This window comes from Populus alba, chromosome 10 (assembly GCF_005239225.2).
Source record: "Populus alba chromosome 10, ASM523922v2, whole genome shotgun sequence".
Classification (NCBI taxonomy): Eukaryota; Viridiplantae; Streptophyta; class Magnoliopsida; order Malpighiales; family Salicaceae; genus Populus; species Populus alba.
The window spans coordinates 8,576,482-8,714,348 of NC_133293.1; the positions used below are offsets into that span (position 1 = coordinate 8,576,482).

Below are 137,867 nucleotides of genomic sequence, written 5' to 3' on the forward strand. Positions count from 1 at the left end.
TTTTCTTCCATATCATTGTTATAGATGTGAAAGCCCAAAGGTATTAGTTCTTTTTTTGTGGCGTTGATTCCAAAGACTAAAGGCCAAACATATTCTCTCAATTTCGGCCTATTAACTTGATTCATGGATTATATAAAATAGTGCCAAAGCTTTTATCTACTAGCCTCCAGAGTGTTCTGCCAGATGTTATTAGTATCAACTAGTCAGCTTTCATTGCTTGGTGTCAGATTTTAGATAGATTCATGATAGTTAACAAGATTGTTCGTGACATTTATCTATATGGAAAATATTATAGTCACACTCTTGTGTTGTAACCTTCACCATTACTATTATATATTTCTCTATATATATATATAGAAAAGGTTGGTTAACCAATATATCAAGCCTCCCAATTATTCTCAACTTAGTATCAGAGCCTTTTGCCATTAGAATTCTTCTCTCCCCCCTGCAGTTGGCCTCTTCTCTCCCTCTTCTAAATGGACTTTGCTATTGTTGTCATTTTCTCCCCCCACCAAACTGGCAGTGCAACCCAGCCAATAAGCCCTTCAGGAGTTGTTGCTGCTGGTTTTTTCTCCCACCACTAGCAGCCCCAACCTGCAGAGTAGAACCATGGTTCCTTCTCCCATGTTTCTGTTGTACCTTCTCACATCAAGAGGACAACAACTCCTTCTATCGTTGTGTTGTTAAACACTCATCAAGTGGTCTAATTGAAGCTTATGACAACTAACTATCTCTATTGGTGAATGCAGATGAAGCCATATCTTTTTAGTCAAGGTGTTTTCCACTTTGTCGATGGCTTAGTGTCGTGTCCTCCCTCTCATGTTTCTTACTGTTCTAATGGCTCTTCTTCGACAATCAACCCTTATTTTCTTTGTTGTAAGCAACATAATCAGCTTATTTTAAGTGTTCTACTCTCCTCTCTCTCCATGGATGTCCTGTATCTTGTGGTAGATTGTCAGACTTCTTTTTGTGTTTGGTGCACTCTTGAGAAAACACTAGCTTCTCCATTGAATTCTTACACTATGTAACTTCATAGGTCTTTTCAATATCTTCAGCAAGGAGATGCTTTGGTTACTAAATACATGCAGCACGCCAAGTTATTATTTGATGAATTGGCTACTACTGGTCAGCCTCTCTTGAAGACTTCAACCTTTATATATTTCATGGTCTTCATGGTGAGTTTAAAGAATTGGTAACTAGTCTTGTGAACAAAGTAGAATCGTTGTCATACGCGGGCCTTCACAACCATCTTCTTACTTATAAATTTCTGCATAAGACTTCTCTTCCATCCTTGGTTGCAAATCCACCTTTACTGCCCTCTACTCATCTTGCCCAGCAACAGCACAACTCCAGTTTTGGCCGTCAAAAAGGTCATTCCCATGACAACTAGTGCTCCAACAATAACAGGTACAACAACTATGACAAGTCTGATTTTCATGGTTCTTATTCCTCTGCTCCCACGGACTAGAAGCAGGGTCATTGGTAGTAGCCTAGATGGCCTGTTGGTGGGAAATGGTCTCCTTAACGGTCCTTTGAGCAAAATGTTAAGTGCCAACTATGCTTCTCCTTCGACCACACAACCCCATAATGTGCTCACTTTCATAGTAGTGGTCACCAACCCTCTACTCATCTTGTTGTTGGTTCAGTTTCTGCCCCTACTTGGTTCCCGAACACCGGTGCAAACCACCACGTTACACCTGATCTTGCAATTCTGACCGATTATGCACCTTATCTTAGTAATGATCACTTACATGTTGTGACGGTAAGGGTCTATCCATATCCCATATTAGACATAACATGTTACGTTCCCCTAAACACACCTTTACATTATCTAATGGTCTTCATGTTCCTCACACTACCAAACCATTTCTATCTGTTCAGAAATTTTATTGTGATAATACTATTTATTTTGAATTTCAAGCCTTTATGTTTTATGTAAAGGATCTCACCACAAAAGCAGTGCTCCTTTCTGGTCAGAGCAATGATGGTCTTTATGTTCTCTCTAAGTCTTCTGCCACCATTATTCCTCAAGCTTACTGGTCTCCTTGTGTCTCTGTCACTGCTGATCTGTGGCATCGTCGATTGGGTCATCGTACTTCCTGTATTTTCAATTTGTTAGTTTCCAAAAATAAAATAATATGTACTTCTAAGCGCTTTCTTGTTCAATGTCAAGCTTGTCCGCTTGGCAAGTCTTCAGGTTTGTCTTTGTGACCCATGGGTCACAAAGCTTCTGCTTCACTTGATTTAATATTCAGTGATGTTTGGGGTCCTTCTCCTATGTTTTCCTCTAATAGTTTTTGTTATTTTGTTATCTTTATCGATGTGCATACAAAATATATATGGTATTATCCTCTTGTTGCCAAATCATATGTTGTAACCTATTTTTGGGTCCCCATAAAAAATAATAAATACAAAAAAAAAAAAAAAAAAAAAAAAGCTCAAAACAGTGCCGTTTTGAACGGCACTGTTCCCCTTTCTTCCCCGCCGAACACACAGCAGCAAAGAAGGAAAAAGAATGCATATTTAATGACGCCGGTCCCTCAAGCCCACCGACCGTTGGTCCCTCTAGCCCACCGACCGAAGACATTGGCCGACCACCTACTGCACCGCCGAAACTGAGGTAGGCACGCCTGGACAGCCGCGCCCGACCAGCCGCCGTATGACCCGTTCCTTGGCTCCACAATGAAAAAAAAACATGCTCACGGGCTCTATAAATAGAGGAGGAACAGCAGAAGAAAGGAGGGGGGGAAGAGAAGAGGAAGGAGGACGGAGAGAGAGGGAACAGAAGAGGTAACAGAAGGGAGAATAGAGTGAGAAGAGAGGAGAGAAGGCAGAGAAGAAGAAGGGAAGAAGCAGAGAAGAAAACGGGAAAAAACAGAGGAGAGAGAGAGAAGGAAAACCGCCGGCCACCGCGAACCGCCAGCGCCAGCGCCGCCGCCGCCACCCCTGCTGCATCAGCTGCTGCCAGCATCAACACAGCTCCAGGTAACGTCCTACCTTTCCCGTCGTTTTTTTTGCTTCAGTTCATGCAGAACGTTTACGTTCTGCAGAATTAATTAGCTAGTTACTGTGCTATGCACAGTAACTGGCTAATTAATTCACATTACTGTGCATTTGCTAATTAATTCTTTGGTCACTGTGTGTACAGTACCCCCGGTTACTATGTGCACAGTGACCAACCCATGCATTTGGGCCAGGTTCGGCCCAGCCCATGTATTTGGGCCTGACCCGGCCCATTTCAAAGAAAAAAAAAATCAAAAATATTTGTTTCAGCATTTTATAATTTTTCCGCGTAGTTTTTATGTCATTTTGATTAATATTGGGTGGTATTTTATGTTGTTAAAAATACAAAAATCTAATATTAAAATACCCGGTTTTCGTCAAAAAACTTCCAAAAATAAAAAAAAATTGAAAAAAAAAGAAAAAAAAATGTTTTTGTGCATACGGCCAAGTGTCTCAAAGCTAAAAATTCATATTGTATTTTTTTCATACACAAAAAAAATGTTTTAGCATGCATTTTGGCTTTAATAACCAGTTTATTAAAGTCAAGAGAATATTGGCCAATATTTCAAAAACAACAAAAATTTTTGTTTGGCTCTTAGTATCCGGGGTATGACTTTACACGTAATGCATATTCCGGATATTTAATTCTTTTTTTTTTTAGACAATAGAACCTGGGGTATGACATTACATGTAATGCGTATTCCGAACAATAAAAAACCACAACACGACCTTAGATTTTATCAGACATTAAAACAATGCAGCTTACCTTAGGTAGGGCGTAGTTGGGGTGTTAATACCTTCCCTTTACGCAACCAGTCTCCGTACCCGATCTCTAAAGACCAGTTAAGGTTCCTAGTAACCAGAATACTAGGTGGCGACTCCCTGTCCATATTTTCACTTGTAGAGACAAGAATTTCCTTGTCTCTCCCTATTTGCCAAGAATAAATATTCTGATTTTTTTTTCCTTGAGGGTGGACGATCGCCGCACCGCCGCACACGTGCGACAGAATGGCGACTCCACTGGGGACTTTGTGGACTAAGCTTTGTTTTTGTCTAATGATTGTGTTTTATTGTTGTGGTTTGCTTGTTTATTTTTAAATATGCATTTTCTATATATTTTTTCATATTTAGTTGCGCGTTTTAATTTCTGTACATATTTATCTCATGCATCACATAGTTACTTTTTTTAAAGCACACACAAGCTTCAGGTTAGGAGGGGGACTAGCAGCTTACCTTATGACTTTTAGTCAAGGTTTAAGTTTGTGTAAACCCCAACTCTTCGTTGAGTGCTTAGACTGGTAATGGTTGGTACACGTACCATCTCATTGCCTACAAGCCCCCATATTGCCTCCACGAGGGCGATCACTGGGACAACGAGAGTCCCTTTTTTAGAGACCAAATAGTAAACCTACCTTTTGTCTCACTTAAAAAGATTAGAACCAGCCTTTAGGATGTATGCTCCGTATACATTGTTTTGCATCCGAGCAAGCCCTTCTTGAAGCATCTTGAACTCCAGACTTTGGGTGACACAATGACCGTCGCTCAGAAAATTTTCATTGTAGAGTTTGTGCAAGAATCAAGATTCTTGTTTCATCATACAAGAGTTGCGACCATATGTCACCCCTCGAAGGGCGAGTTTGTCATATAGATTACATGTTCATACATTTAACATGCATACATGTTAGATTGAAATATAGGTCCCCAAAAAAATCTACAACACCCGACTTCGAGCAAGAAACATGGAAGATGAAGAGCGTGCTCAACGTGATGCCTATTTGCACGAAGAGTTGGAGTCTCTGAACAAAAGCTTGACTCACCTCTAGCTTACTCGAGCATATATGGAGAAATGCCTCTGGTGAAGGTCCTTCCAATTGACCTATCATTTTTGTTCAAGCCCCAACAAAGACTCAACCTGAAGACATTGAGGGCCCACATGATCAAGAGCCTCAACACAATTTGAAGGGAAATTGCATCACCGTTGCAGAATGGAGCCTGTTCTTTCTCTGCCAAAATAACCACCTCAGTTTGATCATGTCTCCGAAAAACTTGATTTTTTTTTTCTCAACCTATTCTAGTTTTTGTTGGTAATTTGGCTAAAAAAATTCCACAAGACTTTCCTTGTCCACTGAGCCTTTCTTGTTAATAAAATCATGTGTTTTGCTGTATTCATCACATGCCTTCATTTTTGTTGTTTCATGCAAATAACACATTGAGCATAACCTTTAAGCATGAAACCATCACGCCCAAAATCTTGTGGTGCATTTCCCTTTTCTTCCAAAACTATGCATGATCGCATGTGAGGATTTTTGGGAATTCAAAGTTTAGTACAAAAACAGAAATCATGTTGACGTTTGTCTGAAACAAACGAGTTCTGGAAATTCAGGTGATTCCTTAGAGAGGTAACCATACACCTAGAAAAAAAAAACCAAAAAAAAAAAAAAAAGTGACTCCAAAAGCTGGGTTTTATTTGCATGAATAAATCACATTGCATACTCGCATGAAAGCAAGGCTTATCGATCCTAAATGCATGCATTTGAGATGAAGAAAGGCTATCTTTGATAATCCTTTCACAAAGTTAAAATATATCATTTGCAGTCCCCTTTTGAGCCTAATACATTTTCTTGAAAAAATAACCCTGGCTAGGATCACACCCCTACACTGGGGGGCAAGTGCAAAAAAATCCATAATGATTGAAAGTGCCCAAATAACTCTTGGGGGCATAAAAAAGTCTTCAACAATGAAAGTGCCCAAACAATACTGGGGGGCATAAAAGAAAATTCTCAATCATCAAAGGCGCCCATACAAAGCTAGGGGGGCATGAAGAAAAATCCAAAGGATCCAAAAATTTTGAGCAAAAAAACAAAGCAAATGCAATGATGCTCAAAATCAAATGAAGAAAACAAAAACAAAGAGAGAGCCCAAGCCCAATACTGGGGGGCACCGTGGACCATTTTACAAATCAATTATAAGGTCCAGGAATGTATGAACAAAAGAGTTTGGGATATAAGCACTTGTGATCCTTAGTCTTAAAGTCCCTTAAACACCTTTTGAGCCTACATATATCATTTTCTTCATAACCAAAAGCCCAAGCCTACATTACGTGCCTAATCAAGCCCTTTCCGATCAAAGGCAAGCAATCTGGATTGGTATGCAATGCTTTCTCATGCGAGTCAAATCATTATTCATGCAAATAAAATAAATGCTTTGAATCAATTCGGTTCTCAATAACCCTCAAATTGACATTTAAACCTTTTGTGACCAACCAGATGTCATCTTCATCTTTAAACAAAAGCAAAAAGCTTTCATCACTTCAAGAAACCTGTCCATAGGAATCACTTGAATTTTTTAGAACAAGTTTATTTTGAACCAATATCAAAATCATTTTTGTGATTGGAATAACTTGGAAGTTCCAAAAATTTTGCATGAAAACATTCATTGTACAAAAAAACCCAAACTTACTTTCACATATCCTCACCCCAAACTAAATCCAAGTTGAACACTTGGGGGGCATGATCAAGCTGGGGGGCAATCAAACACACATGGTAGGGCTGGCTCCATGATTCCTTTTCTAAGGAAAATGTCGGGCAAAATTGGCAACTCTTGAGATAAGGGGTGAAGGACAAAGATGTATGATGACATCAAACCCTTCCCAGAGGTCAAGATCACAATATGCAACCCGAGTAAGTAGAAGTGGAAAAGCCATCGAAGTTTACTACCAACACCACAACTTTTGAGAGAAAACAAAGACACCATGAAGAAATGGGGGCCTATATTTCTCAGGTAAGTATACATGCATATCAATCATAATGCATTTGCTTTTCAACATTGACAATCATTGTTTCAACATCAACTTTGGTAGTGCGTTTTCTAACCCTACCTCCTTTTGAGTGCGCCTTCGAGCCCTCACCTACATTTTGAGTGCGCCTTTGAGCCCTCATCCCTTTGGTAGTGCGTTTTCTAACCCTACCTCCTTGTGAGTGCGCCTTTGAGCCCTCACCTCCATTTTGAGTGCGCCTTTGAGCCCTCATCCCTTTGGTAGTGCGTTTTCTAACCCTACCTCCTTGTGAGTGCGCCTTCGAGCCCTCACCTCCATTTTGAGTGCGCCTTTGAGCCCTCATCCCTTTGGTAGTGCGTTTTCTAACCCTACCTCCTTTTGAGTGCGCCTTTGAGCCATCAACCCTTTGGTAGTGCGTTTTCTAACCCTACCTCCTTTTGAGTGCGCCTTTGAGCCCTCACCTCCATTTTGAGTGCGCCTTTGAGCCCTCATCCCTTTGGTAGTGCGTTTTCTAACCCTACCTCTTTTTGAGTACGCCTTTGAGCCCTCACCTCCATGTTGAGTGCGCCTTTGAGCCCTCATCCCTTGGGTAGTGCGTTTTCTAACCCTACCTCCTTTTGAGTGCGCCTTTGAGCCCTCACCTCCATTTTGAGTGCGCCTTTGAGCCCTCATCCCTTTGGTAGTGCGTTTTCTAACCCTACCTCCTTTTGAGTGCGCCTTTGAGCCCTCACCTCCATTTTGAGTGCGCCTTTGAGCCCTCATCCCTTGGGTAGTGCGTTTTCTAACCCTACCTCCTTTTGAGTGCGCCTTTGAGCCCTCACCTCCATTTTGAGTGCGCCTTTGAGCCCTCATCCCTTTGGTAGTGCGTTTTCTAACCCTACCTCCTTTTGAGTGCGCCTTTGAGCCCTCACCTCCATTTTGAGTGCGCCTTTGAGCCCTCATCCCTTCGGTAGTGCGTTTTCTAACCCTACCTCCATTCTGAGTGCGCCTTTGAGCCCTCACCTCCATTTTGAGTGCGCCTTTGAGCCCTCAACCCTTCGGTAGTGCGTTTTCTAACCCTACCTCCTTTTGAGTGCGCCTTTGAGCCCTCACCTCTATTTTGAGTGCGCCTTTGAGCCCTCATCCCTTCGGTAGTGCGTTTTCTAACCCTACCTCCTTTTGAGTGCGCCTTTGAGCCCTCACCTCTATTTTGAGTGCGCCTTTGAGCCCTCATCCCTTCGGTAGTGCGTTTTCTAACCCTACCTCCTTTTGAGTGCGCCTTTGAGCCCTCACCTCCATTTTGAGTGCGCCTTTGAGCCCTCATCCCTTTGGTAGTGCGTTTTCTAACCCTACCTCCATTTTGAGTTCGCCTTTGAGCCTTCACCTCCATTTTGAGTGCGCCTTTGAGCCCTCATCCCTTTGGTAGTGCGTTTTCTAACCCTACCTCTTTTTGAGTGCGCCTTTGAGCCCTCACCTCCATTTTAAGTGCGCCTTTTAGCCCTCACCAACATTTTTCTGGGTAGGTCACCCATTACAATGAGACCACACTTCACATTCTTTCTTTTTTTTTCGGGTTAAAGGGGATTGGCGAAAGGAATCTCAGTTTAGCCCAACCATACACAGGACTTTGGGTCCGGTTGAAGTTTTAGGTCAATCAAATTTTGAGACGACCAGTTTGGAAGACCAATGTTTTTTTTCTTTACAACACTTACTATGCACAAATCTCTGCTCCGTAAGCATTGTAAAGAGGGGGGCAACTGTTGTAACCTATTTTTGGGTCCCCATAAAAAATAATAAATACAAAAAAAAAAAAAAAAAAAAAAAAAAGCTCAAAACAGTGCCGTTTTGAACGGCACTGTTCCCCTTTCTTCCCCGCCGAACACACAGCAGCAAAGAAGGAAAAAGAATGCATATTTAATGACGCCGGTCCCTCAAGCCCACCGACCGTTGGTCCCTCTAGCCCACCGACCGAAGACATTGGCCGACCACCTACTGCACCGCCGAAACTGAGGTAGGCACGCCTGGACAGCCGCGCCCGACCAGCCGCCGTATGACCCGTTCCTTGGCTCCACAATGAAAAAAAAACATGCTCACGGGCTCTATAAATAGAGGAGGAACAGCAGAAGAAAGGAGGGGGGGAAGAGAAGAGGAAGGAGGACGGAGAGAGAGGGAACAGAAGAGGTAACAGAAGGGAGAATAGAGTGAGAAGAGAGGAGAGAAGGCAGAGAAGAAGAAGGGAAGAAGCAGAGAAGAAAACGGGAAAAAACAGAGGAGAGAGAGAGAAGGAAAACCGCCGGCCACCGCGAACCGCCAGCGCCAGCGCCGCCGCCGCCACCCCTGCTGCATCAGCTGCTGCCAGCATCAACACAGCTCCAGGTAACGTCCTACCTTTCCCGTCGTTTTTTTTGCTTCAGTTCATGCAGAACGTTTACGTTCTGCAGAATTAATTAGCTAGTTACTGTGCTATGCACAGTAACTGGCTAATTAATTCACATTACTGTGCATTTGCTAATTAATTCTTTGGTCACTGTGTGTACAGTACCCCCGGTTACTATGTGCACAGTGACCAACCCATGCATTTGGGCCAGGTTCGGCCCAGCCCATGTATTTGGGCCTGACCCGGCCCATTTCAAAGAAAAAAAAATCAAAAATATTTGTTTCAGCATTTTATAATTTTTCCGCGTAGTTTTTATGTCATTTTGATTAATATTGGGTGGTATTTTATGTTGTTAAAAATACAAAAATCTAATATTAAAATACCCGGTTTTCGTCAAAAAACTTCCAAAAATAAAAAAAAATTGAAAAAAAAGAAAAAAAATGTTTTTGTGCATACGGCCAAGTGTCTCAAAGCTAAAAATTCATATTGTATTTTTTTCATACACAAAAAAAATGTTTTAGCATGCATTTTGGCTTTAATAACCAGTTTATTAAAGTCAAGAGAATATTGGCCAATATTTCAAAAACAACAAAAATTTTTGTTTGGCTCTTAGTATCCGGGGTATGACTTTACACGTAATGCATATTCCGGATATTTAATTCTTTTTTTTTTAGACAATAGAACCTGGGGTATGACATTACATGTAATGCGTATTCCGAACAATAAAAAACCACAACACGACCTTAGATTTTATCAGACATTAAAACAATGCAGCTTACCTTAGGTAGGGCGTAGTTGGGGTGTTAATACCTTCCCTTTACGCAACCAGTCTCCGTACCCGATCTCTAAAGACCAGTTAAGGTTCCTAGTAACCAGAATACTAGGTGGCGACTCCCTGTCCATATTTTCACTTGTAGAGACAAGAATTTCCTTGTCTCTCCCTATTTGCCAAGAATAAATATTTTCCGTTTTTTCCTTGAGGGTGGACGATCGCCGCGCCGCCGCACACGTGCGACATCATATATGTTTTCTATATTTCAACGTTTCCAACTACTTGTTGAGCGTTAGTTTTCCAACAAAATTAAATCCTTTCAAATAGATTGGGGTGGTGAATATCATAAGTTAAATAGTTTCTTTCAAACTATCGATATTCATCACAAGTTAATTTGTCCTCATACACATGAGCAAAATGACAACATTGAGCGTTACCATCGTCATGTTTTTGAAACAGGTCATACCCTCCTAGGACAATGTAGTGCCTCGTTATGATTTTGGAATTTTGCACTTGAATTATCAGTATATCTCATTAATCGCATGCCCACTCTTATCCTCTAAAAGCAGTCTCCTTTTGAATGCTTATTTAATCATACTCCTTATTATGATTTTCTACATACTTTCAGGTGTCTTTGTTTTCCTTTTTTGGGTCCATACTGTCGCACGTCACCCCCGCGGTGTCGGTTGGTGATTTTTTGTTTGCTTGTTCTTTGGGAGTCACCATCTAGTATTTGATTCAGGGTTACTAGGAAACCCAGATGTACTGGTCTTTGCTAGAGATTCACGGTAAGGGATTGGTTGCATAAATGGAAGGTATTAGCACCCTAAATACGCCTTACCTAAGGTAAGTTGCTTCGAAATTTGATGTAATTTAAAAGGTTTTGAAAGTTGTCTTGCCAATGATTTCTTAAAAAGAAAAGAAAAGTTCTCCTCTCAGTAAGAAGATCCTTATCTTATCGGATAAAAGAACCTAATTGCTCTAGCATTAATAAAAACAAAACAAACTTTTCTATTTAATAAAAAAAATTACATCTTACGTATAAGATTATAATCCCCGATATGAAAAGAAAAATATTTTTGATATTTTTTTGAAATATAAACCAAATTCAATGCAAATTAAAACATTTATTTTTTTATTTCTTTTTAATCTTATCATAAACAACACATACATAAAAATAATTACAAAACACCCACTCAAACACTTTACTTTTACTATGTTTAAGCACACACCCATTACATAATTACAAATCAATCAAAATTTAAAATAAAACAAACAATACATTAAACAAACCAAAAAAAATAATACAAAATAGCCCAAAAACATATGGAATTACAGGGAAAGCCTTTTGCACCACTAGAATAGTGGCGGCGCACCTACGCACCGTCGCAAGAAATCCAGGTAAGCAGGGGGGCTATCACGACTTACTCCCTTTTTCCCTTCCTCACCAATAATGACCTACAAAACAACCAAAAACACAACAGGCAGTCAATTTTAGTTTTTTCTTTCCTTGTTTTCAGATCCGCATCTTTCCTTGTAGGTCTTTTTTTCTTTTCTTTTTCTCCCCTTCTCTGTTTCAGGTGGCCAACTGTATGACCAAGAGGCTATCGGCGACTGTGCTTTTATTGTGTCTGGTCGGCGGATATGGAGGAGAATGAAGTGGTTTGATTGTTGGCTTCGGTTGGCTTTGTTGTTGTCGCCTGTGGCTGCTAGAGTTGCTGCAGAGATGGGAAAGGTTGTTGGCGGTGTTGAGGCGGAGGAAAGGATAGATCGGTGGGTGTTAGTGTGGCAGATAAAAGAGGGAATTCTAGTGCCAAGGGTTAGCGGGGACACCGCTGCTGGGAGGAGGATATAAAGGAAAAGATTGGGGAAGAGAGGCACATATGTTCTGGGGTTGCAGATCTACAACAAGAGTGGAAGGAAATGGGGGAGATCTGTTCTGGGGTTAAATCTTGAACAACATATGTTTACTCTAAGACGTAGGACACAATCTTTTATTCGAACTCAAAATATTTGCAATTTCATGTTCTGAGGCCTCACCATCCTTAACACCACGCAACAAATCATATGACTTGACATGTTACTGAGCATCATAGAGATACTAGTTCATCGTTTTCTTCCATATCATTGTTATAAATGTGAAGGCCCAAAGGTATTAGTTCTTCTTTTGTGGCGTTGATTCCAAATACATATTCTCTCAATTCTAGCCTATTAGCTTGATTCATGGATTATGCAAAATAGTGTCAAAGCTTTTGTCTACTAGCCTCCAAAGTGTTCTATCAGATGTTATTGGTATCAACTAGTCAGCTTTCATTGTTGAGCATCAAATTGAGTGTTCTGTCAGATGTTATTAGTATCAACTAGTCAGCTTTCATTGCTAGGCGTAAGATTTTAGATGGATTTATGATAGTTAACGAGAATGTTCGTGGCATTTATCTATATAGAAAATATTATAGGTATACCATATAGGAAATTGTATAGTCATACTCTTGTGTTGTAACCTCCATTATTATTATTGTATATTACCCTATACATACATATAGAAAAGGTTGGTTAACTATTAGGCCAAGCCGCCCAATTATTCTCAACTTAGTTTTAGAGCCTTTTTCCATCAGATCTCGTCTCTCCCTCTCCCCTTATAGTTAGCCTCCTCTCTCCCTCTCCTAAATGGACTCTGCTATTGCTGCCGCCTTCTTCCCCCACCAAACCGATGGTGTAGCCCAGCCACCAAGCCCCTCAGAAGTTATGGCTGCTGGTTCTTTCTCCCACCAGCAACAGCCCCAACCTACAGAGCAAAAGCATGGTTCCTTCTCCCATGTTTCTGTCAGACCTCATCACATCATAAGGAAAACAACTCCTTCTATCATTGTGTTGTCCAACACTCATCAAGTGGTCTCACTGAAGCTTACGACTACCAGCTATCTCTATTGGCAAATACAGATGAAGCCATATCTTCTTGGTCAAGGTCTTTTCCACTTTATTGATGGCTCAGTGTCGTGTCCTCCCTCTCATGTTTCTAACTGTTCTGATGGCTCTACTTCGACATTCAACCCTTATTTTCTCCATTGGAAGCAACATGATCAGCTTATTTTAAGCGTATTACTCTCCTCTTTCTACATGGGCATCCTGCATCTTGTGGTAAATTGTTGTCCTTCTTTTTGTGTTTGGCGCACTCTTGAGAAAACACTCGTTTCTCCATTGAATTTTCACACTATGCAACTTCATGGGTCTTTTCAAGATCTTCGACAAGGAGATGCTTCGGTTACTATATATATGCAACACGCGAAGTTATTATTTGATGAATTAGTTGCTGCTGGTCGGCCCCTCTCTCTTAAACACTTCAACCTCTATATATTTCATGGTCTTCATAGAGAGTTTAAAGACTTGGTAACTAGTCTCGTGACCAAGGCAGAACCACTGTCATACGCGGACCTTCACATCCATCTTCCTACTCATGAGTTTCTACATAAGACTTATCTTCCATCCTTGGCTGCAAATCCACCTCTGATGCCCTCTGCTCATCTTCCCCAGTAGTAGCATAACTCTAGTTTTGGTCATCATAGAGGTCGTTCCCGCAACAACTAGTGCTCCAACAGCAACAGGTACAACAACCATGACAAGTCTGATTTTCATGGTTCTCATTCCTCTGTTCCCTCATACTAGAAACAAGGTTATTGGCAACAGCCTAGATGGCCTACTGGTGGGCAATGGTATCCTCACCGATCCTTTGAGCAGAATGTTAAATGTCAGCTATAATTCTCCTTTGGCCACACAACCCCATAATGTGCTCACTTTCACAACAGTGGTCACCAGCCCTCTACTTATCTTACTGTTGGTCCGGTTTCTGCCCCTACCTGGTTCCCAGACACCGATGCAAACCACCACGTTACGCCTGATCTTGCAATTTTGACCGATTATGCACCTTATCTTAGTAATGATCACTTACATGTTGGTGACAGTAAGGGTTTATCCATATCCCATATTAGACATACCATGTTATGTTCCCCCCTAAACACACCTTAATTTACATTATCTAATGTTCTCCATATTCCTCACACTACCAAACCATTGCTATCTATTCAGAAATTTTGTCGTTATAATAATATTTATTTTGAATTTCAAGCCTCTATGTTTTATGTAAAGGATCTCACCACTAAAGCAATGCTCCTTTCCTGTTAGAGCAATGATGGTCTTTATGTTCTCTCAAAGTCTTCTCCCACCACCATTCCTCAAACTTATTGGTCTCCTTGTGTCTATGTCACTGATGATCTGTGGCATCGTCGATTGGGTCATCGTACTTCCTATATTTTCAATTTGTTAGTTTCTAAAAATAAAATAATATGTACTTCTAAGCGCTCTCTTGTTCAATGTCAAGCTTGTCTGCTTGGCAAGTCTTCGCGCTTGTCTTTGCGACCTATGGGTCACAAAGTTTCCACCCCACTTGATTTAATATTCAGTGATGTTTGCGATCCTGCTCCTATGTTTTCCTCTTATGTTTTCAGTTACTTTTGTCACACCCTTGCGAGAGCTCCACGTCACGGCGACCCACCCCGGGAGCAGGGATTCCATGTCGAGGTCTTTGCTTTGTGAATAAAGGAGTCGCCAACTAGTATTATGGTCACTAGGAAACCTAACTTTTCTTTCAGAGATTCTAAGACAATGGACTAGTTGCGTAAAGAAAAGGTTTTAACACCCCTAATACTCCTTAATTACCTAAGGTAAGCTGCTTGGTTTTTAGTTTGCCTTAAGATTGCTATGGTGTTGGTGTTCTCTAATTAGTTTTCCTAGGATAGGTTTGCTATGATGAATGGACTTGGGTTTAAAGTCTAAAAGAAAAAACCCTTGGTCAATGTGGATTACACCTTTAGATGTGTCTACAAAGTATCAAGGAGAACCAATGTAGATCTCTTGAAAGCTGTGTTTGATTCAGACTAAATTTATAACCTACGATTTAAGAGATAGTTAAGATAGAAATCAAAGGAGATTCAATGTTCTTTAAAAGCTCATTTTTCCCTTAGTATTTCAAGTGTTTGCGACTCGTAAATCGCAAGGAAGAGGAACAAAAAGACTAAGTTAGAAATCTAAGGAAATTCAAGGTGCTTTAAAAGCCCTTTTTTTTGCCTTAGTATTTCATACTTTTACGGCTCGTAAATCATGTAGTCAAAATTTGAAATGTCCCCAATTATAATTGAGGCTTCTTTCAATAATGTATGGTGACTTGTTATTCCTAGAAAAATATTTTGGATATTAACCACTTGGGGTTTCTTTATACAAATATTAATAGCGAATAATAACAAATTATTCCCAATAATATTTTGGATATTCATCCCTTAGTGATTTCTTTATCCAAACATTAATGGTGAATAATAGATGAATTCCCCTAAAAATAAGATTTTTATATTTTTTTTAAAATATTGGTCAACACCCTTTGGAGTTTTACAAACATGTTAAAAAATCTAGAATGTAAGGAAAAAAAATTGTGTGTAAGAAATCCATACTAAAACCATTTTCTTTTAAACTTCAAATATTTGTATTTTAAAAAAAAAATAATTTAAACTATGTTAGAGTATTGGCCGTATGCATGAAAATATATATTTTTAGACATATAATACATGAAAAAAACATAAAAAAAACAATGATCTTACTTGTTTTTTTTTTTTTTTTGTTGGGTCCAGCTCGATCCATGTGGATGGGCTAAACATGACAAGTCTAGCCGAGTCACTTGCCCAAACCAGCGACCCGGCTGGGCAAATATTGTCCCTAGGTTACTGTTCAAGTGAATTATAATTCACTTGAACAGTAACAAAAGCATGCACAGTAACCGTATAATTAAAATGCAAAGTGAAAGGAATGCATGGAAACTTACCTGGCACTGAGATGGGAGAAGATGATGGCGCTGAAGCTTCTGCACATGGTTGGTGGTTACTGATCCTAGAGACAACGAAAACGATGGCTATGTTGGTTTTGGTTTTTGCTTTGTTTCTCTCCTCTGTTGATGCTTTCTCTGGAGATGACGAAGATGATGGCTATGAAAGCGTGTTGTGCTGGTAGAGTTGTTGCCCTTGCCTCTGTGTTTTCCTTGATTTTAACTGTGTCGTTCCCTATGGTTTTCTCTACCCTACCTCTCTCTCATTTCTTCTTCCTCTCTTTCTCTCCTCTATCTTGTTTCCCTTTTTCTTTTTTTCTTTCCCTATTTAGTGAAGGTTTTCACAGTAACGAAGGGATGAAAGAAAACTCCATCTCTTCTCCCCTGTTATCTACATTGTTCTCTCCTCTCTCTCTTTCTCTGCTTTTTTGTTTTTCTGCTCTCTCCTTTTCCTCCTTTTTTTTGTCGCCCTCTCTTCTTTTGTTTTAGGTCAGTAAAGGAGGCTTATATATAGCCTAATGTAGCTCTATTTACAATCAAATAATGCAAATGAAGAAACTAAAATATTCTCATTGATTCTATGTTGAATCCAGTGATTTCTTTCCAGCATTAACACATCATCCCAGCCATCTATGTCAGGGATAAAATCCCAGCCATTAGATGATGGTGAGGTTCCTCTCTTCATGTCATTTTGCAGCTGTCAATGTGAGGCACCCAACTATCTCCCTTGGACTAAGGTAGAAGCCGTGATCTGCAGCTCACAAAATCAGGCGAGAGCAAGATGGAAACTAAGCAGGTAGTTGTGCAGGGAAAGGGAAAGAATTTGACGAGAAGGGTTGTGCATAGAATAGAAAAGAAAAGAATTGCAAACAGAGAGGGGTATTGTTCAAAACACAAATGAACAGTACCATGCTACAAAGTCTTATTTCCTTATCCGGCGTGGTGGAATTCCTCTCATTTTCTGATGATTCAGTCCCCCACTTTAGCTTATTAAAACCCAACCAATTTCCGTCTAATTTCATCTTCAATTAAATCCCTCATTTAATTACTTTTCAATTCAGTCCTTGGTAAAAAAAAAAAAAAAAAGTCCTTCAAATCAGTTCGTAATCCTTTGAATCAAACCTGCGGGCTAGAACCCTTCTCGCGGTAGGATTCCCTACTTTCACACTAGATATTCCAACAGGAATATCTTGGGCTTCTGATATCGAAATCATGCAATTTAAAAACCAAATTTATCTATATTTATAGGACTATAACTTTCATAAAGGATTAAAAGTTAGATCAAATCATTTTGAAGAACATAATTGCAAAAAAAACTCGGGCTGGAATCCTTCTCGTGGCAGGATTCTATGCTTTCTCATTAGATATTAAAATGGAAATATCTTGGGCTTTTGATATTAAAATCAAGAGATTCAAAAACCTAAATTCATCTACTCATACAGGTCTACAACTTTTATGAAGGATTCAAAGTGAGATAAATGTGTTTTGAATAACAGAATCTGGCCGCAACTTAATTAGTCAAAAGGGATCTCCTGATTTGATTTTAAAAAACTGAAAATGCTGAACATCTCAATCTGACTGAGAGTCTGCCATAAGAACAGTAAGCCCTAGGACTGAATAAAGGCGCATATAAATTCCTTAACATGTCATGAATGACAGAATATAGCTGGGATGATTAGATATTATGCGAAACCAGGTTAAAGTCAAAACCTAAGTTGGAACAAAATTGGTATTACAAGTAGAATTGTGACAGTAGTTGAATTAATTTTTTTAATGCAAATTCTGAGTGATTTATCCAAACTTAAAGACCAAATAAAGAAGGGACGAGTTTAGCATCATGAAGACTCCTAATTAATCTAAGAATCTTGACGATTTCGGCCATGAAGGGGAAGGATAAAGAGAGCAAAAAAAAGTTTAAAAAGGGTTTGAAAAACATTTCTTTCTTCTCTGCTTTTGTCAATCTTCCAGAAAACATGAGTTAAACTTCTGCACTCGGTTCAAGGGGGTACATACCATCTTTAGCACATGGGTCCCAAAAATGAGTAGCAACAACTTTGTTATCTTTATCGATGCACATATAAAATATATATGGTATTATCCTATTATTGCCGAATCAAATGTATTTTCTATATTTCAACGTTTCCAACTACTTGTTGAGCGTCACTTTTCTCATAAAATTAAATCCGTTCAAACTGATTGGGGTGGTGAATATCACAAGTTAAACAGTTTCTTTCAAGCTATTGGTATTCATCACAGGTTAATTTGTCCTCATACACAGGGGCGGAGCAAGGAAAAAAAATTAGGGGGGGCCAAATTATAATTTAGGAGGGCCAAGAAAAAATTTCAGTTATTTTTATTAAATTTATAAATATTTACAAAGGGAGGGGCATTTCTTTACAGGGGCCGGGGGCCCTGCCAGCCCCCCCTCATTATATTATTAAAACATGTCTTACCCTCTTAGGACAATGTAGTGCCCCATTATGATTTTGAAATTATTTGTTTGAATCATCAGTATATCTTATTAATTGCATGCTAACTCTTGTCCTCCAAAATCAATCTCTTTTTGAATGTTTGTTTAATGGTACTCCTGATTATGATTTTCTACATACTTTTAGGTGTCTCTATTTTTTTTTTTTACGTCCATATATACCATGCTCATAAGTTGGATTTCCATTCATTTCATATTCGAGTCCATGACTCTTGATTAGAATGTGATTTTTTACCTTATCTTTCACCGTTTGGGTTTTTGGTTAAAATCCTCAATTAGAAACTTCAATTACACAGGTCTGATCTTTTTAAAAATCTTGAATGCATGTGAAGGTAGCGGTGGAGGAAAATATATCATTCATTAGCATGCTACATAACATGGTAAATCTTTCTAATCATTAATTAGTTACTTGTCCTATGAAACAATTCATTAGGAGTTATATCTAGAACAAGATATGTTTACTACAAGGCGTAAGACACAATCTTTTATTCGAAGTCAAGATATTTGCAGTTACATGCTCTGAGGCCTCACCACCCTTAACGCCTCGCAGCAAATCATCTGACTTGACAATACATATTGGCAAGGCATCATAGAGATACTTGTTCATCGTTTTCTTCCAGATCATTGTCTTTGGAGGCCTTGTATTTTGAAGGCTTTTGCCCGCAATTCTGTGCTCTTCTTGCCAATACATAGTGGCTGAGCTTAAAAAGAGTTGAAGGTTTTATTATTTTTTAAAAATTGCTTTATAAATGTATAGATGATTGTCCCGATACAATTTGAGGTGGTTTATATATATCAGAGAAGGTGTCGATATGCCGATGGAAAACCTTTGTATGGATCACCTAATACTCCGACATTGCCAGGACGTGAAAATACAATCTGCATTATCATATAAGCTCGAATATTAACATGGAAGTAGAGCATCTTTAAATTCCATATATATTTTTTTATTGATTCTAATGTTGTAGTCAAAGGAAATGAATAAATGCAAACCTGCAATTACCTGATAATTCAAAAGGGTACACGACTTGAAACCAGAAGCGCCGTAGTCAAAATAATACTCCCATGTCCTGGTAAACTTTTCATCGAATCCCATGGCAAGAATTTTGCTAAGAAAAATAATGAGAAAAGTTAGAAATGCTTTCCTTTGTGGGGTTATAGATGATGATGATGATGATGATCTGCAAAGAAGATAAAAATCAAATGATTATATCTACCTCTTGTTTTCCAAGAAATAGTTTTTCCAGCACCTTAACGTAAGATCGTAATGACTCCCTATGTTTTCCACATGCTCCACACTGCACAAACAAAACTTACATTAGGATTACAGAATAGTCTAGACAAACTAAAAATTAATTAGAAGAAAGCTTCAAAGTACTGTGTAACAAAGCAACTCATACGAGAATCTTGATGCTACACCCATGGCTGATGTTATCCTACTCAATGAGGGCAAACATCCACCGGGAAAAATATATTCCTTGATAAAATCAGAACTTCGCCTGTACTCATCATAACGCTCATCTGCTATGGATGTAGACTGAGGAAAAAAACAACCATTTTTACTATTTTGCAATTAGTAGAAAGTTAAAAGAGTTATCTGGGCTAAATGTTGAAAATGTGGTAATGAAGCACAACGCTATCAGACAATGACAGGTTCCTTCCCTTATTTCTCATACCTGTAGAACAAGAAGCCCATCTTCTGCCAATGCTGATTCGCAGCTGCTAAAAAAATCCTCCATGTATTCATGACCCACATGCTCTATCATTTCACTAGGAAAACAGATGAAAATTTTTGACATCAATAGACAGAGGTTACTAATTGTATTTATATCTAGTAAAGATGCATCTTACCAAGATACGATTCTATCGTATTTATAGCCTTTAGGCAATTCACGATAATCACAGAGGAGAAGTCTAATATTAACCTGGTAAAAAGAACAGGTTATTAGCTTCAACTTCAAGATATTTGTCTTAAGAAAATCAGTCTGAACAACAATTCAGACACAAGTAGATGCTATATATATATATCAATTATCATCCCATAGATACCTGCAGACCAGCTTCCTTGACTTTCATTTCTGCATATTTCAGTTGTTCCACAGATAGAGTGAGACCCGTGTATTTGCATCCTGTTTGTTTGACAACTTCGATAGCAAAAGTTCCCCAGCCACAACCAATGTCAAGAATTTCATGCTTCTTATCGATTCTTGCCTATATTGGTTACAATTTGTTAAGAATCTGGTGAAACAGTTAAGAGATTGTATATTACAGACTCACTTTTTCAATCAGAGTAGAGATTTTCCTCAACTGAGCTGTATTTAAGTCTTCATCTTCAGTCTAGAATGTAACATCGCACGCAAATAAAATAATCAAAAGCTAAGCCATGGCACATAGTGGATGAGATTCCTGCTTTGCATCAAATAAAATAAAATAAAAGCATTGGAATGTTGGGTTTCTGACCTTAAATATTGCACACGAGTACGCCATTGTTTCTCCCAGGAATAGAGAAAAAACCTCGGTACTCTAAAAGAACGAAATGAAAAGGAAGATGTAAGCCTCAATGAAAGATCCTTCACTAACATCAGAATTCTGAACATGGCACTAGCTAGTACATGCAAATACATGCTAATATATTGCTACAATTTCCACACAATCTATTTTCCCTACAGCGTGGACGTTATTAAACCAAAGAATTAACAAGCTATGATCCCATACCAGGTCATAATGACGAGAGATGTTCCTGCGAGCTTGTGTAAGAGTATTTTGCCTCAGAACATGCTGAAGGAAAAACTTTGCGGAAGCAATACCTGCTGTAAATAACGATGGTGTCCACCAACCCCTGTACTCAACCACAGATGAATGTTAGATGATCCGATAGGATCAAAGGAATAAAAAGAAGCAAAATCACATACCTTTTCTTATTCGCCTTGGAGATAGATTTGTTTGCATCTCTGTTCGCAATCAGAACCTAAAATTTATTTTTTTAAAGAAAATTATTGATATTAAAACCGAAATGAAAAGCACTATCTATTACAACAGCATTATATATCTCACCATGATAAGATGTAGAAGACCTTGGTCTTTGTCAGCAAAAGAAAATTCTCCATCAATATAAGCATCTGCGAGGCCTATGTCTGCCCGCGTCGTTACCTGACAACGTTTTCTAATCATTGTAATGAAATGTTGAGAATTTCGTGCATTGCAACAATATTGTTGCTTATAATCTTAGCTGAGAGAAAAGGAGACCCGCAAGCAGAACGTACCTTCCAGTAAAACTGAGGACTGTGAACTTTGAGAACAACTTCTAGAGAACATTTTTTACCAGTTCCCTCGAAGGTGAAAGTTGCACCCCCGTCCTCCTCTAAGCTGTGACAGCACAATCCAAATCAAATGACATTAAATTCGAGTTAGTTCCCTCGAAGGTAAAAAGTATCATTAAAATAGACAAAAAAAACGCCTTAGTTTAATTGGTATCGTTGCATTTCTAATTTCTTGCCAATTATATTTATTCATTTTCGAAACACTTGTAAACGAAAAAAAAAGTGCACTTACATTAAACGGTCAGCGGAGATATGACTTTCAAGAAATTTAGTAACAAAAAGACGAGCCCAAGCTTCTAACCGAGAAGGTGCCATTTGTTTTCCATGGATCAGAGCAGCAAGAGTCTCTACAGCGGAACAATTTGCAGCGGCCATTGATGCTACAGGACTGCAAGAGAATTAAACCTCGAGCTTTATATGATCTACAAATCAACTTGTTGAGTCGCAGCAAGAAAAAAGGCAGCAAGCTAAAGAGAAACAGATTAGATAACGAAGAGGAAAGAAACATGCACAAAGAATGATAGAAGGATTTACATGGTTCTGAATGCTACAAGATAGCAATGATATTTTACTACGGAGTATAAATTATAAATGACTCAATCTCTCTACTTGGGATATCCCAGGAGAACATCCAAAAATATACTCTAACTCTCGTATACTAAGAATCTATAAAAGAGCTTGTTCTATACTTCTCACTAGTGTTTCTCTCTCTAACGTCTTTCTAAAACTTGATGATTAAAACAAGCAAATGAATGCCTATTTATACTGAAGCTTTAGGGATTTAAGTTTGCAATTAAGCAATCTTCAAAGGATGCAAAAATAATTATCCAATTAACACAAAAAATTCAGCCGAATTATGCCACCATCCAACTGCTATTGCATACTTACCTGCTAAGTGAGTGTATTCGTATATTTTGGTATTGCAATTTTTTCATGAAGAAAAGATTGTATTATTGGTGAAAAAAAATAGTATGGCTCTTAATCAATATGTCATGCCAGGAATTTTTTCTGCCCTGGATTATTAAATAAATATATAAATTTTTTTTAAGATTAATTATTAACTCATGTACATGAATTTTTAAAGTTAACATTAAAGTTTTAATTCAAATACACTACCTAAACTATTAAAAAAAAATTGAAAGTATAGAAAATTGAAGTGAAAATAAAAATAAACTCATTATTAAAATTACATCCTTCGATATTTTATGAAATATAATTTATCTATAATCAAATCCGAATCGATATTGTAACAACCCCTCAACTGAGATAAAATAATAATCTCATATCAATTGGAAAACAAAGTAATTAAATTTTTTTCCTTCTCTTAATTCCTACTTCCTTCACTTGATTCTTTCATATATTAGTGTTTTATAAGTTAGATTTTGTAAGTTTACAAGGTTATTCTCACTTCTTTTTTTTATTTGTTTTTATATTTTCCCCTTACTTTTCTCTCTTTCTCTCTTGCCTTTTCTTTTATTTCTTTTTCTATTATGCTTATGCCCAGTCAACAACATATAAAAGGAAGGAAGAGTTGATTTGTTTTATTTTTTAATGGCAAATAATCATTTTACCCTTAATGAGTCGTTTTGCTTTTATTTAACGGTCTTTTTTTTTATTAGCACTACTAAGCTTTGTTTATTTTAAAATTTTAACCAAATTTTATTCAATATATTTTAAGATCCCTCGTAAAATTTTAATTCAATCCGATGGTCGCATTAAAAATTATACCAAATAATATAAAACTGGTCAAATTGTGTTTTTTCATCAAATTTCTGAATCTCTAAAATTTTTGAAATTTTAACCCAAGAGTTCGCCAAAGAAGAACACCGGTTACGAAAGCAAAGGATATTCATTGCAAAGGCAAGGCAACAATAGATATAGCAAATGCCTTACCTTAGGCAGTATCTCAATGAAGTTAAGACTTATATGCCAATAGTTTTAAAAAATGATGTTAAAGCATCATATTAGAAGGTCCACGTAAATTTTCAGAATATTTTGATAACTCAATTAAGAATTATGAATTTGTTTTTACATAAAACTAGTCAAAAAATATTGATAAAATCTTAACTTGGATTATAGCTCACCGAAGCCTTTAAAATCCCTCCGCCCTTGACTTCTCATTGATTAAACAAAGTATAAATACAAAACCAAGAGTGGTTGAAGATTCTAAAAACTAGGAAGATTACAACCAATCCTATATTTATGAATGATAGTTATATAGCTAAATACATTTGAATACATTTAAATAAAACAAGCTAATAAGAAAGAGTACTAAGTTACGCAATTGATTATCTCTTTTATGCCTCCTCAGGATGTCCAATCCTGTGTTTGTGCATGAGAATTCAACTTTTGCTTTCTAGTTAAGCCATTAATTAATACCTCTAGAATTAATTACTTGATTGCGACTCTACATATGGCCGCTATGGTGGTGTGGTAGTTATACTTTTAACATCCAAATATAGTATCGAGTTAATATACTTTTAATTACTTGATTGCGACTATATATATATATATATATATATATATATATATTGTTGTAATCATTACACTTACTCATGTATCTATCATAATAGGATTCTAATATAGGATGTTGTAATCATTACAGTTACTGCAGTGTTCTACTGCCTCTATATAAATAGGAAGGTTGGCTAAGGCACAACCTAACACATTCCATTATTCTCAACTTGGTATCAGAGCCACAAAACCCTAAAATAAATTAAACCTACTTTTCTCACAACCTCCCAACCTCCCTTCTTCAATGGAACAGCCACCACATACATCTTCAAATTCTGCAGCCCAGCAGTCCAGCTTTCTTCTTCTCCGATAGTGCAGCCATCTTCTCTTGCAGCGCCTCCTCTGCTTTCCTCTACTGCATCACTGTCTGGATTCTCCTCTGTCATGTCTGGTGAACGCCTCCTCTTACAGCCCACGTCTGCTGCCTCTACTGCCGCAAACATTATCTCCCTTTCTCACACTCATCAAGTCATCTCCCTCAAATTAACAAACACCAATTATTTATATTGGCGTATGCAAATGCTGCCTTATCTCCTAGGCCAAGGAGTTTTTGGTTTTGTTGATGGCTCCAACACATGTCCATCAACACATGTTCTTGCCCATGATGGTATCTCTCTTCAGGTAAATCCGCTTTTTCAAACATGGAAACAACAGGACCAACTCATTCTAAGTGCTCTTCTTTCCTCCCTATCTATGGAAGTTTTGCATCTTGTTGTTGGTTGTCAAAGTTCTTGTTCAGCTTGGGGCACTCTTAAGCGAGCTCTCGCTTCCACCTCCAACTCTCGTATTATGCAACTTCACGGCTCTCTTCAGGATCTTCGACAGGGTGATGAATCAGTAACTCAATTTATGTAAAAAGCGAAGGCCTTATTTGATGAATTGGCCGCTGCTGGTCAGCCAGTTTCACTTAAAGATTTCAATTTATATGTGTTTCGTGGTCTTCGGGGAGAGTTTAAAGACTTAGTTACCAGTCTTATTACCAAGGCTGGACGTTTATCATATGCAGATCTTCACAGCCATCTCCTCACACATGAATTTCTTCACAAATCTTCTGCTGCCATACATGCGCCTCTGCTGCCCACACCCAGCATTCCATCTTCTGCTCTTGTTGCACAGCGCCAAACTTTTGCCAATTATGGCCGCAGCAGGGGCCGCTTCAACGGTGGCTGGCGTTCCAACCAATCCAACAGCAGAGGCAACTGATTTGCTAGCTCTAGACCTGATCACCGCAGCTTCCAAAACTCCTCCTTCGGTGACAATAGGCAAGGCTCTTGGCAGCACAATAGGGGGCAGAATCCACGTTGCCAACTATGTCAGAATTTCGGCCATACAGCTCCCCATTGCCCTTGATTCCAGCAACGAGGTTATGGCCAACAACCTACTGCCAACTTGGTGCAACACAATCTCTCCTCAACCGGTTCTGTTGATTGGTTTCCAGATACCGGTGCCAATCAACACGTCACACCTGATCTTGCCACCTTGATCGCTTCAAAACCGTATCTTGGTAATGATAATTTGCATGTTGGTGATGGTAAGGGCCTTCCTATATCTCATCTTAGTCATACAAAAATATATACACCACATCGTTCTTTCACCTTATCTAATGTTCTTCATGTTCCTTCAATCACAAAACCTTTGCTCTCTGTTCAGAAATTTTGTCTTGATAATAATGTTTATTTTGAATTTCACTCTCATGTGTTTTATGTCAAGGATTTCAACACCCATAAAGTCCTTCTCTCAGGTCAGAGTAAAGATGGTTTGTATGCCTTGACCAAGTCTTCCGTCATGTCAGTTCCTCAAGCCTATTGGTCTCCCTGCACTTCTGCCTCTGCCGATTTATGGCATCGTCGACTAGGTCATCCTACTTCATGTATCTTTCAATTGTTAATTTTGAAAAATAAGATCATTTGTAACAACAAACGTCTTCATTTTTAATGTCAAAGTTGTCTTTTAGGAAAATCATCGCGTTTGTCTTTAGGACCTACGGGTCACAAAACTTCTACTCCACTTGAATTAATTTTTAGTGATGTATGGGGCCCTGCTCCTATTTTTTCTTCAGATCTTCAATTGGTCTCCTCTCCTCATGGTCTTGAGGCACTTTCTAGTCCCTCATCTGCTTCGCCCTCCCTAGCCAGCACTCCTGTAGCTTCAGTCTCTCCCTCTAGCCCCTCCTCTGCTGACAGTCCTGTGCTTGAGGCTGTTTCTTTATCATCCTTTCCCGCTAGTCTACAACTTATGGTTGATTTGTCTTCTTATCAGCTGCCACAGGTCTCCTCGCTACAACTGTCTTCCCCTGTGTCTCCACCAGCACACAGCAGACATCCTATGACTCTTAGACCGCGGCAGCCGAAGACAGCTAATCTGGTTGCTTCTGCTGCCGCTACTTCTACCTCCACACGGGTACTGTATTCTCCCTCTTCTGAGCCTTTTGCATTCTCTGATGCTGGCCAGTATGCAGTTTGGCATAATGTTATGTGTGATGAGATCGCCGCTTTACGCGAAAATCGCACTTCGTCTTTGGTTCCATTTCATCCTTCGATGAACGTTGTTGGCAGTAGATGGGTATATCGGATCAAACATCGTGTTGATGGTAGTATTGAGCGCTACAAAGCGCGCCTTGTTGCTAGAGGTTTTACCCAGCAGGAAGGTATTGATTATTCTGAAACCTTCAGTCCAGTTATTAAGCAGGCCACTGTCCGATTGGTTTTCTCTATCGCTATTTCGCGAAATTGGAAGATTCATCAGCTTGATATTCATAATGCCTTCCTCAATGGTGTTCTTACTGAAGAGGTCTACATGAAACAACCTCCAGGTTTCGTTGACTTTTCTCTTCCATCTCATGTGTGCAGATTGCACAAATCATTGTATGGTTTGAAACAGGCACCGAGAGCATGGTACACTCATCTAAGTGATTTTTTGCTCTCCATCAGTTTCCGAGCTTCCAAGGTTGACACCTCCCTATTTATCTTATCTGATGGTACTAATATCTTTCATCTCCTGGTGTATGTTGATGATATTCTGCTCACGGGTAGCAACTCTGCTATGCTCCATCACCTTATACAATTACTCAGCTCTGAGTTCAAGCTTCGTAACTTAGGTGCTGCTCACTACTTTCTGGGTATTGAAGTTCAATCTACCAGTATGGGTTTAATGCTGCGTCAACATAAATATATTCTTGACATCATCACCTGAGCTGGTATGACTTCCTGCAAACCAGTTGATACTCCAGTCTCCCCTTCGAAAGTCATTTTATTACCGGATCATTCATTCTCTGATCCTACACAATTTCGTCAAATCGTGGGTGCTCTTCAATATCTTACCTTCATCCGTCCAGATATATGCTTTGCTGTTAACAAAGTCTGTCAGTTTATGCATGCTCCTACAGATTCTCATTGGGCCGCTGTCAAACGTATTTTACGCTATCTTAAAGGTACGACATCTTATGGTTTCCATATCACTCGAGGCTCCTCTTTTACTCTACATGGCTTTACAGATGCAGATTGGGCTGGTAGGATTGATGATCGCAAGTCTACGAGCGACTATCTTGTCTTTTTTGGTCAGACGCCAATTTCTTGGAAATCCGGCAAGCAACGCATTGTTGCTCGCTCTTCTACTGAGGCTGAGTATAAAGCCCTTGATGATGGTACCGCTGAAGTCATTTGGCTTCAATACTTGTTAACAGATTTGCAGGTTCCCTTAGTCTCTGCCCCTACCATTTGGTGTGATAATCTTGGTGCTACCTATCTCTCAGCAAATCCTATCTTCCATGCTCGTACTAAGCATGTTGAAGTGGATTATCACTTTGTCCGTGAACGTGTTGCCAAGAAAGAAATTCAGATTTGTTTTGTTCCCTCTCGGGATCAACTTGCCGATGTCTTCACTAAACCGCTTCCTGTTGCATCCTTTACTGCTTTTCGATTCAAGCTTCAGGTTGATCCCCCACCCTCAGCTTGAGGGGGCATATTATAGAATAGGATTCTAATATAGGATGTTGTAACCATTACAGTTACTCATGTATCTATCTGAATAGGATTCTAATATAGGATGTTGTAATCATTACAGTTACTGCAGTGTTCTACTGCCTCTATATAAATAGGAAGGTTGGCTAAGGCACAACCTAACACATTCCATTATTCTCAAACTTATATATATATATAGGAATTAATAATTTCATTGATATGAAATATAGTCTAAGCATGCACAAGTCAGAGGTATGAGATTCTGGCAGAAACTTAAGATATGGTATCGAGTTGTCGATTCACGCTGTACGTCATTTTTGCCCTCAAAGATTTATCAATGCTTCACTTACTCTTCGAGATAAACAAAAAAAGGTTACGTTAGGATAATTTATACTTGATTTAATTTTAAATTTTAAATTAATAAAAAATTAGATTGAGAGTTTTGGGCCAACCCACAATAATAGTGCCGGAAATAAACTAATCAAATACAAGATCAACAAATAAAAACAAAATTCTTTATTTGAAAATAGAATCAAAGTTGTATCCTGAAACTTTTGTGCTACGCAGGAAAAGCCAAAGGCAAGATTCTCACATATTCCAGTTATTTGTAATAAAACTTATTGCAGGAGCCTTATCGTTATCTGACTTCGCGATGAACTTTGAAAAAAATATAGATATCCAGCCTATTATTCTTTTAGAGGAAATATGTAGTTTAAAGAATCATTTGTTACTATAAACCCGAATTAATCAATAAAAATTTTATAGTATATGACTGATTATGCTAAAAAAAACATGTTATCACTCTTAAAATGTTCTACTTGAAGTAGGCTATATTACTAGTTTTATCTTCAATTGTGAAGGGTCTATTATGTTATACTATTTATAATTGACTTATAATATTCATGACTCTAGAATTAATGAGTATTCAATTAAAAATACTTTCAATTATGGTGTTGATACTATTTATAATTGACTTATAATATTCATGACTCTAGAATTAATGAGTATTCAATTAAAAATACTTTCAATTATGGTGTTGATAAGTATTATATTAAGAGAACGTTTATATTCCTAATTGATTTGGATGTCAATGAATATTAAGGTTCAAAGTTAATTCAAATTACAATGCTAATAGTCTTAACTCTAGCATTAATGAATATTGAAAGTATTCTTAGCTTTGGCATTGTAGAATACACATAATCTAGCATTAGTGAATATTAAAATAATATTTTCAATTAAGAAATTGATGGATATTAATCCAAGTGGGTATTTTCAACTCGGGTATTTTTAACTCGGGTATTGTGAATACAAATTGAAAAGATTATTTTGAAAATAAAAAACTTTTATTTTTGTTGAAAATTTAAAAACTATGTTTTTATTTTTTTAATGTTTAGGGTGTTGGCTCACTATAAGTCCATTCGCCTCAAACATAAGCATCAAACATTTGATGGTTTCATTATCTTGAAAATTTGTCCTTGTGGACATAATAAACTTGTTACTATTTTTTTTTTTTTGTGACAATGCTAGCTAAAATATGTAAAAATACTATTTTGGATTTTTTTTTTTTTTAGTGAAGAGCAAAATAAAGGTTTTAGAATATTACTAGTCATTTAACTCGTGATTTACTGTGGATTGACTAATGTTTTTGAAAAAAAAAAATATGCAAGCTTTTCAAATGCATTTTTTTTACAAAGAAGATATTTGTTGGAGGATTGCCTCCCACTCTAAATGAAGATGGATTTCGTCAGTATTTAGAAGCCTTTGGCTTTGTTACTGATGTAGTAATAACGGATGACCAGAGCACCCAGCGACCTCGTGGATTTGGCTTTATTTCTTTTGACAACGAAGATGCAGTTGACCGGGTACTGTTACAGAGAACGTTCCATGATTTGAACGGTAAGCATGTTGAAGTAAAACGGGCTCTTCCTAAGGAGGCCAATCCTGGTGGGGGTGACCGCTCCATGGGTGGCAGTTACCAGAACTATGGTGCATCTGGTAGCAACACAAGCTCATATGATGGTCGAATGGAGAGGTATATGCAGCCTCAAGGTACTGTCGGTGGTTTTCCTCCTTATGGCTCATCTGGCTATAGCACAGCTGGATATGGATGTGGTCCTGCCAATCAAACTTTTGTATTTCGTTCAATTTGAGGGAACAAAGTTGCAATCATCGAGTGTTAAAATAATTAAAATCAAATATAAAAAAAAAAAATAAAATTCTGAATAATCTATATATTATGAGTTTATTGGCTTAACATAAATACAAATAAAGTATTAGGTTAAACTGAAAGTATTATTATACCATTAATAAATAAGACTAGATAAATATTATTTAACAAAAAAAATGTTTGATATTTTTAATTTTAACATCAATAAATATTAGGTTTCAAAATTAATTCTAATTATAATGTTAATATTCTTAACTATAATGTTAATGAATATTGAAAATATTCTCAGGTAAAATATAAATATTCAAGCGTCAGTGAATATTAAAATTTAGGAGTTGTGTTTTTATTTCAATTTCTTTTTCTAAACAGCCAATTCATTGTAGCTAATCAAGAAAGTTTTATTGCAACACAACAAACTTGGAAATTAAAGAAATAAGTAGGCAGCTACAATTTGAGGAGGCTTATATCATAGAACGGTCTCTCTTCTATCTATAGAAGGTGTCGATATGCCGATGGAAAACCTTTGTATGGATTGCCTAATGCCACAACATTGCCAGGACGTGAAAATACAACCTGCATTTTCATACAAGTTAAAACATTAATATGGTATGTATGGATCTCTGCATTTTATATTTTATATTTATCTGCAATTACCTGGTAATCCCCAAGGGTATACGACTTGAAACCAGCAGCGCAGTAGTCAAAGTAATACTCCCATGTCCTGATGAACTTTTCATCGAATCCCATGGCAAGAATTTTGCTAAGAAAAATAATGAGAAAAGTTCTTTACTGGCATCATACTCTGCAGAGAACAGAAAAATCAAATGATTATATCTACCTCTTGTTTTCCAAGAAATTATTCCTCCACCTTCTTAACGTATGATAGTAATGACTTCCTATATTTTCCACGTGCTCCACGCTGCACAAACAAAACTTGTGTTAGTATATTACAGAATATTCAGACGAACTAAGAATAAGAAGGTGTTTGGCATTGAGGTTGGACCTGCTTTTTGGAAAATTTCAAATTTTTTTTTTTTTTTTGCTAAAATTAAGTGTGGTTTGTACTTTTTAGATCGTTTTGATGTGCTGATATCAAAAATGATTTTTAAAAAATAAAAAAACATTATTTGCATGCTTTTCGGCATGAAAAACTATTTGAAAAGCAACCGCTACCACACTCCCAAACACCCTCTAAGAACAAAGCCTTAAAAGTATTGTGTAACAAAACAACTCATACCAGAGTCTTGATGCAACACCCATGGCTGATGTTATCCTGCTTAATGAAGGCAAACATCCACCGGGAAAAATATATTCCTTGATAAAATCAGAACTTCGCCTGTACTCATCATAACGCTCGTCTGCTATTGATATGAACTGAGGAAAAACAAACCATTTTTACTGGTTAGCAACAAGTAGAATGGTAAAGATGATAAGGAGTTATCTAGGCTAAATATTGAAAATGTAGTAATCAAACACATTTCTCTCAGCACTTAAACTCATACAATGACAGGTCCCTTCCCTTTTTTGTCATACCTGTAGAACAAGAAGCCCATCTTCTGCCAATGCTGATTCGCAGCTACTAAAAAAATCCTCCATGTATTCATGACCCACATGCTCTATCATTTCACTAGGAAAACAGATGAAAAATTATGACATCAGTAGTCTGGGTGGGATGTGGTAGGTATATATCTAGCAAAGATGCATCTTACCAAGATACGATTCTATCGTATTTATAGCCTTTAGGCAATTCACGATAATCACATAGGAGAAGGCTGATATTATCCTGGTAAAAGAACAGGTTATAAGCTTCAAAATGAAGATATTTGTCTTAAGAAAATCAGTCTGAACAACAATTCAGACACAAGTAGATGCTTGCTATATATATATATATCAATTATCATCCCATAGATACCTGCAGACCAGCTTCCTTGACTTTCATTTCTGCATATTTCAGTTGCTCCACAGATAGAGTGAGACCCGTGTATTTGCATCCTGTTTGTTTGACAACTTCAATAGCAAAAGTTCCCCAGCCACAACCAATGTCAAGAATTTCATGCTTCTTATCGATTCTTGCCTATGTTGGTTAAAAATAACATGAAAGTATGTATATCAATTAAAATTTGTTAAAAATCTGGTGAAACAGTTAAGAGATTGTATGTTACAGACTCACTTTTTCAATCAGAACAGAGATTTTCCTCAACTGAGCTCTATTTATGTCTTCATCTTCAGTCTATAATGTAACATCGCATGCAAATAAAATAATCAAAAGCTAAGCCATGGCACATAGTGGATGAGATTCCTGTTTTGCATCATATAAAATAAAATAAAAGCATTGGAAGGTTAGGTTTCTGACCTTAAATATTGCAGACGAGTATGCCATTGTTTCTCCCAGGAATAGAGAAAAAACTTCGTTATTCTAGAAGAACGAAATGAAAAGGAAGAGATGTAAGCCTCGCTGAAAGATCCTTCGCTAACATCAGAATTCTGAACATGGCACAAGCACATGCTAATATATTGCTACAATTTCCACACAATCTATTTTCCCTACAGCGTGGACGTTATTAAACCAAAGAATTAACAAGCTATGATCCCATACCAGGTCATAATGACGAGAGATGTTCCTGCGAGCTTGAGTAAGAGTATTTTGCCTCAGAACATGCTGAAGGAAAAACTTTGCGGAAGCAATACCTGCTGTAAATAACGATGGTGTCCACCAACCCCTATACTCAACCACAGATGAATGTTAGGTGATCCGATAGGATCAAAGGAATAAAAAGAAGCAAAATCACATACCTTTTCTTATTCGCCTTGGAGATAGATTTGTTTGCATCTCTGTTCGCAATCAGAACCTAAAATTTAATTTTTTAAAGAAAGTTAATGATATTAAAACCGAAATGAAAAGCACTATATGTTACAGCAACATTATCTATCTCACCATGAAAAGATGTAGAAGACCTTGGTCTTTGTCAGCAAAAGAAAAATCTCCATCAATATAAGCATCTGCAAGGCCTATGTCAGCCCGCGTCGTTACCTGACAACGTTTTCTAATCGTTGTAATGAAATGTTGAGAATTTCGTGCATTGCAACAATATTGTTGCTTATAATCTTAGCTGAGAGAAAAGGAGACCCACAAGCAGAACGTACCTTCCAGTAAAACTGAGGACTGTGAACTTTGAGAACAACTTCTAGAGAACATTTTTTACGAGTTCCCTCGAAGGTGAAAGTTGCACCCCCTTCCTCCTCTAAGCTGTGACAGCACAGTCCAAATCAAATGACATTAAATTCGAGTTAGTTCCCTCGAAGGTAAAAAGTATCATTAAAATAGACAAAAAAAAAAAAAACAATTGGGTGGTAGACAAATTGGGATTGGACGACCCTCAATTTTCTCCTTATATGTATAAGATAAATGAAGGGATAGGATCTATTTAGTTAATTAATTTATTAGAATTTTCTTTGTCATAGATGAATTAGTTAGTTGCTTTTATTATATCTTCAAACTAATACTTATTATTAAGAAGGTAATGATGTATGTGTGCGGTGTCACGTACAGTGATCGTCCTTTAGGATTGGAAAAAAAAAAAAAGACAAGGAATTCTTGTTTTCTATCAGTAAAAAGAGAGAATGGGAGTCGATGCATAATATTTTGAGCACTAGGAACCCTAATTGATCTTAAAGATTGTGCACGAGGACTAGTTACATAAAGAGAATGTATTAGCCCCCTAATACATATTACATAAGACAAACTGCATTGTTTAATTGTCTGATATAATTAAAGTATTATTGTGTTTTTTAATTGTTGATATGTTTGAGGTTTAAGAAAAGACCTTCTCGGTAAAGAAATACTAAAAGAAAAAAACAGTTTTTTTGGTATTTTTGAAGTATGGCCCTAGTTCTCATGGTTTTAATAAACTAGTTATTAAAACTCAAAATGCATGTTAATACATACTTTTTTTATTTTTGTTGTATTAAAATACAATATAAATATTTTTTTATATTTTTTAGAGACTTAGTCGTGTGCATGAAAACAAGACTTTTTTTTCTATATATTTTTTTTGCAACATTTTAGAGAAAACTAGGTAATTTAATACCATATTTGTATCTTTACAATATAAAAATACAAACCAATATTAAGCAAAAATGATAAAAAAATTCATGAGAAATCACAAATTTTTTAAAAGGATTTTTGAAATTTTTATTGTTTATTTTTTGTTTAATATATAATATATTATTATTATTATTATATTAGAAAATATATTGGGATGGGCCCGACCCAATTATGTGGGCTGAGCCCATCCTAGTTTGGCCAAGATTCGGCCCAAAATAAATTGATCCGAGATCAGCCTAAAAAGAAACTGGGTCAAGATCGGCCCAAAAGAGTTGGTTTAATATCAGCCCAAAACAGGGGTTGGGCTGAATTCTAAGGAAACTGGGCCGAACCCAACCCAGATGTTTTGGTCTGGGCCAGCATTGATTCAACCTAGGAATAGCGAGCTCTCCACTATTTTCTAGCAAAACAATGAAGATAGGGGGTGAAGAAGAAGATGTTGACCTAGCGGTGACTCACAACAGCATTGTGGCTATAACAAGGCAAATTGGTGGTGGTTCTAGGCATAGCAATGAAGCTGACAAAGGGAAGAAGATGGTGGGAGGTTAGGGAGTTTATCTTTCTCTTTTTTTCTCTGTTTTTGTTCCTTTATTCATTCTTTCTTTTCTGTTTTTTCCCTTTCTTTCTTTTCTTTTTTCTTCTTTCTTTATTTTCCCTTGTTTTTCTTATATTTTGTTTTTTCCTTCTGTTTTTGTGTCATTTCTTTTTTTTCATCTTTTCTGTTGTCCCCCCCCCCCACCTCCTAGTGAGGGGGGGTATTTATAAGGGGCGGGAGGGAAGAGAGCTTCCCTACCCCTGTCCAATCATGATGAAGGGTTAGGGTGACTTGGGGGGCAACTGTGCAGCCGCCTTAGGCCGGCTGACAGAGCTTACCCCCTCTCTCTTTTCATCATGGTTGTAGGCCATGAGGAGGCGTGGGTTATGTTCGTGTTTTTGAACAAGTGGGAGGAAGGGAGGGAGAGACCCTGCAAAGGAGGGAAAGAAAAACCTTAAGATTTTGATGGTAAATAGTGTCATCAAAACGACATCGTTTCATCTATCTTTTTTTTATAGTAGTGAATGAAACGGCGTCGTTTTATACAAAACACATCGTTTTATTTAAAAGAAAATGGCACCAAAAGGTCTTTGTTTCCAAAGCTGTCTTTAATATTTGATTTGTTCAATCAAGTCCTCAATTGAGATTTTGATTTTAAGAATCAATTTAATTGCACCTCTTTCAAATTCAAATGCCAGCCCTGAAGGTGGCCGCCTTTTTCACTTTGATCTTTCATTTTAAATTTGTGCATTTTGACCTTTAATTGATCAACAGGCTTCTAATTTCTTGAATTTAGCCTCTAATTTGGTCAATTTCGGCCCCAATATCTGTGCGTCTTTTCCAGTTTGGTCTTTGATTTTGGATTTCTTCAATCAAGTATCTAATTGCCCATCAAACTTCAATATTTATACAATTAAGTCTCTAATTTGATCAAATTAACTCTTAAAAATTGCAATTCGACCCCTAAACTTTAATTTTTTTTCTAGTTAAAGCTCAAATTGACTTAAAAAATCAATTTTCTTGCAATTAAACCTTCAAAAATTCAATTAGGTTTTTAAACATCCAATTTTGAATTTCTCTTTCTTAAATTGATATTTTTTTGGTCAATAAAGCTCTAATCAGTCAAAAATATACTATTAAATTTCAATCTTTGTACTTTTGAACCTCCTCAACTAATCTTTGGTCATTTTCTTGGCGTCTCGATGTCCTCTTCTCACTGATATTTTTTTTCTTCAGACAATTGTTTTTATTTTTTTGTATTTTCTTTTTTTCTTTTTCATTTTCTTTTTCTTTTTCATGTGGGGACCTCCAAAATGGATAACAACAAGTTTTAACGTTCTCTCTTATTAACTTAATTACTTTGATGTGTTTTTTCATAAAAAATTGCTTTGATTTAAAAAAAAAAAATTGATATATGATTCAATACTCTTCTCGACTTCTTCTTTTTTTCAGTATTATTATATTAGAAACAAGAGCTTTATTTGTGCAGGAGCTGCAAGTAAAGTTTTTTATTGCCTTCGAATTCTTATAATTAGCTAGCTCGTATTTTTCTCAATTTAATCAGTACATACCATCATCTAAAAATAAAAAAACTAAAAGTAATGATGATTATTTCATTATATTTCTTCTCCATATAAATGATTTCAATATACATTAAGTGATCAGAAAATATATAAATTAAACACCCCCTTTGTTTAAATGGTTTTTCTAATCTCTTGCCAATTATATTTATCCATTTTCGAAAAAATTGTAAACTAATAAAAAAAAAGTGATCATTTTCGCTAGTGAACTTACATTAAACGGTGAGTGGAGATATGACTTCCAAGAAATTTAGTAACAAAAAGACGAGCCCAGGCTTCTAGCCGAGAAGGTGCCATTTGTTTTCCATGGATCAGAGCAGCACAAGTCTCTCCAGAGGAACAATTTGCAGCGGCCATTGATGCTACAAGACTGCAAGAGAATTAAACCTCGAGCTTTATATGATCTACAAATCAACTTGACGAATTCCTCTACTCCTCACTATGATCATGTTCAAGAAGGCTAACGATTCTGTTAATATAGGAGCCAGCTAATTATCCAGGATTTTCTCTTTTTCATTAAATAAATTATTTATATATAGAGTATGATTTCTTAATTAAGAGATTCAAATCTAGCACGACTCGTGAAGTTGTTTATGCAATATTATACATCCATGAATTAAGTATTTAAATTCACCATGTCTACAGCATTTTTTGGGTTTCCAGCTAAACATATCTAGCTTTCTATATAGGCAGAATTTTATAAAAACGTCTAACCAGCTTAACACACGCATCAAAGGTAAAGCAAGATCTATGATGATGATTAATAATTCCAAAAACAAAATCCATGATGGATATTATGGAAGTTGAGCAAAAGAAAATACCTGCATATATACAGAAGATCTTTGATTTTTTTTTCTTTGGGGGGGGGGGGGGATTAGCCAACTCCAAGCGTATATATGTGAGCATTTCTATTTTCATTGGATGCAAAAAGAAACAAGAACATACATACCTGATAATTGCTGCAAAACTTGGGAATAAAAGCAGCTGGAAAGGTGGATCAAATTGATAGACAAGGGTTTTTGCTGCTAGGAATTAATAATTTTCATTGATCTGATAAAATATAGACAACCATGTACATGTCATTGATTTGAAATTCTGGCAGAAACACAAGGTATGTTATCGAGTTGTCGAGTAATAAAGCAAAAACGTGTCGGTTCATGTTACAGGAGATCAAGATGAAGCTGTACGTCGTTTTTGTCCTCATAGTAATAAATTATTATTATTTCTATTACCATTATTATTATTATTATTATAATCATCAATTACTTCAGCACCGAGCAAAAGCAAAAGCAAAAGCAAAATTCTTTATATGAAAACAGAATCGAAATTGTACCCTAAAATTTGTGCCGAGTAGCAAATCTTTTTCCCAAATCAAAGGCAAGATTCTCGCTCAACTCAAATAATAAAAAAAATGATAGTTGCCACCAAGGCTGTTAAAATCGCGATTCAACTCTTAAAATCGTACAATTTTACGAGTCAATACATACTTAACGTGTTGAATCATCTTAAAAACTCGAAAATTGATAAAATCGAGTTAAAATTAAGTGAAATCAGTAAAATCAGATGAAATCACAAAAAATTACGATTTTGATGTCAATTTTACGATTTCAACAAAAAACATATACTGCAGTACTGCACTGCAATATATGTTTTCTCCAGTCCAATAACGGCATGCCAATTGTCACTCATCCATGGTTTACCCCAAATTCATTATCTCTGAAGACAAAAACTTTGAGATTGACGACTCACGGCTTCCTCTCTTCAACAGCTCCAGGCGATCTCATCCATGGCAGCGATCTCGTTTTTTCCTCCAGGCCAAATGTTTTCTCTTCAGACTTCAGAGTTCATTCTTCGACTCTTCATCAACAGCTCTCTGCCTCTCTCTTTATCTCCATCATCAACGGCATCCTCTTTAGTCTTCCCTCTTCATCAATAGCAGCATCGATCTCTTTTTTTTCCCCAGCATCAACAGTTTTCTCTTTAGACTTCAAAGTTCAGTCTTCAGCTCGTCGGCGTTCTCTTCAGTCTTCACCGTAAGAAGTTTTATTTAGAATGTGATATTCCCCAATCCCCTGTATTTTCCCGGTCCTCATTGCCCATGATTTGAAAAAAAATATTCCCTTTATAATGTTTTGCTTGATGGAATGATTAGTAATTTAGTATGATGATTTTGAAGTGATTGGGTAATGAATATGCAATAGAAATTTTGAAGTGATTTGCAGATTTGGTAATGAATTTTTGTTCAAAAATTTATGCTCTCTGCCTATTTTATGCTCTCAGAGTCTCGTTTGTTTTATTGATGGCAAATTAAGTAAAGGGAATATGTTCAATTGATCATAATATTTTGTTAATGGTGGAAAAGGAGAGTAAAAAATAATCGAGATGTCAATTATTATTGAATCAAAGAAATAATCACTCCATTAATTCTCTTGATTAGCACTAATGAACTGTAAACTGTTGTTTGAATCGGAGAAATGGGGAGGAAAACAGAGAAAGATCTATTTGGTTAGTCAATTAATTTTACCATTTTCTTGACATTTTCCATGAGAAATGAGGAGGAAAACAGAGAAAGAAAAACCAGAAATGCCGAGAGAATTAGGAGGAGCCACCCAAGGTTGTCAAAATGCACCTTATTATGATGTTGTTGGATTATTTATTGGAAAAAATTGCTTGATGTGTTTCCAGAGGTTGCATTTTCTAATGATCTGAAATTTAAAAATCATCTGAAGCAGAAAGCTCAATTTTACTTTTGTTTTTTCTTCTGATTCTACTTTTGTGTTTATTGCGGGTACAACCCTTCACAATAAAAAAACCGCAAGAACAAAAGCAGTAAATTCATGTTCTTGCTGCTGTGTAAGACATTAAGCTCATGATTTCATTAATTAATTAAATTCTAACAAATTAAATTCTTAAAGTTATTAATTCTTTAATTTCTAACAAATTAAATCGTGTATTTTAATATGCTTGAACTATGTATGAATTTTTATTTGAAAGCTTGAAATATGTATGAATTTTTATTTGAAGCATGAATTTTTTTTTAATATATTTTAAAATTCCTTACGATTTTTTTATGATTTTACAATTCGTTTTTACGATCCGAGTTTGTGAACGGCTTTTCATTTCGTATTAAAATCGTGATTTTAACAACCTTGGTTGCCACTTGCCTGGCCACGCAATAATTATTTAGAAACATGTTTTTATGTATTTATTCCTGTATCCAAACACAGACAATAACGCCACGAGTATTTCCCAAGGATGAGATTTCATCATCCTGAGCTGTGTATGAGAACGAGAATACGTTTTTTATAAAATAAAGAGAGCTTCGAACTTGGTGCGATATTTTATCAGCGGCAACAAATGATGAACATAACTTGATAAATAAGCATGGAAAAACAGAAATTAATGCTTGGGCTGGCTTCCATGTGCTGGTGCTGTCTTCCTTCAGAGAGAAGGATCAGTAAGCTGAAGGGAAACCTCTGTATGGATTGCTTAGGGCAACAACATTTCCAGGACGTGAAAATACAACCTACATTGCAGAGGAAATCGAATTTCTTTTGTCGGAAGCTCAAGGACGGGATTTTAATAAAGCCATATGTAATTTCGGACCAGATAAATTAGTACACCAGAAAATTAGCTATCATTGAATGTATTCATGCAAGTTGTTATGTAATATAGATTATCAAGATTTTACTGATCAAGCTTGGATTTTCTAATAGAAGCTAAGCAAGTATTCTTACTTGCCTCCGTGATCTGTGAGACCAAACACACTTTTTTTTCTGTGTGTTGATATTTAGAGCATGCATGATATGTTTCAAAGAAGTTTAATGAGATATTGCTTGACACGTATTTACAGAGAGCATTGAGAAGCAATTTTGCAATCTTGAGATTTACCTGATAATTTCCAAGTGTGTGTGTCTTGAAACCAGCTGCACAGTAGTCAAAATAATACTCCCATGTTCGAATGAACTTTTCATTGAATCCCAGGGAAAGAATTTTTCTGCCCACCATAAAATACTCTGTTTAATTCTAAAAATTATTGTTATTCTACAATTAAAGACAGTAAAGATCATATTTTTGAGAAACTTCTGGTGTCAGATATTGCAAACGTCATAGTTAGATCAATCAAGCAATAGTGGGTGAATTGTGTCAAGCATTATTATCTCAACTATTTTCATTATTCTAAAGCCAACTATTTTCTTTTCTTTGGCGCAAAGTGAATTGTGTCAAGCATTATTCATGAAGATCACTGCCTAGCAGCTAGTTTTAAAATGTAATGTGATCAACAAGGATCTAGCAAGTAATCATGTAATCTCGTTGTAGTCAAATAATTTGACATTTGTCATCATGAATCATCACGCATCCAGTAGCAGTCAACCTGATACTCAAAATAATTGGTGCACATGGTGAAGCTGACCCCACAAGTTACAAAATAATGTGAAAAATTCTGAAGTGATTTTTACCTCTGATTCTCCAAGAAGTTTTTTCTCCAGTATCTAAGTGTTTGATAGTACTGAATTCCGATATTTTCCACGTGCTCCACACTAAACAAACACAAATTAGTTCATTTTGCAGAAAGTAGTTTGAAGAAAGAGCAATAACATCAGCAGTAAATTTCAGCTAAAACTGATGATGGCCTCTACCAGAGTCTTGATGAAGAGGCCATGGCTGATGTTATCCTGGTTAATGAAGGCAAGCATCCACCAGGAAATATATATTCCTTAATAAAATCTGAACTCTGCCTGTACCCGTCATATCTTTCTTCCGGGATTGATATGAACTACAAAAATATGTTAGAAAACCGTTAGCCCCCTGAGTCCTTGGTGTCGAGTAAAACATAGAGTAATGTGCATTGGCCACACTGCTACAGAAACTGGCAATTAAGCACTGATTTATGCCATCAAACCCATTACTTCACAATTGAAATGTGCACAAATATGCAAAACTATTTTTTCCCATATTTTCATTACCTGTAGGACAAAAAGCCCATTTTCGGCCAGTACTGATTCGCAGCAACCAAAAAACTCTTCCATGTATTCGTGGCCAACAGCTTCTATCATTTCACTGGACAAGTGCAAAGAGAAGGCCATCAAAGCAATGGTATTAGTACAACATTCTAAGATTAGAACGTAAAATGGTGGTGAGAGAACTCACCATGATATTATCCTGTCGTACTTGTGGGTCTTGGGCAATTGGCGATAATCGCAGAGGTGAAATTTTATACTGTCCTGGTAACATGGTTAACGTTAAAACAAGTTACTTGATTTCAGAAACAACCATGTTGTGGTTTAAAACAGAGAAAAAGAAATCCACTGCTACAAAACCCTATCTCCTTGACAGTTAAGTCAGGACAACACTGCCAACTTTATCCTTGCTTGCTATATAATACGATCTTTAATTATGTTGGACAAGCTTTCTACATCCATTTGCATGTGAAGACTGCAAAATGAAAAAAGCAGGAAAATCTGGGCGATATCAGAATTGCAGAAGTCCTTTTAAATTTCTACTTCATACCTGGAGGCCCGCTTCCTTCACTTTCAATTCTGCATATTTTAGTTGCTCCTCAGATAGAGTGATGCCAGTATATCTACATCCAGTTCGTTGGACAACTTCAATAGCTAAGGTTCCCCAGCCACAACCAATCTCAAGAACTTCGTGGTCTTTATTGACTCTAGCCTAGATTGTCAAATGTAAGCACATAAAAGTGGACATTAGTATCAAGCAACCTTGGTCAAGTTGTCCAAGAATAATTAACAGGCTTACCTTTTCGATTAGAAGGGATATTTTTCGAATCTGTGCGGCTTTCAAGTCTTCATCTTCTTTCTTTTAAAACAACACAGGAATATGAATACATCATCAGTTAAACATAGCATGCCAAGGATTATATTGTTTTTTTCATGCGTTATTTTAAATGAAATCATCAATATGCAGGGCTTCCAACCTTAAATAGCGCGCAGGAGTATGTCATTGTTTCATCCAAGAACAGAGCAAAAAGTTCATTACTCTGGAGACACAACCAGAAAGAGATGTAAGCTTCTAGTCATAAATCATACTTAATTACTTCTTTGACAACCAAAACAGTTTCAAGGCCACAACAAAAGTGAACGTGTGGAAAATTAATGAAACCAAATACTCTCACAACACTTCAATATGGGAAAAAGCTGACGAGGTCACTAATTTAGAATTCTAATATGGTGGCCCTGTGAATATTTGTTTGAGTAGAAGCAGCACTGTCTCATCGTTATGATCTGACACAAGATTTAGAAGAGTTCTTACTTTGACAAGATTCAAGATGAACCTTAGAAACTAAAACTTTGGCAATGCTTTCATGTGAATGCTTTGGCAAGTCCATTACTTTACTGGTTCACATATATAAGATTACATAGAATCTTGGAAGTTATTCAGTAGCTTTTCTCACTCTTGTTTTCAGATATTTCCAAAATGCACTAATGAGATGAGGAATTGACTTTGGTATCTCCATTAAAGGTATAGTGAGAATGACATCGAAAGAAACATGAGGCCTCCACTCTAACAGGCTTAAATTTTAGCAAGATGTGACGGTTTAAATGGTATCAGAACTGGAACCATCTAAAAGAAAAGGTTCGGTGTTCAAATCTTTGCACCCTCATCTCCATCTCAAAGATTAAATAGTTTTTCCATTGAGCCTTGCAAGCAGCCGTGGCCTATTTTCTTTTCCTTCCATTACACGTAAGAAGACTTTAGAGAAAAATCCAAAACAGCATAGAAAGAGATGTTTAAGCATAATGTTAGCCACTTAGAAAACTGAATTTTTGGAGTTATTGCCAGTTCAACCATCTCATACCAGGTCATAATGACGAGAGATATTTCTGCGAGCTTGTGTAAGAGTATTCTGCCTTGAAACATGCTGGATGAAAAATTTTGCAGATGCAATACCAGCTGTGAATAATAATGGTGTCCACCAGCCCCTGAGACAAACAGGGGGAGAATACTTAATGAAATAAGATATAAGATTCAATCTCTTTTAATATCATATTCTTGGAGTTACCAGTCACAACACACCTTTTCTTTTTCATCTTAGATGTAGAATTATCAGCATCTCTATTTACAATGAGAATCTGCAATATAAATTATTAGCAAAGAAAATTCTTTGAAAGTCCATCCACAAGAGATAGCTTATTTCAGTTATCTCACCATGAAAAGGTTTATAAGACCTTCATCTTTGTCAACAAAGGAAAAATCACCATTGATATATGCATCTGCGAGGCCTAAATCAGCCTGTGTCATTATCTGAGAAAATTTTCTTGGGCTCATTAGTTGTAGTGTAAGTTTTGAACTAGGCACTAAATTATTCTAAATTTTAAAATACCTTCTGCTTTTTGTCACGACATTCCAGTTAAAACTTTTCCTGTTAATAATTTTGAACTCAAGGTGGCATGCAACTCACTCAAAAGCAGAACTACATTGGAGTACATACCTTCCAGTAAAACTGCGGATTGTGAACCTTCAAAACAGTTTTCAGAGAACATTTTTTAGAAGTTCCTTCAAAGGAGAAAACTGTGCCTCCATCCTCCAGCAAACTGTCAAATCACCATATATTGATTAAAAAAAGAGAGGAAAATCTAGAATGGGCTGTCAATGGCAGTAATATTCAAGACTGAAAACACAAGCTTGTTGATGAAATGAGAATCAAGTTAAACAATTTGGACAGGTGACAAAGATAGTAATGTTGCAACACGAGATTTTATTCTGAAAAGACAATAGAGGAGCTGAATCTACAGAAAGCCCACATTCTGCATCATCCACCCACGACAGAAGAATAATTACAAAGGGAAATGAACATTCACTAAATGGCTACATGTTTACATGAACCCATTCCCATGAAGTGAAAAGAAAACACCTCAGATGCTAAACCTCCAATGCTCTCGCAATCCCGCATCCAAGTGAAAGATGATAACCATTATACAACCTACGTGTGGTCTTGGATAAGCATGTGATGACCTTATGAATATAAAGAAAGAGCAAGCTGTATGCATGTTTTCCTAACAACAGAATGCAAGAAAGAAAAACACCATAATAAGGGATTGCAATTATTATCTTTATAAGTGAACTCACGTTAAACAGCCAGTAGAGATATGATGTCCAAGAAATCTAGTAACAAAAAGGCGCGCCCCAGTTTCTAACATAGAAGGCACCATATGTTTTGGATTCCTCAGAATGTCATAGCTTTTTCCAAGCAAACCATGTGCAGCAACCATGCCAGACTGCAAAGTGTAATAGAGAGACAAATAATTTCATTTTCTTGTATCAGCACCAATACAAACTGATATCCCTCACTTGTCCGTGGCAGAACACCAACTTCATGATATCATGAAAAGAACACTGGATACATAATGAATTCATGGAGACAAGAAAACAAGGCCCTGTTTGATTTTCAATTTCAAGTACCAAAAGCATGTTTCAGAAAAGAGAACAGCAGTAATTCATAAGCAGGTTTGAAAGCTAATTTGTTACCTGTTGCAGGATACATTTTGAACTCAATTTTTCAATTCATATTAAAAGGAAAGGTATTTTCATTGCAAGACTTGAAGACGACATTTCCACAAAGAGTTCAGAGAACATAGGTTGGTTAACAGAATTTCATAGCAGAAATGTATCAGTGGTCGATTCCTTTGTACTCTAGAACTAGAAAACATTTCAATATTTTATACCTTCCCAACAAAAAGAAATGTGGAAACTGACCAAAAATACAACAAAGATGAATTGAATTTTCACTACAAACATAGTGGTTATCTCTACTTAATTATGTCTACCTTTAGTTCATCTTCATGGAAGCCATAACCTGAAAACACAACACGAACTGCTCAGTTGATCAAGTATCAAGCTAATCCAGTAATCTAAAATCTGAAAAGTTGCAGTGTCTCTGAAGGCTGAACAATAAAAGAAATGAATTATCATGGAAACTTCTAAAGAATCTCTCCTTCTAGATCTGAAAAAAAAAAAAAGGAGTGTAGCAAATAAGCTCATCTCCCCACATCAATTAAAAAACTGTTATTACAAGTTTGCCACAAATTAATGTTAGCAAAGCCACCAGTAGTTGATTGAAGTATTTGCCAGATTATCTAAGGTCGTCAATAATTGCCAGAGTCTTCAACCTTCTATCTTATACCGAAACATTATTTCACTTCTCTTATTTTCTTACGAAACACATTTCACTTGCAGCCTATAAGAGTACAAAAAAATGAACATAAACCCTTAAAGTTCTATTTTTATCTGGATAACACCAAGTGAAATCATGTCTTGAATCATGAGTGAATCTGGAAAGAAAATAAGTACAGAATATAAAAAAATTCATCTGATAGAAGAAGCAAACATTGTATCTGTACTAGTGTCCTTCTTTTCAAGCAAAAGACTTACCCTGGTAGGCTCCACCAAACCAAATTCTCCTCTTGCCTTGAATATGGTCAAGTTCAAGTGAAGCTTTTGTTGCAGCTACAGATGGAACTGGTTGACCAGTCGACCACTTGAGTAAGGTATGATCTGGTGCATTATCTGGATTAAGCGTCACAAGAAAAGGTAGACCTGTTTCATCAATATTCTGCAGCATGATACAACATTTCAAAAACAGAATTAGATAGTGGGACATTGGGCTAATTTCTTGTTCTTTTCAAATCTGACAGATAAATTCTGAGACTTAAATGCAAATTTAAAAACAAACCTGAAGCACATTCAGCCAATATGTCAGACAGACTTTATTCTCTGTACTTCCCAAGAAATTCCAAGCACTCCATGCTGCTGAGTTTTGGGGCATAAATTTTTTATCACGGTGAAGGAAGATTTCGCTGCCAATAGAAATTGTGGAATGATTGAAAATCTTGAGTGAGAGAGAACTAAATGAGTTTACAATTACATCAACTTTTCAACAGTTAGTTTTTGTTAAACTTCAGCTACAAAAAGTTAAGAAGTGCTCGTTCATTTATTCTTGAGTCCTGACATTATAAATGAAAAGTGGGAAACAATAAAAATAAATACCTATACATGTATTGGAAAGCACCAAGTATTCTCGTCTCATCAAATGTTGCTTGCTCCCCTAATAATCCCAGAGCATCCGGGGCATGGACAGCCATTATGCACCCACTGTACATTTCTAGCAAGCCATCTCTGCAGAGCACTGCACAACCTGCTAAAATACTTCTCATGTTACCATTAGAATTACTAGAGAAAAGTATTGCTCATCAGTTATTAAGGATTTTTCAGTTGTTCATTTTCCTTGTTTTAACTTTATTTCAAGTTTTTCTTTGCTTCTGCAGAAGTTGTACATACAATGAACTTCTGCTTTTAAAATACCTCACATCATCAAGCATAAATCATCATTTTATGTTAAACAAAATCTAAGTGCCTTAAATCTTCCACTAAATTAATGTTACTGCTCACCCTCATCTGTAGTTGAAACAGCCTGTACCTCACAACCGGTTCGTATTTGGCAACCCCAACTTTCCAGCTTTTCTCTGACCTGATGTTTTGGCACGTTGAATGAATATTAAGCACATGAAGCATGCCATTTCAGCTCAAAACTAAAACCCATTAACTAAAAACAACGACTAATCAGACACTTTTAAGAAATAATATGGTGCACTGTCAAAGCAACCATTGAGCACCTTGTTGACATAAGAATGAGATCGCCGTCTGACTGTGAGCCACTGAGGCCGACCAAAGAGCTGTATGGTACCAAAGAGCATTCAGAAATCCGATACATCTGTTTGCCTAGAACTCCAGTAGCAGACAAAAACTAAAGGTTTGCTTACGTAATGCCAAAAGACCTCTGTTCAATGGTGCATATAGAAATGGCTGGATGACAATGATTGTGATTTACTTGAAACAATTCATGCACGTATTGGCATCACTTGTTGGTTAAATTGATGTATTACACTACTTTCAGAAAGAACACTTACCTGAAGTAAATGATGATTACGGCAAAATGAGAGTACAGAGAAAGCTGAAAAGTTCATAACTCCTTCTGAAGGGCAGGACCATATAGAACCACAAACAGGAACCTAAGAAAAGCAACGTTATTTGTGTCATTAAGTAACTGAACTGATCGAAAGTAGAACCTAATCAGAAGGCTGAGAAAATGGGACCGAATAAATGTTCTAGAGATCTCACAAGATAAGCCTTCTGAAATAATTCAGAGTAACCTCGTGACTTGACGAATTGCCCTAAGGTTTCATTCCTATCAACAACAGGGTTATTCTCAAGAACCTCAAGATAACTGCAATACAAAACAAAAATTAATTTAGTTGCCATTGCCACTGCGAGCACATTAAAATTACCTTGAAACATTAATCAATGCCTTAAAAGGCTTGTCTATCCTTGAACAGAGTCAAATTCCCAGACCACAACTCATGAAATCACACACTGCCAACAATATGTATGCCCATACAACAAATAAGTCTAGAAGATCAAAAACCAGATAAGTCCTTGAAAATCAAATGCATGTTCAGCTGACCCTTGAATGATAACTCAAGGCCGTGGGCCATATTTTTGCACCATCAGGTTAACAATACCAGAAAGAAAAACTTGAAGGTACATAAACACGAGAGAAATTTTATTGAATGTATGGCGATTGCACATCCTGAATCCTAATTAACAACCTGCCTTGTAAGTTTGATGTAAGCAGCTAATTCTCAGCTCCAAAAATAAATACAAGTACCACATGCGGTCTAAGTTTAATGTCTCAATGCACACTATACAAAATATATGAAAAGAGAAAGGCTCACCTGAGCACATCATCCTTAAACTTGACAATTTCTCGAAGCATTTTCCAAAAGTATGGATTTAACGCATTCTTCTTCTGAGCAAACAAACCTGAAATCCCATTTCTGCTTCCCCATTCACAACCCTTGCCTTGTTCTAAGCTCACTGAGAACGACATATCTGATAACTCCATGTCTATCCCAAGGTTCTCGAAGAACTCCATCATATTTGGATACGTTACCTGTTCATGATCCCAATATCCTTCCAAGTCAATTAATCATACTCGCAAGTCTGTGACAGAACCTACAACCTTATTTACACATGACCAATTTGATAAGCTTTGGTTAGCTAGGACAAATTCACGTCAAATATTATTATAATGAGATTCGAATTTATTTATTTATTTTATTATTATAAAAGAGAGGCTTTAACTCAAGACCCCTCAATGGAAGAAGAAAAACTAATAACAGTTGAGTTATAGTTATTGACAAAGAGATACTGTTATCATGGATACTATTATTTAACAAGATATATTTTCCTGTAATTAGAACTCTTGTCTAGCTTAGCTAGCAAGTAAGGACTAAGTTGTGTTTGTTTATAAAATACAAGGATAATAAATTTCAAAAAAGGACTAAATTAGAAATAAAAATAAAATATAAAGACTATTTTTCGAGAACTACAAGGATTAAAAATGAAACTTTATTAAGACCTCCATTGTATCATTAAAAGTTCTCACAACCAAACAAAAGAAATGTAATGAATCATCTCATTATATTGTCAATTAGAATACACATTTGATCACTAAGCATGCCATTAATTTTCATGATTTAATACATTTACTTTAACCCTATGGTTTTGTTTTATCTAAGCTTTGAATATAGGTTTTTCCTGTAAGAATTTAAAAATGGAAGATTTCGGACCAAGAAAAGGCCAACATGTTTCTTACCATTATAACAATCAATAAAAATCAAGGGGTTAAGTCATAGGTTTTCAAGTATGAAAAGGAGGTTACAATCGTGCTCAAAACCCAGGGAGTAAAGCACCACTCACTTTAGAAGCTTTCATGATGAAATAAAATTTCAAAGTTTAGGTGTTTTTTAATATAATTATTATTGTAGTTGCTATGTTTTCATTGCATGTATGTCCAGAGTTTTTCAACAACCTTGTTGTTAAAGAATAATATAAATCATATTTTAAAAACTCACCTAATAATTTAAGCTATTAGGTTGAGATTGTTCTTTGACATGGTATCAAAACCTTGATGACTAAGTGGTCACGAATTCGAATCTCATCATCCTCATTTATTTGATAAAAAATAAGCACGATATAATGTGGATCTATACAAGTTTCAAGTTCAAAGGGCTTTCAATTGAGAGAGTGTGTTAGAAAATAATATAAATCACATATTGAAAACTCACTTAACAGTTTAAGTTATTGGGTTGTAAAACATATAAAGATAATAAATGTTAAGTTGAGGAGATATTAAGTTGAGGAGATAAAAAACAAAAACATAAAATAATCCTATTTTTGATATAGTTTTAAAATAATTTTTTATATTTTTAAAATTGAAAATATAAAAAAGATATATACACTATCTCCATTTTTCCAAAAATAATAATTAAACACCATTTTATTGATTGAAAATGCATCCAACAGAGTGGTACCAAGACAAATAACCTTTCTAATCTTCCATAACTCTTTTATGATCCCATAACGTGTTATCAAAATAAATAAAAAATAGAATAAATTTTGAAGCCATCAACAATCAACTAACTACTTGGAGTTGAGCGATTATATATTTATATGCTATCACCAAGAATCTATGTATTCATTATTTAATAATCTAACTTGAAAGAGTTTCCCTTGAGAACAATTGCTATGCTTTCCAGGCGTCCGCGTCACTACTCGCTAGTCAACGGAAAAGTATAGTTCCATTGTGCCTAGAGGCCACGGAAAAGAATGTAACTGATTAAAAATATTGTTCTTTGTATTTATCAACCGAATTTCTATTTATCTTTTCAGGAAAAAAACAGGTATAGCTAGCTCCATGTAGTCGAACAAGCACTAGAGTGATCGAGTTCATGCATATTTTTTTAATTATTATTTTCTTTCCTCTTTAACGTGATAAAGCACGAGAACATCTATCAAACCATGCCTGTGCCATCAAGGGGAAGCAAGAGAGCGACAGAGAATTAAAGAAAAATGAAAAATAGATAAGCAGTCGCTGACCCGATTGAAGACCATGAAACCGAGGTCTAGATCAACACCATCGAAGCAGACAGTTTTCGCATGGCCGCCCAAGGAGTCTTCTTTCTCGTACAGAACAACCTCAACACCCGCTTTTGCAAGAACATAAGCTGAAACAAGTCCACTAATCCCAGCACCAACCACTGCTACTCTCATTCTTGACATTGAATGGAAAATCCCAAGTTCTAATCCTGCGTTATTAGCTCGATTGTCTCAGATTTTTGAGGTGCCACAACTCTGCAAAATATATATATCGAAGAGACTTCAAGCTCGGTAAAGGCCTGTGCATAAGTAGCAGGTGGGATCATGAATAAATAAAAATAACACACAGTTTATCAAATTCAGAGTTTTAATTATTTATTTATTTAATAGCCACGATTCAGAGCCCGAAAACTCACGAGTGGAATGCTCATTTCCAAAGATCCACATGCTCATTTCCAAAGATTCACACGCTCATTTCCAAAGTTTTGATTATTTATTTGATTATTAGCAGGTTGGTTCCCGTTGGTAGGTTCTCTATGGCGAGTAATATTGTTCTAATAGGCACACAGTGCATAGAGTACTGGAGCAAAAAACACATGGAGGAGGAGGGAGATATGAGTAAGAGAAGATTGAAAACCTAATTACCTTCGCAAGATGTTACCAGAATTTGAAGAAAGTGTGCGTCTGGTCTGAACCAACAAGTGGCATTCCCTTAAACCACCGTTTAGCTTCAGGTTCCACCTATCACAACTCTCAAAAGCTTCGCTGTCTTAAAAGCCAGAGATATATGTCCCAAGCACATAAGCCTGGCTAAAATAGAGTCGCTCTCCCTCTCCTCCTCTGCTAATGAGAGCAGAAGACTTGAAGACTTGGAGACTTAGATGAGACGAGAATGGAATCTTGGGAGGTGTACTCTGTTCTTGTAATTCTGTACCAGTATATTAAAATTATTCAATAATATTTGGTATTTTTTTCAATTTAAATTATTTTAAAATGTATTTTCAAACACAAAATAAATGTGTAACCAAATATAACTTTAATTCCTTATTTTTCAAATCTTTAAATTTCACCGATTTGGAAAATAACATAATAATTTAATTATTCATGATTAAAGGTTGTCTCATATTAGATTTTACTTGTATTATTATTTTGGATTTGACCATATAATACAAACTTTAATTGATTTATCATTATTTAAGCCGGATAAACTATTTATAAATTAATTTTAAAAAGTTTTAATTTAAGTAGATATAAATTACACACACACATATATATATATATACAAACATCACTAAAAAAACTTGATTTTTAAATAAAAATTTGTTTTAAAATATTTTATAAAAAAAATTGAGTTAAATTAAAGCATTTTATTTATAATCTTGATCTTGGACTAGGTTAACCACTTGTTGAGTTTAAAGATTATACTATAAGGTGAAATTCACATTAACATAGTATATTTTAAAAATAATTTTTATTTAAGAATATATTAAAATAATTTTTTATTTTTGATATTAACATTTTAAAAAAAAAATTAAAAAATTAATTTAATATTTTTTAAACTAGACATACATGAATACAATTTCAAATACAAAAATAAATTGTGCGCATGAAACCTATCTTTATCACTACAGTATGAAATAATCATTGTAACATAAGAAACCATAACAAGGAACAGAAAAAAACAAGAACCGAAATGAATCCTGTCAATATACCATCATAAATTCCACTAAAATGGGCGTCCCGTAAATTCACCTTGCACGTCAAGAAAGAGATATATTTTAGGAGTTATCTTTAATTTATTTTTATATATTTGGACTATATTCATAAATAATTGGATAGTATTTGTAGACGTCTTCGGGCGATCATAACACAGTGTATTAATATATTTAAATAACTCTAGTTAAGTTAATTTGGAAAAAAAAACCTTGAAAAAGAAAAAGAAAGAAAGACCGTCGGTTTTATCTATCCTTGGCTTTGTACGCACCAGGATGGGCCACGTAGTGATGAATCCATTCGCAGTGGGGAAAGTGCGGGTCTATCTGATCGTGGGCACATCTTAGAGTGTGTTTGGTATTGCGGTAGCTTTTGTGGTTATGATTTGAAAAAAGTTGTTTTATAAAAAGTACTTTTAGTTGAGGTTGGTTTGAAAAAATAGGTGTTTGGTTAAAACTGTGGTTGAAATTGAGGTTGAAGAAAAAGTAGTTTAATGTGTTTGGTTAAAAAAATGCTTTTCAAATTGAGGTTATAAAATAATTAAAAAAAAATATATATATATATATATATATATATATTAATACTAATGATTTTTAATTTAAATATTGTAAATTTAATGACTGAATTTTTTTTTACTGGGCCGGACCCGGCAATAATGTAATTGGAATTGCGATCAAATTTCACAAATGCTACGTCATTATGCGATATCCTTCTAATTTATGTAGTGTTATTAAATAATATTAAGTACTAGTTTTTCGAGTAAAACACAATTTTTTTAAAAAAAAATCAACAATTTCATTATGTACAAAATTCATTCGACAATAACTACAGTTATCATGATTTATCTTGCGTGCAATAAAATTAAGTAAAATATTATCAGGAATAAAATTGAGATTAAAGTACGAATAAATTTAATTTACTTTAAACTATTTTTTTAAAAATATATATATATATATATATATATATACACACACATATATTTTTCACGTGAACAATACGAGTGTAATTAATTAAATGTACTAGTTTTTTAGGGAAAAAAAAACTTTGTGCACTAGTTTTCAAAAAAATAATAATAATAATAATAATTGTTCACGTGAACAGTGCGTTGTGGAGCATGGCTCCGCTGTTCAATGAACAGTGGAGCCATGCTCCACTGTTAACAACGGTCAGCAGCATGAGAAGCAGCATTTTGCTGCTTCTCAACACCTGCGGTTCAGCCTCAAATATCAGTGGGTCCTACCAGCAAAATACCCTGTTTTTTTCTTTAACCAAACACTAGGTAATGTGGTTGCTGGTGAACCTCACCCGCAACCACACTAGCAAACAGCCACTTAGCTGCCTGCCACTGCCAGTGGCCTTCCTGGCTGATTTTGTAAAAGTTTTTCCATGGTGGGAGCCGCTCTTCCTTCTGGCTTCAACTTGGCTCGTCAAGGATCTCACCTTGGGAGTGTAATTATAATTGATATTTAAAATGATTTTTATTTAAAAATATATTAAAATAATATTTTATTATTTTTAAAAAATTATTTTTTATATTAACACGTTAAAATAATTTAAACACAAAAATAATATTAATTTGAACTAATATGTTAAATGTAATTAATGAAATTGTCAAGTCTCTCCTCACTCCCGCAGAATTCTTATAGTATATAAGAAAAATTTTAATATATATTTCAGTTATTTAACAAGATAAGTCACGTGTTTCACTAAATATCAAAGTATAAATTCCCAAATATTTCAAACATTAGTTATATTGTTCACTCACGTGCATTTATTTCACACCGTATTAAGATTAAAATTTCCTTTTAATTTCATCCTTTTACGGGGATTGCACGTAGAACACACAAGCAATTAATAATGTCATTAACTATATTTAACGGAATGGTTTAATTAAGAAATACAAATTTCTTGACGGTGCAGCTGAGCTTACCCTAATAGTTGGATGATAAATTTAAAAGTTGCCTTAAATATATTCTTAAACTATCAATGAGCTTCCAACCTTTCAAGTCCAAGCCATTATTTGATTAAAACCTGTTTTAAAATATTGAGAGTTGTAATTTAATTGATTAGATTTTAAATTTATTTTTTAAAATTTATTAATTTGAGAGCCACAAATCTCAAAATTATTAAAAACTTATCTAGTCATTAATTTCAATACCTTGAAGAATTATTTAAAAATATACATAAATTTACTCAAACATCCAGTCACCAAAATAAACTTGTCTTAGAAGAGATAATTACACTGCTGGTATACCAACTTCTCACTATTTCTCAATCGAGTATATTAATGTTTTTAAAAATCCCAAATCAAGCATCTCAATCTTCATTTTTCCGTTTTTTTTATGATATGACAATTGATTTTGAACAAATAATTTAAACTTGAGACCATTTATTATAATGAAAATGTTACCTGCAGAAAAATAAATCTATTTATCCTGTTGAAAAAAATTCTAAATAGCAATGCATGTCCATGAAAGATGATTCCACGCAGCCCACCTAGTACATTTTCAAGAGATGTGTTGCATAATTGTCTAGATAATAGTTTAGTGATAAGTGTTTAAAATTAAAGAATTTATTTTTTTATAGTTTCAAATTTGAGCTCTATAACTGCTAATATAATAATTATTGAAGGTTTACATGGTCATTAATTTTAGAATCCATGAAATTAGTTGAGATACGTGCAAGCTGGCCTGAATACCCATATTAATAATAATTAAAAAAAAATAGGCGTGTTTGGAAATATGGTGTAAATCACGTTTCTAAAAAATTTAATTTTTTTTATTTAAAATAATTTATATATATATATATAGATTATTTTGATGTCCTGATGTAGAAATAATTTTTTAAAAAAATATATTTATTTTAATACTCTAAACAAAAAATCTTTTAAACCACTGTCACTCTTATAATTCCAAATATTAATAAAACTTTTGACAGCGTGCCACTCGATAGCTTAGGTCATCTTGCCAAGGAAGATTTTACTATTTATTTGGTTAATTACGGGGCAAGCTTAAAATTTACGATGCTTCGTATAATTTATATTCATTAATTGCTTGTAAAACACATAAACAATTAGTGATTTTATCAACTATATTTAACGGAATGGTTTAATTAAGAAATATAAAATTTGGATGGTAAATTTAAAATTTAAATTTGAGACCTTTTATTATAGTAAAAGGTCACTTGTAGAAAAATAATTCCATTTATCCGGTTGAAAAAATCTCGTTCTGTTTGGAACAAGTTTCTCCCGAAGAAAAGCTCAAAATTTGAAATTAATCAATCAAAACCAGCTATAATGTCATCGCACAACAGAAAAGCTCATGGAAATCAGGCAATACAAGCTATTCGACCTGTGATTCTTAGCAGGTAACATTGTAATAACAATTGTTTTTTAAATAATTTTTTGTATTAAAATATATATCAATAAATTTTGTGAAAATTATTTTTAATATTAGCACATCAAAACTATCTAAAACATACAAACTATATTAAATTTTAGCAAAAAAAACAGTGTCTAAAAAAACAAGAGAAAAAATGATATCATGGAAATGTAATCATTTTAAATAAACAAAAAAATCAATGTTAAATAATAAAAAACAATGTTGAAAAGTGAAAAGAAAAAAAAAACAAGCTAAAAAAATATTGCCAGTCGATGTTAACCCATTAATGCCATGACTGGGATCATTTGACCGAAAATAATAAGTTTGGAAAAAACTCAATGCTCAATATTCAATTAATAAAATATTAAATAATAAAATTCAAAAAATTCAAAAATATAAAAAAAAATAACAATCTTAAGCCAAAAAAAAAATATGAGCCTACCAGGTTGAAACCGTTAAACCTACATGTTAAGTTATGAGATTTGGGATAACTCAACATAAAAGAAAACAAAAAAAATCACATAACTCTCAATTTTTTTTGAAAAACAAATATCATGAGATGGAAAAGAGTAAGTAAATAAAACTAATGTCAACCCTTATCTCACACCATTTGATTGGAAGCATCAAATATAAAAAAACATGAAAGCTAATTTTCAACAAATCAAATTTTGAATAATATTTTTTTAAAAAAATAATCCACACAAAGGGATTCAAAATAAAATTAAAAAAGTAATTAAAAGCCAAAAAAACGAACGAGCCCACCTAGATTAGATAGCCAAACACACAGGGCATGTCATGAAATCAAAATAACCATATAAAAAGGAAAAAAAATAAATTCTATTAAAAAAAATTTTCAAGTAATGAAATCAAAAAAAAAAAATAATAATGTTAATATGTGTTAACTTATAAAATTCATAAACTAGTCCATTTAATCGGAAGCATCAAACATAAAAAAAAAAATCACGGAGCTTTAATTCCAATAAATCAAATATCAAATGTTAAAATTTAAAAACAAAATCAATCATAAAAAAAGAATTTAAACAAAAAAATGATAATTAAAAAAATAAAGATCAGATTTAAAAAAAAAACAATAATGAGAGGATGGTTAATTTTTTATTGAATGGCTAAATTGAAAATAAAAATTAATTCTATGAAAGAATTAAAAGAATAAGGATCAATTAAAAAAAAACAAATTAAAATTTTTAATTAAATGATAAAATTAAAAATAATTAAAAATTTATAAAATAGTCAAGAAAAAAGTAAAAAAAAATAAATTGAATAATAAAATTAAAAAAAATAAAAAATTTATAAAAAAATTAAGGAATAAAACTACAAATCAAAATCAAAAAAAATAAAATTTAATACTCAAATATCTCAAACTAATAAAAGGACAGCGTTGAAAGTTTAGATGCCAAGCATGAATTTTAAGGGAGAGGAAAGGAAAGAAGAAAGAGAAATATAATTATTGGTACACTAACTTTTCAACTTTTCTCGATCGAGAAAGTATTGATATATTTGGAATTTTTGGGCCCACAAAAGTCGGTTGAAAACTTGCCCGACAATTCATTTATGAAATTTTGGGCACAGAACTTGGCAGATATCACCGAAGGGGCATGGATCGCATTAATGAAATCTTCGGCTCATAACCGGGTTTACATATTTCATTGATAAAAAAATTATACTCTATCGAGAAACCAGATAATATCAAGTTTAATTTTTAAAATTTTTATAAAATAATATTATTTAGATTTATTTAAGTTGCTCAGCTAACCCATAAACTAGATATTAATTTTATGGATATGATCCAAACCAAGACTCAATTAGGTTATTAATTTAGTGATTTATTAATTTGATAATGTATTTTAAGCTATATTTTATATTAAACCGAGTCATAAATTAATTTAGTCTACTTGGTGGATCAACTATGTCTTGACAATCTATTGAAACTCGGATAATATCGAGTTTGATTTTTAATTTTTTTCTAAAATGATATTGTTTAAATTTATTTAAGTTGCCCAACTAGTCCATAAACTAGATTTTGGTTTTATAGCTATGATCCAAACCAAGACTCTGCTAGCTTATTTATTCAGTAATTTATTAATTTGATAATATATTTTAAGCTATGTTTTATATTAAACCAAGTCTTAAATTAATTTAGTCTGCTTGGTGGGTTAACTATATCTTGACAACCTATTTAAACCTATATAATATCAAGTTTGATTTTTAAAATTTTTCTAAAATAATATTGCTTAGATTTATTTAAGTTGCTCAACCAACCCATAAACTAGATTTTGGTTTTATAGCTATGATCCAAACCAAGACCCGGCTAGCTTATTCATTTAGTGATTTATTAATTTGATAATTATATTTTAAGTTATATTTTATATTAAACCGAGTCATAAATTATTTTAGTCTACTTGGTGAGTCAACTATGTTTTAACAACCTATTTAAACTTATATAACATCGAGTTTGATTTTTAAAATTTTTCAAAAATAATATTGTTTAGATTTATTTAAGTTACTCAGCTAATCCATAAACTAAATTTTAGTTTTATAGCTATGATCTAAACCTAGACTTAGCTAGCTTATTCATAATGCATTCCTATTTATCTATACAAAAAGATATTTTTTGCCAAGTTGGTCTCCTTCCCACCAAGTTAGTAACATAATTGAAGGTCCAAAAAGGAAAAAAAAATTACTCGTAGGAAAATAATTTAAATTCGAGACCTTTTATTATAAGAAAAAGGTTACTCGTAGAAAAGTTGATGGAAATTAGACAAAATACTTGATTGAGAGTTTTGAAAAGGAAAAAAAAAAAGTATACTCTAGTGTAAAAATAAAAAAATTATACTTGATCAAGAAATGTTGAAAAGTTAGAGCGTACCAATAGCATAATTATCTCATTGAAAAAATTAGCTTAGATGCATTATTATCAACACTTACATCACGCAATCCGTCATTAATGAAGTGTTAATCTAGTAATTAGAATATTATTATATTTTTAAAAGGTTGGGAATATAAGTTTAATTTTTAAAAAACTTATTTATTAGAAGTAATAGCTACAAATTCTAACCAAGACTAATCATTTTTTAAAAGGATTTGAGAATAATCGGTTTGAGCAAAAAAAAATATCACCCGATCGGTCCCCTTTTTTTTTTTTTTTTATTATTATTATTATTTGACAGGGATTAAAGTGGATTTCGTGTGGGGCGAGTGAATGATTGATCATGTAAAAAGTTTTTCCATGGTGGGCTCCAATCTTGCTTCTTTCTTCAACCTGGCTAGTGGGGGACAGATTTTAAAATAAGAATAAAACTTTTTACAACGGTACAATGTACTGCTATTGTTTGTATTGGGTGGAAAATGTTATTTTTGAAAAAATTAATTTGTTAATATTAATAATGAATTTTAAATTTTTTTAAAAAAGTATTATTTGAATATAATTAAAACTAAAAATATTTTAAAAAATAAAGTTACTGAAATTGTAATCACACTGATTGCTCATTAGCTAAGGTCATTTGCCAGAGAAGATTTTACTATTTTTTTGGTTAATCACGGGACGAACTTCAACTTTACTACTAGGATAATCTCAATCCAACATTATTAATATGTAGCGTCAAAATATAAATTCTCAAATACCTTAAAATAATCACTATTATTGTATAATTATTGTTCAATTTATTTATTTATTTAGATGAGGTTTTGTGAGATGTTATAAAATATCCAAAAAAAAAATGTAAAGATTTTTTTTTAAAAGCATATTTATTGTTGTTTTTTAAAGTATTTGCATTCATAAATATATTAAACTAATATTTCATTTTATTTTTTAAAGATTATTTTTAATATTAATGTATCAAAATAATTTAAAAATATTGAAAATATATTAATTTAAAATAAAAAATAAAATATTTTTAAAACATGAAGAAAAAAAAAAATGCCTTCTAGCTTAACACGGATAATGATTATGAAAAATGAATGAGCCACAGCCATTGATATCTGTACGCGTGGCGAAGAAAGAAAAAAGAACAAAAACACGTACAATCTAGCTGCTTTATAGAATTTAGGAAAAAACAACACCACATATCCTATCACATCACATCAACTTAACTTTTGTCGTACATTTAGACAAAGGCACTATTTTGTCGGCCTGAATTCCGCAGATGGGCCTCTGCTATGGGCCTAGACTATAATTGGTTGAGGTTCCACAAGATTCTGAGGTGATTCACATCAACCATTCTTACAGCCCCAACATTTTCTATTCGTAAATAATTTAAATTTAATATTTAAAATTAATAACATTCATTTCTTTTTATTTTTGTTTATTTTATCTTTCAATCTTATTTTTTTAATATAAAAGACAAAGAAATAAGTATTTCGAGAAAATTAAAGAACCTGGATCCAGGCCATATATGCACTGACAAATAAATTAAATTATTTTAACTTTGAAAATCAATGCAATGGATCGATCTTGGGGTGTCTGTGGTTTAAAAACGTGGTAGAAAATAAAACCAATTAATTAATCAGAACGATAGAAGATCTTTCAGTTCCAGTTCCAACTGGATTGATAGCACATTTGAATCCAAAACAAAAAAACAACTGAATAGTGCTGTTGGAAAGCAAGTTCTGAACGTTGTTCTTGAAGAACTGCGCGCAGAGATGGGCTTTAATTGGACAATGTAAAGACATTTGTTGTTCTTTCTTGCTTGGCTGTCAAACACTCGACGAGGATCAAAGATTTTGTTTTAACCAACTTACAATAATAACATAAAATTAGGGTTAGAAAACCAAACTATGAACGTACTACATGCTATAATTAGCTTCATATATGGAAAACATTTGACATCTTCAATCTCCTTTTACAAATGACTTCGATTAATGAATCCCAAGTATATTATATATGTTATGTCACTTGCACAATTTATCAATCCAATCCAAACTATTGTTATTAATCTCAATCAAGCTCGATAACCTATTGATCCAACAATTAATTTTGAACTAGATTTTATATTGAATTGGATTGAAAATTAACTTGATCAACTTATGAATCAACTCATATCTTAATGATTTAATGGGTGATATCAAATTTAACTTTTAATTTTTTTCTAAAACAATATAGTTTAATTTAAAAAAACTTGAAATAACATCACTTAAATTTATCTAAATAGCTTTGTCTAAATCAAATCGTCAAATCCAGTTTTATAACCATGTTGAAACTAACACATAGCTAGCATATTCATGGTGCATTCCAAATATATATCTATCCAAAAATATAGTTTTGCCAAGTTGGTCCTCTTGACAACAAGTTGGTAACATAATTGTAGGGGTAAAAAAGAAACAAAAAAAAAAAAAGATGAAAAATTTACAAAGCAGAAATTCCGGAGTAGTAATTGCTAATATTTGCTAAAACATAGCAGTTCACCACCGTAATCTTTCCTAGTTTTCCTCAGACAACAATGTTGATGTCTCTTAGCCATCAGCTGTGTTTTTCATATCTCTCTCTCTTATCACAAAATCGCTGTATTAACTAACAAAACTACCACACAAAAGTCTCATGCAGCCACATTTCTGCATGTCTCCTCTTCTCTAATTTTTCTCTCCATATATTAAGAGAATGCTCTCCGTCTCTCCCTTCTTTCTCCCGCCGGATATCTGAGACATCACTGCCAATATTTTTAATGGCCCAACAGAGTCGCCGCGAATCCTTCTCTGGTACCCTAACGACCTCCAGCTCCATTGACCCCGAGGACAATGATCTCTCTTGGCCTTTTGGAGACCTTGAAGGCCTTGACAAGGATGATGTCAGTGAGACCGCCTATGAGGTCTTCTTCACCGCCTGCCGCTCCTCCCCTGGCTTCGGAGGTGGCCGCAATGCCATCAACTTTTATTCCAGCCATCACCACCAACAACATGATGGCGATGGAGCAGGAACTGGCTCACCGAGTGGTCGGATGGGCGGTGGTCCGGTGGTGGTGATGTCTCCGACGAGTCGGATAAAGCGAGCTCTGGGAATGAAGATGCTGAAGAAGTCCCCTACAAGGAGGATGTCGGCTGTTGGAGGCGGCGGAGGCGGGTCGGCAACAGTATCACCGACTGGCCCTCTAAATCATGGCGGGACAAGTCCTGCCATGGGGTTTGCCACGGTTCCGATTTCTGGGAGGCCTCGGAGGCCACTGACTTCCGCGGAGATAATGAGGGCGCAGATGAGAGTAACGGAGCATAGTGATAATAGGTTGAGGAAGACGATCATGAGGACTCTTGTTGGCCAAGTACGTACTGCTACTGTATGTATTGCAGAATTATAATTTCATGACAAATTTGATGAACATAAAATTCACATGTTTTTGCTTCTTCTTTTTTCGATGTTGATATAACATTTTGTACGTGCATAATTTAGTTGTTAATGACAGAAATAGATTGAATGATTTTGGATACATATGTATGTATCGTTTGTCTTAATTGTTTGATTTTGGATGCATCATAATTTTCGTTTTGATTTCATCAATTCATGACTTGTTGTTCTCTTCACTTTCACAGATGGGCAGGCGAGCAGAGACGATAATCCTGCCATTGGAACTCCTCCGCCACCTAAAACCGTCAGAATTTAATGACAGTCAGGAGTACCATCTCTGGCAAAGGCGTCAGCTCAAAATCCTGGAGGCCGGCCTCCTCCTCCACCCTTCAATCCCGCTTGATAAATCAAGCCCTTATGCTATACGTCTTCGTGAAATTATCCGTGCCAGCGAAACCAAACCTATCGACACAGGCAAAAATTCTGACACGATGAGAACCTTATGCAACAGTGTTGTTTCCTTGTCTTGGCGAAGTGCCAACGGTACACCAACCGATGTATGCCACTGGGCTGATGGATTTCCACTCAACATTCACCTATACGTTTCTCTTCTTCAATCAATATTTGATTTTAGGGATGAGACGTTAGTCCTTGATGAGGTTGACGAGCTTGTTGAGTTAATGAAAAAGACATGGTCTACACTGGGAATCAATAGACCTATACACAATCTGTGCTTTGCTTGGGTGCTTTTCCAGCAATACGTACATACTTCACAAGTAGAGCCCGATCTTCTTTATGCGACACATGCTATGTTATCGACAGAGGTGGCTAATGATGCAAAGAAGCCAGACCGAGAGGCTATGTATGTGAAGCTTTTGTCTTCTATGTTGGCTTCAATGCAAGGGTGGGCAGAGAGGCGATTGCTTCACTATCATGACCATTTCCAGAGGGGAAATTTTGTCCTAATTGAGAATCTCTTACCTTTAGCATTATCAGCGTCAAAAATTTTGGGAGAAGACGTTACTATCGCAGAAGGGATTGGGAAAGAGAAAGGAGACACACAGATAGTTGATTCATCTGGGGATCGTGTGGATCACTATATTCGAGGTTCTATAAAGAATGCATTTGCAAAGGTTGCTGTTTCTATACGTCTCCCCTTTGCTTAATTATCAGTAACAACATTTACTGTTTCTGTACTACGATGTATTTCATGTTAAGTCATTCTTGTTTGTTGATTGCAGATAATAGAAACTGGAAGCTATAAGAGTACAAGTCTGGAAGTGAAAGATGAAGCAAGCGAGGCTCTCCTGCAGTTAGCTAAAGAAGCTGAGGACTTGGCCTTGAGAGAGAGAGAGGTTTTCAGTCCCATACTAAAGAAATGGCACTCAATTGCAGCTAGCATTGCTGCCGTAACGCTACACCAGTGCTATGGAGCAGTTTTGAAGCAATATCTTGCTGGGGTGTCGACCCTCAATAATGAGACTGTTTCGGTACTGCAGAGTGCTGGAAAACTCGAAAAGGTTTTGGTTCAAATGCTGGTTGAAGACTCTGCAGAGTGTGAAGACGGAGGCAAAACAATTGTACGAGAGATGGTTCCATACGAAGTTGATTCAGTCATACTGAGGCTTATGAAAAAATGGATTGGAGAGAGGTTGAAACGTGGGCAAGAATGCCTTAACCGTGCCAAAGATTCTGAAGTGAGTTTCTTTTAATTTGTTTGCTGAAATGAATACAGCATTTAAGCTTCTATGGGTGTGAGATTTTGCTTTTTTATTGTCAAAAGTACTCGAGAGTAAAATGGTGAAATATATGTTACAGACATGGAATCCCAAGTCCAAAAACGAGCCACATGCGACATCAGCTGCGGAGTTAATAAAAATAGCCAAGGAAGCTGTGGATGATTTCTTTGAAATTCCTGTTGGAATTACCGATGATCTGATTAATGATCTAGCCGAAGGTTTTGAGAATCTCTTCAAAGATTACTCCAACTTGGTAACAGCTTGTGGTAAGAAAGTAGCTCCTTCTTTATTCTTTGTGGTATCTGTCAAAGAAGATTTATATTATTCTCTAAAAGTAATCTCCTAGGTTTTTTCTGCTTGGACTTGTTACTTTAGGAGTGACTTTCTCTGCGGAAGTAATTGCTTAGAAGCAATATGGTATTATAAAATAACTCACTGATGACCACAGAACATTTGACTGGCAGCAAAGATTCTTTGGTGGATGTTCTGTTCTGCAGCATGTTATAGTTAATGCATGACTTTTCAAGGACTGGATAATAATGCTCTCTAAGTTCTTCTTTCTTCATTAGAAGGAGATGAACATGCTCCACTGAAGGCTGTCATAAATATAAATATGAGTATGTTCTAAGTGCTTAACTGACTTCAACTAAGCTGTTATTTTCTTTGATATGCTTTGCAGGATCAAAACAGAGCTATGTTCCTACACTGCCTCCTCTAACCAGGTGCAATGGTGACTCAAAGTTCCTCAAAATGTGGAAGAGAGCTGCTCCTTGCACTATTAACTCAGAATATATGCACCAACATGGTTTAAATGATGCTCATCATCCCCGGCCGTCAACAAGCCGTGGAACACAACGGCTCTACATACGGCTCAACACTTTGTACTATCTTCAATCTCATCTCCACTCTCTAGAAAAGAACCTTGCTCTTGCCCCAAGAACCACTGCGTCCCGTGGTTATCATCGCAGGAACCACATCAATTCCTCTTCCTACTTTGACCTAGCCCTTGCATCCATTCAATCTGCCTGTCATCATGTATCAGAAGTTGCTGCTTATCGTTTGATATTCCTCGACTCGAATTCTGTTTTTTATGATACTCTCTATGTTGCTGATGTAGCAAATGCAAGGATCAAGCCTGCACTGAGGATTCTCAAACAGAACCTTAATTTGTTGACAGCAATTCTCACTGACCGCGCCCAACCTGTTGCAATGAGAGAAGTCATGAAGGCCTCTTTTGAGGCCTTTCTCATGGTTTTGCTTGCTGGTGGCTGCAGCCGCATATTTTATCGATCTGATTATCCCATGATTGAGGAGGACTGTGAGAACTTGAAGCGCACATTTTGCACATGTGGTGAAGGATTGATGAACGAGGATGCAGTGGAAAAGGAGGCTGAGATTGTTGAAGGGGTGATAGCATTGATGGGTGATAGCACAGAACAACTAATGGAAGATTTCAGTATCCTTACTTGTGAAGCCAGTGGTATAGGATCTGCGGGTTCAGGTCAAAAACTACCAATGCCACCAACAACAGGAAGATGGAATAGGGCAGATCCAAACACAATACTACGGGTGTTATGCCACAGGAATGATAAAGCAGCAAATCAGTTCCTGAAGAAAACATTCCAGTTAGCAAAGAGAAGATAAAGGAAGTGATGGTTTTGAACTTTTGTGCATTTCAGGCAAAGAGTGTTATAGTTTTGGATGCATTGATCTATTGTATAATGACTTCTAGCCATGAAGCCAAAACAGATACTTTAAATTGGAAATGTGATGGAGCTCATTGTATACATTGGGTTTGGTTTAAGTTAAAATTCCATATCAAGATCCTCTTGGGGATTGAGATAGTATGTTTCTATAAAACATTTAGCCGTACGAAAGCAAAGATCTTCTCAAATGTTGAGCAGAAACTTTCTTTTAAAGACTTACCTTTATAATTCCTCATTGAAGAATGGCTTCTCATTGTTACCTCAATTTCTGATCGAATTGTGTGTGAGAGAAGTTCATTCACTTATTAACATCAGTTCTGCGAAGTTTCTCTAACTTTACAGAGCTTTCCAAGAAATGCTTATATGTTTCAAGCTTACAGACAAGTTACATTACAAAATGCAATTCCTTCCCTGGGAGGAGATTTTCTTAATTATGCTGCTGTTTAAGATGAACACTTGCAAGTCATCAACATTAACTATATCCATTTCTTTTCCATTCAGTAAATAAATAGTAAACATGACAGTTTTATTTCTCCCTCAAAAGGTGAAGAAAATGCAGCATACAGGTATTAAACCACCATTTATCCCAAAGTAGTTCCCCTCCAAAATAGGCTATTGAGGGAGGGAGCTTCTATACAATGGTCGTCAACTTGTAACCTGATCTCCGATTTCAGCTTTGATTTCTATGCAGGCTTTTCTTCTGCAAGTTTCATCCATGTGCAGAAACTTGGTTAGGTTCCCTCAATCTCATCCCCTTCAATTCTTCAGCCAGTACTTCCATTGAATCCGAAACTTCAGCCTTATAAACATAAAACCTAATTACAACCAGGAAGAAAATGAAGTTCAGGAAGTTTAGTATTGCGAAGAAGGCATAATAATAGTCCAGGTGAGAAGCATTTAGGTTATTCAAAATCCACCCTCGGCGACCATGCTTCTCGGTGATATGAGAAACTGTGGAAAGAAGGAAACTACTAATGAAGTTTCCAACGCCAAGACTAGTAGTTGAATAAGAAGTGCCAAGGCTTTTCATGCTTTCAGGTGCCTGGTCATAGAAGAACTCGAGTTTGGCCACCTCTAAAAATGCATCAGCCGTTCCCATGAGCACAAATTGAGGAAGCAAAATGAATATCGTCAAAGGGACTTGGCCTCCCTTTTCAACCAAGCCGTGTTGTCTGGCCACACTTAATCTGTGTCTTTCAATTAATGATGCAGTTATCATGATTATGATGTGAAAAACAAGGCCTATTCCCATTCTCCGAAGAAGAGTGATTCCTCTGGGATTCTTTGTCCACCTACGAACAATAGGAACAAAGAACCTGTCATATAACACAACACAAACAAGCATTGACAGAGTCACAAATCCAGCTAAACTTGCTGGCGGGACTTTGAAGTTGCCAATTTGTCTATCAAGAGTGGTGCCTTGCTTGACAAAAAGAGTATTTATCTGAGCAATCATTGTGCTTGGGACGATTGTGGAGATCAATATCGGAATCATTCTCAACATCTGTTTAGTCTCCTCTACTTGAGTAACTGAGCAAAGCATCCATGGATCAGTTGAACCTGTCTTCACAGCAGCTTTATTTAGGAACCTGCATTCAAGTTGCACAAGTTCAGACTTATTACTAGGCCAAGCCAGGTATATAAATTAGTATCCTTACATCTAAGCTAATGCTGGAAGAAAAGAAAAGAAAAGAAAAAATAAACACGCCCTGCAACTGTTGCAAACCTTAAGGTTGGTGTAGAATCAATCCTGAACTTTCCGGCCTTTGCATATTCTTCCAAGTCAAGCTCATGGAGTTCTTTAGGGTCATTAGGGACTGAAACCTTCCATTTGCGCAGGGCTGCCACTATGACCTTAGCCATCCTTGTAAATGGGCTTCCTGTTGGCTGCCTGTGCCTATAAAATGGGGTGCCACCTAAGAATACAGCAACCGATATCACAAGCCCAAGAGTTGGAAGCCCATACCCTAATGCCCAGCCCACATTGTCTTGTATGTACACAAGTATAGTGTTAGCAAAGAGCGTTCCAAAGAAGATGCTGAACATCCACCAGTTGAAGAAGGATAGCTTATAAGCCTTCTCCTTAGGATGGAAATCATCAAATTGGTCAGCACCGATAGTAGAGATGTTTGGCTTTGTCCCCCCAGTTCCAATAGCTAGCGTGTAGAGGGCTCCGAAGAACACTGCTAGTTGTAATGTGGAGGCCTCTTTACAGTTCTCCACATTGGCATCCTTGCAGATAGGTGGTCTTAGTGCAGGAAGGGAAACTGATAGTGTTAGTAGAGACATCCCCTGCAATCATGTCAGATTCCTTCATTAAAATTCTCACAACTGTAGTAAAAATCACTTCAACAGTTGTTCGTGCGTAGACAAATGATGAACGAACGCCAGATCGCTTTCAGCCATTTAATATTCAAATGTTATCCAAAAACAACGTTATCCTATGAATTATTGTTCCTATCCTATGTTTGCACTAATTAATATATATGCCAAGTTGGCTTAAGGGTGCGAGCTAGTATTTCTTTTTTTCCCCTGACCCGAGACCAGACAAATTACTCCAAGTTGCAATCTTGAAAACTTCAACACATCGAAGCAACTGGTTTTTCTCACAACGAATTAGACAATATCTTCCTAATTCTACCTTATAAAACAGAAACTCCAAGTTGCAATCTTGAAAACTTCAACACATCGAAGCAACTGGTTTTTCTCACAACGAATTAGACAATATCTTCCTAATTCTACCTTATAAAACAGAAACTCTGACGTCAAGCTTTCATATGCCGTCCTCCCACAACTTGGAAATTAATAATTTGGTCACGCAGCTAGATCTCACACGTATTCGTAATCATAACCCTTGATAATTATCCCTTGTTTGACCTAGTGATCAAGAACACAGTACAGCTCGCGATAAATGGATTGATAAATTCAGACAGAATATATAACATGTTCTGAAAAGGGTATGAAACAGTGTTGATCGTAGGATATTTGAATTGAAACATGTGGCCCAAAGAGCTTCTCACTCTTCGGGCGAGATGAAGCAGGGAGCTGGACCAGAAGCAACGCATGCGTACGATAGAGAATATGAATGGCGGCATGCATACATACCGAAAGATAGATGACAGATGCAACGACAAAGGTCCAGTAACGGCCAAGATGAGCATCAGCAACATAGGCACCCAAGATAGGAGTCAACCAAATAGTGCCGACCCAATTTGTTACATTATTGGATGATTTCACTGTGCCTTGATGGAGCTTTTTTGTCAAGTACACTACAAGATTGCTTGATATCCCATAGTATGCCATTCGTTCGAAAACCTCATACACTGCAATACAATACAAAAAGAAAAAAAAAATGATACGTTACTTTCAAACGTTAACAAGTCGAGAAGAAAAAAATATGATGGAGATAATTTTTCAGGATCTTAGTGTTTGAAATGAGCATTGTATATGCGTTCATAACACTTGAGGAACCTGTTTATTTTTAAGTTTTAAAAATGTAGAAATAGTTTCTGCTGGATTTACATGTTTCTTGTATTAAAAATGTAGAAATAGTTGCATTTTGTATTGAAAAGACGAAAAGTTGCTGTAAAAATAGTCATTATTTTCTTGGTTTAATTATATTAATACTTAAAGGGACTTGTTCATTTCATTTACTCATTCAATTTAAATTTGAGGATCAATATTTATGGGAATTGTTTTTTTAAAAAAGAATATATCAAGTCAATGTGAAATGTGTGTTTTTAACACCACCATCGTCGAACCAAAAAGAAAAAATGATAAACCAAAATAATTTTGAAGAACTTTGTCTTTTCTGCCATACAGTAAAATTAATATATATAGAAATGGACATGTAGATAATATTCACCTACCAGAAATTAATAGCAACAAATTATACAGTTCGAGGTAGGTGTGATATTTTAAAAAAATAATAATAATTATGAGTAAATAACTTGCATGTATAAGTAATTTAATTAAAAAAATTGACTTAATGGTTAAAGAATCTAGGTTTTTCTTTTAATAATAGAATTCAAACCTCTAACCAGGTAATTTAATAAGAATAAATCCTTATAAATCTCTTACATGTGTGATTTTCATGGATCCTCTTGTTCTAGATATAAATGCACTATCTTTAATTGAATTAGAAAAAAAATATATATATACACACACACACACACACACACGCTCTGGGTCAGTAAACTTCTATTGATTATTGGTTCGACTACAAGGGCTCCTATCAGCAAGCTTGTATGAAGAGCTGCCATGGAGAAGCAGGAGCCACCTCCGGGCCGGCCAATAAATGATAGGACAGACAGATGGGCTCATTTCACTAATAAGAGATCGCTGACCCTACCCAACGTAGGACACCCCGAAGCTGGTGGCTCTAAGAGCAGCATTCAATTTGTGGACTAAAAATGGTGGTGCAGGTTTAGCTTCGAAATCATCTCCTAAATAGTTACTCCTAGCTACTCGATATAAATTCTAGCTCCCACTTGGAAGGAAGGCTAGAACGAAGTAGCTGATGGATATAAAGAAAAAATGATGATGACCCTTCTCAGAATATTTATTGACTGGACAGCAAAACTTCCTCGGGACAGCATAGCTGGAATGGAAAAGACAGAAAACCTAGACTTGGAGAGGACAGACAGTAGCCAGATTTATTTAATACCTGCTTATTATCTATGATCATGAGGCCCATGTAAATTAATCATGTGATATGTTCATAAAATGAAGCAACAGTGAATTAGAGTGTCCTCCTGAATATTTGACATCAAAGAAGAACAGACCTCCAGGTAGAGCTGGAGAGATGTACAGTCGGAGAATAGCGTTGCCGGGACATACTGTCTTTCCATGGCTATGCACGATTGTTCGGGCTAAAGTGATTAAAAGGGGAAAAAACAGAAGAAGAAGAAGAAGAAGAAGAGTTCAGCCACCTGGCAAACAGCTTCCAAGTTTGAAGGAACGCAAGCTCAAAACAGCAAATGTCCTAAAATACTTGCAGACTAGTACTGGGCTAGTAGGTAAACTACTCAAAGACTCATTAATGAATATCCTAGCTTGTCCTGTAAATTTGGAAAAACTAATACCCTTGAGAGATCATAGAGAGAGGGGAGGAGGAAGTAGAGAAGATAAATTACCAACAACAAAGGAGCAAGCTCTCAATCCACCTCTCTTCGATCTAAGTACAGGCTTTCCCTTGAGATCCACGGTCCCATCTTGTGTGTAATCATCAAGCCCGTGTTCCATAGCCACCAGCTCTTCAGCCTAACAACTTGCGCGCGCCCACTTCTCTGTTCTTCTCGACCTTAATTATGCTCCTCCACTGGCTTCTTGCTACCGCTATATATCAAACTGTCAATCTGGCAACAACGCTTTTAAAACCTTAATTTACCATTTTGCCATTATTAATCCCCTTTATCAATAATCTTTTGTTTCTCCTTTTGCTTTACTCACATGTAGTTTATAGTAAATTAAGAAGCCACGTAGAGTTTGATCGGTAATATAATTGTGGTTATTTTTTTAAATAATTTTTCATGTTAAAATATATATTAATGATATTTTTTTTATTTTTTAAAATTTATTTTTAATATTAATACATTAAAATAATTTGAAAACACTAAAAAATATATTAATTTAAAATTAATAAAAAAATCAAAAAAATTCAAATTTTTTTAAAAATACTTTTTAAACAAAAAAAACAAACAATCATAACGCAGCCATTGAGCAATTTGCTATGATATATCAACATCTTGGGGCGATTTATGTTTAGCAGGAAGTGGTTAAGTGCTTTTCAGGTTAATTCGGTGTGCATTTTCACTCGGGAAAATGCTTTTCAGTTTGGAATAGCTGGTTTGGCGAGGGACTTCAAGTTGAAGATATTTTCTTAGATGATTTGCCATTGTTAGGACTTGGATTCATGAACGGAAGTCAGCAAAAAAAATACCATTTTGGTGCAAAAAAAAATAAATTATATCTACATGTAGAGGGGTTGGTTGAGAGTAGGTGGTAAGTGAAAAAAACACTCTGAGACAGGTTGCATTCCTAAAATCACAATATATGTGCACTTTTAATTTAAAAAACAAAGGTTAAAAATACCTTAATAATAATTAAATTTGCTTGAATCCATTCTTCGGAGGAGGTACTAAGCGTAGAGTTGATAATTTCCTGGTAAATGGTACTGGTTTTTTCACTCCCATCCTTTCTTTTATCTAAGAAAAAAAAATATATATATATATATATATTTAATTTTCTTTCTCTAAAATTAAAAGAAAATTAATTATTCTCTCTATTTTTCACTAACCCTTCCATTTATGAAGGAATACATTAAGCATCCTTAAAAATCTAAACTCTTAACAATTGCTCTTGTAAAATTTCTTTTTCAATTTTATCCTTTACCAATATAAATGTTATAACAGATATATTTGGAGTCTCAAAGTTGATTGCTCATACTAAGGAATGTTTTGACCTTCTGTTCTTGCTTCTGTCCCCTTGCAGCTGGCATGGATTTGTGCAAGCCCTAGGCTGAAAAAAAAAAGGGGGGGGGGAGACACTAGCAAAGTTAATTAAGGGAAATGAAATTCATAATTAACAAACTTAAAATGCACAATTGAACGGGCTGCTATTTTAATATTGTAAGGTTACATTATCATCACTTTGAAGTGGGATTCTCATCGTGTGTTGTGCTCACTAAAATTAAGTTGATGATTCATTCATTTGATTTTTTCCAGCCTTTTTTTTTCATTATTGATTTTTCAGCATATTTTATATATATATTTGTTCGTCTAAAATAAATGTTTAGGAAAAGAAACAAAGTTATGATTATGACAACATCTTTAGACTCGGTCAATTGTTAAGTTCTAATATATATGAATTTGATGAGTTGTCATATTCAATTTTTTTGCTCAACCAGGCAAAGTCTAAGCATATATATAGGTTTGGAGAGTTGTGAGACTCATTACCCTCAAGTTTAGTCATGCATTGAATGTCCAAATATAAGTGATTCTGACATTAATTTTATCATGCTCTCAATTAAACCACATAATTCTATTAATGAGTTATAGATATGAATTACATATATTTTTCTCTTTAGCATATAAATGATATTTTAATATTATTAGAAAAGAACTTTTAAGTATTTCCCTCCACCAAATGATAAGAATGATCTTTAAAAAAAAATCGGATTTTATAATTTACTGTATATTTATTTTTAGTATCTATTTAAATATTATTGTCTTTTCTCTTTTTTTTTATTGTATAATTTAATTGTAAAATCATGTTAAAAAAACTGGCTTCTCCTCCTTTCTTGTAACAATAGCTCCTTTACTCCTTTACTCCTTTCTTGTAATTAACAATAGTTTATATATATAAGCTTGATAATAAAAATATTTGTTTCTTTTTGTCCACATTTCCCACAATTCTCACTTAGGTCCTTTCTAATAAAATATTTAGAACCAAATTGATAAAATTCACAAGTATAAGACCCAATTAAAAATAATATACAAGTGAGGGATTGAATTGAGGGTTTCTGGTTCCTTAATTACAAGTTTATCGTGTAGTCTATGTGCATGTTGCCAAAGTACTAGTTCAAACTGGACCATAGCTCTCAAGCCTCTAACTCTAGCTTGTTCGGTTATCTAGAAACCCTTCAACAATGCCCTAGTTCTGATCTGAAGAGAGGACAAGAAATATAATGATTATTCAATTAATGAGCTGGCTAGGGCTAGGCATTAAATTTTTGCCGGCATTTGACGTGTGATGCTGGGCGTCCATGGCATGTCTCCGTTAAATACTGCCGTGCTAGTTATGATCTTGTGTAGTGCGTTTATCATTAGCGTTTGTACGGTTTTATGCGTTTAGAACTTATAATTCTTTTTTATATTTTCATATTGTATTGATACAAAATTGTTAAGAATAAATTAAAACAAAAAAATTATTTTAATATATATTTTTTAAATAAAAATATTTTAACTAACACATTAGCAGACGAGTTCTTAAACATGATGCCTCTTATAGTTGGAACAGTTCACAGACAGGTTAAGCAAGGAATTTTTTAACGTGAGTGTTCGGATAATTTATACATTTTTTGATTAATTTTATAAATTTTAAAATTAAAAAATATATAAAGAAAAACTGGATTTTAGTTCTTCCTAACATGTTGCCAGCCCTGGTGTTCCTGGAAAATAAAGATTCTCTTGCACTGATAGATGCTGCTAATGTAGATAGATTGCTAAAATTCATTCAGAAAAAACATTAATTTCAAGAAATATAAACTCTTACAAGGATATTCAACTACCAGACCAGGTTTAGCAGACGCAGAAAGAGAGAGAGACTGAAAGAACACTCAAGTCTGGCAAACAAACACAGAGGGGGGAGAGAGAGAGAGAGAGAGGGGAGGAAACAATGCAGAAGAATGGAGAGGGAGTGTGTGCCACCGGAGGAAGTGGTTGCGTCGGGTCTCAGCTTGTCCGTCTCCTTCTCGACCGTGTTCACGCCGCCGTAAGAAATCTTTGTACGTTCAAAAAACGAGTTGTAGTCCAATGTTGTTAGTAGCTGTCGTCCTGCTGTGTTTTGCTAATTTTCGTAGGAATGGTAACAAATCTTATACACGTGAGAGATGCTCATTGGCCCAAGTCCTCCAGTTTGTATTTAAAAGAAATAATGATACAAATTATTTTCTTATTAGCTCAAAACACACACCTATTCCTCAATTGATCAGTTGATATTGATTGGGATGGATTAAAAAAATATTATGATGGAAAAAAAAAAAACAAAAAGTCATTTTAGAACATGTGCATATAATATATTTCACGCTCTCTATCCATATTTAATTTAATGAAATATTATAGATTGTATTATATGGCTTTACAATTTTACTAGTAAAGGGTTTAATTGAAAGATAATGATGGTGTAAATGATATATAATTCAACTATTATCTTGTCATATTTTTTAAATAATTTAAAGGGTTTTGATATGGATTATATAGCATGAAAGCAATTTCATTGTCTTTTTTTATATTCTTACTTATTGACAAAAAAATAAAAGTCGATGTACTTATTAGATTAAAGTTTATAATATAAAATCTCAATTGGTTTAAATCAAAATAATAAAAAACAAATATATATTGTAAGAATCATCTGGATTTTTTTGTTTAAAAAATTTATCTTGATTTCTCGCTTCTTAAATATTCTTTGATGTTTTTTTATATGAACATATAACACATGAGATCTATCTCATTTTATAATATTCACGTGTAGCACAATGTGATCAGGCACCTGCTTTTCATTTTAAATAGAGTTTTTTATTGGTTATCGTGTTGTGCTAAACAGTGTCTGGTTAAAATCTTTTGTTGTGCTTTGACATATGTAATTAAAAAAAACAACGGAGAAGAACTTGAGGTCTTGACCCAGTAGTTGAATGGACTTGTTCTTTTTCTCTGCATCCTGGGTTCAAACCTCATTGTGCACGCCTGTCAGCCCCGCGGTGCCTTATATGTTCACTGGGTTTGCAGGATGTTCAGTAAGCTGTGGGATTAGTCGTGGTGCCCGCAAGCTGGCCCGGACATCCATGCAAATAAAAAAAAAAAAAACAACGGAGAAACTTTAGGAGAAACTTTAAGATGTGTAATTTATCTAGTTAAGTTTTAGATTTATTTTTTAAATGTAATTAATTTAAATTTTACAAATTATATGGTTATTGAAGGTTACATAGTCATTAATTTTAAAACTCATAAAATTAGTCGAGATACGCATAATCTAATCTAGACATCCAAGTTAATAAATATAAAAAAACAATGAAGAAAATTGTCATTTTAATTAAAATAAAAATACATACTATAATAAGCAGCTATGTTTTTTTTTTTATTATTATTAAAAGAGGGGGTAGCCTACTTTATTTCAAGAGCAGAATGGTTTTCTCTAAAAATGATATTTACTTTGATTTAAAAAAATATTAATTAAACACTATTTTTAGATAAAAACAGCTAAAAACAGTTATGTTTAGATCTCTTACACGTATGACCATATTCATGTGTCAAAATCAAAGCTTTCTGCGTAACATTCCTTGCAAATTGCTATTGTTTTAATACTATATAGATAATATACAATATGGTTATATGAAAAAAAAATATATAAAACTACTTAGAATAAAAAAATAATTAATATGGTTATTAAACCTGTTTTGGAGTCTACTAAACATAAAGCCTGGATTACAAGCTATAAATGTTAACTCATTTCAAAAAAAAAAAAAAAAATTAAAAACATCAAAACATTATAATTTTAATTTTTTTAAAATCAATTGAATTTTAACAAAATTATAAATAGATCTATTAAGTATATTGAATATATTTAAAAGGCGTTTCAGAATATAATAGCGATTATTTTTTAAAATATTTTTTATTTTAAAATATATAAAAATAATATTTTTAACATCAATATATCAAAATAATTTTAAAATATCAAAAATATATTAATTTAAAATAAATAAATAATAAAATATATTTTTTTAATCGTTCACAAGCTATACATGTGAATCCTTCATTTCAATTAAAAAAAAATTAAAACACCAGAACACTAGAATTTTAATTTTAAAAAAAAATAACTCGGGTTTTGACATAATAATAAAAAAAATGTATCGGATAATCCGAGTACACTTCAAGCTTTGACACCCAGTCCAGTATAGAAAGGGGGTCGGCTAGGTTGGGGATGAACGGCTAGTAAAAGGTGGAAATCAAACAACGACGAAGTCCAGAGATGACCACAGGTCTTGTAATGTCCGAGCACAGGCAGCGTTGAATCGACATGGTATCAGAAAGAAGAAGAAGCTTCCACCAACTAGCTTGCGAGCAAAAAGGCTAAACATTGAGCAATTTGTTTAATTTCCGGTGTAAGAATTTAATCCGGACCATGACAGCTGGATCGAGGCAAGTAGAAAGAGAAATTTGACAGCTTCTCTTGACAGATATGTGCGTTGAAGAAGAAAAGGAGAGGAAGAAGACGATGGGAAGCAAACATAATCCCTAGATCGAAAATGATCGCTCGACGTGGACTTATTAAGGGTGGAAAATGAAAAACGGAACCCGTCAGCCTGAGGATATGCTGACGTGGCACTTCCACTTGTTCTTGATGGATTCAAGGGCCAGTATAAATTAGATAGAGTTTATGAATAAACTAAGAGTTTCAAATATTTAGTTTAGCAAAAATAGTAGGTTTAAATTAGGTCTATAAATTTTATATTTTTTGCTGTTTTGATTATTTTTTTAGTTAAGTTTTGGATTTCAATTACTTTTTGTACATAATTTTGAATTTTTTTATTAGGTTTGTTAATAACAAGTTTTTTTGTTTTTGTGTTTAAAAAACATTTCTGAAAATTTAAAAAACTTGTTTTTTTCTTTAAAATAAATTTTTGTATGATTTTGGATTGTTTTTATATGCTAATTTTAAAAATAAATTTTAAATAATTAAAAAAATTATTTTAATATATTTTAAAGTAAAAATCATTTTAAAAATCACCACAATCTTTTTCATTATATTATTGAATTATGGACTTTTAAGAAAATATTATAGTCTTCTCTACCTATTTCTCTATTGTTCAGTAATGTAATATTAGGGTTGCAAAATCTAATTTTTATCTATGCTATACCAATGTTAATATTATGCCATTGGATTAAATTTGTAATTCTGTAAGCAAAATAAGATAATTTCGAATTACTTTTTCTGTGGGTTTTGTAATGAGAAAGTTTATGGAGGAAGAATTTTTATTATTATTATTAAAAAATTTAAATTTTGATAAAAAAAAAATTCCAGTTTTAGAGGATGACTATGGTTATTTTTTAAAATAATTTTTTATTTAAAAATTAATTATTCATTAATCATAATTTTTTTACATGCTATTAAATTAAAAATAATACAATAAATTTTCTTATATGCTGATCCTGGGATTTAAATACAGGAAGTTAAGATAAAAAATCAAACTTTCTTATCCACAAGAACAACATCTTGAAGTTAATATTATTTTTCATACTAAAAATAAATAGAAAACCTATATACAAATTAATTGAAAATGTTACTTTTTATTACTTATTTGTATGAAAATATTACTTGTTATTAATTAAAAATAAATACTATATTTTCCAACGACGAACCAAGGCCCTCATGATTAGTGAGGAGTGACGTGGCTCACCAATTCTTCGTAGTCGACGCCATATCCTACCCTACCCTACCATATCGTTATTATTATTATTATTAACAATAAACTAAAACTGCTCAGTGTTTCACTGTGCAAGTCCACAGTAAAACGCTGAGATGTCTTCTTTTTCCGGGTTTTTTTTTTTTTTTTTTTTTTTTTTTTTTTTTTTTTTTTTTTTACATTTGACTTTTTTTTCCATGCTTTTTTTCTTCTTCTTTGTCTTTTTTAAGCTATTTTTTTTTAATTAATGTTTTTTTTTTAAAAAAAAAAATTTGTTAATATTAAATTTTTTTCTATTTAGTTATTAAATTTTCATGATATTGGGTTTGATGGGTTAACGCGGATTTTTTTTCTCTTTTTAATTAATTTTTTCGAATTCAATCCACAGTGAAACGCTTAGCTATTTTTGTTTTTTTTTTAAGCTGTTTTTTTTTTTCTTTGTTTTTTTAAGCTGTTTCTTTTTCTTTATTTTTTTTAATTAATATTTTTTTGTTTATTTTTTTTATTAATGTTTAATTTTTTTTCTATTTAGTTATCAAACTTTCAATACATGAGTTCCGGGTTTGACGCGTTAACCAGGATTTTTTTTTTGTTTTTCTTTTTAATTAATTTTTTTGTTAAATTTTTTTCTATTTAATTATCAAACTTTCATGACACGGATTCCGGGTTTGAGGGGTTAACCCAGCTATTTCTGGGTTAACCCGTAAATTTTTTTTTTCCTATTCAGTTATCAAACTTTCATGACACGAATCACAAATTTAACGGGTTGACCTGGTTTGAAGGGTTAACCCAGTTAATTCAGATTTTTTTCTCTTTTTTTTCATTAGTTTTTTTTTTACGTGAAGGCTTTTTTTTTTAATTAATATGTTTTTTGTTTAGTATTTTTGTTTTTTTGTTTTGATTTTTAATTATTTTTTTAAAATTTAGTTTGTTAATACTGAGTTTTTTTCTATTTAGTTATCAAACTTTCATAACACGAATCCCAGGTTTGATGAATTAACCTGATTTGACGGGTTAACCGAGTTAATTCAGATTTTTTTTTTCTTTTTCTTCATTAGTTTTTTTTCTTCCTGTAGGTTTTTTTTCCTTTGTTTTTGTTCTTTTTAATTAATATTTTTTTTTGTTCATTTTAGTTTATTAAGGTTAATTGTTTTCTATTTAGTTATCACACTCTCATGACACGAATCTCAGGTTTGACAGGTTAACCTGATTTGGTGGGTTAACCCAGTTGATTCATATTTTTTTTTCTTTTTATTTATTAGTTTTTTTTTTTTTCCAATTTCATCTTTAAATATTGTAATTAACTATAACTAAAAGACATAAATCTTTTTTCTTTCAATTTTATGACATGAATTCCAAGTTTGACGGGTTAAACCAGTTGATTAAGATTTTTTTTTTCTTAAGTAGCTTTTTTCTTTTGATTTGATCTTTTTAATATCGATTTGATTAAGAATTAAACTTTAAGATTTGTTTTGTATACTGGTCATTAAATTATTGTGATCTCATGAGGAGATTTTACTGTACCCCTCCTTGCAAAGCATTATTCATCGGAATAATGTTTTGTTTTATTGTTTTCTTCATTCCAATTAATCTTTTTTCTTTTTAATTTCATTCTGTAAAATTAAATTTTTTTTCTTTTTAATTATCACACTTTTATAACAAAACCTTGCAACCAGACTCATATCAAAGGCTCCGGGTTTGATGTTGCAACAAAACCCACTTAAACTTGGGTCATGCAAGTTTAATATTATTATTAATATTATAAATAAAATTTTTGGATCATGAGTAACAGATAGACCCAATGCTTTTAAGTATAACTTTGTAGAAAAACCTAACACTCTTAAATTTTAATTTTTTTAAATATTTTTTATATAAAAAAATTGACCCGCAGCGTAGCGCGAGCCACGTATTATTATAACAATAGCTAAAACAGCTCAGTATTTCACTGTGCAAGTCCACAGTGAAACGCTGAGCTATCTTCTTTTTCTGTTTTTTGTTTTTTTTTTTTTTAAGGCTGTTTTTTTTTTCTTTTTATAAGTTGTTTTTTTTTTTTTAATGAATGTTTTTTTTTTTTGTTAATGTTAAATTTTTTTCTATTTAATTATCAAATTTTTATGATACAAGTTTTGGGTTTGATGGGTTAACCCGGATTTTTTTTTCTGGTTTTTCTTTTTAATTAGTTTTTTCGGGTGCAGTCCATATTGAAACTCTTAGCTGCCTTTTTTTATGCTTTGTTTTTTTGAGGTTTTTTTTTCTTTTTTTTTTTTTTTAACCTGTTTTGTTTTTCTTTTTTTTTTTAATTAATATTTTTTTTGTTTAATTTTTTTTGTTAATGTTAAATTTTTTTCTGTTTAGTTATCAAACTTTTATTACATGGGTTACGGGTTTGACGCGTTAACTCGAATTTTTTCTGATTTTTCTTTTTAATTAATTTTTCATTTAATTTAGTTTGTTAATGTCAAATTTTTTCTATTTAGTTATAAAATTTTCATAACACGGATTCCGGGTTTGATGGATTAACCCAACTAATTCTGGGTTAACCCGTAAATTTTTTTTTTCTATTCAGTTATCAAACTTTCATGACACGAATCCCAAATTTGATGGTTTAATCTGGTTTGAAGGATTAACCCAGTTAATTCAGATTGTTTTTTCTTTTTCTTCATTGGTTTTTTTCTTCATGTAGGTTTTTTTTTAATTAATATTTTTTTTGTTTAGTATTTTTGTTCTTTTTGCTTTATAATTATTATTTTTAAATTTAGTATGTTAATATTAAGTTTTTTTATGTTTAGTTATCAAACTTTCATGACACGAATACCAGGTTTGACGGATTAACCTGGTTTGACGGGTTAACCCAGTTAATTCAATTTTTTTTTTCGTTAGTTTTTTTTTTCTTCATGTAGGTTTTTTTCCCTTTATTTTTGTTCTTTTTAATTAATATTTTTTTTTCATTTTAGTTTATTAATGTTAATTGTTTTCTATTTAGTTATCTCACTCTCATGACACGAATCTTAGGTTTGACGGGTTAACCTGATTTGGTGGGTTAACCCAGTTGATTCATATTTTTTTTTCTTTTTTTTTATTAGCCTTTTCTTCCAATTTCATCTTTAAATATTATAATTAACTATAACTAAAGACATCAATTTTTTTTTCTTTTAATTTTATGACATGAATCCCAAGTTTGACGGGTTAAACCAGTTGATTAAGATTTTTTTTCTTTTTCTTAAGTAATTTTTTTCTTTCAATTTCATCTTTTAATACCGATTTGATTAAGAATTCAACTTTATGATTTGTTTTGTTTACTGGTCATTAAATTATTGTGATCTCATGAGGGGATTTTACTATACCCTTCCTTGCAAAGCACCATTCATCATAATAATGGTTTGCTTTATTGTTTTTTATTTTCAATTATTTTTTTTTAAGTTTTATTCTGTAATATTAAATGTTTTTTCTTTTTAATTATCATACTTTTATAACAAAACCTTGCAACCAGATTCATATTAAAAGCTTCGAGTTTGATGTTGCAATCAAACTCACTTAAACTTGGATCATGCAAGTTTAATATTATTATTAATATTATAAATATAACTTTTGGGTAAGGAGTGATAGACAAACCTAATGCTCTTAGTATAACTTTGTAGAAAAACATAATACTCTTAAATTTTAATTTTTTTTTAATATTTTTTATATAAAAAAATTGACCCGCAGCGGAGCGCGGGCCATATAACTAGTAAAAAACTAAATCACGTTGAAAAAATACCGTGGACCAAACATTATGTTTCCTCTCACCTTTCACTTAGATTTACTATGTGATTTTTTTTTTTCATTTTGATCACCAAGGTTTTGTTTTGAGTGATTTCATTCTTTTGTGGCCAAATTAAAGGTTAATTTCTCTAGATTTGTTGAGGAAGAGCAAGATTGAAAGAAAGAGGACTAAAATAAGAATGGAGAAGAAAATAGATGGTAACTTTGAAATTGGGTAAAAAGTTCACTTTTATGAGTTTATCTTAATTTTTAAAATGATAAACTTTCAGTCCCTCGCCATCATAACAATTCAATGTCGGTCCAAAACTTCATTCTACTTATGTTTTAGTCCCTAGTTAGGACCTAATCCACTTCCCACTTGCTCATCTCACTGAGACGAGACAAAAAGAGAAGGAAAAAACTAGTCTGATCACTGCTTCATCTTCAAATGGAAGAGAACAAAAAGACAATAATCAACCGCCTGGAGGCCGTGAAGCGCCATTCCGGCAAGAGCTGCAGTCAGATAGCAGAGCAAACTGGGCTGACAAATGTGTATGTGGCCCAGTTACTAAGACGTCAGGCTCAACTGAACCCTGATACTGCCCCAAAGCTACGGGCAGCCTTACCTGAGCTGCCCGAGGACCTGATTCAGGAAATGATGAGACCTCCCATGAGGTCCTATGACCCCAACTTGATTCAAGAACCTTGTGTTTACAGGTGGGTTTTCGCTCTGTTTCTCAAAATTTCAACTTTGCATTTTTTGGTTAAGGTCTGAGAATTAGTGAGATGTTGAAATGTTTTGTATGTAGGTTGAATGAGGCAGTGATGCATTTTGGTGAGAGTATAAAGGAAATCATCAATGAAGAGTTTGGTGATGGCATGTAAGTTTATTACTATTCCTGTTTGTTTAAATTATCTATGAGGTAGCTATTTCTTTCAAGTTTTGTTTTCGTGTTGCTGTGATGAATCGAATTTACAGAATCAGATTTACCGTAATTTTGTCATTATTTTATCAATTTGAAACTCAACTTCTATTAATTCAATCTGGGCAAGTATACATTGGTGTTTTGCATTGGGACTCACTTGGCCTCCAAGTCCTGTATATTTGCTTTGAAACTGGATCCCATTACCTTTTATAACTATAATGAAATGCGTTCCGTAACCGAACACCATTTAAGTGCAAACTTGTACTTCTCTTGTCTTGTCCGTGCTTCTACAGATTTTGCAGCTCAGAAGTTAGTCTAAAATGTTGTTGCTTATACTAGCATTTTATTTTCTGTAGTTGAAATGGACACTCAATTGTAAATTTTTCGTCAGCTATTACGAGGAAGCAGTGAGCATTTAAATGATGAGGTTTCATTATCAAGACTCAAGAGTGATTCAGGATGATGTTTTTCTTGTTTGAGTACTTGAGTTGAAGTTTCATTATGGAGAGTGATTCAGGATGATGTTTTGCTAGTTTGAGTACTTGAGTTGTTGGATTTCTTAAATTGAAAACTCAATAAAACAAGGCATGTAGTTGAGCGCTTAACGAGTGGAGGTCTTTTATCCTTTTCCACTCTAGATGACAAAAGTTCAACAGTCAGAGTTTGTGTTTCCTTTATTTTCTTATGAACAGTCAAATCAAGCATGCAGTAGATCCATTGCTCTTGTCTTTTCTTAAAATGTTGTCTACTATACTGTTGTGATATGTGTCCAAGATGTTGGTGCATCCTAATTGCTATCGTTGCTTGGCCCAACTTTGGGAAAACTACTGTGTGTGTCGTCCATAAAGGAAAAAATGAAAAGAGGTTGACTTGAAATTCACAATTTGCTCAATGCTTAAGGTTAGATAAATGAAGTTCATGTTATTTGATTATCGAGTATCAACTTAATTCGTTTACTCATTTGCTGTCTACTCTTTTGGTCAGCATGTCAGCTATAGACTTCTACTGTTCTGTTGACAAAGTGAAAGGTGTAGATGGAAAGGATCGTGTAGTTGTGACATTTGATGGGAAGTATCTGCCTTATACTGAGCAGGTTCGTGGCCTTCTACTTCTATGACTGCTTCCTTTTTTTTCTCCCTATTGGGGGTGATATTGCTTATAAATAATAAACAATTCTGGACAGGTCCTAATTTTACCATGATCCACATTTGTTATAGAGTCATGAATACTTAAGGAATTTTCTTAGACATTCATATGATATCATATTTTTTATAATTTGATAAAGTTTGAGCTACTTATCTGATGTTGATTTTAATTTTAGTTATTCTGGTGGACTACCTGGATATCGCTACTTAGGACTGCTTTTAATTATTCTGGTGCCCTGCAAAAACGTTTTGAGTGATCTTGGGTTGGTGTATGCAAATTATGGTAGATTAGCAACTATTTTGGAAGAAATTGGGATGTCATTACTGCCATGAATAGTAGCCGGGGTACTGTAGCAAGAAGAACATTGACGGGGAATAAGAACAAGAAGCACTCAGAGAAACTGAGAACAGACGAAACACTCTTAGGCTGCAGCTGTCAAACCAACCAAAAGACTTATAATTCTATGTTTCAGGTCTGAATATGTGCTTCTTTTAGGCACCAAAAGCTTAGTAGTTCTAAGTCAAGCAGGAAATAGAAGCAACGTAGAAAAAAGGAAATCATGAGACATAACTAACAGAAAGCTCCTAAATACTGCTATAATTTCCTACATAAATTATAAACAAATATTCTGAATAGTATTAAAATTTCTGAATTAGATTAATCCCCAAATAGAATAGATCTAGAAGAAAAACTAAAATTTACTTGTGAAGATTCAAATTAAAACCATTCATTTCATTCGTCTCATTTGCATCACATGGTTATCTTTTGCTGACCGTCTCTCTCACTCTCTCTCTCATTCAGAGGTTTAATTTCTATTTGATTTGGTTTGATTTTTTTAAAGTAATGAGCATTGGCATGAATAACCAAGTAAAATGAAATATTTTAAGTTCTTTAAGTATAAACAGCGTCCGAGGTGCTATTGAAATTGTCAATATTGTCATGCAATGAGAATAATATCATACCATCACCAATACAAAGAAATGGATCGAGTACAAAAGAAAACAGCAGGAAAAGAAATTGTGCTTTACTTAAGTAGTCAAGATTTTGAACTGATACATGATTGCGCAGTACATCTCAAATGCTTTCTCTTATTCTGCTGCTGTAGGATCATGTTGTTCTGTAAACAGAATTGCGGGCATTTAAAGCTACTTTACATACAAAGTATTCTGTAGCATTCCTAGTTGAAAGTTAATCCAAACACAGCTTTGAATTTCTTGTATTTATGCTTACAGAAGTCAGAGCATATGGTTTCAAGACCAAGGCCTCATTGAAGTTGCTGAATCAGGATGTGGACACGGCAACCGCTCTTAATAAAGACATGGGACCTCCTGGGGGCTTTGTTAAATTACTTGGATATGGATTTTTTAGATAATCAATAAGAAGGTCAAGATCAAGAACTGTATTATTACTTGAATCCTTAATGTTTCCTGTTCTAATGTATGTTGTGCGTTTGAATGATAAAAGGTTGCCAAACATTCTATTAGTTTCGCATGTCTCGCCCCTTTTCAGTGTACTGGAAATTGTTTTTGCAGCAGTGATTCAAGCTTTTTGCCAAATGTAGAAAAGACATGGATCAAAATCCAGAATCCACCATATTTAAGTTACAACATGGAACCAAATGCAGGAAACACAAATGATCTTTAGCATGAACTGAATAGAGAGCATATAACATTACAAGGCATGTCTAGTTCATTTATTTGAAAGGAAATTGTTGTGGGGCAAATATATGTGCCTCTGTTGAAATGATCCTTCTCAGGTGGATGGCTGGATGCCCTCTGAGAGACTGAGACACAGCAATAAAATTATAAAATAAAATTATTTGACATTTTCCCCCCACCTTTTAGCTATTTTTTCTCAAAGCAAAAATATTGAAAGCATTGACTAGGTATGTACTCTAAAGTCTAACCTAAAAGTCCCTAACTCAAGTCTTCTTCTAGGCCCAAGTCGAAAAACTCAAGAGAGGTAAGAAAATAAAGATAAATAGCCCCCTTCCAAAAACTCTCAACGGTCATAATCATCTCCTAAACCCTCATCTCTCTCGCTCTCTTATCAGAATGACCCCAACCCTAGTTCGCTCCCTCGCCACCCGCCACCTCAGTCTCTGCATCCTCCTCCCCAAACGCCTCCTCTCCACCTTCTCCATAACCCATCCTCCTTCACTTCCCACTGTTCTTCCCTGCCGCCAATCTCTACCCTCACTCTCTCACGCTCTACAATCCATCAACAAAACCACTAACCCCACCCGTTTCACGTCCATTCGATGCCGGGTCAATCGAGCTGGAAACTCGGGTTATTCGCCCCTGAACTCAGGGTCAAACTTTAGTGACCGGCCACCCAATGAGATGGCCCCGCTTTTCCCTGGTTGTGATTATGAGCACTGGCTTATTGTTATGGATAAGCCTGGTGGTGAGGGTGCTACTAAACAACAAATGATTGATTGCTATATTCAAACTCTTTCTAAAGTTGTTGGCAGGTAAAATGGGTAAATGGGTCTCGTTTTTTTAATTGAACGTTTCGATTTTTGTGGTTTTCTTGACTGCTTATCTTTTTTTATTATTGTTTTTTTTTTTGTTGTTATCAGTGAGGAGGAAGCAAAGAAGAAGATTTATAATGTTTCGTGTGAGAGGTATTTTGGGTTTGGATGCGAGATTGATGAGGAAACCTCTAACAAGCTTGAAGGTCTGTTCATTTTTTAAGTCACTGCAATTCAAAAGTTGGATTTACAATGCCTTTCCCACTTGGATTACTTTTTTATTTTCATTGTTAATAGGTCTGCCCGGTGTTCTCTTTGTCCTCCCGGATTCTTACGTTGACCCTGAATACAAGGACTATGGTGGTAAGGCTTTGTACTTCTTTCTAAGAGTGCTACTAATTTGCTTTTGTTTAGGACTCATCTAGAATTTCAGTGGTTAGGATAACTCTGTGCGTGTTGTTCTTTAACTCTGTGCGTTTGGAAGTAATATATTCTATGCATGTGCATCAATGTGATTTTGACAAAGATTTGGTGCATGAAGTTTTCGATAGGAAGAAATAATGGTGATGGCATGATTTGATTCTTCTTTAATGCACAGTCCATCTTGGCAAAGCTATAGAGTCTTATGGGCAATGTTTAGCTTTGAATGCTAATGGACTTATATCAAATTGTTCTCTCTATACTGTTCTGTGCTTTATATTCCATGGAGATGCAGATCAGTGGAGATGAAAAATGACTCCTACACCATTTGCCAAGTGTTTTAAAGATGAATTGTGTAGTTATTTCCTTGGTGAATGTTCTTATAGGTTGATTCTATCTCTTTGTTTATGAATTGCCGCCTGTTCTGTCTCGGTCCATCTTGGCCAGGCGAGTGTGTTTGGGAGTGTGGTAGCGGTTGCTTATCAAAATGCTTTTCATTACAAAACACATCAAATAATGTTTTTTTTATTTATTTTAAAAAAATTATTTTTGACACTAGCATATTAAAATGATCTGAAAATATTAATTTGAAGTAAAAACAAAAAATAAAAAAATTTCAATTTTTTTCAAAAGCTCTTCCGAAACACAATGCCAAGACTATGTCTAGCTTTGAATGCTAATGAACTCACATCAATCTACTAACATTACCTGTTCTTTTCTTCTTGTGCTCAATTGAGGTGCAGAATCATTTGATATGATACATAAATTTTATTGCTTTTGTAAAGTTCCTCTTAACTCACAGTCCATCTTGGCAAAGCTAAAGAGTCTTATGGGCAATGTTTAGCTTTGAATGCTAATGGACTTATATAAAATTGCTCTCTATACTGTTCTGTTCTTCATATTCCATGGAGATGCAGACCAGTGGAGATGAAATGCGTCTGCTACATTTTTTACTAATTGTTTGAAAGTTAAATTGTGTAGTTATTTCCTTGGTGAATTTATTGACAGGGTTGATTCTATTTTCTTTGTTTTATGGCTTGCTGCTTGTTCTTTCTTTTTCTGTCCTGAATAGAAAACTTTGATAGCTTGATGAATATCATTTGTTCAAACTGGCTGGTTGACCCTGCATTCGATCTCTGCCTTTGATATCTGTTCTTGAGATTGTAAAGGCTTATGGTTGTGGCTGCATGGTTAACTTTTGTCGGTTCTAGTAAGAAATGTTCTTCATCAATCCAAATTTTAGTCTGAACTTCCCTTTATTTTACGGGCCTAACTTCCTCTCAACTAACACAATGCTTTCAATGGACTAATTTTAGTCTGTTGCTTCTTCACCCTCATGGTGAAGAGGTTCTTTTCTCCCCATTGCATAGTTTAGAGACTTATTCGTCATAATATTCCTTTTCCTAATGTTGTATGGCTTTCTTTTAATGGCAGCTGAGTTATTTGTGAATGGAGAGATAGTTCAACGGCCACCTGAAAGGCAGAAAAGGGTGGAGCCACAGCCACAGAGAGCAAATGACAGACCAAGATATAATGACAGAACCCGATATGTGCGTCGCAGAGAAAATATGCGGTGAAGCAATGCATGGGAAAGCTTGCTGTATAGTTTCTGCAATTGGAAGCTTGTCCTGCGTGGTCATCAATGGTGTCCGTAACTATTTAATGTAGCCAGTTGAACCAAGGATATTGTATGTGATAATTTCGTGTTTCTCTCCTTGACATGTCCCAACGCGAAGCGTCTGAATGTAAATTCTGCTATCCTCGTAAGTTTTGCTTTTTTTGTTCCTTTCAGGTCAGGCGTATCAGCTGCTTGTTAGGTTTTACTTGCACTGAACACATGGTGGAAATTGTAAAATACTTTTCGGTGGTTGTCCACATTGAGGGGGGTGGTTTAGCTTTGTGGTTTTGCTCGTCCCTGTTAGCAGATAATGAACTCTGTGAGTATGGGATCCTCATACTTGCTCGCTGGAAAGAGCGTGTGGCCCCTTGAAGAAAGGGGAAATGTTTTGAATTATTACAGCAAAGCCTCGTTCATAAACTAGCTGGGGTTTGTAATATGATTTTTTTTGCACGATGTTCATGTTGGTAATGGTCCTGATAAGTGGACCCAGTGGCTCGTGTTTTTTTTCTGATTTGATAATGATAATTGTTTCACACCTCCTACTTAATGTGTGGTAACTGGTTACGTTTTAAAAAATGTTTTTTTGCTAAACTTAAATTGTAAAATTCAATCGTAAAACTATAAAATTATAAATAAAATGTTTTAATTAATTATATATTAACAGTATAACTATAATATAATTAAAATAAAAGTGAAATAAATAATAGAAAAGTTCAAGTTTTTTATTTTTTTTACATTGAATTTTTTAGAAAAATTAACTTATTTAAATGAATTTTTTTTAAATTTTAATAGATTATTTAACATTATATTAATTTATAATTTTTATTCTATATATTTGCAAGCTAAAATAGAAAAATATACCAATTGATATATTAATAATTACATAATGATATGTAAGAATATGAATAGGTATTTTTATTTTATGAAAATAAAATCCATAAATAACTTATATTGTTAAAAAAATTATAATAATTATAGTTAAAATTGAGCCTTTGATTATTATATTGCACAAGTTTTATAATATATAAATTTGGAACAATGAAAATGCTAAGATATTATTAGATTGCACAATTTTATACTTATTTTAAACTTGTAAAATCGGTCTGAGTTTACTAATTTTATTGAGTTTGATCGAATTTTACTGATTTTATTGATTTTTGAACTTTTAGTTTGATTTTACATGTTAGATACATGTTGACTTGTAAAATCATTTAAACTTATAAAATCAATTTGAGTTTAATTTTACCAAGTTTGATCGAGTTTCATCATTGATTTTACTAATTTTTGAGTTTTTAATTCGATTTTACATATTAGATACATGTTGACTCGTAAAATCATATGATTTTAGGAGTCAACTCATGATTTTGACAACATTGATTGAAATCATCTAGCAACCAGTAAAAAAAATTTCTTTTTTCTGCAAGTGTTTAGAGACTTCCTTGTCATAATATTCTTTATGTTAAGTCAATTTCATCTTTAAAATTTTTTATCGATCGATCAACTTACTTAGTGATAAGTTAAGTTGAGAAAATTTCCAAGCGACTTAATTTTAAACTTGTGTTAAATGAATAGTTGAGTTGAAATGTTGTTTTGTTATTTTTATTATTTTTTGTCAATTTTATTCTCGAACTCTTTTTACATGCAAGCCAAGATGCTATTAAACAGGTTAAGTAGAGTGGATTACATTGAAACAAATCTAAAATAATTTGATTTTAGATCCAGGCCAAGCAAGGAATTGAGTCTGAGGATTTTGAGGCTGATATATTATGTCGACTTTAATAATAATATCAAATAGTTTTTTTTTCATGTTTAATTTTTTAATATGATCCATAATGTAACGCGTGTGTGTAATTAAAAGTACAAATATGTACCTTATTAGATGTAGATATATAAAATTTTTACCTTATACAATTTCATTATCATCCCTGATTTAGATGTTTTCATACCATGTCATCTTCTTAATGTTTACTCATAAAATTTAGATGTTTCCATTTACCATGTTATTTTACAAAGGAAATAAATAATTAATTTGAATTCAGAAATTGTACTTGCTAGAAATAAATTAAAATCATTTTTTTTTTTTTATCAATTGTTCTAGATGGTTTGCTAAGAGCTTAAAGATTTAAATATTGCAACATTAAAAGAAAAGGAAAGAAAATTAAAAATATATGGTTGTAATATCGACGACACGAGGCAACAAATGGGGGGCGTGTCATTCATGAGAAATCAACAAGGGGGGAAGGGGATACTAATAGGTCGTCGTCTCGTCCTTGTATTTTTCATTTTTGGGCTCCTAATCTTAAACTGCAAATATATGGTGTTTGTTCGTGGCCATCTTCTACCTTAGGTCTCTTCTATCTCCTCCGCACAACTCTCATCTCCTCCTACTCGTAGGCTGTAACTAATCATACTTAACTATTTCCTCCGCCTCCGCCTCCAATTCGCCATTCTCCGACTTCTCCACTCCGCTAACTGCCTTTTAGGTACGACTCCAAACAAACCTCTTCTTGCAGTACATTTAATTTAACTTATTTTTCTATTATCTAGACTGGATATTGTTTTGTTCTAGAAACAAACTTAATCAAGGTGAGTTTAGTGTAGGAATTTTAAGCCAGTTTTTCGAAAGGTGATTTTGATTCTTTGTTAAAACACATGCATTAGTGACTAATATTAGGAATAATCTGCGTGTTATTTTCAGATTTATTGGAAGTATCTTCATTCTCCGTTAAACCTGTATGTATCTGGAAGATTTTGATATAATGCCCAACAGTAGTTAATGTGTTAGGCTTCATGGAATTTTGGGGTGTCCCACAGAACAATAGTATGATAGATAGATGCATAATGTTAGGTGCCTACCTCAGAGTTGTTACTTGGTATTGAACCTGCAATCTCCCTCCGTGTTGTTGTTTTGTCTCAATCTGTTGTCAGAAGGGTTTCAATTGTTAAAACACATGGATTAGCGACTAATACTTGCTTTATGTTGGTGCATATCTTTCCTCTGGGCTCAGGATAGTTATAGAGCGACTATTTTACTAACAGCCAGAGTTTCACTGGCTTTTCTGCATGCTGCTCGATTTTCTTACTTCAAGGCTTGCGCTTTTTTCCTTGCTCCCAGGGCTGCAGAATTCACTGTTTTGAGTTAGTTTCTATCAGGCATGATGAGCAGATCCAGTCGGCATAAAGACAAGTATGGAAGAAGTAGTGAGATGTCTCAAGATCACCAGTATGAAGGAACTGCTGCACGGACTAGACCGTTCAGCTTTGATGAGATTATGTCTATAAGGAAAAACAAGAATGCATCTGAAATTTTGGAAGGAGAATTAAAAGATATATTAGGAGGTGTTATTAATGAGAAAGCTTCTGATCATAGATCTGAAAGGGGTAATGGCCACAATGAAGAATCTTCAACTGGTCTCCGACAGCACTTGTCAGAGGAACATGGCAAGGTGAGTTACAGAAAAAAAGAAGATAATGTTTCCATGAAGGAGGATTATATAGCCAAAGGCAAAGATAGAGATTTTCGAGATTCAGAAACAAAATCGAAGGCCAAAATGAACGAAGATATGAGAATTGAAGTTAAAGAAAAGACTAATGAAAAAATTCATGACAGGAGAAAAGGTGATAAGCGGCCAAGCAATATTTCTGAAAGCGAAGCTGTGAGGAAGCATTCAAGAGAGGTGCAGAAAGATAGACATGTGGACAAAAGTAGAGGAAAATCTGAAAGAGAAAGAAAGGAAAAATACAGGAATGGTATTGATGATAAAAGTAGAGACAGGAATGCTGCAAAGAAACATGATTTAGGAAAAGGGCATCATTTAGAAACTTCTGAGAGAAAGGAAAGGAAGGAATCTTCAAAATCTCATCATGAAGAATTAAGGCTGAAAAGGAGACGATCAAGGAGCCGAGAGCACGAGGACAGAAATAGAAGGTCTATTTCACTCTCACCAAGGGCTCACAAACGTGGTTCTTATCACAAAAGAGAGCATGTGGAATTGTCCTCGCATTCTGTCAAAGAAAGGTCTGGACGACAACAATCTGATGCTGAAAATAACCAACTTACAAACAGTAGTTCTAGTAGGCATCAGAGGAGACATGGTAGCTTTGCAAGTGGGCTTGGTGGCTATTCACCAAGGAAGAGAAAAACTGAGGCTGCTGTTAAGACTCCTTCCCCAGCTAAACGCTCACCAGAGAAGAAAAGTGCTAAATGGGACCTTGCACCAGAAGAAACAAACAATGTCTTTCCTGCTGTGATTCTCTCTAATTTTCAATCACCAAACCAAACTGCATCTTCAAATATACATGAAGTGGTCAGTGCCGTTCCTGTTGTTTCAGCTCCAATGAAGCCTCTTTCCGGGGTTTCACCCAGTTCTTCGTCAACTGCAACGAAAGTCTCCACTGAATCCATTCAACTTACACAAGTGACCCATCCTATAAGGAAGCTTTATATGGAGAACATTCCAGCTTCAGCCTCTGAGAAAGCTGTGATGGACTGTCTTAATAACCTTTTGATTTCTTCAGGTGTCAATCATATCCAAGGAACCCAACCATGTATAAGCTGCATTGTAAGTTTCTAATTTGTATTTGAATAATGTCCATTTTATTCTTATCGAGTGTATGGTTACAATTGCGTTGTGGCATGTCTTGCCATATTTTATCTGCAGATGCAAAAAGAAAAGGGCCAAGCTCTTGTGGAATTTCTGACTCCAGAGGATGCTTCAGCAGCTCTCTCTTTTGATGGCTGTTCTTTATCAGGCTCCATTATCAAAGTCAGACGGCCCAAAGACTTTATTGAAGTGGCAGTAAGAATGACCACCCTCCATTTCTTTTAAAGTTTAATAGCTTTGCACTAATCTTTAGGATTTCTTGTTTTTCTGGCTTATTCATGGTGTGCTATTGTTTGGAATTTTTTGGTATTGTCTATTTTGAAGTTAATTGGTCTGTCTGGATGCTTAGAAATATATTTGATCCTTTCCAATCATTTCTTTTCCCTGTTTCTCTTTGGTGATGATTTATTTTTATGTCAGTTGTCTGTCCACTAGAATTTCTAACTTTAATCTAATTGCTGCAAGTTCTTATGATGTATATATCTGTGTATTTTGGAGCTCTATTTTTCTCAAGTCATAGAGTACATCAATTCCTATGTCTAGTCAATCGGAAACCTTATCAGTTGCGAGAGATAGTTTTATTAGCTAAAAGGAAATGACAGTAGAAAAGCCAAGTTCTCTGTAATCTGGTCCAGCCTGCATGGTGATCAGAATCAAATCTTAAGACAAGATTGATATTTTCCTAAATTACTTTGAAGTGAGTCCTGAAGGAGGAGTGCTGCAGTGGTGAGCTCGGTTTAGGCCAGTGTGCTGTTTAAAAAGATATTAAGGCGTGACCTTTTAGATAATCGATTGCAAGCTATTGTTGTTCTTTCAGAGTAATCGAGAAAGATGGATTTTTGTGACTAGGGTTTGATATATATATATGGCATGTATTTATTCACAGTAGATTTTAGGCTTGAAATGTCAGGTTATGATTCTACTAGTTAATCTTGTCTGCAAATATTTTACCTGCTTGCAAGAATGGTATTATTTCTTTGCAAATGGGTGTTTTACAACAATCACTTTGCAAGAATGGTATTATTTCTTTGCAAATGGGTGTTTTACCAAGTCAACAACTTATAAAGTTTGGTTGCATTGGTTAACAAGAGAATGAATTCAATGCATCTAACTGTTTGTAAAATATTGCACAGAAAATTAGTTTTAACTTGCATAATGCAGCTACTGATCAGAAAGAGAGGTTTTGGCATTTATCATAACTCCTGTGACAGTGTTGCTCTCAGATGCATTACTTGCTCTTGAACCTACAATTCATTGCTGTGTATTTGTTGTATGCATTTAGTATTTTATTGATGTTTTGTATCTAAAGGCTTTCAAAAAGACAAAGTTTAATGCAACTATCAATGGTCAATCTATTTGTAGGCCACGTAATATTGGGTTAACCAAGAAAGAGGTGGCTCCTGATGTGAAGTTATTACTCTCTTATTCTCCCCATCATTTATAAATGGGGAGTTGTAACACTTGCAGTTACTCTTTTTGACTGTTTTGATTAAAATTATAGCATAATCTTGGAGTGTACTTGCTTCCTATCACATGCACACGGGTCTCACTTATGACAACTACCAACAGATCCCACATGCATGTGAGAGAGGAGCATGCTTCCATGGCACAGTGAAGTGAGCTTGTTCTGTATGTAATTGCAGTAGTTTGCTGTTCACTGGGTATCAGTGCTATCGACTAGTCGACTGTATTCTGGAAACTATTTTGAGGTGTGTGCCTTGAATATTAGACCATCCTTAAAAGTTACTGTGCTCGTATAAAAGTATGTATTTAGATAAAATGAACCCTTGTGTCATATACAAATACCAAACAAAGGAGCTATACTTGTTGTCGAGTGCAGGATTTTCTGGTTTTGGTATATTCAAAATTGTGGGTTATGGAAGATTTCTTAGTCCTTATCATATAGGTGAGGGCCTCATAATTGCAAGATCTTGCATGATTTTGTCATTGGTTTTCATAGACTCCTTAGATTTTGCTAGCTCTGTGGAAGCAAAGCAAGATTGTCCACAAATTTAACATAGGAACTGTTTCTGTAACTTCACAAACTTCATATTGCACATGGAATATTCTGTTTGCCTAGTTACATGAGATTTATTCTGACTGTCATGTTGGAATCTCTTAAATAGGATGTTTATATTGGGTGTGTGATATTTCACGTACTGGATGGTGATGAAGCTGTCTCCTAAATAAGAAGATATCCAGGTGTAGTGACGAGTTTGATGGTGCTTCTTTCTCTGGCATTGGTTTTGGGCTACTGATATAGGCTGCTCAAACAGTAATTTTTTCGTCTAAGGAAATGCAGTGCTGTATGTTATGTATTTAATGTGCTAATTCAATAATGTTTTAAGGTGTATATATATAGGATAGTTCTGTCATTCTCTGTTATCAACTCTGAATTTTCCCAGCATATTTACTTGCATTATATTTTTTGAGTGACATGATGTTATCTGCTAAATATTCTCCTCATAACATTGGCATGGTTTTGCACATTCTTTTATTGATGTTAACTTCTCTTCTTTAAGTTCAATCCTGTATATTTCTTGTCTTAACAGAAATTTAGAGAAAACACGAGAGATATGGTAAAAAATGTTTGTTGAAGGGATCAATGAGATCTAACAATTTGAAGTTCATAGTTTTGACTAAAAGGATATTTCCTGTCATCGAGTAACTTTTTTGATGTTCTTGTATCATTATTTCTCTATTTGTTAATTCTGGCATCATGTCTGCCCTAGATGAAAGCAGGCCTGATGACATAATTGGTTTGCTCTATGTTTGCTGGAAAGAAACCAATATGCAGGTTCAATCTTGATCTCACAGTACTGTTTCTGTGGCATACACAGTCTCTCACCTTGATTATCAATGCATTTGAACTTTTTTAGGGATATGAGTTTTTTGATCATGGAATGGGTACTGTAAAAAGAAACTCATGCACATTTGGTGTTATTAAATTAGAATATATGGATTATATTTTATTTATTGCCTCCTCTCCTATCCTCAGTTTTCACGAAATCTGTTTGATTTTATACGTGTTGCTTGAATTTGTGTATTGTAAACAGACACTATTTTTTTGTTCAATTGATGCTTTCAGCTTCTTCTTTGCTTTTTCTGAGGTATATTGTGGTTATTATCCATGTAGCAGGTTTTCAGACAGTTGCTATTTTCATGCAGACTGGTGAACTAGAAAAATCAGCAGCTGCAATTGATGCAATTGGTGATATTGTTAAGGATTCACCTCATAAGGTGTGCACCATCATCCTTCTAACTGATTTTTGTGTTTACTTTAACTTCCAGTTAGCTAGGTCTTTCTGGTCCTCTGGCATGAACAAAAAGCTAGGGTTTTTATTCCTCTTTCTTAGAACTTTTTTTTTTTAATTTAATTTTGAACCTCGAGTGGCAATTTTCAGTTTGTATGTGTTTCCAATGGAAGTTCAAGAAATTCCTTGTTAATGACATTGACTGATGAACCGAAATTTTTCTTTGGTCCCCCTATCTCTTTCCTTTTCTTATATTTGCAAAGATGATTTTCAGCATTCACAGAAAAATGCTTTCTTCTAACACATGGGTGAGACAAATTTCAGGAGTTAGTGACCACATGGGGAGGGACAGGGGAACTTTTTTTATTGTGAACTGGCAGTTGCAATAGAATTTGGAAATATTAAAAGCCATGGAACATAGGATAGACTCGATGTTGCAAGTGTGCTAGAACTAAAAAGGAATTTGATGACTAGAATATAATAGTTTGTGGATGGCCAACATCGCTCTGGCTGCTTGACTAGGATGTTTTTAAGGTGAAAGAGGAGGTCCCAGTATAATTTAATTGCAGTGAATTGTTTTACTCATAAAATAGCTTGTGCTTAAACCCCTATTCACCGCTGCTCTTGCTACGCTAGTAGCATAACTGATAAAACAACTGGTGTGTAGCTGAGACTTGAGACTTTACAGGGTGAAACTGATGTAGCCACGCTTTTATTTTTGTCCTTCAGTTGTAGACCTGAAAGGAACTGTGCCTTGCTTTTATCCACATGTAATTACCACCTCCTTTGTGTTTATTTCTTATTATTTTTACTGGTTGGATTTTCATTATTATTAAATGTAATTTTATCTTGTATTGAGTCTCTATTGCTTGTATCTAGTTACCTGATACGCTACTGGCTCTGATTTATATTTACAATCTTGTGCTTATTTTTCTGTTTTGAGTTATTTGTTCAGATTTTCATTGGTGGAATTTCAAAGGTTCTTTCTTCTAAAATGGTAATTTGACTCTGAAATTTTCAATTCTTTGTGTACAGTGTTCCTTCCTCTAGGGTTCCTGCATTCCCATACACTCCTCCATCTTTCTCTTCAAAATTCCTGCACCCTTTCCACCTTCCATATCCTTTATTTTATTTGCATTTCTCCAATTTCCTCAGTTCTGTAAGTGACAATGATGCTCTTGCTGCTTTTATAGCTCATGGAGATTGCTAGTGCCTTTGGACTTCTGAAGGCATACCAGTTTGAGAATAGTAAGGATCCTGATGAGCCATTTGCCTTCCTAGAGGTAAGAGAGCATATTTGTGTTGTTGCTTACATTTGCTTCCAGAGAGGCATACCACTGTGCTGTTAGAACACTTAGGGTTCTCCTTTACGTGAATTTAACTGTGCTTCTTTGTTCATTATTGTTTTCTTTGTAACTTAATCCTCCCTTTCTCCTGACCTTGACTGTCAAAGAACTGATCTATACTCTTGATATCAGTATGCAGATGAATCGGTTACTTTCAAGGCATGTGCGGGTCTCAATGGTATGAAGTTAGGAGGGCAAGTAATAACTGCTATTCGAGCTGTTCCAAATGCATCATCCTCGGTAGTTCCTCACCACCCTGATTCCTCTACTGAAAATTTAATATCAACTCTATGCATCACATGGTGATGGGAACTAACATAGAAGTACCACATTTTAGGGAAGTGATGGAAATCCACAATTTGGCCAGATCTCTCAGCATGCAAAGGCTCTTCTTGAGAAGCCTACAGAAGTCTTAAAGCTTAAAAATGTGGTATGGTATTATGTTTCTTGGTATATATTAATTCAGTAATTCTTTCATGTTTCTATATTTAAACTTTATTTTGGATTGATATTTTTTTTAACTATCTATTTTATCCTTGTCCTTTTCTCAATATTAAATAGTTTGATTCAGAAAGCCTTTCATCCCTATCTAACACGGAAGTTGAAGAAATATTGGAAGATGTGCGTTTAGAGTGTGCCAGGTATGAGTAAACGAATTTTTCATTATTGCTTTCTAACTTTATAGTAATTTGAATCATGGTTTGGAATATATGTTCACCTCTCAAACCTGCAGGTTTGGCTCTGTTAAATCCATTAACGTTGTCAAGTATGCTGCAATTACCACATCCACTTCAAAATCATGCGAATTCAATGATGATACGGTATCTGCTGAAGCTACACAAAGCTTAGGTTGTGATGGAACAGATCCTAAAACAAGGAACATCAGAGGATCTATTGACCAAAAGTTTATGGAAGGCAACAGCATTGGTGATGATAAACCAGCAAGTGATGTCATGGAGGATGAGCCATGCCAACCAGCTCAGGTTGACAGTGATATGGCTGTTCAAGACTTAGCATGCAAGAGTTCATCCGGTTTTGAAGAACCCCCTCAAGATGTGTCAGACAGCAATGTCGACAAGGTCACTGATGACATTGAAATGGAGGAAGTCCATGTGGAAAACAAATCAACAGCTGGAGAAGATTTGAATTTGAAGGAGGTGGGAGATAACAAATTAATGGCTGGAGAAGAGTTGAATTTGGAGGAAGTCAGTGGAGATGTTGAAAAAGATTTTGCGAATGATAGCATGGAAATGAAACCAAATTCTATTGAGAAGGGAGATTGCAAGGAACAGGATTGTAATCGTGGACTCATTTTTGAGCGAGGATGTGTTTTTGTGGAGTTCAGAAGAACAGAAGCCGCTTGCATGGCAGCGCATTGTTTACATGGAAGGTTATTTGACGACCGTGCTGTGGTGGTGGAATATGTTCCTCATGATATTTACCTTGCCAGATTCCCAAAATGATTGTTTTAGTAGATGCCATGAACTAATGGGAAAACCACGTGCATGCAGACTGACGAGGGGATTTTCTGTTCAGGCCTGGTAAAACACCCACCCTTTTTGACATTTGGAGCAGTGTTGAACCTTTGTTTAATCTCAACCTTTTTCCATATGACATGTCGGAAAACATGTTTTTTGAACTGCAGGGAAACTTGCAAAATGCTGAAATCATAGTCACTGGTTGGAGTTTGAAAGTTTGAGGATCTGGGTTGGTCTGAACTAGGTTGATCTATTGAATTGATCATTCACGTAATGGGGCTAGTAGAGTTACATACATGAAGGATAAGGCTGAAAGAGACTTTTGCTAATGTAATATTTTCCTTTCTTGCATATGCAACAAGTACGTTGAAGGTCAAGGGTTCAACACTTCAACTCCTAATTCCAAAGTGGGATATGATAATTCATCAAGTAAATGCTTGCGATACAGGAGGGAAGCTTACTGCCATGGTTTTGGTTCCTGTTTTGCAAGGTGCCCTTCCCTCCCAGAAAACAAAAAAAAAAAAAAAAAGAGGAGGAATTTAGGGCTTGTCTAGTATCATTTGTGGTTTTCCCTACAAAAAACTTGTTTGTACAAGCAACATGTTACCAAAACTTTCAAGAGCCACATTCTTAAAAGTACCTCTTTTTCTGTAGAAGTAAAAATTTGGCAATTTGGCAACTGGTTACAGGTTCTTATTTCTGTAGAAGTAAAAATCAAAACAATTAAGCTCTTTGTTTTTGCTTCTGTTTTGAACAAAAACAGAAACCTTAATCTAATTAGATTCTTGGACCAAAGCATAATGAAATTTAATGATATTATAAATATAATTGATCGGTTTTCATTGGAAAATAAATACAATAATAACACAACTTTTCAATCAATCATGTTCCTTAGTTCATCATACAAGTTTAACAATTAAAGGTGTACATCCTCTCTCTTTGTTTTTTGGCTCCATTGTTCTTCCTTTTTTTTTTTATAGAAAAAAAATATTTTTTAAATTAAGACCAAAAAATACTAATATTATGAGTTTTTATCATTTCTTTGTTTTGTAATTTTGTTAATAGATAGTTGTATGATAATATATTTAATATTGCCAAACGTATGAATTTCATTGCACTATTAGGCCATTTTTTAGGCCTTGTGTAGCCCAGCCCGTGTGAGCAGGTTGATGGTCCCTAACTCAGCCCAACCTAACCCAAGAGAATACACACACCGTCCATCAAATACGAAAAGGAAAGAAAAACAAGAGGCCTCAAATGAAGTAGCTGCTGCTGCTGCTCAATACATGTTATCCGTTTCTGCCAATTTGAGAGAAGATAACAAGCAATAAACGAAAGGAAACACAGAAGAAGAAGACAATGGCAACAACAGCAATAGGGGTAGGGGTTGGGGTTGGGGTTGGAGGAGGAGTGTTGCTTGGAAACAGTATATGCTTCCGCAAAACACAGCAGCTTTCTATTTCGAAGACTAGTCTGGTTTCGGTTTCAGAGATAGGGTTTGTCACTTCCCAGTTGAGTGGCATCAGAATTTCCTACAACCCACCAAAACCACTCTCCGCTCCTTTCTCTCCCGCTCTCCAACCTGTCATTGCCCGTAAAATTCTCTCTTTCTCTTGTTTTCTGGTGTTCTAGATTATTTAATGCAAGTTTTGATTTGTTTTCATAGACATGGCCTTTGTTTTATTAAACCCAGCATTGCTAATGATTGTATTTGTTGCATCTGTCTTGTCTTAACATGCTAGTGTCTGAGACGGGGCAGAGCTAACCCTTGCTTATTAGATTTTTGTTCTTCATGTACATGGGACTCGGTTGGTGCTTGCTATATTACAGCGGTTTAGATTTTGATTAATTGTGTTATGTGATTCTTTTTTTTTCTTTTGTTTTTGGCAGGTAGAATTTGTCCCTTTACCGGGAAGAAAGCAAACAGGGCAAACAAAGTTTCCTTTTCAAACCACAAGACCAAGAAGTTGCAGTTTGTCAACTTGCAGTACAAGAGGGTGTGGTGGGAAGCTGGCAAGCGCTATGTCAAGCTGCGATTGTCGACCAAAGCGTTAAAGACTATAGAAAAGAACGGACTGGATGCTGTTGCTAAGAAGGCTGGCATAGATCTTCGCAAAATGTAATAAATTGGGCCTTATGGTTTTGTTTCCAGTTGATGGTATATTTTGGTTTTCTGTTATTCATCCCCTGTCTTGTTGAATTCTTCCCTGAAATCAGTGATATCGTCTTTACATCTCACAAGCTGGAAATTTCTCTTTATTCATGTGCTCTGGCTTTTCATTTATCTAAAATGGTATTGATTCCTAGTTGTAGATTATATTAGTGTTCTTGAAATTTTCAGAATAGGTTCTCAAATTTCAGGCTAGATTGTTCTTCCTTTTCTCTTTCCAGTGCTCAAGCATTTTGCCATCATTGGAAGTGGATGGATGAATGATTGCTTTAATTTTGAAAAAGAAAGCAATCTAGGCGCGAGTATTTTTTGCAACATTTCGGACCAGATACCGTGATATCCAATCGATGCGATCTGGACTCATCGAGCCATGGCCGGATATCTTTTCTGGTCATGTAATATCCAAATCCAGCCATGTGCTCCCGTTCCATTCCCATGCAGGTAGCGGTGTGGAGAAGCTACTTAACCGATAAAAGAGCACCCGAGAGATAGAGGGAGGAACCCTGAAAAAGAAATGGTGAATGAAAATAAAACGAAAATTTGATCCCATCTCATGTTTGCACTTGAGCATCAGTTTCCTTCTAGCAAGCTTCTCATGACACCATTACATCTTATACAAGGTAAGAGTCTCGCAAGAGCGTGCGAGCATCACCCTCTTCTATGACAATTCACCAGTACAGAGCTGACAGGGTATCAAAATGAAGTCATTCTGAGAGTATTTGATGCCTCTAAGCACTGCACGAGCAGTTCAAACTTTCCTACAGCAACACTGTATTGCTATATTTTAAATCTGTTGGCACATATTTTGCCAAATGGAAAGAAATCTATTCAGTTTCCTTTTTGTCAAGCAATTAGTATCGTCATCAAGAGCCAAAAGAAAAGGAGAAAAAAAAGAACAAAAAAACCTAAATTTTGAATGCTATTTTTTTCTTCGGGTAAAGAAACCTGATTAAGCTATCATTTCAGTTTTCAAAAGTCTGCATCAAGATCTCAGTCATGCCTGCAAAAGTAGAAATACCAGGTGGTCAATTTCTGAAAACACAAGAAACGGTATTGTTATTTTAGAATCTGGTAAACTACAAAAACATCTTGAAAACTTCTCCACAGCCTTTGCAAGTAACTTATCCAGCACAGAAAAGGATAAAAAAAAAAAAACCTTATCCTACATAGAAAGAAAACTCACCCTTTCAAGAAGTGGTTTTCTTTGGCAGATTCACATCGTCAGCAGAGTAATAATCAGCAATGAGCCGGTGCATGAATGACGGGTTATATCCTCCTCTGCAGCGTAAAGAATGATCAGTACTTAAAAACCCACACAAGCCGTTTCTAATAATAAGAACACAACATAGTTACAATTAAAAGAATAAAACTGTACAACAGCCAATCCAGTTAAACTTTTGCCAATTTGTTTCATAATGGTGATAATTGGAGATAGAGAAGCTAATTTCCCAAGAAAAAGAAAAACAAGCTTGCTTCCTAACACTTAGAATGGTCGTACATGTCGGTAATGAAAACACTGACAAGCTCTGGTGGCACATAATCAAATGCAGGATTGACAACATTAAGTAGAGGAGTGCCGCTGCCAATGCTGAAGTCCATGCAATCTGAGAATTCCCCGTATTGCAAGAGTTCTGATGGACATCTCATTTCATTTAGCAAGACTTGTGGATTTTGCGGATATAATGGACACAACTGCCAGATAAATAATACAGCATTATCAACAAAAAGCAAACAGGTAATATCAGAGTCAAAGCAAAATTCGTAAGGATTGAGAATTTGCTGGACAGTTTTGAGCATGAACACACAGATAGGCATTGATTTTGTATGGATTGTTACCATTTGGACAGTTTCATGTGAAGACTTCAGACTTGCTCTTCTATAAAGCGAGAAGCTTTGCGATATTAATTTTTTTTTTTCAAATTTTTTATGCTTTAGCAGATCAAGGAATACTACTGGAAAATCTCCAAAGAATACATGTTCTATCCAATAGGATGTTTTTGTCAGCAAACCTTATGAGTACCAGCAACCACAACAAATGGAACAGCGTGCTTCCTGGCAGCAAGTGCAACCATGTTCAACCCAACAGGACCTAAGACGCCACCATTAGCCATCACGGCATGAACTCCAACTACAACCTTTACCAGAAGTCCCAATTTTAGGCAAGTAAATTATAATCATCAATGAAAGAGCAAGGCATTTGAAGTTGGCAATTACCATGTTCACTCGAGAAATCATTGCAAAAACTGCAGAATCAGTAATCAGTGTAGTCTGTAAGCCTCTTGCTACGAGGTCTTTTGCAAGGGCATGCCTCTGATACCTAATTTATGAATCATTAGAGAAAGGAGAATTAAATACTCAATGAAGGGAGTGAGGCGGGAGACTATTTTTGTTGCTTTCACATTAAGATTTCTACATACTTTGGAGCTCCTTCAGCGACAAAAACCCGAAATGATCTTTTCTCTTTTGCAGCACATAGGAATTCCCTCACAGTTCTTGAACGACCAAAAGTTAAAATAATCTCACTGAAAATTATTAAAAATAGTTAAAACTAATGCAAACATTAAAGAGCTGTGACAAATATACGCAGGCAAGATTGTTCAGCGAGGAGAAATTCAGGCTAAAGAAATACATACAAGACCAGTTATCAACATAAAAAGTAAAACGAATAAGCAAGCGAGATCTCTTTAAGAATACACTCTTTTAGAGGCTTTAAGATGCACCGTCAGCCTATCTAATGACTCAAGTTTCAGGGTACTTTTGCAGCATTGTATTGGAAAATATCAAACATATTTTTCAGTGTTACCATATGTACTACTTGTTCAAGCACTGAAACCCAGGGAAGTAACCAATGGCACTTAAAATCTGATAAAATGAAGATTCAGAAATTCAATCTACGAGACCGAAATCCCCTTTATGGGGGCAATGCTATACAAAGTGCGATGATATAATGAATCAAACAAGAAGGTAAGCTATACAATCTTCTGAAAGATGAAATGAGAACATCTGACTAGCAACTAGCAAGTTTATCATTCTTTTTATGCTTCCATATTAGATCTTGGAAACTTTAAATAAACTGGTTAGAACCGGATTATGTAACTTCTTATGCCCAGACCCAGAGTGTCTAAAGCAAAATAGTTGAAATCAATATCATTGGGAGGAAAAAGTCTTAAGGTAATAATGTGAAGCATCTTGAGATAGAAAATGATATCAAGTGGTGATGATATATACTTGTGATGAATAAGCTCCACTGCATGTTCTGCAATCTGTTCGTGGCAACTGTTTATATCTTCGATGAGTTCATTAACTGCCCGTATCACATCATGCTTCAATTTCCAGATCTCTGTGTTTCTATCGGCTGCTGCAAGGGATAACATGCCATTACACACCAAAACCCAAAAATGCTTTGAAGTGAATGCTGCTTTTGCTAGAGACCATTGTATTTCTCTCTGATAAATGAGGTTCGGCTAAATTGAAAACATTTTCATACGTGAAATCTGTAATTATCGAACTTAGAATAATATTGGGAAAATGTTCAAGGCAGAAAAAAATATATGTGGGGGATTTTGAACCTAAGCTTTAAGCATATAGCAGCTTACATTTTCCTTTTCCTTCGAAAGAATCTCCGATATAGGAAGAGTGGCGAGCTATTGCCGAATCAGGTGTGCGGTCAAGAAGGGAATGCAATGAAGGGGGGCGCGATGGAGGTCCTGCAGCAACGGCAACATCTTGAGCTCGGAAATCTTTCTGTTCAGCAGTATCCCTGTTATCACCACCAGCAGATGATACCAGTCCTCTAAGAGCATTTGTCGCAACTGAAAAATCCTCCTCTCTAATTACGTGCAAAACACGCTTTACAATGTTCCCAACAGCAAGCTCTGCAATGCGGTTCATACAACATTTTCATTATAAATATACCAAAGACGACCTGATAAGCTACCACATGACTTCCGATCTTTGAAGTTGTGCTGGATAAACAATTAGAGTGTTTATTACTCGCAACTTTAAGTTTGGAGGGATGTTATTTTTATAGTTTATAGTGCCTAATCCCCACTCTTAAAGTGACAAGGGAGCTCTTCAATTGTCCTGAGCTTTCCACCAGTACACTTCTTATATTCATCTATGCCTATAAACCAATATTGCTTCCTAAAGGAAGAAAAATATTCTTGATTGTAGAGGAATGGAATTCAAAACCTGTACTTTTCTTTCAGAAGTCTACAAAAGGCATCATCGGGACCACAATTCATCTTTTTAATCACTTCTATCTCAACAAACCCGATGAGGAATTTACAGAAGAAAACTGTAAGCATACCAACAGGATTGGCAGCAACGAGCTGCTCCCCCACACTTTTTACAGCTTCAATGAGAGTTTCAGCCTGGTTGGTTTGTGGCACCTTCAGCTGGGATATGACTGACCGAAGCAACTCCGCTGTCAGAAGAGCAGTTGCCTGTGAACCCTCCACCTTCCTGCCACCACAGAGATAAAAGAGAAAAAAAAAAAAAAACATTTAACGAAGAAAGAAAACTTTTTTCTTGGATTAGCACAGGTATCCGAGCCAAGTCCCGACTAACTTTGCCCAAGTATGATGATCTATGGAGAATTGTTGGTACCTAACAAGAGTCTAACATGGAATTTTAAAAGGGAACATACTGTTGAGTCTCAACTCTTCTCCGCTAGGCTACATATTACATCATAAGTATTCATGTCCAAGAACAACCTAACTAAAGTTCAACATGTGCAGTAGTTCCTCACAAATATCATCAAAAACGTCAAAATCACCACAAATTCATGCATGCATATACGAGCCTGTGACCTATGATATATACCATGCCAAAAACCAGGGATGATAAAAATTAATAACCCTTCTTCCTAAAATTTATATGTAAATCACATTACTGTTAAACAAATTTATGTGATATAGAGTATCACATTCGTGTGTAATTAGCAAAACAATAATTAAAATAAAAAAAAGCACATAGAAATTAAAGACAAAGTTGAACTCACCGTTTTCTAAGCTTGGTGACAAGCTCGTTCACAAGAATTTGAGTGCCTGGCATGTTTAGTCCTGAATCACGAAATTAATAAGAAATATGTTTTTTTTTCCGGAAAACAAGACATGTAAAGGAAAAAAACAAAACGTCGAAACTGATTGAAAGTTAAGTGCATGTACCTGTACTTAAAACCCTAAAAGATATTTAAAAAAAAAACAGTCTTAGGGTTTATGACGAGGAGACTTTGAATTTTTAAGGAGGGTTTAAGAATTTCAATCCTCTATTCCCTTTTTTTTTTTTTTTTAATTACGATTTCTTTTAATTGCTTGAACTTAAAATAAATCTAAACAAATCTAAATTAGTTGTAAGGATATTCTTCTCGGATCCATGTTTCCTAAATCGTTACAATTCGTTGCGTGTCTTTCCGTTTTCGATTTTTCTTAAAGTGAAACGTCATTTAATTTGTGGGCACAAATTACAGTATAGTTATTTACTGGCAAACCGGACCGCACAGAGCGCTCATAAATCATATTTTGTATATTTTATTAATAATAATTATAATTTAAATGAATCAAAACCAAATATTTAAAAAAACAAATTACGCTTCAAAAAAATAAAACACATGTATTGGTTGAGTTAAATTCATAAATTAGAGGAGAGTGGAATTTTTTTTTATTAATTACACCATAGATTAAAAAAACAATCAAATCTATATCATCAACATTTTTTTGAATAAAACTATAGTTAATGTGTATTAAATAAGGGTAAAATTATCTTTATTGCATCAAATAATGAATATCAAATTGATAAATCAATGAAAAACTTGAATATTAAATTAAAAAATAAATTACTTCCAAGAAATTATTGTAAATTTAGATCAATTAATTGTAGTGAAGAAAATCTCTTTAAGAATAATTTCTAGTGTATATTAAAGATGTAATAAGAAAAATATTTAAATATCTCTAAAGCTAGCTAGGTGTGGTAGATTGACAGATTTCAATAAAAAAATTATTTTTATCTCTTGCTTTCAATAAAAAATCTTATCACCATTGACAAACGAGAGACTACCCTGATCTCTCCTTGCAATTGGATGCTTTTTTTTTTTTAACTCAAGCTCTCCCAAGAACATATTTGAGCCCATGTCCTCCTTATATCTGTGAGTTTACTGTCATCAGATAGGTTCGTTAATCATTGGTGTGTAGGCCATAGATCTGAAAACATTATGTTAATACAACTAAAATATTTAGAATTGTTGGGGTTTATTCTTGTTTTATAGCCATGTGTATAACCCTCACACCAGCTTCTGTGATCGTGATTTCTTTCTTTCCTGATCTCGAAGAACTTGTAACTGGAAAGAATTTGCTTGGAGAAATGAATTCCCACCTGAGTTTTTCTGGTTAGTAAGAAAAGGTTTGAACTTGAGACCTCTGAAGGTAAGAAGATATCAATTGAGATACACCAGCTTCATCATCCCGAAAGTTCAAAATCAATATGCTTCTCTTGAATTAAATCCCCAAGTGCAGAAACATTACTAATAAATATAATTACTTCCTTCCACTACCATAAGCTGAATTAATTTGAGGTTAAATATTACAAAAAATAAAATAAAAATTGGGCTTAAACTTACAAATAAAGCAAATCATTTTTTAAAAAAGATTTCCAATACATTGAAGCATGTCAAGCAAGTATTTTTGAGTAACAACACAAGTCTACATATGGATTTACGGAGAGAAATGTACTTCAAGATCAGGCAGTCATCTGAAGGACTCAACTGGTGCAGAATCTTCCAGAAACGCTGCAGCCTCGAAGCATTCGGCTGCCTCAAGTGCTGATGAACTGGGATCAGCCTTGTAGAGCAGTCCAAGGTTGTACCATGCAGAATGGTTTGTTTTGTCGAGTCGAATAGCATCAGTGAGAAAGCTTCTGATAATTGGTATTGATTGACTACCAAGTCGTCTGAGGACACAGGCAGTGGATACCAAGCTTGGGACATGGTTGGGTTCCGCATCTAATGCTGCCTTGAATGCTTTCAGAGCCTCTTGATGCAAGCCCTTTGCTTCATAGAGTAACCCTAACATGATCGCCATTTGTTTTTGTTTATATATCAATATATTAGGAAGATCTGGCAGAAAATTTATTCATTCTTCGCTACAGAAGACTTAAAGCAACTATATATGTACGTGTGTATATATTTTAATTTGGTACCCTAAACCTAAAATTCTTCTGCAAGGAAAATGACATGATATGCCTGCAACTAACATAAACGACTAAAATTGAACTTTCAAGATGAGTTTTCTGCATTATAGATTCAATTCCATAGTTTTAAGCAATCTTACATTTAGGAGCCATTCCCTAGCATCATCCCGCAAGCTTACGAGACATCAAAAAACTGAGCTGGCAGGAGCTAATGAGCAGAAAAGGGAACAGCTCCTCCACTTAAACTAGACAACTTGTATATTATATGTAGCTTCATGTGCATGCATGTAAGAGCCCGAACACAAAGAAATAATGAAGGTGATCAGAGTGCACCATTTTTTAACATCTACTCACCTGTGGAGTGCCATCTCGAAGCAGAATAAGGGCTGAGAGTCTTTGATTTTGAAAGACAGACCTCAGCATCCCGCCACTGTGACAGACTTGTGTACACATTAGCCAGATCGTGCCATGTTTCCATTTCCAAACTCCAGCTGTTTCTCTGATTCTGTAGATTTATGTTTTTATGTGTATATATATATGTACGGGAAAATGATTTAGAGAGAACATATTTATGCTATTCAATACTACTATTTTGCCTCAGCACAGGCTTCATGGGTTCAAACCCAAACTTTAGTTCTTTTCACCTCTCACAGCAATGGTAGAACCCAAAAGCTTTTCAAATCATATAGACTTTGGGATGAGAATAGCTGGTCCTAGAAAGCTCATCGGAATTTGGTTATTCACCAGACAAAAATTTCCCATGAAAACTTTATAAAACATGAGAAGTCCAACTCTCATCTCAAGGTTGAAAAACATAAATTCTTCGTAAACTATTGCAAGTACTGCTCATCGTACCATAAATCTATTTCTGGTTTCACAATATAGTTAAACTACGTACGATTACTTTTAGGAAATTTGACAGATTTTAATATATATATATATATATATAATTCCTTTTGACATTCAAAGGCACTTTTGTATTTTGAAGACTGTAAATATTTATAGTTTTGTGCAATTATAAAAGAAATACAAAATTTATGAAGCCAACAGTACTCATTCAAAAATTTAAATTTATTTTCTTCAAAGCTACTCTTGAAAAGATCAAACAGGTTCCTGGTGATATTACATTCAAACAACTATATTATGGATTCTAGAGATTAACAGCAAGGAAAGTTAACTTTCAAGAAACTTCATGAGAGTTAAAAGTAAAGATCAAATCATCAATCGAGCAAACCCTTGTTTTCATTAAAACAATTTCCCCTTTTTTTTTCAAGTGTTGACTTTTCTGGTTAGTGTAAAATTAGCAATTTAAACGTCCTAACACATGTTTTCTCAGAGCGTCACTGGAACAGGTGTGTAAATCAGTCCACATACCTTTGCAAGCTTCTTCCCAGCACCTAAGCTTTTAATTTGAACTTGGATGATAGCAAGAAGACGAGTGTAGGTCTCTATGGCATTCTTTAGTTGCCCCTGTGCAATCTGGAGTTTAGCTTTTGTCCGCAACAGTTCTCCTTGATCCCACTTCCCAGTTTGATCTAGACCAGCATTTATTACATTCTCTGCGTCAACAAACCGTTTTTGTCCTGACAATATTCTGGCCAAAAGGATGTAACTTCTAACACTAGACCCAGCCTCCAGTTTCAAAAGCTGCTTCGCATGGTAAAGGGCAGCATCCAGCTTTCTCTGCTCAGCATTTTCTAAACTGAGATGGAATATGATAGATGGATCTCTTTCTATCATCGTTTTTTCAGCACTTTCCAGCATCTCAAGTGCTTCACTTTGTTTTGAAATTCTCTCAGAATCAGAAGCAACTGATCTGGATTGAGTTGACAGTAAAATACCCTGTAAGCAGTTTGCAACACTTTCCATCTGGTTGCATCTACCACACAGCTCGGAAAGCGCCCTGGAAGCATAACCTATCCCTTCTTCCACGCAAATAGTGTTCTTTGCGCAAATGTTTGAAGCCAATAATAATTCCAAAACACAGTCTGGGTTTCCTCTGTTAAACAGCAAATTCCTCAGAAGATTCAAAGCAATCATTTCCTCACCTTCTCCGTGATAACAGAGAGCGAGAATGCTATATCTTTCTCTCCTTTCCATGATCCCTGGAAGCAACTCTTCCACCTGACGGGCCAGTGCTCTCTGTTCCCCTGAAACAGATAGTGCGAAAGAAAGGTGATACATGATTGTCGGGTCCCACTCAATCTTTTTGACAGCAAATTTTCTTAATAGAATTAACAACAGCAGAATAGCCTCTTCTATATTGTTTCTTGGTACAAAACATCCGTCCACCTGTGAACGGAGATTAGGAGGACTTGCATCGCTACCACTATACAACAGAAAAACAGCAAATTCCTTTTCTATCTTAGATGTGGTCTCTGTATCCAGATTCCAATAATATAGGAGAGCCCGCCGGTACGACAAGATAGCTTCTTGGGGAGACCCAGCGAGTTTCCATAACTCTGGAAGCAGTTCAACAGCTTTGTTTAGAATATCCTGTAGTTTACAATCTGCAGAAACACTTTCTGGTATGCCTTCTGGCAATGCAGTTTCAATAGTGTCCAAAATCACTTTGCATGATTGCGCAGCTTCTGCGAACGTAGGTCAGAAAGGAAAGTTAGCCATACAGAAAAAAAAAATATATATACATTAATTGCATACAGCAATCTAAATTCCTTTATCTCATATTTTCATCATTTGCATCACCGTGTGCATGTGCTCATGCTATGGGTACTTCTAAACGTGCATCTAATAACTTGCTGCATATACAACAATAACCTACAGAGAAAACTTAGGCACAATAGTTATAAGAACCAGGCAACATATGACTACTTGATAAATGCCATCCTTTTCTCTTATAACAAGGAAAAGTGCCTCTACAATTATTTATTTTTTTATATTTGGATCAACTCAATAATTGAAATATCCAAGCAAACTGGATTCCAAGAAGCCTGCTGCTCACTGGCAGTCCTGCCACCGCAGGGTCCAAAGAGTGATACGCCAAACCAGTGGCTCTCCAGAATCAAACCACAGCATTTCCATCCCAAAGTTTCATTTGCACCCAACCAAAGATAATATAAAATGGAAAACAAAAAAGATGCAAAACAAAAAAGATACAAAAATTTACCTTCAAACTGTCCCAGACCCTGCAACGATTTTACTTTGAGAAAAATAGCTTCGAGAAGTAAGCTAATAGCATGCATAGACATGGGAGGGGCAGCATCACTTTGAGAACGACGTCGATTTTGTTCACATCTTCTGGAAAGGGAGAGTTTTATTTTAGAGCTCACAGAAGCAATGTCAATTCCCTCAAACACATGAAGTGCTGCCTCTATATTTCCCTTTTGATACTCGAGCCTTCCCAATAATGCTCTAGCTTCCTATAAAATCAGATGGCCGCTTAGCTTCATGAAGTATTGTGAAGTTACACTATAAAATTCAACAAAAACACGAATTTTGACGAAGTGCAGCAAGCTGTGTCAAATAAAACAGAAACAAAGCTTCAAATCTTATAAATGAGACCTAAGAAAAATGCAAGCCTCTGGTGAAAGACCCAAATAGACTCTACCTTTCCTCTCTCCTAATACTTCTTTGATTGACGCATCCATAGTTCGACCTTGAATGGGGTCAAAACATCTCAAATAACATCGTGAGGTTAACATTATATGCTTCATCTCCAAGCACAATATGCTAACCCCAAAAATGGTTATCCTATGGTTTCATTCACGGCAAAAATGAAATTTTATTTGATCACCATAACGTATAAGGAAATCCCTGTATCCACGCCTGAGAGGTGCAAAACAGATAAATTCCGGGTCACAGGTAACAACAGTTCATTGCGTAGCCTTTTCCGTTGTCTTCTTTACAGATTCAACATGAAGAATTATACATTTATTAACTCTTTTATAGTTCAATTTATAGATTCCTTCAAGTGGCCGTGATCACAACAAGTGTTTCCATTAAATTCTGTTTGAGGGGGGAAAAGATAATTCTTTTACCTCATAGTTGAGATAACCACTCTCACGAAGGGATGACTCTGCTTCTTCAATGTTGCTATTCTCAACCTTTGTATCTACCCCGGCAGCTTGAGATGAATAACTGACTGAGTAGTCCCGAGTTGCCAAGGACTCTGAAGAGGAAGCCATGTCATCTAATCGCAGCTGCTCCCCAGAACGTATGCACTTCATCATCTTCCACAATTTCCCTCTAATGCCAAGTCCCCACCTTTTTATCCAATTCTTAGGTCTCATAATGTTTCATTACCCTTGATATTGTTCCAAAACAAAATCAAAATCAAGATCAAAACCCCTCGAGAAACTTAAAACAACAAAATAACCATGCTCTAATTACATGCCGTGTAATTCTAGGATCATGGAAAAAATGGAGGTGTCTGAATCTTTGATCTCTCAAATATATTGACTCGATAGGTTTTTCTTAACAATCAAACGAAATCTACATTGCCATCCTAATAAACCATGACTAAAACTGAACAAGAATGAACCCAAAATACAATCTTTGTAAGAACTTGGTGCTTCTCGACACATTTCAAGCCCTTAAAACCAAAAAAAAAAAAAAAAAACGTAGAGTTCAAGCATCCAAATGATCACCTGAAAGAAAAAAACAGCCAGTATCTTTCGATTCTACTTCACCAAAACCGACCACGTCAATAAACCACCCAGACCTCAGCACCCCACAAGCTAAAGAAAAGTAAAAAGGAAGTAAAAAGCTAAAAAACAAGAAAAGTCCAGCTAAATCCAGATGAACTATATGCACCGGAAAATCAACAAAGAGAGCATGATTGGAAAGGAAGGTAAAACGGGAAAGTAATATAAACTCATTACCATATGGACAAAGAAAACAGCTGGGATCAGAACAATCATCCAAAAGAAAGTACCTTTCATGGCAAAAAAGCACTGACTGAGCCCACAACACATCAAAACCTTCACAGTGCATCTCAGCAATTTCTTCCTCTCCTTTTTTTTTTTTTTTTTCCTTATTTTCTTAACGTCTTTTCCCTTCTCTCTGTAGCGTAGACTTCAATTTCTCTTAAGTTAATTTACCTTGAGAACGTTTTCTTAGTATAAATTGCTGAAGTTTCAGACAGTGGAGAAGGTATGTATGTGCGTTGAAGTATGAAATCAGAGTCTGACGCACTATATTCTTTGTTTCAAAGGTGTGAACATAAGCTTTTGAAACAGAATTAAAGTTTAGACAAACTCAATTTAGCCCCTAGTTATTACTTTGTTACCAATCGAGTCTCAAAACTTTTAGTTTTATTGATTTCATCCTAAATGTAATCAAAATTGGATAATATCATCTCTCTTTCATCCAAATTTAGCTATAATCAAAATATTTCGTCCACTTGTTTGTCTGAGTGCTTTCATTTAAAATATCAAAATAAATCCCAATTCATTGTCAAGAACAATTTTAGCATTAAATTAAAATAAATCTCTTGCAATTTCACTGACTTGTATAAAGGAGAAATAAAAATAATATGATTTCACTGACTTTTCTGTATGTTTTCTTACGGTAGCAGATAATTCATGCAAATGGCAAAGCCAGTTGAGCATATTTTTTCATAAATTTTTTTTTTTTTTTGAAGAGGCAAAGCCAATCAATCACCCGTGCTCTAGTGAGTGGGTATGTTTTAATTACTCCATTCTCTAATGCTAGGCTGTCTCATGATTGCGAGACTTTAGATAAAAAGATTACGAGAAGAACCTTTTTATGGCAATCGCCATGATTGACAATAATGATCATTTCAAACGTGATTATATTTATTAAGTAACGACTCAAAATTTTATATCTTCGAAACTTTAATGCCTTTGCTTCAAGTGTGAGAAGAAGAATGAGGTACTTATAAATTATACTTGATTCCAAACTCTAAAAGTATATATATATATTTTTCCTGCTTATAAAAAGAATTACGTTCGAGATTTAGTTTCGTGTTTACAGAGCTTAAAAAATGATTCGAGCCTGTTTTTGTGAGGTTTAACTCATAAAGACGTAAAAGATACTTTAACCCTGTAAAAGGGTGTGTCCGATATGCCCACAAACTATCATATCTCTTATTTAAATTGTGACTATATAATATATATATTATCTCCTTGCCCACAAACTAAACCGGATAGGACAAAATAGAATAAGTAGCTGTCACGTCTCTTATTTAAATTGTGTTTGTTGTTTAAATTTTTCTCTATACATAACACCCTTATACGTTCTCATTTATATAGTTGGGTTTTCCCAAACATATATATAAAACAATAAATTTAAATTTTTTTTAGAGTCTTGAGGATTATATTATACAGATTTAGGGTTATTTAAAATTTATATAAAAATTACTTAAATATTATATTTTTTCAGTTTTAAATAATTACTTTAAGGTTAATATATCACAAAACACAAGTCATCAAAATCTTTAGTATTTGATGGTATAAATCTTTTTAGAAAATGATAATAGCTATATTTTTTAGTGCTAGCTCTTTTATTTTGTTTTTTCAGGTGTCCTGTAACTTTTGTGGTTTCTCTTTTCTATTTATTATTAAGAAAATAAAAGGCATGATATTCTATTTATAGAAATCTAAAAACTCTATAAATAACAAAATATTAAATTGCTTCTAAATAATATCACGTATATTATTTCAATATAATTTTAGAAAATTATTCAATTAAATCCCTACTTGAATTTTTTAAGTTTAGAATTATATTTTATTGTATAAATTACACTTTAATCCTCGGTTTCTAAATTTTATTTATAATCAAGTCACACCTGATTAATCATTTCATTTTAATTTATGACTAATAGTTCTTATATGTGTAACTCATTAGATTTTCTAATAAGTTGGTCCAAAATATAAAACACACTTGTAAATAAAATAGGATTAAATAAAATAAATAAATTATTTTATTATTAATTCAATAATTGATTGATTTATATTTGAAAATCAAGCACAATGTCCAGCAATCAGTCATGATTTCTCAAATATTAAAAAAGTCATAAGTGGTTTGACTTGACTTTTCAATTATATGTTTCTAAATGTAATTATCATTCATTCATCAACAATATTTTGATTTAAGTATTATAATATGGAGTGTGTCTACTCACTCAAATTATATTTGTTATTAAAATCATAGTCATTAATTCTTTAAATAAGATTCAAAGCTGTTTTTAAATTTTATTCCACCTTTCGCAAGGAATTACAATTAATAGATACATATTATTCAACTTATGAAAACAACTGTTTTATTTCATAAAAAAAAAAAAAAAACATGATATGATTCAAAGCTCTATCAAATTATAATATGATATGGTTTGACTTGACTTCTCAATGACATGTTTCTAAATGTAATTATCATTCATTCATCAACAATATTTTGATTTAAGCATTATAATATGGAGTGTATCTGCTCAATCAAATTATATTTGTTATTAAAACCATAGTCATTAATTCTTTAAATAAGATTCAAAGCTCTTTTAAAATTTTATTCCACTTTTTGCAAGGAATTATAATTAATAGATACATATTATTCAACTTATGAAAACAACTATTTTATTTCATAAAAAAAAACATGATATGTGTCTTAATAATTCTAATTAATATTTAGTCTTAACAGTGCATTGATGATGAACATTTAGAAATAATACTTTGATGCAATAGAAATCTCAAAATTTCATCAACTTTATAATTTTTTTTGCTAAACATTGTTGTCTCAATGAATTTATCTTCACTCTAAATTCACTAGTCAAATACTTGATGAATATTTAAAAATATAAAAGCCTTTATCAATAAATTAAATATATTTACATGAACAAAATCAATACCACATATAACCAACTAATTAGCAACAAGGCGCGCGCTCACATGTGTGTGATCTATTTCATTTCAACTATGTTAAAGTCATAGAACTAATTTATATTAAAAATTAATCATCTTATTCTATTTTATTTAGATCATGAATAAAATCATTATTTTCCTACATTATCATTAATTTTTATTAAAAAATATTTTATTTATAAATAGTTATTTTTTATTATCATATTCAACTACTAATTTATTTATTTATTTATTAAATAATTTATTTTACCTTATTTTTATCTGCTTTTAAAAATTACACATGAAGAAAGCCCAAAATACAAGAAAGGGAATGCTCATTTCAGATGTAAGAAAAATGAACCTAGATAGCATGAGAAATATGCTTGGATAATTTTTGTTTCCTTGTACATCACAGGGTTGTCCTAAAGACGAGACAGAAAGTTAGACGGCCAGGACCAAAAATAAAAAATAAAAAATGCCACGTGGACGTTAAATGCATCCTGATACCCATCTTGGCAACAGAGCCCAGGATCCATTTTCTTCTCATTATGATTTGATATCAACCCAAGGGCCTCTCTATTAAAGGTGTTTAATGATTAATCTTTTTCTTATTATATTTATTATCATCCCTTTACATACCAGCCCAGATTTTAATTGTTTTCGCTCAGACAAAGACCAATACTTGGGCCTGTTAAAAGATACAAAGACCACTAATTGGGCCTTTTGTGGGCTGTTTGGATTGTGTCGGCCTGGATCCTCTTTCACGCGCCTCCTTAAGGCCTGCTCTGAAATAAGATTCCAAAATCCAAAGGCAGGTCTCTTCCAGAATTGAGAAAACCAATCCACGTTTTAATGTCGGGTAAATTTTACTTTTCCCTCCAGGGTTCATGCTTCCTCTAGATTTCCTCTCTTGATTTTTTTTTTTAAAATAATTTTCATTTAAAAATATATTAAAATAATATTATTTATTTTTAATATTAACATAATCCAAAAAAAAATCTGAAAAGAAAAAAAAATCACCAAAAATCAAAAAACACGGCTGCGCACAAATAAACGGCGCCTAGAAATCAACAAAGGCTAGTTTTTTCTGTTTCTTTATTTTAATCACAGACTAGAGAGCTACGAGAAAAATCAGCGTGGCCTTAAATTTCTCAAAGCAGTTATGTATGCTATACAACATGTATTTAAGTATGGTATGGATACATTTGATGTATAAATACGATAAAATAATATACATAAAAGCTGATCGCCGGGTTCGTTCCCTCCTTGACCATTCATGGCTGGAAAATTTCTAGGAGCGCTAAGGGCATAACTGTAATTCAGATTCCTTCTCAAAAGCTCGTCAAACGGTCAAAGGCATCAGTGTTAATTACGCACATCATCCCAATGCTATCTTATTTGATCAATCGAGTCCTTATACCACTAATTTGAAGCATTGAGTCCTTTGCCGTTCATGTCGGTCATATTAAACAATTGTAAAACAATATAGTGGGTCAGCCAGTCCTCTTTCTTTCTCTTAACCCACTAGATTCTTAACACGTGCCCGAGACTTTTACTAGATTGTAATTGGACAAAAAGTTTAAATTATGAACTCAATGCATAAAATTAATAATAGGATGATCCAATTAATCATAGCAATATAGTATAGGGATGGTCTAAAATGTAATTAACCATAAAAGTGTGGATTGCCTCGAATTCTCAACTAAATAACGGGGCATTTTTGTCATTCTATGAGTAGAGATTTTTGAAAAAGACTAGATCGTTTTATAAATAGCACCGTAGAAGTCAGTACAACAAGTTTCCCTTTGTCTCTCCTTCTACAAATCCTGTGCCCTCGCTCCTCTCTTTCCCAATCTATACCTTTTTTCTTCACGCGCCGCTTCTATTAAAATCGCCGACCACACACTCATCCGTGTTCTAGATCTGGTCCCGTTCGTTTCAATACCTCAACCTAACTCCCACTCTCTCGTGAATCATGAATTGATTTTAAAACAGTTTTTGTTATTTTACCTTTTTATCCTTGAACTTGCTTGCCTCTTTGAACCTCGCCAGCGATTGAGTCTCTCTCCTTCTCGACCCCGTTTTGGAACTTTTCTTCCGCTCCCTTGTCAAGAAAATGATTTGACACTTGCGTCCCAAAAATAAAATTCCAAATTCTTGGCCTGACTCTTTTGGTCCAGAATTAACTGCAATTTAACGGTTTAATCCTTCAAAAGATGAGTTATCACTCACGTAGGACTTTAACACCTGGCGCCTCAAAGAAGCGCAAAGAGAGAGAGGCACTGTCTTATTCAATGAAGCCGAAATCGGCTTCGGCTCAACCAGCTTCAAATCTTGACGAGCCGATTTCCTCTAATCGGCTACTAGCCGGCTACATGGCGTATGAGTTCTTGACTGAAGGCACCCTTCTGGGGCAGAAGTTCGATCCGGCTCGAGCAGAATTCATGTCTCTAGCTGGCGGCTCGGTGGAGTGCTCGAAGAGAGGAGAGCCGGGAAAGAAGAAGGAACACAAAAGTTACGCTGAGGTGGCAAGCATTTTAAAGAGTGAGGGGGCCCACATTCCCGGGATTGTTAATCCCTGCCAGCTGGCCAGGTGGATCCAGATGTAGAAGCATGCTGGCATTTGTACGTGGCGGGATCTGATTGGGAAATAGATTCGAGTCCACGTAACCGTCAAGGGCAAGATTGTGAATATGTTGCCGGGTCTGTTTGGAAACGGCGAGTCTGTCTCAGAAGTAAGATGAACCAGAAATCAATGGAGCAAGCGCAAAAGCTTCGTCCGTCTCTCGGTGGAGGCAGTGTTTGGTCGAGTCAGATTCTAAATGACCCTGTTCCTGAGCTTGTTTGTTGCTTAATATAATCTCAGGTAGGGCTAGCTTCTCCATATTATCGAGCATATATTAATTAGACATGCATATTTGACAGTACGTACGCACGGGCGATAGAGAATGTAAGTAGCTGAGCCCTTGTTTAATCACTGTTATTAAATACATGTTTGCTTGTTTTTTCTTTTGCTATTCAAGGTGTTCTTCATTCTTTTGACTGTTTGATTTCTTACATCATGCATGCATGTGGCTAGCTAGCTTCCACGTGATTTGATAAGTATTTTCATGCTCATGTGTAAAAACTAAATGGTATGGCTCGACTGGGTGTGAATCATGTGTTTGTGCACTCTTAATCTCCATGTGCTCATGAACTGCTCATGTAGTCGGTGTTATTTGTCATTTTGTTTTCAAGCTATTAAGTATGGCTCAGGCGCTTTTCAAAATGGATCCATTGGCTATAGGAGTCCGCATACATTTTAAAATAAAAATAAAAATATATTCACATATGATAAATATATGTTTATTTGTGTTTTTGCAAAAAAAAAAGAAATAATTATAAATTCAAATTAATAATGAAAACATATTGGTATAAAATAGAATAAAAATATGCTTCTAGTTTTGTATGGGCTACAGTACATGATAATGCATCCTATTTCTTTTCAATTTAATGAAATTTGATGAAGTTATCAGGAAATATATATAAAAAAATAATTAGAAAATAAAAAAGAAGAGCCAGCAAAATGAGGGAGGAAAAATTCAGTGCAACTCAAGGTACGATATAACTTTTTGGATCTAAAACATATACCCAAGCCTGGTAAATTTGTTAGGCCCAGCGGTGGTGAGGGCCCCCTTTCTGCCTCTTAGGCCTCCACCAGTGTCCGAGATAAAAATACGTGAATATAAACAATAAATGACATATCATATGTGAATATAAACAATATCACCTATTTAATTTTGTTTTAAGAAAATCAATAGAAAGAAAAAAATAGATAAAATAAATGAGTTATTATAAAAGAAAACATGGATGTTGTTGTTATTTTTTCTCATTTGACACTCGATTTTTTCCATCTCATTTTTCTCTCCTCGTAACCAAAAGAAAATATGCAAAAAATCTAAAACCATAAATGTTTTTATGAAATATATAGCCTAATTTTATAAAAAATGGATAGATATTTTTTTTCCTGGAAAATACAATTTTTAGTATTTTTTTTCAAAAAATATTTTAAAAATTAGGATAAAAAACAAGTTATAATGTATGCATTTACTTATATTTTGAATTTTAAAATCGTAAAAGTAAAGTAGCCGTAGTCCAAGATTGTACAGTTATCTTAAAATTCAAAATTGTACTATTGTTCATGTGAGAGTGAAACTGGTCAGATCAAGTGCTGTGTTGCCTCCACTCCTTAAAATTAATTCCTTTTTCTTCATAAACGCTATTCTTGTAAAATCCTTTTGATTATCCAAAAGATCTTCAACTCAAGTTTTAGCTACGTACCGACTTTTGCACATTAAAGAATTGTAGCTTCAAGTCATTTTATTTCTATTTATATTTATAACTGATGATGCATAAAAAAAAAATTCAATTATATTAAAAAATAATATAAATTATATCTTGAGATTTTATTTAAAAATTTAAATTTTTAAGTTAAATTGATTTTTTAACATAGTATCAGAACCTTAATTACTAACCATTCAAGAGTTTAAATTTTATCATTTTTATTTATATAATAAAAATTAAATATAAAATAATATGAGCTTGTTCAAATTTCAAGTTTAAGTAATTTTTTATTTAAAAAAATATTTTAAAAAATAACATAAATTATATATTAAAATTTTATTTAAGCATCTAAACTATTAAATTATGATAATTCTTTTACAAACCAGTCTATAAAATTATTCCAATAAAATTTCATGATTTATCTCAATAAATTTCTCAATCATTATTGTATTATGGAAAGTCAACGTAATTTTTAACAGGATCTATATGGGGTGTCACCTAAAGGTCCTCTCTGGTCGCTGTAAGATTAAATCAATGTCTTTTTCTTGAAATAGTGAGAGATCTTTTTGCTTTTTTTTTTTTGTTCGAAGGTAATTGTTTTTATATGTACGTTCAGTGCTCCTGTCTTGTATTCATTTATCATCAGCAACGTAATTTCCTTTCTATAATAATAATAATAATAATAAAAGCAGCAAAAAAATTCCAACAAGAGCAAGGTAATTAATAATGCATGCATTTCAATCATAACTTATAATGGATAAGAGCTTGGAAGTAAAATATTTATTTTTTTAATGGTTTTAAATTCAAGAATTGTGATTGTTAATATGCTAATTACTTAAAATTTATATAATTATTAATTTTAAAATTTATAAAATTAATTAAAATACATATAAGTTTACGAGATAACTGCTTTAATAATAATAATAAAAATAAAAAGAATGCATGCATTCCGTCTAGATGGATGAGATGGTTTGTCGATTACTATGTTTACCGAACAGTCAATATTATTTGTGATGACTTGCAGTTATCTGACATTCTGACCTATGGATTGTCTGATAACACACGTCCTCTTTTTTTGTCCTGAACGAGGTTTCAAAGAAAGCCTACAGTTTTATAGAAGAAGAATAAGAAGAAGAAGATAAAGAACCATTTGTTTTTCTTTTATTAAACAATGATATACAGTTTTTTAAATATGAGCTAGTGATGCGCAAGAGATTAAAATCAATCTATAAATGATTTTCATGTGCTTGTAATTCCAGTAAAACTCTTGTTAGTTACTAACAAAATTAAATAGTAATTATTATGCTATTTTTTTTCTCCATATTTTTCTAATTAAACTTACGTAGCAGCATATGCTACTTACCATATTAATTTTACGAAAAATAGCATCCTCTAAACTCAGAAATGCAGGGAGATTCACACATAAAAACGATGGACTGTAGAATATATAGAGATTACAAAATCCAGGTAGTTCTACGTACTGAGAATCAGAGACCTTCCCAAGGGAGAAGTTCAACAAACCAACAGACTACATGAATACAAGCTATTATTATACGATTGAAATTCCATATCTTGCCATTTTCTTTCCCTACAAAGATGGAGTATTGCGCTAAAAAACCAGAAGGGAAATCTAGAGGAGAAGAAGGTCACTCCATTCTATGAGTCCTTGATCACAGCTGAACGTGCTTTGAGATTCAAAAAGATTGTCCTGCAGTCAGCAAACAGATAAATCAAAGAGGTCATTATTATAATATTAGCTAAAAAAACTGCAAAAACCCAACGCTGCCACAACAATATCATTGCAAGATATATAAAAATATGCTGGCCAAGGCATGGAGTCTAAGAAATTGTATTTGAGGTAGAAAAATAATAAATCAACACTTAGAAATAGCTTGTTTAACATGGTCTAGATTGAATAAATCTGAAGGATCGATCAGAGTGAACTGATTAGGGCATATATACCAGCACAGACCAACAAAGCATTGGAATATAACTCGGAGTTGCAAAGGCACGAACTGGTTATTCACCCAAGCAACCATAGGCCCGACCTGTAACTCGCAAAAAATCATTATTTTAATTAGTTCTCAGCATGCTCTTGCAGTATTTTAATTAGTTTTTTCATGATTTATATTTTGCACCTTCCATGCCGCCACTTGGACAGAAGTGAAGTCTTTCTTAATCTTGTCCTTGACAAAAACCCATGGTATTCCTGCGCGCAGTAACAAACAACATAATCTTCTTAACAAAACACTAAGAGATCATGGAGATTAGATAATGAGATTGCTCCTTGTAACTTGAAAGAAATGGTGGATAGAATTAAGTTCAATTAATAGAGGCACATACCCTCAATTACCAAGCCATAGTACAGCATGAACAGCAGGTTGTTCAAAGGAGAGGAAGTCAGTTGTTCGAACAAAACCTAGCAAGTTCAAGAACTTCCACTCCTTAATCTTTAGAAAACAAAAGCAATATCGGCAGTAGAAACAATCAAAACCATACACGAAGCTTACCATCTTTGCAACAGTTTTGCTGTCATTCTTTCCCTTGAAAATAACGCTCATCAATTTGTGAAGATAATGCCCAAACGGTCCTCCATATGCAAAGCCAAAAAGCTTCATAAATCAAGACCAGCTGTTTAGTTTTACAAATTAAAGATCATCATGTCTACTAGATATATATGCACGCCACCAAAATTCTCTTCTTTCATCTCCCAGTAAGAAACCTAGGTGAGAATATGGAAAAAACACAAGGGAGAAGAAAAGGCCCCCTTACACTGAAGAGAAGCAATCTTCTTAACTGGAGCTTCTTGATACCAGAAATCTTTTGAGCAAGTGCATCCCCTAACCCAGCTATAACCCCAGAAGTTAATGCCTGCAGAGACACCCATAAATGATGAGTAAAATTACAATATATAAGAAACAAGAAAACAAACTCTAAACACAAAAATAAAAGTCAAGAACTTGAAAACAGTATTAATTTGATCAAGAAGAGAGAAAAAACAACAAAAGAAAACAACCTTTGTCCTAAGAGGGTTAACTTGGAGTTGAATTAAATATTTTCTCCATGCTTCTTTGGCGACATCAGACATGATAGTAACTATCAACTATCTCTGGTCTCTTGGATATTACGTGCAGGTTAATTTGCTTGTGATATTTAAAGGTGAGGAGCAGAGGGAGAGAGGGGAAACGTTGCCTGATTAATTAGCGGCTTGTAAGATGTTAGCTTTCTTCCTTCTTCTTCATTTTTTAAACAGTTTATCCAAAAAAAACGACAAGGAGGGGTTTGGTGCGACCAATCAAATTATTATCACAGTCACATTACAAAATACATTCAAACGCCACGTAAATTATTATCATAGCAATTTGTTTTTTCAATTTTCATAGTTAAATACTTTTTTTTTCAATTGCATTATTTTGAAACCAAATTATTTATCAATTTCTTATAATATGTTAAAGAAAAACAAATTTTAAAAAATAATGGAATTCTAAAATAATGAGAAATCTCATGATGATATCTCAATTTTGCATGAAAAATTTATGTTTAGCTAGTATCCATACATTTTTTCCTTTCATAATCTGTATAGTTTTTGTAATTTTAACTTTGGTCCACAATTTTAATTTCTTATCATTTTAGACTCCAAGTTTAACAAAGAGAAAAAATCACCTAAAAATAACAAACAAGAGAGAAAGTTGTTGGTTTGGTCACTTTCAACAATAAAATGCAAACTTATCTTGATGTCAATGGATTGAATTCAACCAAAACGTATCGTTAAGGAGTTTTTGAATCTTCATCATATGTAAAAAAGTATATCAAGATTGAGAAATAATTTTTTCAGTTTTAATTTTGTAGTTTTAGACAATTTTTGGGTTGATAAATTGATTTTTAGAGATTCTAATGATGTTTATAAAGTGATTTTAGATGAAAATGGATTTAAAAGTTGATTTTTAAACACAAAAACAATCCCTTGATTTTTTTAATCATCACAATGGTAAAAGGATACCTGGCATGTAAACGAAGCAACCAATAATTTTTTTTTTAAAATTTGGGTGAATGATGCATTGATATGGAAAAACAAAGCCCATGCACTCAGGCTTAGGTTAGCAGGGCCAGAAGCGCCAGGCCACCTGGCCCTACATGTCTGGGTTGTTTTCTTTGTCATTTGATTAGTTTTCTAATTTATTCTTTAATATTGGATTTTTATTTGGTTTTTTATTTTTTTTTCAATGTCAATATCCTTCAATAAGTGGTTGTTTTTTAATTGGTTTTCATGATTTATTTCAATTTGATTTCTATAAAGTTATTGTAGTTTTAAATAAATTTCTCGATTTTTGGTTGATACTTGATTTTTGCGAGTGTCTATTTTTATTTGAATAATTAAATAAAAAATAGGTTAAAAAAAATAAAGCTATAAACTTAGTGGAGTCCATGACTCAAATCATGGATTTAATGTGTTAACTTGGGCTGATTAAAAATTGAGCATCATAATTTATTTCAATTTTATTTCTATAAGGTAATGACAATCTAAAAAAAATATCATAGCATTGGATTGATGCTTGATTTTTTCAGCGTTTATTTTATTTTATTTTATAATTAAGTAAAGAAAACTAAAAAAAAAAAAAAAACAAAGTTATTAGATTTAATGGAGTCCATGATCCACATAGAAAGTTTGGCGGGTTAAATCTCGAAACCTGGATCAATTTAATATATATATTGTCGTCTCAATATTACAAGAAAATGACATCTTAAGTTTTTTCTAAAGCTAAATCATATTTTTACTGGCTGTTCAAGTTCTAGTTGGATCTGTTAAATTGATTGGGTCATATCAATGCAACTTATATAATTTAATTTTAAATTTATATTAATTAAGAAGTCTAGTTAGGAGGTTTCAAGTTTCATCAATTAAATTAGATTTAATAATAATATAAAATAAAATTTCATTGCCTAAAAATTCTTTTTCACGTTTCAAAAAACTTTTGGTTTAATTCTTAAAATGGCATGAGCTATTTACATTAAAAAAACTTTTGTCTTACCCGCAGCATAGCAAAAGGATAGTTATATAATAGAATATATAACTTTTTTCAAAAGCACATAGAAACTATCCAAATTTTACTTTTTTTTTTTGTCGGAGAAAAAAGAAATTTCATTACACATCCCTTGGTCCACTGACGTTGTTCACTCTATGTATACAGTTTTTAGCTAGGAAGCGACTTGCAACCTGTGTTTTTCTAAAGTTAATTAGGATGGAATTTTGATAATAGTTAATTTTTAAAATATATTAAAATAATATATATTTTTATTTTTTAAAATTTATTTTTGATATTAGTATATTAAAATAATTTAAAAATATAAAAAATTTAATTTTAAATAAAAAATAAAAAATTTTCAATTTTTTTTTAAAATGTAAAAACAAACTGGTTCATTTTAAATTATTGGATATAATATCATTATATGATTATTTTTTTAATAAAAAAATGATATTTTCAACGAATATGCAGTACTGTAATTTTTTTTTTAATGTAATTTTGTCTTACCTTTTTAATTGTTATTGCATAGTATGATCGGGCCATGGAAATCTTAGATCACAGATTTTTTTCTTCGCACGTCTTTAAATTAAAAATAAAAATATATTCAAACTGAAGGTTTTCTTTGTTATAGCAGAAACATTATCATGGTTTCTTGTAGATAATACTCTATCAACACATCTCAAAACCTGATATTTTGTTTTTTTATAGAGACAATTGCAACAAGTTATAATTTAAGAATGTCTTTAACAATTTATTCATTCATAATATATAATCTTGTCTTTAATTCAAACCACTTTTCTTTTTTTTGGAATTTTTTTAAACATTAAAAACATACACACACACATATATTAGCGTGATTATCATATGATTTTATTCTTGCAACTATTTTTTTGAAAAATAATTTTTTTAGATCACCTCGTTTTTTTGTTTATATGTTTTAATTTTCCCTTTTTTCTGGTTTGGGAACAATTTACTAATAGCAGTATGCTAAGCCATGACTATAATGATGTTTTTTTCCCCTTTTTTGCTGTGTTTTTTTTTTTAATTTTTATTTCTAAAACTTGATCTCTCATTGGTTTGGTTGATCGAAATATCCATTACGTTTTCATGATGGATGCTGACAATTTATCTAGCAAGGCAAAGTAATGAAAAACTCTATGATATTCAAGTTAATTATCACCCCTTGCATTCTAGTTAAATAAGTATACATGGTCAATTAATAATTAATAATCATTCATTCATTTTTTTTTAATAAATAAACAACAATAATAACAACAAATCTAGCATTTTTTTTTTAATTTTTATTTCTAAAACTTGATCTCTCATTGGTTTGGTTGATCGAAATATCCATTACGTTTTCATGATGGATGCTGACAATTTATCTAGCAAGGCAAAGTAATGAAAAACTCTATGATATTCAAGTTAATTATCAATATTTATTAAGAGAGATAGAGACCACGAAAACAGTTACGTGATAGATTTTTTTTTTTTTTTTTTATCAAATGTGATTTTTATTTCATATTCCTCTTTCTTATTTAGATAATTATAACTTGTTTATTATAAATTCTTCAAAAGTAATAGTCACCTCCCCTTGCATTCTAGTTAAATAAGTATACATGGTCAATTAATAATTAATAATCATTCATTCATTTTTTTTTAATAAATAAACAACAATAATAACAACAAATCCTCACAAAAAACTAGAAGGAAGAAGCTTTCGTAAATATTAAAACACTAAAATCTAAAAAATATGTCACCTATGGTTCAATTTTGATAACCAACGAAAGCATTAAGTATTGAATCTGAATTGAAAGTCTCTACGGTCTCTTTTTCAATACAAAAAACCAAACTACTTTGACCATTTTTGGTTTTTCTTTTAAAAAATTAAGCAATGTTTTTCTGTTTTCCAACGAGTCTTGATTTTCTAAGTAAATTAGAATTGATTATATGAACCTAAAACACGACATTAATTTATTTATTAAACACACATAAAATTAATTTAAATTAAAAAAACATTGATAATAATATCTAGTTAAATAACAATTTTAAAATTTAAAGAGTTCTTATCATATAGAATAAAATTTCAACCAAATCTAAAACTAAAATAGCAACAAGGGAACTCGAACACGACATTAATTTATTCATTAAACACATAAAATTAATTTAAATTAAGAAAACATTGATAATAATATCTAGTTAAATAACAATTTTAAAATTTGAAGAGTTCTTGTTATATAGAAATAAAATTTCAACCAAACCTAAAACTAAAATAGCAACAAGAGAACTCGAGAAGTATAGCTCAATTGGTCAGGTTTTAGGAATTTACCCTCTAAAGATCATTAGTTTAAGTTTCAGAAACCTCAGGGCCATTGGAGACTTACATAGTCGTTAATTTTAGGACCCATGAGATTAGTTGAATTATGCGGACCCATGAGATTAGTTGAATTACGCGTAAATTGACTTAGAAACTCACATTAATAAAAAAAAAAATAGCAACTAGGAAACTAAACTCTCGTAACATAAAAAATTCAATTAATATAAAGTCTAGACAATATATAAAAAATTATATTGATGTTCATGTATTTCAAATCCATGACATCATAAAAATTGGATTAGTTTAGGATATAATCTTCAACTGAAACTAAGATTAAAATAGCAACAAAGATCTAAAACTCATAACATCAAATAAGTTAAATTAATATAAAGTCTAGACAACGTATAAAAATAAAACTATTTTGATGTACATGTATTAATTTATTTAGATTAGATGAAAAGATACACGTAATTAAATAATTATCATTTTTATTACATATTAAAAAAATTTCTATATTTACTTTGCATTTAATAAACACGACAAAAAATAATAATGAAAAAAATATCAAAAGCAATCGTTTAAACCATCCACATTTTTGTGTGAGATATATTGAGTGAGATATTGTGGCGATTGTTAATTTGGAGTGAATTGACAATAGAATAATTAGTGCCGCCGCCGTTAGGGCTGCTAGCCACATACAAAGAAAACGTGAATTAAAAGAAAATTGTGGGAGAGATCAACGAGTGGGATATATTAAAAGAAAAACCTAACATACATGGACAAGTATTATGCATATGTTTTGATTTACTTTCGATTGTAATAATGAATTTTTTATTTTGTCTTTTAAAAAAATCACAAGGAATAGTTTTTAAAGGGTATAATTGCCTTTTCACATAGTTTATATGTCATTTTAGAATTGTTTAGGGCATCTTTTTTTGTTCATAATTTTTTATATTAAAAATTATTTATTGCTCTTAAAAAAAATAAAAAATAAACATGGTCTAGAAGCTGTTTTGATGTTTCTCTTTTTTTGCTACAATGTAATGACTATCCTGCCATTAGAATCAAATTTTCAAAAACTTGAGTACAAGGGCTTATTTATTATTTCACAATGATTTTTTTGATTTTTTTTTGTTCTAGGAGCAATGTAGTGTTTTCATAAATAAAAAATAAAAATAATTGTTGACATTGCACACATTAGTCACTTTGTTGCTTTTGAGCAGTGCATACGATTGATCATGATGGTCAAAACCATTATTTCGCTACTTCATTCAATTTGTTTCGGTTTCTTCTTCCTCTCTATATGGTGTGCGTGGTCAATCGACCTTTGGTGCGGCCCAAACAAACTTTTCTTTTTCTTTTTTCCTTTTTTTTTCCTCCTAAAAATTTGCATTTGGTCCTCTAAATTTGCAAATCAACCCTTCAACTTTGCATTTGGTCCCTCCTTTTTTTATTCCTATTTTTTTTATTTTAATTAATTTTAAAATTTTTTTTCTCAATTTTATCTTCCTTTAATTTTTTTGTCTGTTAGATTTGACTTTTATTTTATTGGTTTATGTTTTTTTTTTAAGATAGTTTTTGATTTTTTTTTAATTTCACCCTCCATTTTCTTCTTCTTTTATATTTGATGTTCATTTTTTTTATTGTTATTTATTTTGGTTTATAGTTTTTTTTTATTTTATTAATTTCACTCTTTGAAGCAAGATGTCATTACTGTATTACCCTTGAAATCAAAACTTTTAAAGCTTGACTTAAGGGGCTTATTAATAATCTCATATATTTTTTTATATAATTATTGGTCTTAAGAGCAATTTGATCTTTAATTAATATGAATAATAATTAATTTTTTTTTCGATTTCATTATTCAATGTTAGATTAATTGAGAAATAAATGTTATGAGTGATTTTTTTTCTGCTTTGTAAAGGGTTATCATGGTTTTAAATAAATGTCTATTTTAGGGTTGATACTAAAAAAATGTGAGCATATGTTTTTTTATTATATAATTAAGTAAAAATTGTTTTAAAAAAAAAAGTTTTTTAAACTCATTTGAGTCCATGAACCGAGTCGTGAGGTGAAAAGTTTTCATCTTGAATTTTTTTTATAAAATAAGTTATATTTGTACCGGTTATCTAGGTTATAGTTGCTTTTAATCTCATGAAATCAATTGATTCATATTGAGATAGTTTTGATGTGGTTTAAATGGAAATTAACTTTAGATAAAGAGTCGAGTGGAGAAATTGCAAGATTTACTTGTTTTTCGGTTTAATAACATTGCCAAATAATCCCCATTCTCTTATTATTTTTTTCACGTTTAAAAAAATTTGGTGTGACACCCATGCCAATGGACTGGTCTTTAACTAGCTAGTTTATGTTTGTTTCCCTAGAAAATGCCAAACAGGGGAAGAAAAGAAAAACAAATTTCAGTCTCAAAGCTCGAAACTTTCATCGTTTCCCTTCTCAATTACGCAACTTAATCCACGTGGGTTACTAAAACTGCTACATGTACATGGAAAAGAAAATTGTTTTTCTTCAATTGGTTACTGGAATTCTTGGTCGGGGAAAGGAAGGTCAGTATGCTATTTGCAAAATTGCAGAGATGAGATTTGGTCTCTTTCTTTTGCTAGTTTGATTCATTACGTGGACAATTTTTTTGTTGTGATGGTATGAATACCATCAAAAAATTATTGTAATATATTTTTAATTAAAAAATAATCATCATGACATCCTCAAATATTTTTTTTACATATAATTTTTATTTTCAAACACCTTTTTATCCACAATTCCTGCAGATCTCTGGACACAAAAGTTAGCTTGGGTCATATGAGACATTGAAATGCACAAGTATGTACAGAAACGATCCTCTCATTATTATTAATAATTCAAATCTTCACTGCAAGAAGAAGAAATACAATGCAGGAGCTTGCTTGATATTTGGTTGTATTGATAGATAGAGCTTTCTGACCATGGACTTGTTCAATTGAAGCTTAATAGCAGCTAATTAACGAGGGGCCTAAGGTGCCCATCCATAAGACGATAACAGAAGATGAGCCCATGTCTGCCTTTCTTATGCTCTACTTCTTACAAGATCTTTAGCCCAAGTTCACTCTTTTTTCCTTCCTTGGGAGCTCAAATGGACAACCCAAATCCAGGTTAGCCGTCGCCGCCACCTCTTGCCGAGGATCAAACATGATATCTCTCCATTTTTTTTTTCCTTTTGTTGCTTGAGATTCATCTTCTGTTCAATGGTAGAGCCCGGTGGAAAGGTTTATTTGATAGCAAGGGTTACATCCAGATTTCAAATCTACACGTCTCCCGATTCCAATCAAATTTTGGTTTCTTTGATTTCGTTTCAACGAGAGCTTCCATTTTATGATTGTTTCGACTAGTGTTGTGTGCAGATTGCGAATTTTCTCACTTCTTTTATTTTTGTTTTTGATCTTTTATATATATATATATATATATATATATAGTAAGAGGTCCAATGAAATTTGACTCTCATAATTAGGATAATCTGTCCCTAGTTTTAGTTTTTCTAGTAGAAATCACCGGTCTTAATTGCATATAATTTAGCAAACCTCCTCGCTATTACCCGCGCTTTGTTGCGGATCTGTATTTATGACAAATTAGAGTTTAAAATTAAATTAAAAAAAACAAATTTTGATAAAAAAAAACTAAGTAAAAAACAAAAAAAAAACTGAAATTCAAATACTAAAAACCAAAAGGATCAATTTTTATTTTTTAGATAGGGAAAAGAAAAAGAAAAATTGACCAACAAAAAACCATTCGATAACTATTAACACACGCCGCATTGAAAAGAAAAAAAATATGATGATGACACATTCCATGACAAAATTGAAAGTTATTTTTTACCATTGGAAGACACACATGCACCTTCCAAAATATAAAAGTGCCTCCCACACACTTATACATACATAATAACACGTGAAGTTAACTTTTTAAATTCAAATAATATTTAATTAATGCAAATGGACATACATTCCCTGCTAAAAATGATGGAAAAAGCAATTATACCCTTAAATTAATTTTTAATGACCAATAAAACCCGTGAATAAAATCAAATTTCAAGGATATCACTTTTTTAGAATTGCAAAAACATTATTGTACTGTTCAAATAAAACTGTACAAATAGATGGAGCTGAAGAATGTTTTTCAAACAAGGTTTAGTTTTTGTTAATATAAACAAGCGACAAGGAAAAAAAATACCCTCATCTCGCAAGTACATAAATCGAGGATGTTCTTTAGAAGGAAGCCGGTTATTTGACACCGCCTGCTGAGGATCACGATGGGTATATGATACATATCATGTCCACAATATATGCTTCCCGTTGATCCTTTTGATATAATTTATATCCTATGATCATCTTTCTTGGATGATGCAAATATATGATCATCCAACTTCATCTAGATATTTTATGGCATTGTTTTGTTCAGTGCCTCCTACTGTGATGAAATAATGCGAGTTCTGTAATGGATTCTTCGTGTATCATTTCAATAATTGTATTAAATGAACAAAGACTTGTTTATTCATAAATTCTATGACTACACCTACACTCGATTATTTCACATCAAATTATTGGCTGGACGCTCCAAATCAAGGCTAATGCTAAGGATTTTCTGGGTTTTATATATTAAATTTATTCCATTGTGCTGAAACCTCACAGGAGAAAATGCCCTCCCTGGATAGTTGTTGGGTTAGGTTCTGATGAGAGCTAGCAAGCTAGGTTAGTGCATTGCTAGGCTTGTGCTCGCAACTTGGTCTAGTGGTACGGTCTCTTTCAATGTTTTACATAAAGCCTCCACTAAAATACACGAGTGGTGCTCATGGCTTCGCCTTACAAATTAGTCCTAACACATTAATGTGCAAGTCTTTGCTTCCCACTCAAAGGAGAGGCTTCAATTTATTCACAACTCCTTCCTCTTTAGTAACAAGGCCGCCCTCATGGCTAAATTATGCCAGCTATGAGGAGCTATATATCGTATATTTCTATACATGTAAGTGCTTAATTTCTTAATTTAGCTATTTAGTACTATTATTTAAATAATTATATGTTGAGGTACTTTACTAGAATATTCTTTTCATAACCCAATTAGGAAGTATGTAGTTTTATGGTTAATAGGGCATGCTTGTGTTAGAGAATGATATAAATCATATCTTGAAATCTTATCTAACAGCTTAACCTATTGAGTTGATATGATTTTTTGACATGATATTAGAGTCTTAATGAGCAAGTGGTCACGAATTCGAAACTCATTATCCCTATTTATTTGATAATAATCAAACACAAAGTAATATAGATCTGTGCAAATTTCAAATTTAAACAGCTTTCACTTAAGGAGATATGTTAGAAAATAATATAAATCATATCTTGAAATTTTATCTAACAGCTTAAAATATTGAGTTTGGATAGTTTTTTGATAGCTTGTTTTTTATTGGTTTTAATCTCAAACTAATATGATCAAATTATGATTATCAAGAACCTTAAAATATTTGAACATGTTAAATATGGATAAAATATATCTATTGGCAAAAACAAGAACAAAAAGTTATTTACTAGAATTAATATTATTAATTTAAGTTTTAATTATTTTATATTCTAATGAAGAATCTTTAAAGGTTTTTGGCATATGCCTATAAGGTACTCCACGATAACTTTTGAGAGTACAGCTATTTATAAAAGAATTTAAATATTAATTTCCCGTCTATTCCTGTGGATAAAAAAAATCCTAATCTCTTTGCTGATTCAAAGAATTCCGAGGACTAGTAGTGAAGGGTCAGCCTACGTACATCAACGTAAATGATACCAATAAGATTCAGTAATTAACAGCATTATCACGAATGGATCAGCGAGCTAATATAAATTATATCAGCATTATCACGTATGTAGACTGTGCCTGCTTCTAACCACATTTAGACTTTATTACTAAATAGGTGTCCTTGCTATGCTATAAAAAATCAAATTTATAAAAATTCGAATGATGAAGGAACTCATTGTAAAAATTAAAAGATACGCAATAATTTCATAAAAATAAATTGAAAAAAATATTGAATAATAAAATTAAAAAAAACTATAACTTAAAAAGGTGAAAAAACCAACATAAGCCCAATCAGGCCACCTGCAAAATGTGTGATATAATTGTTATATTGGGGTAATGTTGTTGAAGACAAATTGAATAAAATTATGAAATTTAATTATCAAATAACTTAATATTGAAGGCCAAGATAACGCAAATCATTTTCAAACTAAATGAAAAATCCAATAGAAAAAAATTAAAAAATAATAATAATAAAGCCTAATCTCCAATTAACTAAATTGAAGGATGAAACTAAAAAAAATATAAGCTTAAAAAAGAAAAAAAACAAGTAAACAAGGGCGAGTTTTCTAAACTTGGGTTAATCTTTTAAATTCACAGCCCGTGAAATCTCAAACTTGAGTTCAACTAAGAAGATCGATTTTCAACCAATTTAATATTGAAGGATGAAACTAAAAAATAATTAATTTTAATTATTTTTCAAAGTAAACAAATAATAATTAAAAGAATATGGATCAGCCTTTAGCAATATTTCAAAGGGCATGGATTGTTTGGATTAATTTATATATACTTTAATTAATTTTATATGTTTTAAAATTAATAATCAAATAAATTTTTAATAATTATTATATTATCATATGGCTAGAATATAAAATTACATGTATAGAAAATTACTGATTTCACGTTTTTATTACTGGCTACCTACTGTATGGTTGCAGGGCATGGATTTTGGTTGGACTTGATGTGCCTCCATAATGCTTGGATAAGTTGATCGAAGAATCAAGTACAGCACTCGATCGTCGTCAACAAATACATGAGAGCCGCCACCAGGAAGTAAATATAATGGGGGAATATCAAATGTCCTTGTCAATGGAAAAGAGGATTTGTAGTTCTTCTATTAGCGTATTTGTTAATACGATTGTAATTATTTTTTATATTATTTTAATATTAAAATATATGTTAATAATGTTTTTTTTTAATTATTTTTAATATAGTATATTAAAATGATTTAAAAAAATTTAAAATATATTAATTTGAAATTAATAAAAAAATTAAAAAAATTATTATTTTTTTAAATATTTTTGAAACTGAGAGTTTATATGAATAGCGTCAAGCACCCATAAGGGGGAGATGCATGCTCGTAGCTCTACTTTTAATAGTACCTCTACCCACCCAGATGTGGCCTTTCCTTTCTTTTGTTTCAGAAAATGAGGTTGATGTAACTCTTTTGATTTGATTTCATTAGTTGACTGATTTGCTCGCATCAGCCCTAGCAATATTCCAAAGGGCTTTTAAATCAGGTCAATTTTCTTTCCATGCATCATGCTCCATGAAACGAGATGATGTTCCATGAATTTGAAATCACGGTAAATGAAACGACATGTATTTTCTGCTGCATGTCCAGGTGAAGAAGAAGAAAGAACAATGTCACTGAAAACAACATTGTTCTATTTTATTATTATTATTATTATTATTATTATTAACATGAAATGACGTCGTTTTGAACAAAACATATCGTTTTATTTAAATATGGTGCCAGCACGTTCATTTCCAAATCATTCCTCAACTTATCTTTTATTCATCTAAGTCCTCAAATGTAATTTTTATTTTAAGAATCAATTCAATTGCATCCTTGCCAATTTCAATCGTCGCCCCTATAGTTGGCCGTCTTTTTCACTTTAGTCCTTGGTTTTTAATTTGTGCATTTTGACCCTCAATTGATTAATATACTTCAAATTTCTTCAATTTGGTTCATAATTCGATCAATTTCAATCTCTATATTTACACACCTTTTTTTCAATTTGATCATTGGTTTTGGATTTATGTCATGAAGTCCCTAATTGGCCAATAAACTTCAATATTCATGCAATTAAGTCCCTGATTTGACCAAATTAACTCTTTAAAATTATATTTTGACCCCGAACTTTAATTTCATCAAATTAAAAACCAAATTGACATAAAAATCTATTTTTCTTGCCATTAAACCCTTTATAAATTTAATTAAACCTTCAATAAAATCCAATTGAGTCTGTAAACCTCTAATTTTGGACTTTTCTCCTTAAATTGAATTTTCTTTTCTAACAAGACTCTTATCATTCAAGTATATACTGTCAAAATTTCAATCTTTGTATTTTTTAACCTCCTTAATCAATTTTTCTTATCATTTTTTGAGCACACCAACCTCATATTATATATATATATATATATATATATATATATATATATATATATATATATATATTTTATTTCCTTCCTACTTATATATTATTATTATTTTATTTTATTTTTATTTGTGTGGAGACCCAAAAATGGGTTACAGCAAGAAAATTCATTTGTAATATTTAATTTATGACCTTGCAAGCGACCCTCCTTTATTTCTTTTTCTTCCTTCATTTTTCCTTGCAATAAACAACACAACCCCCTTATTGTATCACAAATCAACTTTCTACTACAAATCCAACTACTTTAGCACTCATTTTATCAATATCTCTATTCTGATTCAAATTTTATTAAGGATTTCCCACTTTAAGTAAGCGAAACTATCAATTTTCTTAACTCAATTTTAAAATGTTAATATTTATTGCATATTTTTATAGCATATGTATTTTGTTTGAGTATTTACTTGTTTTATAGTTTTTTTTCATAGAAATTTGTTGTATGAATGTATAATTTGTATATGTTAGGGTTTGTTTGAGATTTTGTAAAATTATATTTTTTTGTAAATTGATGAAATTTATTTTGAATTTCTGACTTAGGTGTTTTGTGATAAAATAAAAAACAACTCATTTAACAAGTTCATTTTATATCTTGTCAATTTTATTGTTGAGTTAAAATTTGTGATGAAATCTAAATTTATATAGATAATTGGTAATGAATTAGTTGTATTATAAAAATAGTTTTAATAAGTTTGAGTTAAGCTAATGTTCTGTTATTTATTTAGTTTATGTAATTAATTAATACATGTTGTCATCAATATTCTATATAGGTTTGACATATGTAATTGATGATTGTTCATGGATATATCAGATTCATACAAAGAGTTATATAAAGCTAAAGTTCATATTTTTATCTAAGGTTATAGCCGGTCCTAATAGTTCAAGTTGAAAATAGATGTCTTTGTCTATTGATTGATGAGTTGAAATAGTTGTGATCATCTAGGGCTTTTACATATGACATATGCTATATACATCTTTGTTCAAGGTATGGACTTGATCTCTCCAGTATTATATGCACCACTCTTCAAGGGATGAACTTGGTCTCCCTAATATAAATAGAAACATCATTCAATAACCACTCTTTAGTAAAAGGGTTCTCATGCCTTGTAATTTTTTTTTAATCATGATGACCACTTTTTAGTAGGGGGCTTTTAAGCCCCATGACAATATTGGAAAAGCTATAGGCTCCCACTCTTCAAGGAACCTATAATCACTCAGAAATTTCTAAATATAGGTTTACCCTCCTTGGATTTCATACAACCATTTAGGAATTTTTATAAATGATAAGTATGGTACCTTTAATCTCTTAGAATTTTTCTAAGTATAGATTTTTGGTAATTTATGTTTAAAAGAATTTCTTTCAGTTCAGATGCATATTTTTTTGCACCTTTTCTAGCTTCCACTCCCTTTTTATACAAGCAAAACTCATCACTTTACCTGAACTAAGAAATTAGTTAAAGTCTTCACATGTTAATATATTGTAGAGACCTGAGGGCTACTAATGAATCAATATTTTTAAGTTATATATTTTTAAAAATAAAAAAGATCTTAAAAGCAAAATGGGTCTAACAAACATACCAAATTCAAAAGACTTGGGTTTAACAGTTAGCCAAACCCAAGGTAACGTGGGTTAAACATGTCAAGCCTAAAATACTTGGGTTCGACAGTTAGCCAAACCCAAGTTAATTAGGGTTTGACAAACTTGTCAAACCCAAAGTACTTGGGTTGGGCAATCAACCAAACCCAAGGTAATATGGGTTTGGCGAACATGACAGATTAACGCACTTGGATTCAACCATTACCAGGTTCTAAGGGTACATATCTGATCCTAGATGATCTCTTCAGTGGCCTACCATTTATTTTATCTCATTAATGATTTGTAAAAGATATTTGTCTCCCATTAATGTGACAAAAAATATAGGACTTTTCAGTTATTTCTTTCTCCACAAAAGAACAAAACTCATGAGTTATAAATACAACATGAATTCTTCAAGATACAAGTTCACAATCTTCATTCTTTACTCTGTGTTATATATATATATATATTAAGAGAATCTTTGTCTAGAATATTATTGTATTTTTTGTTTCTAAAAAGATAATTGATTAAGCATCTAAGAGTCTCGACATCCATCAAATGAGACCTTTTGCATGTACTAGTCATAAGCCGCCTTGGCCTACTAAACACTAAGTACAAGTTATCATCCACCTTCGCTAAAGAAAATAGATGAGATTGTTATGACTAATTAATCAACCGATTATGCAACCCAATAACCCTGATTCCAGACTAGAATTTTTGAGATATCATTAAAAAAAAAAAAAACATTTATCCTTTCTCGTATCTTGTTTTTATTTCT

The 137,867-nt window shown here is 33.8% G+C and overlaps 13 protein-coding genes and 1 long non-coding RNA gene across 29 annotated transcripts; 6 read left to right on the forward strand and 8 right to left on the reverse strand.

Moving 5' to 3' along the window:
- Window positions 1-18,609: 18,609 nt before the first annotated feature.
- Window positions 18,610-21,955, reverse strand: LOC118048882 (uncharacterized). Its single transcript, XM_035058731.2, has 14 exons — window positions 21,813-21,955; window positions 21,524-21,626; window positions 21,315-21,410; window positions 21,173-21,228; window positions 20,976-21,099; window positions 20,721-20,783; window positions 20,538-20,597; window positions 20,310-20,471; window positions 20,112-20,185; window positions 19,937-20,030; window positions 19,661-19,797; window positions 19,478-19,558; window positions 19,264-19,369; window positions 18,610-19,139 (listed from the first exon to the last, which is right to left on the reverse strand). Exons 1-14 carry the CDS (start codon window positions 21,953-21,955, stop codon window positions 19,056-19,058), a joined length of 1,383 nt encoding a protein of 460 aa, XP_034914622.2. The 3' UTR covers window positions 18,610-19,055.
- Window positions 21,956-30,535: 8,580 nt separating this feature from the next.
- Window positions 30,536-37,678, reverse strand: LOC118048880 (uncharacterized). Of its 2 annotated transcripts, none has more exons than XM_035058728.2 (15): window positions 37,390-37,678; window positions 36,655-36,810; window positions 33,365-33,467; window positions 33,156-33,251; window positions 33,014-33,069; window positions 32,817-32,940; window positions 32,574-32,636; window positions 32,391-32,450; window positions 32,133-32,294; window positions 31,930-32,003; window positions 31,754-31,847; window positions 31,458-31,594; window positions 31,059-31,139; window positions 30,875-30,980; window positions 30,536-30,793 (listed from the first exon to the last, which is right to left on the reverse strand). In XM_035058728.2, exons 2-15 carry the CDS (start codon window positions 36,795-36,797, stop codon window positions 30,710-30,712), a joined length of 1,383 nt encoding a protein of 460 aa, XP_034914619.1. In that variant the 5' UTR covers window positions 36,798-36,810; window positions 37,390-37,678; the 3' UTR covers window positions 30,536-30,709. The 2 variants fall into 2 exon arrangements, with proteins under 2 accessions (XP_034914619.1, XP_034914620.1); XM_035058729.2 differs by lacking the exon at window positions 37,390-37,678 and adding an exon at window positions 37,262-37,280.
- A 2,043-nt stretch (window positions 37,679-39,721) lies between these two features.
- On the reverse strand, window positions 39,722-51,274 carry LOC118048879 (uncharacterized). 5 transcript variants are annotated; one of them, XM_035058724.2, is made up of 25 exons: window positions 51,045-51,268; window positions 50,400-50,608; window positions 48,194-48,411; window positions 47,580-47,685; window positions 47,369-47,470; window positions 47,075-47,134; window positions 46,851-46,929; window positions 46,449-46,599; window positions 46,135-46,258; window positions 45,834-46,014; window positions 45,230-45,258; window positions 44,532-44,680; window positions 43,894-43,996; window positions 43,611-43,706; window positions 43,479-43,534; window positions 43,261-43,384; window positions 42,379-42,441; window positions 42,201-42,260; window positions 41,952-42,113; window positions 41,592-41,665; window positions 41,408-41,501; window positions 41,081-41,217; window positions 40,901-40,981; window positions 40,332-40,437; window positions 39,722-39,966 (listed from the first exon to the last, which is right to left on the reverse strand). In XM_035058724.2, exons 2-25 carry the CDS (start codon window positions 50,580-50,582, stop codon window positions 39,895-39,897), a joined length of 2,610 nt encoding a protein of 869 aa, XP_034914615.1. In that variant the 5' UTR covers window positions 50,583-50,608; window positions 51,045-51,268; the 3' UTR covers window positions 39,722-39,894. The 5 variants fall into 5 exon arrangements, with proteins under 5 accessions (XP_034914615.1, XP_034914614.1, XP_034914616.1 ...); XM_035058723.2 differs by having other exon boundaries at window positions 50,400-50,654; XM_035058725.2 differs by having other exon boundaries at window positions 46,449-46,596; window positions 50,400-50,698.
- A 9,555-nt stretch (window positions 51,275-60,829) lies between these two features.
- Window positions 60,830-65,331, forward strand: LOC118048877 (protein unc-13 homolog). 2 transcript variants are annotated; one of them, XM_035058719.2, is made up of 5 exons: window positions 60,830-61,773; window positions 62,027-62,914; window positions 63,023-63,478; window positions 63,600-63,786; window positions 64,200-65,331. In XM_035058719.2, the coding sequence occupies exons 1-5, from the start codon at window positions 61,168-61,170 to the stop codon at window positions 65,162-65,164; spliced, it is 3,102 nt and encodes a 1,033-aa protein (XP_034914610.1). In that variant the 5' UTR covers window positions 60,830-61,167; the 3' UTR covers window positions 65,165-65,331. The 2 variants fall into 2 exon arrangements, with proteins under 2 accessions (XP_034914610.1, XP_034914611.1); XM_035058720.2 differs by having other exon boundaries at window positions 60,831-61,758.
- Window positions 65,332-65,689: 358 nt separating this feature from the next.
- On the reverse strand, window positions 65,690-70,644 carry LOC118048878 (protein NRT1/ PTR FAMILY 5.2). 2 transcript variants are annotated; one of them, XM_073412015.1, is made up of 5 exons: window positions 70,362-70,644; window positions 70,011-70,097; window positions 68,332-68,549; window positions 66,953-67,518; window positions 65,690-66,815 (listed from the first exon to the last, which is right to left on the reverse strand). In XM_073412015.1, the coding sequence occupies exons 1-5, from the start codon at window positions 70,468-70,470 to the stop codon at window positions 65,936-65,938; spliced, it is 1,860 nt and encodes a 619-aa protein (XP_073268116.1). In that variant the 5' UTR covers window positions 70,471-70,644; the 3' UTR covers window positions 65,690-65,935. The 2 variants fall into 2 exon arrangements, with proteins under 2 accessions (XP_073268116.1, XP_034914612.1); XM_035058721.2 differs by lacking the exon at window positions 70,011-70,097 and having other exon boundaries at window positions 70,362-70,635.
- Window positions 70,645-81,516: 10,872 nt separating this feature from the next.
- Window positions 81,517-84,703, forward strand: LOC118048876 (cyanate hydratase). 2 transcript variants are annotated; one of them, XM_035058717.2, is made up of 4 exons: window positions 81,517-81,865; window positions 81,958-82,029; window positions 83,059-83,167; window positions 84,326-84,462. In XM_035058717.2, the coding sequence occupies exons 1-4, from the start codon at window positions 81,597-81,599 to the stop codon at window positions 84,341-84,343; spliced, it is 468 nt and encodes a 155-aa protein (XP_034914608.1). In that variant the 5' UTR covers window positions 81,517-81,596; the 3' UTR covers window positions 84,344-84,462. The 2 variants fall into 2 exon arrangements, with proteins under 2 accessions (XP_034914608.1, XP_034914607.1); XM_035058716.2 differs by having other exon boundaries at window positions 81,518-81,865; window positions 84,453-84,703.
- A 465-nt stretch (window positions 84,704-85,168) lies between these two features.
- Window positions 85,169-88,187, forward strand: LOC118048874 (multiple organellar RNA editing factor 2, chloroplastic). 3 transcript variants are annotated; one of them, XR_004687561.2, is made up of 5 exons: window positions 85,169-85,693; window positions 85,802-85,899; window positions 85,991-86,056; window positions 87,548-87,801; window positions 87,906-88,187. XR_004687561.2 is itself a non-coding variant. In XM_035058715.2 (4 exons), the coding sequence occupies exons 1-4, from the start codon at window positions 85,275-85,277 to the stop codon at window positions 87,688-87,690; spliced, it is 726 nt and encodes a 241-aa protein (XP_034914606.1). In that variant the 5' UTR covers window positions 85,169-85,274; the 3' UTR covers window positions 87,691-88,187. The 3 variants fall into 3 exon arrangements, 1 of the variants encoding a protein (XP_034914606.1); XR_004687562.2 differs by having other exon boundaries at window positions 87,548-87,777; XM_035058715.2 differs by having other exon boundaries at window positions 87,548-88,187.
- A 1,770-nt stretch (window positions 88,188-89,957) lies between these two features.
- On the forward strand, window positions 89,958-99,095 carry LOC118048873 (uncharacterized). 5 transcript variants are annotated; one of them, XR_004687557.2, is made up of 11 exons: window positions 89,958-90,217; window positions 90,850-92,296; window positions 92,396-92,533; window positions 95,507-95,578; window positions 96,548-96,589; window positions 96,786-96,875; window positions 97,071-97,178; window positions 97,276-97,368; window positions 97,500-97,579; window positions 97,672-98,479; window positions 98,584-99,095. XR_004687557.2 is itself a non-coding variant. In XM_073411591.1 (10 exons), the coding sequence occupies exons 2-10, from the start codon at window positions 90,890-90,892 to the stop codon at window positions 98,399-98,401; spliced, it is 2,760 nt and encodes a 919-aa protein (XP_073267692.1). In that variant the 5' UTR covers window positions 89,958-90,217; window positions 90,743-90,889; the 3' UTR covers window positions 98,402-99,095. The 5 variants fall into 5 exon arrangements, 4 of the variants coding, with proteins under 4 accessions (XP_073267692.1, XP_034914604.1, XP_073267694.1 ...); XM_073411591.1 differs by having other exon boundaries at window positions 90,743-92,296; window positions 97,672-99,095; XM_035058713.2 differs by having other exon boundaries at window positions 97,672-99,095.
- Window positions 93,222-93,484, reverse strand: LOC140955976 (uncharacterized). The gene is made up of 2 exons (XR_012170810.1): window positions 93,344-93,484; window positions 93,222-93,292 (listed from the first exon to the last, which is right to left on the reverse strand). It is a non-coding gene; the product is annotated as an uncharacterized lncRNA (long non-coding RNA).
- A 583-nt stretch (window positions 99,096-99,678) lies between the features above and the next one.
- LOC118048872 (large ribosomal subunit protein bL28c) lies at window positions 99,679-100,657 on the forward strand. Its single transcript, XM_035058712.2, has 2 exons — window positions 99,679-100,010; window positions 100,307-100,657. Exons 1-2 carry the CDS (start codon window positions 99,776-99,778, stop codon window positions 100,537-100,539), a joined length of 468 nt encoding a protein of 155 aa, XP_034914603.1. The 5' UTR covers window positions 99,679-99,775; the 3' UTR covers window positions 100,540-100,657.
- Window positions 100,658-101,773: 1,116 nt separating this feature from the next.
- On the reverse strand, window positions 101,774-105,641 carry LOC118048911 (translation initiation factor eIF2B subunit beta). Its single transcript, XM_035058765.1, has 9 exons — window positions 105,589-105,641; window positions 104,896-105,050; window positions 104,183-104,461; window positions 103,815-103,944; window positions 103,004-103,108; window positions 102,801-102,903; window positions 102,596-102,721; window positions 102,085-102,278; window positions 101,774-101,864 (listed from the first exon to the last, which is right to left on the reverse strand). The coding sequence occupies exons 1-9, from the start codon at window positions 105,639-105,641 to the stop codon at window positions 101,774-101,776; spliced, it is 1,236 nt and encodes a 411-aa protein (XP_034914656.1).
- Window positions 105,642-107,110: 1,469 nt separating this feature from the next.
- Window positions 107,111-112,919, reverse strand: LOC118048871 (protein NPGR2). Of its 2 annotated transcripts, XM_035058711.2 has the most exons (7): window positions 112,666-112,919; window positions 112,379-112,468; window positions 111,770-112,035; window positions 110,899-111,151; window positions 109,146-110,362; window positions 108,126-108,276; window positions 107,111-107,646 (listed from the first exon to the last, which is right to left on the reverse strand). In XM_035058711.2, exons 3-7 carry the CDS (start codon window positions 112,019-112,021, stop codon window positions 107,330-107,332), a joined length of 2,190 nt encoding a protein of 729 aa, XP_034914602.1. In that variant the 5' UTR covers window positions 112,022-112,035; window positions 112,379-112,468; window positions 112,666-112,919; the 3' UTR covers window positions 107,111-107,329. The 2 variants fall into 2 exon arrangements, with proteins under 2 accessions (XP_034914602.1, XP_034914600.1); XM_035058709.2 differs by lacking the exon at window positions 112,379-112,468.
- A 4,457-nt stretch (window positions 112,920-117,376) lies between these two features.
- LOC118048870 (uncharacterized) lies at window positions 117,377-118,602 on the forward strand. The gene has a single exon (XM_035058707.2). It carries the CDS (start codon window positions 117,802-117,804, stop codon window positions 118,192-118,194), a length of 393 nt encoding a protein of 130 aa, XP_034914598.1. The 5' UTR covers window positions 117,377-117,801; the 3' UTR covers window positions 118,195-118,602.
- A 2,721-nt stretch (window positions 118,603-121,323) lies between these two features.
- On the reverse strand, window positions 121,324-123,142 carry LOC118048869 (peroxisomal membrane protein PMP22). The gene is made up of 7 exons (XM_035058706.2): window positions 122,925-123,142; window positions 122,681-122,779; window positions 122,419-122,520; window positions 122,252-122,327; window positions 122,047-122,117; window positions 121,871-121,956; window positions 121,324-121,616 (listed from the first exon to the last, which is right to left on the reverse strand). Exons 1-7 carry the CDS (start codon window positions 122,994-122,996, stop codon window positions 121,565-121,567), a joined length of 558 nt encoding a protein of 185 aa, XP_034914597.1. The 5' UTR covers window positions 122,997-123,142; the 3' UTR covers window positions 121,324-121,564.
- Between the last annotated feature and the right edge of the window lie 14,725 nt (window positions 123,143-137,867).

Excerpts from the sequence above, each read along its gene's own strand:
- LOC118048873 (XM_073411591.1), top strand. The coding sequence starts at position 90,890 with ATGATGAGCAGATCCAGTCGGCATAAAGACAAGTATGGAAGAAGTAGT. Across the intron at positions 96,590-96,785 it reads AGGTTCTTTCTTCTAAAATG|CTCATGGAGATTGCTAGTGC; the intron begins GTAATTTGACTC and ends CTGCTTTTATAG. Across the intron at positions 96,876-97,070 it reads AGCCATTTGCCTTCCTAGAG|TATGCAGATGAATCGGTTAC; the intron begins GTAAGAGAGCAT and ends TCTTGATATCAG.
- LOC118048876 (XM_035058716.2), top strand. The coding sequence starts at position 81,597 with ATGGAAGAGAACAAAAAGACAATAATCAACCGCCTGGAGGCCGTGAAG. Across the intron at positions 82,030-83,058 it reads GAAGAGTTTGGTGATGGCAT|CATGTCAGCTATAGACTTCT; the intron begins GTAAGTTTATTA and ends TCTTTTGGTCAG. Across the intron at positions 83,168-84,452 it reads ATCTGCCTTATACTGAGCAG|AAGTCAGAGCATATGGTTTC; the intron begins GTTCGTGGCCTT and ends TTATGCTTACAG.
- LOC118048870 (XM_035058707.2), top strand. The coding sequence starts at position 117,802 with ATGAGTTATCACTCACGTAGGACTTTAACACCTGGCGCCTCAAAGAAG.
- LOC118048882 (XM_035058731.2), bottom strand. The coding sequence starts at position 21,955 with ATGGCCGCTGCAAATTGTTCCGCTGTAGAGACTCTTGCTGCTCTGATC. Across the intron at positions 20,784-20,975 it reads TCTCTCGTCATTATGACCTG|AGTACCGAGGTTTTTTCTCT; the intron begins GTATGGGATCAT and ends TCGTTCTTTTAG. Across the intron at positions 19,370-19,477 it reads TATTTCTTGGAAAACAAGAG|CAAAATTCTTGCCATGGGAT; the intron begins GTAGATATAATC and ends TATTTTTCTTAG.
- LOC118048878 (XM_073412015.1), bottom strand. The coding sequence starts at position 70,470 with ATGGAACACGGGCTTGATGATTACACACAAGATGGGACCGTGGATCTC. Across the intron at positions 70,098-70,361 it reads AGCTTGCTCCTTTGTTGTTG|CCCGAACAATCGTGCATAGC; the intron begins GTAATTTATCTT and ends TAATCACTTTAG. Across the intron at positions 68,550-70,010 it reads CTCTCCAGCTCTACCTGGAG|TGTATGAGGTTTTCGAACGA; the intron begins GTCTGTTCTTCT and ends ATTGTATTGCAG.
- LOC118048871 (XM_035058709.2), bottom strand. The coding sequence starts at position 112,021 with ATGAGACCTAAGAATTGGATAAAAAGGTGGGGACTTGGCATTAGAGGG. Across the intron at positions 111,152-111,769 it reads GTGGTTATCTCAACTATGAG|GAAGCTAGAGCATTATTGGG; the intron begins GTAAAAGAATTA and ends CTGATTTTATAG. Across the intron at positions 107,647-108,125 it reads TTCGAGATGGCACTCCACAG|GGTTACTCTATGAAGCAAAG; the intron begins GTGAGTAGATGT and ends CGATCATGTTAG.
- LOC118048911 (XM_035058765.1), bottom strand. The coding sequence starts at position 105,641 with ATGCCAGGCACTCAAATTCTTGTGAACGAGCTTGTCACCAAGCTTAGA. Across the intron at positions 103,945-104,182 it reads TTTCGAAGGAAAAGGAAAAT|CAGCCGATAGAAACACAGAG; the intron begins GTAAGCTGCTAT and ends TATCCCTTGCAG. Across the intron at positions 102,722-102,800 it reads TGATTTCTCGAGTGAACATG|GTTGTAGTTGGAGTTCATGC; the intron begins GTAATTGCCAAC and ends CTTCTGGTAAAG.
- LOC118048880 (XM_035058728.2), bottom strand. The coding sequence starts at position 36,797 with ATGGCCGCTGCAAATTGTTCCTCTGGAGAGACTTGTGCTGCTCTGATC. Across the intron at positions 33,252-33,364 it reads GTCCTCAGTTTTACTGGAAG|GTAACGACGCGGGCTGACAT; the intron begins GTACGTTCTGCT and ends AAACGTTGTCAG. Across the intron at positions 32,004-32,132 it reads TCAAGGAAGCTGGTCTGCAG|GATAATATCAGCCTTCTCCT; the intron begins GTATCTATGGGA and ends TTCTTTTACCAG.
- LOC118048869 (XM_035058706.2), bottom strand. The coding sequence starts at position 122,996 with ATGTCTGATGTCGCCAAAGAAGCATGGAGAAAATATTTAATTCAACTC. Across the intron at positions 122,521-122,680 it reads GAAGATTGCTTCTCTTCAGT|CTTTTTGGCTTTGCATATGG; the intron begins GTAAGGGGGCCT and ends TGATTTATGAAG. Across the intron at positions 121,617-121,870 it reads TGCTTTGTTGGTCTGTGCTG|GACAATCTTTTTGAATCTCA; the intron begins GTATATATGCCC and ends TGCTGACTGCAG.
- LOC118048879 (XM_035058724.2), bottom strand. The coding sequence starts at position 50,582 with ATGTCAAGAATGAGAGTAGCAGTGGTTGGTGCTGGGATTAGTGGACTT. Across the intron at positions 43,707-43,893 it reads ATCCGCAGTTTTACTGGAAG|ATAATGACACAGGCTGATTT; the intron begins GTATGTACTCCA and ends AAATTTTCTCAG. Across the intron at positions 41,218-41,407 it reads ATGGGCTTTTTGTCCTACAG|TTCATATCAATCCCGGAAGA; the intron begins GTAATGAAAATA and ends ATATTTTTGTAG.
- LOC118048874 (XM_035058715.2), top strand. The coding sequence starts at position 85,275 with ATGACCCCAACCCTAGTTCGCTCCCTCGCCACCCGCCACCTCAGTCTC. Across the intron at positions 85,694-85,801 it reads CTTTCTAAAGTTGTTGGCAG|TGAGGAGGAAGCAAAGAAGA; the intron begins GTAAAATGGGTA and ends TGTTGTTATCAG. Across the intron at positions 85,900-85,990 it reads AACCTCTAACAAGCTTGAAG|GTCTGCCCGGTGTTCTCTTT; the intron begins GTCTGTTCATTT and ends CATTGTTAATAG.
- LOC118048877 (XM_035058719.2), top strand. The coding sequence starts at position 61,168 with ATGGCCCAACAGAGTCGCCGCGAATCCTTCTCTGGTACCCTAACGACC. Across the intron at positions 62,915-63,022 it reads TAAAGAATGCATTTGCAAAG|ATAATAGAAACTGGAAGCTA; the intron begins GTTGCTGTTTCT and ends TGTTGATTGCAG. Across the intron at positions 63,479-63,599 it reads ACCGTGCCAAAGATTCTGAA|ACATGGAATCCCAAGTCCAA; the intron begins GTGAGTTTCTTT and ends TATATGTTACAG.
- LOC118048872 (XM_035058712.2), top strand. The coding sequence starts at position 99,776 with ATGGCAACAACAGCAATAGGGGTAGGGGTTGGGGTTGGGGTTGGAGGA. Across the intron at positions 100,011-100,306 it reads TCTCCAACCTGTCATTGCCC|GTAGAATTTGTCCCTTTACC; the intron begins GTAAAATTCTCT and ends TGTTTTTGGCAG.